The sequence below is a fragment of the Telopea speciosissima genome, chromosome 3 (assembly GCF_018873765.1).
Source record: "Telopea speciosissima isolate NSW1024214 ecotype Mountain lineage chromosome 3, Tspe_v1, whole genome shotgun sequence".
Classification (NCBI taxonomy): domain Eukaryota; kingdom Viridiplantae; phylum Streptophyta; class Magnoliopsida; order Proteales; family Proteaceae; genus Telopea; species Telopea speciosissima.
This window is the reverse complement of record NC_057918.1, coordinates 1870342-1994595: the sequence shown is the minus strand read 5'-3', so window position 1 is coordinate 1994595 and position 124254 is coordinate 1870342. Positions and strand designations below refer to the sequence as shown.

The following is a 124254-nucleotide window of genomic DNA, read 5'->3' as shown; positions in this document are numbered from 1 at the left end:
CAAGAGCCAAGTCCCTCTGCTATGAGGCATTGTTGGGCCGGAATCATAGTTTGAGTCCATATGAATAACACATGCACGCACGCATATGGGTTGGGGTAGAGCCCAAACTTTGGCATAATCAACACATTCCTAGTCTAACTAAGAGTTTAGTTTTTTTTTATTCAACTATATATTATTCAAAATAGACCATAATTTTGATTTACTACTAAACAAAATCATCTTGGAATATTTGTTCGTTGCCTTCAATATTGGCTCTGTTTTTTTTTTTGTACTTTTCACCTCCAAAACAACCATAGACTCACAATTGTTTGTAGATACGAGTGCTGAGGTGAAAACGGAGGATAAACCACCACAAAGGAAGAAGGACAGTTCAAGTTCAAGTTCAAGTGAGGTACGTACGTAGTTCTTTTATTCCCATTACAAGTCTTGATATTTAGGTTTGCAAAGAAACTTTTTTGGCTTAGGTTGAGTTTATTATTACTCTCACAATAAACATAGGGAGAGGGTTCTCTAGGCAAGTCGAGTGGCTTATGGCTCTCACATAATTCATTTTCTCTCTGTTTTTAAAAGAATTAACGAATAAAAACTATGTGAGGAGAAGTAGGCTACACTGCTGGCTCAGAGAGACTTCTTTCATAAGTATATTATTCAATTCCGACATGTGTAGCATACCTAATTGAATATAAATTTTTTATTTTTTATTTTTTTTTGGCTAGGAATCATTCGATACATTAGTGAAGAAAGAAGGCAAAGCAAAGAGATTCAGAAATGCTTATCTACCAAAGGGGAAGCAAGGTGGTGTAAAGAATTTTTTGAATGTCCGATCATGCTACCATCACCCCACCAACTCCTCCTCCTCCATCCATGGAAAAGTCGAAGCATAAATCTTGAGAGACAAGAAATTCATGACAAAGTCGAGCAACATTTTCACTCCTCTCTTTTTTTTGTGTCTATTTGAACTTTGAATCCTCACCCCCTTCCTTCCTTTGCGGTCTTGTTTGGCTAGCCGGCTTAAGACAAGAAATTCATTTGTTCTTTGTTCATAGTTAAAGAAGAAAATTAGTTTAACTTATGCTCATTTTTCTATTTTCAATGTAAAGCTTCATTTCCATTCAAGAGTTATTTTCTTATATGTTTCCATGCCCCCTTTGAGACCTCGAAAAATGGACAAATTCATTTTCTTATTCTTAGGAACACATAAGAATAAGAGACAAGTGAAGGAGAATGAGAGATGGAGTTCATAAGTGGGAGTCATGGAGTGTGGAAGAAGTGGGGGATTGAATTCAAAGACAACATTCATTGTTGAATGAAAGAAGAAAGGGAGAGGGAGGAGATGGTGGGGACAGGAGGGTTGGAAAGAAAAACTGCCACAGCTTGTATTTGAATAGCAGCAATCTCCATGGTTTAATTAATTGTGGGAATTATTGAAGCTAGGTAAGCTTCGGTTGATATTTATATGCTTTAATTTCTTAAAATGGAAAATTGTTATAGTTATCGATCTCTGCTTGTTTTGTAATTTTTTCCTTGTGTATCTGTGTGACTGTGACTACTAGCTAATATATTTAGTCCAATTCGATGGCTACTGTAATTTTTTCCTTGTGTATCTGAGTAATTTATATGAACTTCAAGCATTTAAATATGAGTTCAAGTCCTTTGTTCATGTATGCCTTGGGTACGTAGAGTTTAAAACTTTGAAGTCAGAATTACTCACTTCCTTATCTGAAATGATTCAAAATGAATTTGAGCCTTGAGTAGATCAAGCATTCCTATTTTCTTCCTTCTTCTTTCCTATTTTCTTTTTTTTTGTTTTTCGTTATTGTTCTGCCCTAAAGACACCAGCGGTACTCTTTTGCTGGACATTTATCTCTATTTCTTCTCTCTTTCTCTCTCAAACTTGGGTTGAAGGTAACCCTTCCATGGACGACCAAACCCCTTGAACCTCAACCCTTAAGCACTGTACCGTTGGGACTTGTGAGAACCAGGCTTTGCATCACTGTCTTGTTTTTTTTTCTCCAAGACAGAGTATAAATGGCAAGGTTCAAAATTACAGAACACATGTAGTAATAGATCAAGGGATAGATAGAAATACCTAAATGTCATACTAGAAATTGCCTTGTGAACAAAACCAGAGAAGAGGCAGAAGGAAATGAGATTATGTACCTTCCAAAGGTTCGGAGAGATGAGAGCTTCGGAGCTTCTCAAAGAGACAACCACCACCGCTTGCTCAAAGCTTTGCAACTTTTCAGAGAGACTGAACCAGCACCAGATCGAGACGTTACAAATACCTCGATCTCATACTAGAAATTGCCTTGTGAATAAAACCAGAAAAGAGGAAGAAGGATATGAGGGCACCTTCGTTCGGAGAGATGAGAGCTTTGAAGCTTCTCAAAGAGACAACCACCACCGCTTGCTCAGAGCTTCGAAGCCTTCTCAAAGAGACTGAACCAGCACCAGAGACGTTAGGGCTTTTGAGTTTCTCAAACGCTTTCAGAGATTCTCCAACGCTTTCAATCGACGAAACAACGCCCAACGCCTCCAAGGCTCGAAGTCGATTATTCTTGGGTTTTGAATTTACTTGTGTGTTTTGTCGGAAAATAAAACTTGCAATCTTACCTCAAAAGTGAAATTTATTATCCATGGGAAAAACAATTCCCTGGCAACCAAACACCTAAAATTATTATCTTTGGAAAAAAAATTTCACTTTACATAAAAAATTTACATTCCCCTTGCAACCAAACAAAGCCTAAATGTTCCCCTTATTATATATTTACTCGAAAAGGATGCACAACCTAAATGATCAGTTTAGGTTTTAGCTTTCTTTGCTTTTGTCTGTCTTTAGGCTTGTTTGCCCCTTTTTCATTCTTCAATAAAATTTATTATTATTTAAAATAAAATAAAAAACTGTTCATGATATTTCAAAGAAGGCATAAGTTTTTAAGGAACTTTGCATTAATCAAATGAAATCGGTATTGTACAAAGTATTTGAAATACGAGAAAAAAGTACCATTCGGGTAATATTTCCAAAGGGGTTGCAAATGGATCTGTTGGTTCACCAATCATTGATGAGTCTAAAACCGCTAATGTGAAATAGTGTCAAACCAAAATACCCAACAAACATTACCACTCCCTGAAAAGGAGAATGTTTGATGTATTGTTTGCAAAATATCATGTCATTGACCACTCCACTCAAAAGAAAAAACAAAAACTTACAAAATAAAATTTCTAATTGAAACCTACTCACAGTTAGCTGATCATGTGACCTACATGTCCATAAAGTTTGGAAACCCACCAAAACTCCCACCCTTTTAATTAATCCAATCAACCTTATCTATGCAACTAGATAGACAATAGGTCACCCCTAGAAAAACCAAATCCATAATAAATCTTAAAAAATAAGTAGACTAAGCGGCTCAGCTTAAATCAAGAGCCCACCTCGTGTGTGTATGAAGTTACATGATCATCTTTCTTGGGGATCTTTTGTTTTGTTTGAGAGTTAAGCCGCCACTGTATATGGAGAAAAAGTAACATATCTATTAATCACGGATCTGTATCGTCTAGGTTTTCAGCCCGATACATCCTCTCATAGGGAGTGGAAATGACCACTTTATTCCTGTTCGAACACACTGCCCAAGTCGGATCCATCTCCCTCTTATTAGACGCATTAGGGAATTGTACTGGACAGAGAACTTGAGAGAATAATTTTCCTAATAAGCACACAGTTTTAATTCATGAAACTCATGTGAATCCAATACCCCTAACAAAAAATAAAAAACACACTTTTTGACCAAGAAAAATTGTGATCATTTAAGTCAATATGTATCTTTATCAATCACCAGGGATTAGCTTTGGGCCTTTCTTATGCAGCTTAGGTGGAGGGTGAAAAGGGCTCCTTCTATTAGAGCCTGACCCAATCTATTAGTAAGATCCCACTTTAGAATAGCTAGAATTCTAACTTAGGACCTAGGGGCCAAGGGACAACCTTAGGTAGACAATTTCCATTGGAGGCATATTTTTCAAAAGATATTATAATTGATTTATTCTAAGTAATACTAATTGACATGGCCTCAATGGTAAATGCTACAAGATCTTATCGAGAAATCGAAGAAGTCATACAAGAGTATGAGCCAATCGATGCAAAAAGAAGCTAGGTGGTTAATCATCAATGATTTAGGTATCGATATCGTAGCAGTTGTACGATTAACCACCTTACTTCTTTTTGTGCATCTTCCAAATTTTGTATTTTTATCTTCCGTTGATCTGTAAAAAGAGTTCCATAGCATTCTTAATCAACATGCAGTGTTGTGTGTATCATAGATTGTAGTCTGAATATAGGCAAATAGTAACTTAGTGAGGTCCATATAGTCCCAGTTTCAGGAGTTTTACAATGGCTCAAAGAAGGCTTTATGAATGAAGAAAGGTGGCCTGGTCATGAATCGTTATCTCCTCCAATTCCTCCAATTCCTCACAAGAGGGCGGAAATAACCACCCTACCCTCTACCCAAAAACACTGCCCAAGGTGGGGTCCACTCCCCCCTATTAAAGGAACTGGAGGTGCCCGTGAAATGGAGGTGATAATTATTCAACTTGGTCATTCCCCTACTGATCAACATCACGTTTGGCATCCTCCCTAGATTAGTTGCTTTAAACTGAACTCGGATGCTTCTCTCAAAGAAGACAAAGGAGGATTAGGCTTCGTTATTCGTGATTCCAATGGTCTTCTTACTATTGCTATCTCCGCTCCTATGTTCTTCTCCTCGTCTCTCTAGGGCGAGGCCTTAGCCTTGTGTCTAGATTTGCTGCATGGCATTGTAGAGGGCATGGATGATTTGGAGGTTAAATCTGATTGTAAATGGTTGATCTTGCGGCTTAATGAGAACCCCCCCCCCCACTACTGAGGTGCTTAATACTCTTAAGGATATTCATATCCTCGCATCCTCGTTTAGGGCATGCTCTTTTCTTTTCATATCTAAGGAGACCAACAGTGTGGACTGACCCCATATCTAGAAAGGTCTTGTCTTATGCATGCGTGTGATATAATTTGACCGCTCTCCATTCCTTGGTTGTATCGTTGCATCTTACGCTTAGAGTCTTGCAACTAATGCACAATAACACTTTCTAGGATAACTCTTGCATCCAAAGTCGAAACCCACGACAGCTTGCCCTCTTTCATCTAGAACCGTACAGGGGTGTCAATACCTAAACCGAATCGATTAAACCAGACTGATCCAACCCGAATGAGACCGAACCACACCGGACCAATCTCTTATTGGATCGGCTTCGGTTTGTGGGTCTAGTGTTCATTCGATTTCGATTCGGTTCGAGCTAAACCGATGGTGCGCCGTTGAACCCGACTGATAGGCCCGAACCCAACCCGTCACAAACCCTAACAGGCAGCCGTTCTTCTTTCACTCAACTCTCGACTCTCGACTCTCAGCGGCACTCAGATCTCAGCCTCTCAGGCCACCGTTCTTCCTTCCGATCTTCTACTTCCCCAAGACTCCAAGAGGCAGCAACTCCGCTCAGACCTATGTTCTCTCTCTCTCTCACACCTGAAACCCCAAACCCTCTCTCTCGGTCTATCTCCTCTTTTTGTTTGAAGGTTCTCCAGTCTCAGAGCTATTCCAGGAAAACCAACAGCAAGTCTTCCTCTGTAACGATGTGGTCATGACTTAATTAACACAATAAGCATTGTTGAATTCGTTTTTCAATCTTCACTTCACTCTCTCTCTTTCTTTCGATCCAATCCAGGTCAGTCCAATCAAAATTTTATATGGATTTTCAACCTTTTCTCTGGGCACTCAAAATATGTCCCTTTTTCAGAATTTTTTTTGGTTAGAATTATTCTATCTGTTTGTTCCCCTTAATTTTTTCAGTTAGAATCGTTAATGGGTATCTTTAATTTCACATAAATCTCTCTCTGTAGCTGTTTTATTTTATGTATTTTTTTTTTAATTTTTTTTCTGAAGATTTAGTAGTATTCTAATTTAAATAATCGATCATGGATTTTTGCCAGAATGAGCTACAAGCTCCTTAAGTAATCTTTTATTGTGCAGTTTCATGCTTTTGAATTTTTTATTTTCAGTTTCTAGCTATTTTTTTTTTAATAAATGGAATTGAATGTGGGTTACTCTAAATCTGATGTAAAATCTTGTGCGTAGTTTTGGTTCATGGCTCTGAATTTGCAGGTTTGCTGTGTTTGAGATTGTTTCTGTTTTTCTCTGATCTTTCAATTTGAATTTGGTAACTTCTTTAGGTTTGTTCGTCTCGTTTGTGCTTTGGTTTATCTAATCATATGGGGAAATTTGCACCAAACCCTATTAGTTTTAAGCCCTTTTCAATAGAGTAGTTTCTACAATTGTAATTGGTGAAGAGGAAAGATCAGAGTTTTTACTTTTTAGTAAGTGCTGGTGGTTTCAAAAATTTCTGTAGCATTACTGGTCTTAGATAGTTAGATAGAATCCTTGTATGGGCCATGAACTTCAACTTTTAATTCTGTGTAAATAGTTGAATGGATTAAATTCTGACATGGTTGTTCTTTTTGCTTTGATTTGCACTGGCTTAAACAGGGTTAAGGTTAAAGGTCTTTAGAGTCATGAAGTTCAGGGAAGGGAATACAGTGGAGCTGTTGAGAACGAAACTGGACCCATGTGGCTCTTGGTTTACTGGCAAAATGGTTGAAGTAAGTAGTTAAAAAATGGGTACCGAACTGAATCCAAACAGTTATCATAAATCGAAACCGACATGAAACTAAATTACATTGAAACCAAAAAACCCAAACCAAAATTGGACTGAACCAACCCATTGACATCCCTAACCATACCTAATGAACACCTCCATTAGATTCAACAAGAGATCCATCCGTGTTTAAGAGGCAAAAAAACCAGGAGAGAAAGGGTGGGAGGAAGCCATCCGCATTCAAAGTATGGCTTGAAGATCGAATTGGAATTGGAATTGGATTTGGTGAATTGCCCCGATTCAACTTGAATCCGCTAAGCTCAATCCCAGTTCCTGTAATCATCAGTTGAATTGGTCAATATTCATATTTGATTTTCATTTTGTGGTCTTTGTTTCTTTCTTTTATTTAGTAAAGTTTAAAAAAAAATAAAAAATTAATGAAATTACCTTGTCCCACATAAAAAGACTAAAATCTCACTCTGATTTTTTTTTTTGGTAACCAAAAGTTCATTGAGAAATTCATGTACAAGCAAGGACATCCGAGACAGGCCTCTTGGAGCCAAGGGGTGGAGTTTTGCCACTCTGTCCTACACAAAAGAGAAGTGGCTTTCCTAGCTAGAGAGTCAGCCACGCTGTTAGTCTCTCTAGAAACAAAAGAGAAGGAGATACCTTGAAAGTATGATTTCAGGTGGTTGATATCGTTCACAATGGGAACGACTTCTGCTGGGGGACACATCTGGTTCATAATAAACGAAAATATCACTCTGATTGATGCTTGCACATATGTTATCAGTACTCCCTTATTGATGCAGGGACCATGTTGCAGAAACCTCTACTTTTTTGTTTTTCTGAGCAACACGTGTGAATGAAATGAACACAACCACACACGAGTGTATAAATTGTGGACCATATATAGTGGAAGAGTATTCAATATTAATGGGCTGGTGGCAATGTGGGATGGTTGAAGCATGCAAACCGTACACACCATTTGACTTTCTTTTTTTTTTTGGGGGGGGGGTAGAATATACTATTTGTGCACACACACATGGCCGTTATTGCACCGCACGTTGACACAACAGCAGATAAAATTTCCTATTTGACTTGAGTAGCTTATATATGGAACGGTTGGTGCTTCATTTTTTTTTGGAGGTAGGTGGGCATGCACTCTCTCCCAACTTACACCATTATATATTCATTTTTGGTATATATTACCAAAAAAAAATAAAAATTGGTATGAACTATCCTATGAAGAGAGGGTTTATTGGTTCATTTGAGTGCGGGTTTAGACTTTCAACACCAACTTTTTTTTTTTAATAATTTTTTAACTAAGATATCAAAATATATTCATCAGACTCACATAGTACCAAAGTGTTAACTGATTTGAATACTAAATTTTTTTTTTTAAAAGAAAACATCACTCAGATTAATTCATTAAAATGAAAAACAAGTATTTTTTCATTATCCAGAAGGGAAAAGCCATGCCTTTTTTTTTTTTTGGATGGGGAGGGGGGGGGGGGGAATAAGTACAAGCCATGTCTTTAATAGTTGTTGTCTCACGCCTTTACTTAGTTGGGTAGTGAATAGTGATATGAATGGGCTAATTTACCCTCTCAATCCCTTTTCAGAAAAAAAAAAAAAAAAATGAAGAGTGAAAGAATTGATTCAAGTTTTGTTTAGGCTGAAGCGTTCTTCATAGTTGTAGAAATAGTTTTATGAAAGAGGATTCTTTGAGCAAGCGGCATGGAGCATTACACCAATGAGTTATAGCAAAACAATATCGTACATTAGAGGGCAACATAGTCAATTTGTATGGAGAGAAGAGAGATAAATACAAAGGTGCTAGCTACCCTACCTTAACTGCTCAAAGAACATTAGATGTGTTGCCTGACAGATTAGATAGACTTTGATCTATCACATGGCATATTACATACCCTTCCACTCTTACTCACATGTAAAAGACGTGTTTGGTATACATTCTTATAATAAAATATAGTTTAGAATGTATTCTGAAATCCAATTCTTTTCTATTTTTTTAATTTTATAATGCTTTCTTAACCCAAAATCTATTCAAAAAATACATACAAAAGCAAAATAAGGTTCTTGTGGAGAAAAGCCTTACTAGTTTCTACACTCTGGATTGTATAAAGGCAAAATTCTTCTTTTTTTCCTTAAAAAACACTCTCATAAAAAAAAAATGTTCCATCAAAATCGTTTTCTCATGGACCCGTTACACAACAGTTGGATTTGAATATGTAATGTATACTTATTCCGGTCTAACGACTCTAACCATGAAAGTCTCTATCAAAAAAGGATTCTAAGGCAAAATTTCATAAAGATACAACCACATAATAAGTAAGGGATAAAATGTCTAGTCAAATAATCATTGCATTACCATTTTCTACATTTCTATATTTTTCTGTTTTAAAATAATTTATGACCATCAATCGTTCCTTTGTTTTTTTTGTTTTTTTTGTTTTTTTTTTTAAATGGTTCTCTGAGCAAGTGGCATAGATGAACACATCAATGAAGTGTGACAAAATGTCATCATAATTTTTTAGGGCAGCAAAGTTATTTCATTTGAGGATGAGAGGGATCAAATATAAGAGTGCAACAATGTTTCGGTTAATTGATTTGGTTCAAAGTGTGAAGGGTAGAAACCAAAGCTAGATAATTTGTTAAATGGTTTCAATATCTCAAATTGAAACCAGTAACAAACAGTTTTAGTTAAACAATTTTTATCAGTTTCAATTTTGTTGTCGGTTTGCTTTAATAATTTTGGGCACAATTGGGACCAAATTTATTTTTAAAACTCAATAAAGAAATCCGATGTTGTTAGGCCTGAACCACAACATCTAAGACCTATATTTTGACATAAGAAATAAAAACAATTTTAAGTGATTTACATGACATAAATCTACTACACAACACTAAGCGTGTATATAGAATGCCATGATTAACCTTTTTTTATTGATTTTAATTGGTTCAAAACAATCGTTTAAACGGTTTCAATTAAAACCAAAACCAAATAATTTAATAAATTATTTCGCTTAGTGAAATCAAAATCAAACCAACCAATAATTGATTCATCGATTATGATTTAACATGCTTATGAGAACATTTCCTTAAAAACTAAACAAATCACATAATTTTTTTTTGTTAAGTGATTCACATAATTTGAATGGACATAAAAAGAAAAAGAAAAAGAAGAGGGAGAAGAGATAAATTTTAGGGTGTCATAGTCCGACTGTCCGAGGGAAGGGATATATGGTCGGGGCAAGGTTACGTGGATTTTACCAACAAAAAAAAAAGGTTGCGTGCGTGGAAAGTTGTCCGGAACTCCGGATCCAGTGTTAGTTGTCGGACCGCTATTTTGATATTTCATCCCCACAGGGCACAACTGTCTCTCTCTCTCTCCGCGCACACACACCCCGCCTGGCGCTAGCGCAAACATTATTAACCCATCTATATTCTCAGGTTAATACACTTCGATCTGTAATTCCCAAAGCCGCCAAAGGTTCGAACACCCTTTCAAACCCCTTTTCGCTTTCCCATTCATCTATTCATTCATTAAATATATATATATATTTTTCTGTAGCTGATTTGAATTTCTTCTTCTTTTCAGTTTCTTTAATCTCCAATCTCCAATCTCCAATCTCCATTTCCCTCCGGATCCCGTTTTCTTTTGATCGTATTCATCTTCATCTTCTGCTTATCGTGTTTCAGATCTCTGTTTTGGGGCAGCTAGTGTTAGGTAGTCCGGTCGAATTACTCATTGTTTTAATTTCTTCTTTTTTTTCTTTTGTTCGTGTTTTGAGTCAGACTTTGGTTGTTGGAAAGAAAACTGCGCTCTAAGTTGCAGATTTCTAAATTGAATCTTATCGAACCATTGAAACTACAGATCGTGGATTTTTGGAATTAAACTTAATTTGCTACTGCTTATTTCTGTTCATTGTGTAAACCTGATACCATTGAATTGATTAGAGGAGCTTCTTATTCATTTGATGTTCACTGATCAGGTCTATCTTGAGCAAAAACCAAGAAAGATGTTGGGAATTATAAGGCGAAGAATCGGTTTCGGCGGCTCTTATGCTTCGGTACAACATAACGTTTCTGTGACATGAGTTTTCTTTTATGTTCTTTCTGGATCTTGATTCTTAATTGGTCCACTTATCGAATTTTGTGGACTCGACTTTATATTATGGAGTTGCTTGGCCCACTCTGACCCTAAGTAGTTGAATTAAGGCTTTTTTGAGCTGAGGTTTCCTTTGATCCAATTCAGTTGTTCAATTTGTTTCTCTCAGACTCTGGAGCGTTGTTTGCATAAGATGCAACCTGCCTTATCCGCGTCAAGATGTTATTCATCGGCAGCAAAAGAGGTATCATATTGTTTTTTCGTAGCAATGGGTTACGGAACTCATTTGTTTTGATCTCTGTGTAGAATCTGACCGAATGAGTAGTTTGGGGTTGTGTCATATTGTTTTTTCGTTCATTGGTTCACATCATATACCTTTGCCATATACTAAATTTGTTTGTGCAATGCCATACACTTTTGAAAATTTTCACCTGCCAATTGACCAATTGGGTAATTGGTTAAGAGACTGAAGGACTGTTACTGCTTACAAATAAAGGTTCTAAACAGAATTGGTGATGATTCCACAAGCGAAGGTTTTTCAAAAAATTGCTTTTATGTTCTCCAGCTTTTAGTTCTTTAGGGACATCAATAAGGAAGACCTCTTGTTGTGGACGCGCAAGTGAACCAATCATTAGGTGAAGATTTTGGCGCATGGCCATGGTATGAATCCCCAACAAACTCTTCACCCATAAAAATCCAGAACTCAACACGTGTTGGAGTTCTGTTGTTCAATTAGTTTATACATGATGTCAAAATTTAGAGATGGGGTTGCATTCCTATTCAGCTAAGGCTTTTATCTTTTTATGGTGTTGATTGCTTGGAAATGAACATACGGTGCAGGTGCACTAGCACTGAAACTTTGATAATCTGCTGGACACAGTATATATTTGAAGAATCTCTCCCCCCTAGCGGGTATCATTATTATTATTATTATTTTTTGGTGTTGTCACCTTTTTTCTCCTGCTTGATATCTTTTGGAGGAAGACCTTTGAGTTTAATTGTAAAATTCGTTTCATGGAGCTGAAAAGGGCAATTTTTAAATAGCGACAGGTAAACCAAGGCAGCTAATTCAGTGAAATTCTTTGGTTTAAAAAGTTGGAATATTTGATCTGTTTCTTCCATTTTCAGCTGTTTTAATCGAATTTACTTTTTTTTTTCATGCCCATTTTAAAACCTATTTATAGAGTTTTGTTTCCTCATCAAAGCAGGTTCTGAAAAAATATAAAAGGAAATCAATCAAATTAAAAGAACAAGTCGATATATATAAAAACATAGAAGGAAGAAGTAGAGTGTTCCAGGCTTCTTAAGAGGTGGAATCTGAAAACTCGAAACCCAAAAGGTTTACATGCAGACCAGACAGCAGACATGCATAATTTATATCAAGTATGATTGTACACGGATTAAAATTTTCACACTTATCTGTATTTGTTATAGTTAAAACGAAAATAAAAATTCATTGGCATTACTAAAGTACTGAAAATTATCATTTGGGAGCAAAGTGAAATGAAGGTTACAAGTAAACTTTTTAGGGATTCCAATTTGCACATTCTCCTTAATTTTGCTGTATGTTGATCCTGTTTCTTTTGTCTTTTTCTTTTTAACATTAAATAGATGACAGTTCGAGAAGCTCTAAACTCTGCACTTGACGAGGAAATGTCTGCTGATCCTAAAGTCTTTCTCATGGGTGAAGAGGTAATTAAGGAAACACAACTGGGAGTATTATTATTATTATTATGTAAAGTTTCTTGTAGCCAGTCCGCCCATGGAAGCCTCCATGGAATGACCACCTAATGTGCCACATGGAAGGATGATTTGGAAAATCCAACCGTTGAATAGGAAGGGTACGGTCTAGATTGATCACATGTTAGATACCATGGGACTTACTTGTGCTCAAAATTTGATCCCTCACTGGTTTGCAATGTGGCGGATGTTAAGTCTGACAACCTAAGATCTTATGCTTGAACAGACTGCTAAACTGGCTCTGTTATAGTTATTATTATTAGGGAAAAAGAACGGTAACTGATCACGTGGTTCCTACGCCTTGACACAGGAGCTCGTGAAATTACCGCTCCGACCTGCTTGAAGTCATAAATGCCATCCATGTTGATGCCTTTGCACGCTCTCTCATTGGCCCCTGCGTTGGTGCAGGGGCTACACGACCGGACAATGATCTCTTGCCCTTATTAATATTAAGGAAAGAATTCTCTAATTGGCCCACCAGGAAAGGAATATCGAAGTGGGTCTTAAGTATCTGCCATGTGGCAGTTCAGGTGGGGCCAAATTCTGTGGACAGGTTAGACCCCAAGGTCCCCTGCTCCCATGTAAAGTTTCAGTCTAATCAGAATTTTCCAAGTGGTAAAATAGAGCTTTCCAAAATTCAGGACTATGGAAAAGTGCACCGTAGTGGTCAGAGTAACCATAAGTGTGCATGGACATACATGGGATGCATGTGAAAGTAATTGATTGAATTAGATTCTATTATTTGACACGTCAGTGGGCGAGCCTTTGCGCAGTTTAATACACTATTGCAACCATTAGATTGCTGGTTCAAAACATGAAAACAGCCTCTCCGCCTCCGCGGAGTGGGGCTTAAGGCTGTGTACATTTGCCCCTCCCACACCCTGCAGTAGCCAGAGCCTTGTGCAGTGGGACACTCTTTTTTGTTTTTTTATTTGACACGTGCCCAATCCTCACCATTCTATTGATATTAAATAGTCAGAACTGCCATATCATTCTCGTGGCAAAAATGAACCTTCTGCTTGGAGATTCCTTTCCATGCAGGCCGCATAGGCGAATTTTCCCTTATTATTAGTATATTTTTTTTAATTCTAATTACATTCTCTCTCCAATTTCTTGCAGGTTGGTGAATATCAAGGTGCATACAAGGTTAGACGTGCCTCAGTAAATGAAACCATAAACTAGTTTCCTAAAAATCTACATATTTTTGTTCTTTATGCTCCTATAAAAGTTGGGCTTTTAACCTGTGGCTTCTCAGATTTCCAAAGGTCTCTTGGAGAAGTATGGTCCTGAGAGAGTTCTTGATACTCCAATTACAGAGGTTGGACTTGATACTTGAGTTACTGATATGGTTTACTGTTTCCTTGTAGAATAATCCTTAAATCATTTCCCTCATTCTTAAACATCATCTATTGATATGCCTTAAATGCTATATATATTCTTGTTGTTTTCTCTTTTGGTGCTGACTATCATCTCACAGTAGTTATATCACACTTTCTGTAGGCTGGTTTTGCAGGCATTGGAGTTGGTGCTGCTTACTATGGTCTTAAGCCAGTTGTAGAGTTTATGACATTTAACTTCTCTATGCAGGTAACAGTTCCTTTTTTTTTTTTTGGTGATGTCCTAATACCATTGCAGTCAACATGGTATCCTGTAATTACATTCAAAATCTTCTGATTGGTAACTTTTTGGCAGTCCTGTGTCAAAACCATGTATTAAAAGCATCATGGTATTGGATCTGTTAATTCAGCAATTACCATGAAAATGCCATTGTAATAAGGAATCCATTGCCCTTCATTATTTTGGGAACTGTTGGATATCAAAATTCTTGATCATTGCAAAAGAGCAAAACCTACTTAACTCAACAAAAGTTAACTACAAGTCACCCTTTCTGAAAATAAAAAAAGAGTTATCCCAACTACTCAGGGTTAGAAATTATTTTCTTCACTACTTCAACTGAAGTGCTTATTGGCCGAACTGATACAAAAGCACATACCTTTTGCTGCTGTCATTTCTCTTCTTTGCACTTAACAATTGCATTTAGTTCTGTTGGGAAAATATAAATGCCATTGCTATTGTTTCAAAATGTAAATGAATACCCCAACGTTTATAAAGTAACATTGTTCCCTTCACAATACAAAACTTATTATCAATTTCTTTCCTTGTATCTAAGGTTTTTTAGCTATGAATATATATTTTTTTGTGTGTGTGTGAACATGCCCAATTGTATAGTGATGTATTATGGTACTGGATATTTAACTCAGTTTCGGGATTTTTGTAGGCGATTGACCACATCATTAATTCTGCTGCAAAGTCAAACTATATGTCAGCTGGTCAGATCTCTGTACCAATTGTTTTCAGAGGACCAAATGGTGCTGCTGCTGGAGTTGGTGCCCAACACTCCCAGGTATGGATTATTTCTGTGACAGCCCACTAACCGTAACCCTAAATTAAAGAATTAGGGCAAAAAATTGGGGAAAACAGATAAGAGCTAGTGGAGGACAGGTTTAGGAGATTTCTGGTATCTAATCAACCAGAGGTCTGACAGTGCTGAATTTCGGGTCGAGTAGCATAGTTCCCAAAGTATGGCTGTTACTCTCCACCATTTCAGCGGTGCGATAGGGGTTTTTGTCAATCTAGGACAGAACTAGGCTACTGGTTGGGTTTGGAAGGGAATGGTATGCAGGGATGATGAGCAAATTTTGGTAGCAAACATGGCTGGTATGAGGAAGATATGAGAAGTTAAAAGGTGGCTGGAAAAGGGCACAGAAACAGGGTATCACAGATCTCTAGTAAAGGTGTCAAACTGGACTTGAGGTTTGAGAAACAGAACTAGGACAAAGAAGAATCTGTTACCAGAATTAGAAGCATAGCAAACAGCAAGCAGCAAACAAAAGCTTCATGGTGGTTGTGACCCTGGGAATTGCCACATACAAAACTCCAATCAAAATTGCTATCCTGCAACTCTCTTAATTCTTCATTCAATCAAAATTTCATCACGTTATATAGCTAATATGACCCCTTGTTTATAGACTGAACTCCTAACTATCTTTCTAAATTGACTCAACTCCAAATTTTGAAACATCCCAAATTCTAAGACTTGAAAAAGAAAACAGGAAATAGGAACTCCTAGAAACTACTCAGACTGAATAGAAACTAACCTAGGACTTCTAGAGATTTAACAAGTAAATACTAAAACTAAAATCTTGTATAAGACTGACTACCCCGTCATGTGGGTTTATAGAACTGGCCCATTACAGCAGAAAGCCCAAGAATAGGTAGCCCGTGACCCATATTACCAATTCAGGACTTAAAATATAAGTGTAATTAAGCCCAACAGATCAGATTTGTAGCCTTTGCCTGCATCAATTTCATGAGCTCCTTGACATCTCTGCATCTCTTTTAATTGTTCTAACGTGCAATAAGAACCTCTTTGGAATCAAGATGGAAAAAAATCCTCTGCAGTGCACTGCGGTGCAGCCTTGCGAGCTCGACACGTGGATGATGTGACATCCAACGGTGCGATCTCGATTGCACTTTATTTTTAATTTTTTTCCATCTCAAGCTTGGCACCGTTGGATGTCTCATCATCCACGTGTCAAGCTCGCAAGGCTGCACCGCAGTGCACCGCCAGATCGGTGCACTGTAGAGGATTTTAATCCAATCAAGATGCTTCACTTCCTGCCTCTTGGCTAGTTGACCTCTTAAGGGTGGTAAATATGTAGATTCTCCACTAGATGATGAAGTAAGAGCAAAAGACTTTTATGCAAATACATCAATTTCTTTATTTAATCCTGCTCCCCCCCCCCCCCCCCCACACACACACACCAATAAAATAAAATAAAAAAGTTTTTGTAATTATCAGTTTTACCTACTCATATTCAAGGTTGGAGGAAGACAAAGTTTGACATATTCATTGGTTTCCTTCTTGTGTCATTGTAATACATAAGGTAGAAGTACAAGCACATTGAAGTGTCAAACGATAAGTTTCTCTACAAGGAGTGAATATGTGCAAACATGAGAAAGATGAAAATTATTATATTGATAATAGTGAATTAATGGCATTCAGACCTGGTTGCATGCTATTACCCCTTCCTTACTTGCTGGCCAGGAGGATAAAAGAAGGGAAGTGATAAATATTATTATGCCCCTAGTTTTTCAAACCTATTTGGGCTAAGGTGCTTATATATCCTCTACTTACGATTCAGGTTGTGAACTACTTAATCTGTAGGTGCTTAGATATCCTCTTTCTTCCACAAAAAATAACTAGAACACTAAGACAGAAAATTGTTAGAGATCTCACTGGAAAAAATTGGATGTTAAGGAGGTCGAGATCTATTCTGAAACTTAATATACAGAAATAGTGGTTTTTTCTTCTACTCCATGTCATTAATTATGAATAAAATGAAATCCAAGATAGCTGCATAGCAGCATGTTGAGCATTATAGATTGAAAAAAATATTGGTTTATATGCAGTGTTATGCAGCTTGGTATGCTTCTTGCCCTGGGTTAAAAGTGTTGACTCCTTACTCATCAGAAGATGCACGTGGCCTACTAAAAGCTGCTATAAGGGACCCTGATCCTGTTGTTTTCCTTGAAAATGAATTGCTGTGAGTAGTTCAATCTTTTATGATCTTGTGAGGTAGGGGTGTCAATCAGTGTGGTTCTAGTTAACTGGTCCAGTTCCTTGCTGGTTCCACCATTTTAAGGCCAAGACTGGATCTGGACTAGCCAGTCCTATACCTTGGAACCAGAACCAATTTCTATTGTTCCAGTTGGTTCATGTTCTTAATATGTCTCGGTTCTTAATCGGTTCGAAATCCGAAACACCAGTCAATTAAGCCCAAAGGGAATTTTTTAGCCATATAAGGCCTATACAGAATCTATATTAAAATTAGACAAAAATCTATGAAATATAAAGCCCATGGACTCAAAGGCCCATTTTGACATGAATATATGCTTGGCCTAAGAGAGAGAACATAGAGTGTATAAATTAAGCAACCATATATAAACCCCCATAATCAGTTCCCAAGGTTCTAAGACTCGGGTCTCAGTGGCATCTCGGCCAAGCCAGAAACTGAGTCAAGCCGAGATCTCGGCGAGTTGGTGCGAAAATTTTTTTTTTGACTCGGACCGCCAACTCGGTGGGTTTTACACATTTTGGGTCTGAAACTTGGTATCCAGCCTATTTCAGGCCATTTAAACACAATGGCATGCCCAGATTTGCCAAAAAACATGTCCAAATATGAGTTTTACTTTGGACCATAGGTTGGTAGGCGACGAGTCGTACTCAAGGTACTAAAACTCGGGTCTCGGTGCCAACTTGACTCTTGGAAAAACCGAGACGAGTCGAGATCTCGCCGAGTTGGTGCATTTTTTTTTTTTTTTCAACTCGAAGCCTCAACTTTGGGTCAACCCGAGATCCGAGATCTCGCCGAGATATGTTGAGTTTTGTCCTATTAGGTAAGGTATTTAAGTGGTAGGTGGGTTAAAATAATGGGTCGAAACCGAGATCCGAGATCTCGGCGAGATCTCGCCGAGATATTGCACTTTTGAGACTCGCAGGCAATCTCGTCTCGAAATTTCGAAAATCCGAGAAACTCGGCGAGATCTCGCGAGTTCTCGAACCTTGGTCGTACTAAAAGGCTAAAACAACCTACTCTACATATAATTTGGTAAAACTTAGCAAATTAGCAGTCAAAACATTCTAATTAGTACATATCAATCAAAACATTCAAATAAAAAGTACATTACATCAATGTTCAGTGAATTTGTTACATAAAATATGATTGAGCAACTAATTCATCCCCATATTGATCCACAAAGAATTCCCATGTCATGGAATTGCTGAAGTGTTGCACATAGTGTGACACAGCTGCCATATAAGTCTTCTGATCAACATATACCAATCTCCCTATCTTAGGGTACATGGGAGGCTATTGGTATGAGGTGTAAGATCCACTACTACTGTCATATTGAGTTTGAGGCATGTATGGCTGGTTTGGGACTGGGAATATGTACCCATAGTCATAGCCATGATGATGCTGAGATGATTCCCATGATTGATGCTCAGTAGTAGTATCTATACTCTTGCTTCCGAAACTTGCAAGCATGGTGTTCATACTGCTGTCATCATCATGAGCATCTGACTGATGTGAGTGTTGGCGACCCTTCTTTCTTTTGTATGTTTTAGGGTGGTCACCATGGTCTTGATCTTGAGTGGCATGCGTAAACTGAGACTCACCGGTGAAACGCACAGGGTCCCCCCGTGTTCCCACCTTATACTGGTACTGCTCGCGCATCCCCTCATGACGATCATCATAATAACTACCACTCTGCATGCCACCACCACCACCACCACCACCATCACCATCACCATCACCATCACCATCACCATCACCATCACCATCACCACTGTCATCACCACCACCATCAGCATCCTACAGCAGGCTCAAAAAGTTTCGGTGACTCTGCATGTGCACGCCCCTCTTGCGACGACATATAATCATCAACATCAGTGCCGGTCACAGACGCAATGGTGGGGTCGGGCCTACCCCCAGGCTGATCCATATCAGGTGTACCATGATCCCTCACCCACTGGAATAGGGGATCCTCATCGTCATCAAAGTCCTCTTGGAAAATGTTGGACAGTTCAATGGGTTCTTTATCATTAGCCTCAATTCTTTCACGTATGTGCCTTATTCTTAATCTCATATTGTAGTGCACATACATAAGCTGCTCCAGTCGTTCGCTACCCAACCTGTTCCGCCTCTTTGAATGTATCAATGAGAATGTACTCCAGTTGCGCTCACGTCCAGAGGATGAACAAGTTTGTGAGAGCACTCTCACTGCTACCTTCCTCAGGTTGGGTGAACTTGTACCATAAAGCACCCACCAGTCGGCTGCATTACATATATAGAATAGTAAGAATATGTACATTATAAAGAGATAAAATTATAATTCATAAATGTAATAGCATGCCACCTACCAGGGTTTGACTTTTGTCTACCCTCCACTGCAGCTTGTCGACCGAAACTTGCTGAGGCTTCTCTAAAGTATTTGATCTATTTTAAATTTGAGGCATTAGTATTTTCTACTTAGTAATTACATTTATAAACTAACTACCAAAGTACCAAAGTCCCATACTCTCACCTCATCATTGCAAGCAGATTGTGTCTTTGGATTGAGCTCTAACTTCGCAGTAACAACTTGAACTGCCTCTAACAATTCTATGTCTAGGCCAAGATCATGAGAGTAGTGATACTTTGGATTCAAATAGTATGTTGGTAAAGTAGACACCACAAATATGATTTGTTAGTGACTTAATGCCTTTGGGTTTTGAATATGTAAATGTAAAAAAGTTATAACATTTAAAGTGTAAAGTATGTTGAACTCACCAGCTTTATGCAATGGATGACTCAAGTGTTTCTCCTGCTGTTCATCAATGATGTTAGTGTAGGACTTTGCACTTCGAGGTATAGCAACTCTAACCATTTCCTTCATTTTTTGGATGGCAGCATAAATGTGGGCCAAGGTAGGCTTTTTCTTTGTATCAACCATCCTCAGTACTGCCACCACAGGCTCTAATATGGCAACCACTTTCCCCAATTCCTTCCAAAATCCATCACTTGCAATGGTCTGTTGTGCTGCCTTTGCATCTTCTGACTTAGAACCTTGCCAACCAAACCATTTTTCACTTGCAAACATAGACCTCAGACCTATTACCTTAGTCTGAAAGCTCTTCAATGCAATGTAATTGGTGGTAAATCGAGTGACACCAGACCTCACTAAATCTCCATTGCATTTCTCCCTCAACAAGGCTAAAGCATAAGAATGGTTGTACACAAAAGTTGTCACTTGTCTTGCCTTATTTACCACACCCGCCACCAAAGTCTTTTTCCCCATGTCCTTCAGCATTAAATCAATAGAATGGGCTGCACATGGGGTCCGAAAGAGCCGGATCCTCTTACTCTTCTTATTCATCAACTTCTCTTCAGCCTTTTTAAAGTTGGAACCGTTATCCGTCACAATTTGGATAACGTTCCTTGGTCCTACCTCCACCACTTGCTTCAACTCCTTATACAAGTATGATGCATCCTTTACATTATTTGATGCATCGATGGACTTCAAGAATACAGTCTTTCCATTGCAACTCACCATGAAATTTATGATGGATAGTCTAGTAGGTCCAGTCCATCCATCAGCCATAAGAGTAACCCCATATGTCTCCCACATTGGCTTCAAACTATCAATGTAATCTTTCAGCTCCTGTACCTCCTGAGGCAAATATACATTGTATAATTCATGTGGTGAAGGTCCCTTCCATCCTGCACCAGTCCTCCCTGCAGCATCAAGGAATGCATTATAGTATGTTCCTTGTGCTACATTGGCTGGAATGCCATGGTAAAGCATGAACTTGCTGAAGGCTTTTCGTGCTTCTTCTTGTTTACCACCAAATATTTGCGGGATGGTTGGCTGGTAGGCATCTTGTTGGCTAAAAGTTGTGGGATCCTGCTCAAAAATGGGTTTTGGAGCTTATACTCGTGGTCGGGTTGGGGGTCGTGGTATATTTCTTGTCCCAGTGCTTTTCCTCCTCTCATCTTCTTGCACTGGTGCAGCTGAGCCAGATCCACCAGCTCCTCTTACTTGCTCATATGCTCTTATATTCTCAAAATGAAAACTTTGTCTACTCTCAACCAAAGTCTGCTGGTAAATTCTCCATTCAGCCTCTGATTGAAACTCACCAGGTGGAGGCCCAATGTCAGTGTCATTTCCGCCACGGACCTCTACACCAGTCCTCTCTAGTACTGCCTCATCAAACTCTTGTTGCATTCTTTCCCTCGTTGCTTTCTTTAATCTCCCTCCTTTCAAGTGTTGTGCCATTGCCACTTTCACTTGGATAGGAACATTTGGGCATGAGGCAATATCCTTGCCTGTACCAAACAAGTGTTGCTTTAACCTAGTGGCTCCTCTAGATAGCAACTTCCCACAATAATTGCATTTGGACTTCTTTTTGTCTGCCGACATGGGGACTTCATGTTGCCATGCTATATCAGACATTGTGTACAAAATGTCTTATATTTTACACTGTTACATAAAAAAGTGTGTATTAATAACCATGGATCATTTAAAGTAAGGTATTCAAGACTTCAAGTATGCTATTCATAACTCTTAAACGTAATGTCAAGCAACTAAAACTATGAAATAACTATCTCTTATTTATCCCATAACCCTAGTATTTATTTCTTAATTAAAAAATAATATTTTGAAATTTTTTTTTAAATATTTATACCTTAAAGTATAAGAAAAATATAATGTAATGATGTATTTGACACCATTTGAAGTTGAATATTATGTACATATATTGTACATAATTTTTCATAAGCAATAAGTATTTTTCCTTAATATTATATATATTTTTTAAATTTGTATAATATATTTATTAAATCTGAAAAATAAAATAAATTTTTTAATAAGTGAAAATAAAAAATTAATCCATGGGGCTGTAGAGCATCCCAAGTAGTTTAACATATATGAAAATCATGTTCAAACAATCACTATTCATCCTATTTTTTTCATTTTCTTTTTTCAAATAAATCATTTATTTTTTCAGAAATTATAATAAAAATTTTAATAACTGAAAAATAAATCCGACTCCATCAAGTGATAGATCGGGCAAAGATGTTTAACATATATCAAAACCACATGAATCTAACAAGGATTACACAATTTTTTTTGAAAAAAATAGATTGGGGGAGAAATTAGAAAATACCTTTGAAATCCTACAAATAGGTGATGATTCTTGGACTGTTGGAGTTGAATCTTCACTTTGGCACTTGAATCTCACTTCAAACCACGCATTCCAGCCAAAAATTGAAAGAAAGAGGAAGAAATTTGAGGGAGAGAGCTATTTTCCTCTTTGTTTAGAGACTTAGGAGAGCATGGACAGAACTATCGAGATTTCTGAGTTCTGTCCATGCTCTCTCTTTTAATAAAATGGGCATATGGGTGAAAATGGGTAAAATCCATGTATGACCCGATACCGAGATCTCGCCGAGATATTGCATTTTTTCAACTACAAAAACCTCAAAAAATCTGCATCGAGACATCACCGATATCTCGCCGAGATCTCGGCCGAGAAAATGCAGTTTTAGGAACCGTATGTCATCTCGTCTTGGGATCTCACGAAACCGAGAAACTCGGCGAGATCTCGCGAGTTCTCGAACCATGTCAGTTCCTAATCGGCTTTAGCCAGTTAATTCCGTTTGATCCAGTTTCCATTCTAAAACACAAATAACTATAATGCCTATGATCAGTACTGACCAATTAATAATCATTCCGGTTATTGTTGGTCGGTTCCAGTCCATGATTGACACCCCTATTGTGAGATTTGCAATTTGACCTGATTAATGTTGACTCTGCTGTTCTCACGTGGATGTTTTACTGCAGATATGGTGAGTCTTTCCCTGTTCCAGCAGAAGTTCTTGATTCAAGTTTCTGCCTGCCAATAGGGAAAGCAAAGGTATGTTTTCTTCTATGTCTACTGTTATTATTGTTGTTATGACTGTAAACATTACTGCTGCTGTTCTTGTTGTTATATGGTAATTTATGATATTTTTATTTAACTGCAGATTGAACGAGAGGGAAAGGATGTGACTATTACTGCTTTCTCAAGGATGGTTGGTTTTGCACTCCAGGTTTGTTGCGTTCTTTCATCTAGCTATATTAGATGTTACTGTTTGACTGACCTGGTTGCGTCATCTCATGTATTTTAGTTGCAAATATAAGTTGTCTTGTGACCTACATCCTTTTCTGTCGAGTGCAAAGTTAAATCTTATTAGATTGGGATTACTTTTAGACAATCCAGGGTAGGGGTTTATTTGTTAGAGTTATTAGTTCTCATGTACTAGGGGTATTTCTGGGACTAGATATTAACTAGTCTCCTTATTATGTAATTTCTTCTTTTTCTTTCTTTTTACCCTTTACCTCCCTAGGGAGGTTGAATGTAATATGTCAAGATATCATATTTGAGTAATATAGGTGTGGAGGGAGAAATCCCAATACACAACTTACAACCGAGACTCTTTCTCCTCCTTGTTCTTCTCCTCTTCTTCTTCTTCCTCTACTTCCTCCTTCAACTTCTTCCTCTCCTCCTTCTACTTACACACTCAATCTCAATCTTAACTTGGTATCAAATCGCAGGTTTTGAGAGTCGTATTTAATCTCCCTCTCCCTATTTTTACCTCTCTTTGGAATCCAAGAACATAAGGGATTCCAAGGAAGAGGCTCTGATGTAAACTGCTTGTTGAAGGAGTCTGAAATAGGTTATTTTCAACCTATTCAAGTTAGTGCTGCTGCCTCTTGAGCTACTTTGAAGCCAGATGAAGTTTTGGAACTCATCCAGCAGTTTCTAGGTTTTCGGTTTTCCGCCAGGTTCCTGCTGCAGATCTTGTATCTCCTTTTCTCGGGCTGTGTTTGGATCATGGAGTAGCTCTTTAGGATCGTTTTTTAGCCCTATCTATGCTCCTTATGCTTGCACTTGATGGATATGAAGCTATTTGGAGCATAACTCATTCTCGTGTGACCTCTGTTTCTGCCCAGGTAAAGCTGAGACTGATATTTGGTTCTTTTTCTTGTACTTGGAGTACAGTAGGCCTCTCTCTTAGTTGAGAAATATTTATGGACATCTTGTCTAAAGTCTTGCAACAGTATTAAGTGTTTTTGTTGCTTGAAAAGTGTGTGGGTAAAGACTGCTCCAACCTATGCTATTTTTCTTCCTGCTGGAATTTTTTTTCTGTTGCTGGAATCATTTCTTGGGTTGAGTGTGTACTCCCCACTTGTTGTTGGAACCCTTGTGTATGGTCAAATGTTCCTTTCCTTATACTATGGTTGATTCATCAACATCTGGTCTTGGTTCGGCTGCTTCACAGCCCACTCCAACAGCTCCTCGGTTGGTTTATGAGAACTAATAACTCTAACATTATTAGTCTTTGTAAAACTTTCCGTGGCTTTTCAACAGTGCATCTAAAGAGTTGGTTGCCTACGGTCTTAAACTTTGGATGGCTTTCTTGTCTTTTTCCATGATGGCTATGTTTCTATCTTTTGTACTTCCTTGGAAGTGTTCTGTTCGGTTATGGCGATTTCCGCACCCACCCCCCCCCCCCCTTCAATTTCTTATGGATGATTCAAAAGATGTTTGAAATTTCTGTGCCATATTTCTTATTTTTTTATTTTCCAAAATTTTTATGTGATAGTTTCTCTGGCACAGTCATAACTAACGCACGGACGTATGTTGTCAAATTTAATCTGGCCCAGAATCTCATTAGCATTTTAACAATTTAATCTAATGATTTTAAGTGTTGTGAGATATTCTGTGTTTTTCTCTTTTTCCCGTAAACAACATGGCTTTTATTAAGGATCTGTTCGATTTTACTTGATAATTTTCCTTTCACCTGGTTTTTTCATGGAACCAAGTGGAATGTAAAGAGAGTAGAGAACATGTAACAAGAAGGAGATGTGAGGAGAAGAAACAAGACCAAAGGGAACAGGAAGAGGGAAAACAACTAGGTTTCCCAGCTCATGAACTAGGATAGGCCCCAATGAGACTGAGAAACAATTTGTTTTGCCAGCTAGAGCCAGCATGCTGTTTTTGTAATTCCCTATTTCTTGTATAAGTTGCATGTATTTCAATCACCTCAGCAATAGAGAAACTGAATCATCCATACGGGCGAATGTTGACCATAGTTGTCAGGGCGACCCAAGACAGTGGTGGGGTGCCTAAGTGCTTAGGCGACCAAGGCGCCCAAGTGTTATTTTTTATTTCCCCTCTTTTCTAACATTATTTAGTATGTTACAATATATCCCTTATATCATCAAAAATCAACATTAAGCTGCATCAAGTCGTCAAAAATCAACATTAAGCCACATCAAGTCATCAAAAATCAATATTAAGCCACATCAAGTCATCAAAAATCAACATAGAACTAGAAGACAACAGAACTAAACAATCAAGCTATGGGAAGTTTGAAACAATCAAAACATACTGTTGACTTATACTGTTCTTGAAATTGGTCATTGTCATGGTATACCTAGTCTCACATCTGGTTTATACCGTTCTTAGAAAATATGATCTTATCTGTAAGTAATTAAACTTCTCTCGATTTAGAGAAATTTTCTTGTTCTCTAAGAAGTTTGAGTGGTCAAGTGATTTTATTTTTACATGAGATTTTTGTATTAGGTAGAGCACAAAACCAGCTTTCCAACAAATCAAAGATTGCTTAAATTTGTTTTATATTGAAGGAGTTACATTCCGGTCAAACCTTATTTGGTGTGTGCAGATGCTATCGAAATCGCTCTGAATGAAAATATTTTTTTTAGATATCAAAACAAATGAATAGTTTACCACTCTTTTGATTTTTAGCAATGTTTTACCATATTAAGATTATAGAATTTTTAGATTTGAGAAAAACCCCCAGCATTAGAAAGTTGAAATTTTCACTTACCAGTGAATTCGGTTTTTGTTCTTGAACTGGGGAGTTGACTTTTTATTATTTTTGAAATTTGATTGATTTTTTAACTATTTTTATTGGATTCGAGTATGGGGCATTTGCTTTTTTATGAATAATATCTTAAGTAAAAATTTTTACTTAAATGATATTTGGCATAAATAAAGGCCAAGGCGTTCAATACTACTAAGGTGACAATCGCCTAGACCCCCCAAAATCCACCTGGACGCCTTAGGCGACGCCTTGACAACTAAGATGTTGACTATACATGCAATATTGTGAACCATGCTTAAATTTCAGTCCTTCTAAAGTATGCTATTATTGTCTTGAGATGGTTTTAGTGAAGGGGTTCTTATGTACTTCAATCAATGGATAGTATTGTGTTGCTTCTTATCTCTTGTATTTAATTGTGACAATAGAACTGGTTTCACTTGTAACAGGCTGCTGAAATACTTGCCAAGGAAGGAATTAGTGCCGAGGTAAATTCCTACTCAAAAAGAAAAAATTCCATTTTTTGAAGACCGAAACTGGAAAATTTTTTGCTCCAAAATTGAGACCCTGAAGACAGCCATGATTGATCTGCTGATACAGGTTATAAATCTGCGCTCTATTCGACCTCTGGATAGACCCACAATCAATGCTTCTGTCAGGAAAACCAACAGACTGGTGACGGTTGAAGAAGGGTTCCCTCAGCATGGCATTGGTGCCGAGATCTGGTATTCTTTCTTCCAGTGATGTATATAGGCCTGCTGATTTATTTATTATATTAAGTCTTTTTGTATTTGCTCATGAGGTGTGCTTCGTCTGACAGTACATCTGTTGTTACGGAGAGCTTTGGCTATCTTGATGCACCAGTGGAAAGGATTGCTGGAGCTGATGTTCCCATGCCTTACGCTGCAAATCTTGAGAGAATGGCTGTTCCACAGGTTGATTTTTCTTTTGTTCATTTTCGGTTTGAATCTAGTTATGATCTTCAGTCTATTAGGGATGTGTGGTAAACTTGGGAATCCTTGATGATTACCATGGAGAATGAACTGTGGTTCATAAAAGGGGAAGTATAGAAGTTGCTTTTTAGCGAAGGCTTGTGATCCATTAAATGGGTTTGAGTCTGGGAGTTCTTGATCCATTAACAGACGAAATCTTCTGCATCATTCAAGTGGTTAGAATGACAAGATGTGGATGGTGGTTTATGATACGGATGGTATTGTCATCTGATTGGGTTGAAGTCCTGCTGGGAAGTCGAGATGCATTGAGTTATGGTCCTTGCAGCCCCATATGGACCTTTTATGTAGTAGCAGTTTGAAACACCCAAACCTTGCTCCCTATGAATCTTGTGTGAGGTGAATTACGTGGCTGTCTGGAGGCTTACTGTTTTTGTGGTATCAATGGGATTGGTAGCTCCCATTACCATAAAGATTGCATGCGACCTAGACTTTGCATGGATAAGTAAGCATGTCTGTAGCTTATGGCTTGTGTTACTGCTTTTGTTTGAAGGGAGATTTTTTTCTAGACTGGTACCGGATGTCTTTTTTATGTCGTTCTCCTCTCTCAGTTTTCCTTTATGAGATGGCCTAAGCCTAACTAGCTATTGTGTTTTCTTATTGGCTTTCCTTTGTTTTGGTGATGGCTTGTACAGGTTGAAGATATTGTTCGTGCAGCAAAAAGGGCGTGCTACAGATCAGATCGCATGGCTGCTGCTGCTTAGACTTGGCAGGCAGAGTCGATCTTTCTCGTACTTTAATATACTCTTTTTGGAGATTGTTAACACTTCCATGTTATTCTGAAGTCCTTTCATTAGTGGAGAGTTAAGACAACTTTGCTGGTTGGTTTAGTTCATCCAATGATGTTGGGACACATTTAATCCAGGCGTCCTTTGAAGAGAGAGTTTGTAAAAAAAAAATTCTGTCATGATTGAGGAAGAACCGGTCATTGAGATCTTATTTCAAACGGATGCCCAGCCCCACTGGTTTGAGTGGAGTTTATAAATTGGGCGGAATATTTTTCAGCAGATTGACTAGTGGAATTACACTTTTTTGTCTGTCATACCCAGCACTTGATAGTTCTGCCCAGCAGATCTCCTACCCTTCCAAATGAGGTGCTAAATGTCAATTCCTTTGGAAGGTTTAGGAAGAGTTGTCATCGGCCAGAGGGTTTGTGCAGGCATGAACACATATTGCTGAAGCAGGTCGATCTTTTCCCAAATTCCTGAACAAATAGTTTTTAAGGTATTGGATAGTCCAAATCATGAACTAATCGTGTTTAGTGCCAACAATCGAATGCTTTGGCTCTCAGTGCCCAGTAATTTTTCCTTTCATTTCAATAAATCAGGGTTTTATTCAATTGTTTGAGTTTCGGATTTTTAGTCGTAGGGACTGATAATTTGATAGTCTTGTATGGGTCATTAGTTGGTTTTGCTAAAAGATTTTCCAGGTGGTTCGTCCAGAATCTATTGCTGCACCTATACTTGTGCCTTTTAGAAAGGTTTACCGGAAATGCTTACTTATAAATCTGATCATATTAGAGCTTGTCAGGAAGAACTTGGGACTACAATCATTGGAGGAACAATACCTAATCCTGAGGATGCTTCAGAATCTGTTTGATTACTCGTTTGAGAACTACAATCTTTGGCTTTGGAACTGAATCATTTCCTTGTATGGAAGGTAGCCTAATCGGAATGAATCATAATTTGTATTCTATGATCGACCGGTATAGACATCAATAACTTTGATGCAACTACGGAATATTTAAGAAAGGTTCTATTTTAAGGAAGAAAGAATATAGGAAATAGATTGAGTTTGTCACATGTCAAATATCAAATTCAAATTTAATCATGTCCAGGGTTTTAGGTATTGGTATCAGATTGATTGATCAACGGACATTGACATCGAAACTTGGCCGATATTAGATCGATGATATGGTACCAATAAAAGATAAAATTGTCAAAATACAATATGCTATCCAAATTTGAGGCAAAATTGTTCAATATAACCAGTACAAACCAATACTGAAATCAATGGCGATACCAATATCGATCCGGATCCAGTACCTAAATCCTTAATTAGAGCCTCCTCGGCCCCTTCTATATATCGCCTTCTTTATTTATGATAGAGTCCAAATATCTTAAGCAATCACTTTGAGGAATCCACCTCTCGACAATATTGACCTCTTCCTTCACTGTCATTGTGTGGCTAAAGGTACATATCTTATACTCCATTTTTTTTCTATTTATCTTAAGATCAAGTTGGCGTTAATCCCTACTTTTGTCTCGTCCACCAGTACAATATTAATAGCAAAAAGCATACACTAGGTAACCTCATCTAGTATGCCTCTAGTTAACTCGTTTATGATAAGCGCAAACAAATAAGTGCTTAAGGCTATTTCTTGATGTATCCTAATAGTGATGGGGAAATAACTACCTTGAACCCCCCTCCCATAATTCTTACGTGAGGCACCACACCATCGTGCATATTTTTAATTATGTCAACATATTTACATGGCACCGTTATCTTCTCTAATATATGCAAGATATCTCTCGAGTGACTTTGTCGTAGCCTCGTAGGTTTTTTCTAGGTCAATAAAGACCATACAGACATCCTTCTTGCCCTCTTTATACCTTTCAATGAGTCCCCTAAGAAAGAATATAGCTTCCACTATGGATCTCTTGGCATAAAACCAAATTGGTTTTCCGAAATAGTAATTTCCTTTCTCAAGTGTGTTTCAATAACCCTCTCCCATAACTTAATCGTATGATTCATTAGTTTTATGCCTTTATAGTTATTGTGGCTCTGAATATCACATGTTTACCAAAAAAAAAGACTTTGAATATCACATTTATTTTGGTAAGCCGGGACCACAATGCTTCTCCTGGGACATTTTCTTTGTGTTCATAATTTTTTTAAACAACTTAGTTAGCTAGGCTAAATCATAAATTTCCAAGCTCTTCCACATATTTATCGGGACTCCGTCTAGACTTGGTGCCTTACCTACTTTCATTTTTCTTCAAGACTTTTTAATTTTTAATTTTTTTTAATCTTAGACACCCTAATTATGCATATATATCTATGACGTGTGGTGTCTAAACGAGTAACGTAGCCATTAGGACACTACTACTCGAAAAGTCTTTATTTAATAGGCTGTAAAATAATCATTCCATCTTTCCTTAATGTTCTTATCCCTTATTGGTATTCTACCATCTTCACTTTTAATAAATTTATCATGGTCAAAATCTGTACTCTTTCTTTTTTTTACTTTTACTTTAGCTATTTTATAGATAATTTTTTATCCCTTCCATTGTGTTCATATTGTTATAAAAATCATAATTTTTCCTCGCCCTTTGGCAATTTCGTACCCTTTTACTCCTTTTTGTCATGTCTTAAAACTAACTTTCTTAGTCACTGACTGCAAAATTTGACATCTAACAAGGGTAAAAAATAAAATTCGAAGATAGAAACGGTTTATAGACTTATAGTGTTAATTATGATCCAAATCAATCAGAAAGAGAGTAGAATCTGTGGGAATTGACTTGATCAATCATAGTTGATTCGGTTCCAAATCACCTAATTGACGGATCCAATTCTTTGTTTAAAAAATCGTGGTTTTGGTTTTGAAATTTTGATGTATCAATCCAATAGTTGACAGGGGGGGGGGGGGGGGGGGGGGGGGGGGGGGGGGGGGGGGGGGGGGGGGGGGGGGGGGGGGGGGGGGGGGGGGGGGGGGGGGGGGGGGGGGGGGGGGGGGGGGGGGGGGGGGGGGGGGGGGGGGGGGTTTTGGGTGGGGTTGGTGTGGGGGGGGGGGGGGGGGGGGGGGGGGGGGGGGGGGGGGGGGGGGGGGGGGGGGGGGGGGGGGGGGGGGGGGGGGGGGGGGGGGAGGGTGGGGGAGGGGGGGGGGGGGGGGGTGGGGGGGGGGGGGGGGGGGGTTGGGGGGGGGGGGGGGGGGGGGGGGGGGGGGGGGGGGGGGGGTGGTTGTGGGTGGGGGCGGTGTTTTGTGTGTTTTTTGGTTGTGTTTTTGGGGGGGCAAGGGGGGGGGGGGGGGGGGGGGGGGGGGGGGGGGGGGGGGGGGGGGGTTTTTCGGGGGGGGGGGGGGGGGGGGCGATGGGGGGGGGGGGGGGGGGGGGGGGGGGGGGGGGGGGGGGGGGGGGGGGGGGGGGGGGGGGGGGGGGGGGGGGGTTGTTTTTTTTTTTGTTTTTTTTTTTTTTGGGGGGTGATGCCCTGGGTATCCACATAGTAAAGACCATAGCTTTGCATACTCTGAGTTTTCCTCCTTGCCAATAATGGAAAACACTCCAAAATGAAGTTAGCTAATGGATTTTGATAAACATAAGTTCACCCTGACCAATCAAGGAGCGACACGTGGCAAAGCCCAACAATGGAGAACCAGGCTAGAGTCACCCAGACCGGAACCGGGCGCGGTTCCTTGACCACAGGCACGGACCACCCACTCTGGGCGTGGACCCATGGACCTCCCAGGACATGGCATGCCCCGAACACGTCATGCCCATACAGGTCATCCCCCAAGCGCAAACACCCGCGGATCGCCGTCAACGTCAAGGACTCTAGGCTACCGCCTATCAAGTCACATGGAATGAATGGACTCAAGCACCTTGAACCTCATCTACCACGTAGATGATCTATCCATCAAGGATACGAAGACTTCCAAAGACACCACATCTCTAAGGAAGGCAACTACCAGTCTATCAAGGACTCTACATCTCCCGGGAAGACAACTACCTAGTCTATCTAGGACTTTACATCTCTTGAGAAGACATCCAATTAGAAATAAGCCCTGCTACCTAGGGACTCTATCACCTACGACAAACACTCTACATCAACTGAGACTCTCCACACCGCCATGCACTACTATAAAAGACAAGGTACACAACCCCAAGAGGGGATGGGAACTCATCTTGAATGCTATTATTCATCTGTTTGCTCAGAGAGATCTAATTTAGGCATCGGAGAGTCCTAGACCAGAACCACACCGATTCTCCTTTATCACCCCAGGGTCTTTTGTAGGTTACGGCACTCGAAGGATCGTTGAGCGATTTCTTGACGCAACAGATTTGAAATAGAAGCGACCCTCCCCTAAAATAACGATAAGTCACTTTTATCATAATAGACTCAACTCAACTGGAGTAAAAAAGATTAATCTTTATGTCTTTAGAGATAAGGGTTAGGCAATTCTTCTTCTTCGGCCAAAAGGCATTAGAAAATTCCAACCTCCTTTTAACAAATTTTCACTCTCTTCTTAAACATATGATTAAAAAAAAAGTGAAATATTATTTCCAATCTTACAATTTATTAATTCCATTACGTGGGCAAATGATGTATCCATTTTGATAGTCTAATTTAAGTATATGCCAAATTTTAAAGTCTAATTCCTTGTCCGTGTAGTTGTACTTGTAATCTATATATTATATAGTGTACTCTCTCAACTCTTTGTAGGAATCACTATTTAAAAGATCGGGACCAAAATCAGTTGACTCAGAGCAGAACCGAATCGTCTCGTAATTGATTCTGATTTTGGATGTTTTCGAAATGCTGATCCTAGGGTTTTTGAGACCGCGGATTCCAATTTAGTTAAAAGAAGGAAAAAAAATGGACGGCTCAAAATGTTCAAACTTTTCTTGTGACTTCTAGAAAGTTGTGATACCAATAAACTTTTTTTTTTTTTTTTGGGGGTAAAAGATACCAATAAACTAAAAACGAACGAAAAAGCTTCACTTTCCACTTTCTCGAGTCCATTAACATTTTTTTTTTCTTTCAATTTTTTATTCTCCTGTTACCTGTGTGCGTAGAAATGTATATAGTACATACAATATTGTGACACGGGAGGAAAACGAAAATAGTTTCTCTTTCTTTTAATAGACTGGGAAAATTGGAAATCAAAGGAAGAACTACGAAGCAGAGATAGATAAACAATCTCTGTTTTAGTGCGCATTTTCCACGAAGTTTTCCCAGTTTCAGTCTGCTCCTCTTGTTTCAAATCGTTCTCTCTTTGTTTTGACCTAGCTGGAGGAAAAGCGGTGTTTTTTTTCCACAAATTATGTTATTGCGTAGATCGACTCGGTTTCATGTTGTCGTTCTTAGATTTTGGTTTATTTAAGAGTGACCGGCTCTGGTCTCTCTGCTTAACATCATTAGCTTTACTTGTTTGTGTATCTCGGATTTAATTTCTGGGATTGCTGGGAAGCAATGAAATCTTCTCTGAAGAAACTAAAAGGATTCGCACTTCACAAGAACGATCCGAAAGAGAAAAGAGATCTTCAACCTTCAGCGCAGTTGGATGAGCTCGCTCAGGCTGCACAGGTACTTACCTTATTAGTCTCTTTAAGATTTTCTCATTTGGACATGTATAATAATTCTATCTGGAGCTAGCTTGTTTTCGTTTTCCAAGCACGGATACATGAAGCGCCTGCCTAATTTAGGGTTTAACGGAGTAGTGTTAGATTTCGATGGTTACGAGTTATAAACTTACAATTCGGAAATAACTATTGGATGATCTCTATAACTAGAGACCATAGGAGTTCGAGGATCGTTCATTTTGGTTGCTCCGCATTTGATGGTCCAGTGCTCTAGTTGCAACTCTTGACCTTCCCCTTTTCACTGGGCTTGTGAAGGCTTTTCATCACGTAGGCCGTGATCTTGGAAACCCTATCCATTCTCATTTCTTGTTGATCGTTTTGGGAAAAAAAAATAAGAAGGCTTAAAGCCAGGTAAATATTTATAGTAGTGAGATCGTGCTGCTGTTTGTGGTTCCCCACTTTAAATGAAGTTCCAGGAAAGCATTTCTACGTAACCTGTTGAGTTCAATTAGTGGTGTTTGGGGGGGAGGAGTGATTGTGTTTCTAGGTTCCGAGTCACATTCTAATTTATCTTAACTAAGTTTAGTTTAAGGTTTCCAGCTGAGTTCAATTACTGTGTGTGAATGTTTCTCATATTGGACCTTTTTTCCATCTCAATTATGGGTGTTTTTTCTTTGTTTGAGAAATCTCACTCTGTTATGCCTGCAAAAAAAAATTTGTTACAGTATTAAATTCTTATCTCTGTAGTTGTGTAGTTTGAATAGGACCAAAGAGCGGTCTCCATCCCCAATTGTAAATGATCTCATAATGAATTAACCGAGTTCAAACTTCCCAACAGGGAAGAGTACTGGGGTGATCTTTGGTCTTGTGATTGTTAATTGATCCAGAAGCTGGTCTTCCATGAAACTATGTCCTTGTGGATCCTAGGCCTTACCAAGGGTCAATTTATCTCAGTTTATTTGTGGCTTTTGAAGTCATATATATGATCCATATGCATGAAATTGCCAGTGCATGAATCCAAGCAGTTGCTATGTACTTCTGGCCTTACCTTAGGCACTGGTTGATTATATATAAGATTTCTGAACTTCAATTGATCAAGTAAACATAGATCAATGTTAATACGAGACCGAGATTCTTGTATTTGTCTTATTTACAATGGAATTCTCTTCTCCATGTTGGTCAAGTACAATTGAACAATGCCTAGCTCTTGAGGTGGATAGGAGAAACTCTTAACTCATATGAAAGGAAATATACTCAACTAAAACACACAATTTCAATTCAATGTTTCAAGAATGGAAATTTAGTATTACATTTTTTTTTCTAGAATCCAAACTACGAACCAGGAGCACCTTGAAAGAACCAATATTGGATGGAAATATTAAGGGATGACTATATATATTATATTTATTTCATGATTTTTACAAGCTCTAGATGATTTATTTTAATTTAAGGATTATATGTGTAACAATTAGGTGTTCAATTATTTGTTTAGTCTAAAATGGTGATATTATTACATTTAGCATGGCATTGTTTATGAATAAATCAACCTTTTCTTCCTCAATAACAGGTATACTTCTCTCTATAAGAAGAAACAACAACAACAACAAACTCAGCCTTATCCCAACTTAATGGGGTCGGCTACATGGATCCAAACAAAACAAAGTAGGGAAAACTGAGGTCTATACAAAAGGGGGAGTGAAGAGGTGGGGAAAAGAGAGATGGGAAAAGAGATGAAAAATGAAAAAAGGAAAATGACAAATGAAAGATGGAGAGTAAAAAGAAAAATGAAAGATGAAAGATGAAAGATGAAACTAAGAGGAAAGAGGCACAATTCAGTAAGTCAGGAGAATCTCAGCTAAATGGGGTCTGTTACATGGATCTTTGCCCTCCAATAGGCCATATCCGAGGTCATACTTGGTACAAAACCTAGACTATCTTCCTCACAACTTCTCCTATGGTAATTTTAGGCCTGCCCTAGCTCTTTTAGCTCCTTCAATCGGGATCATATCACTCCTCCTTACTGTGGCGTCCCTAGGCCTCCGTTGAACATGACCATACCACCTCAAGCAACTCTCTCAGAGCTTGTCATCGATCAGGGCAAATCCCAAGTCAGCTCTAATAGGCTCATTCCTTACTTTATCCTTCTTAGTTTTTTCGCATATCCATCTTCACATCCTCATCTCTGTCACACATAGCTTCTCAATATGACACTTCTTAATTGCCCAACATTTTGTTTTATACATCATAGCCAGTCGTACAACAGTCCTATAGAACATGGAAGAAGATCTCAATCGAAACCTATAGAAACCACCGAGATATCTCGGTTCGGTCGAAACATGGTTGAACCACCTTGAACCAGGCCTATATAATACCTCATCTCGACCGAGAAAGGCATATCTCGACTTGGTTTCGATGGTTTCGATTGGCACAACCTCTTTTCCCCCATATTTTGGAACTCTTCACCAAAGTTGGACCAATCTTGCATCTAAAAGCTTAGATTTACATCCTGGAGTGTTGTTTGAACCTTCATTGAAGAAGGTAATAGTGTTCTCTTCCCAAAAAATCATACTTTTTGTACTACTCTCAGTCTCTCTCCCCTTGCTCTCTCTCCCTTTGTGGATTAGACACACCAAGAAACTCCGCATGGAATTGAGAAAGAAGGAGCTTAATGTTTTATTTGGATAATATGTATTATTCAAGGTTCTTGTACTTTAAATTTAATGTGAATTGAGTATTAATAATACCAGTTTAGTGTCTGAATCAACGTACATTAGTAAACTTGGGTCAATAACCACAAGTACCAATTTGAGTGGTTTTTTTGTGTGAAAATAGTTCATGCATTGTGTTTAAAATGTCAAAAAGAGTATGTATGCAAAAAATCAGACATAAAAAAACCATATTTGGGCACCGAAACCAAGGTTTCCCCACAAATGGGAAAAAGTACTAGGTTTCGACCAAAACTTGGTTTCAGCCAGGTCGAAAACCGAGTTCTTGATCCTTGCTATAGAACTTTGCTTTAAGCCTTAAAGGAATAGGTCGGTCACACTACACTCCGGAAGCACCTCTCCACTTCATCCATCCCACTTATTCCCTGTGAAATATCATCCTCTGTATCACCTTCTTTTTTATGATTGACAATAGATATCTAAAATAGTCTGCATCTCCTTTTCCCAAATTCGCATCATGTCAGTATCCATCATATTATGACTAAAATTACACATCATGATGTAAATATGTCACCTAAAGAGTTTATTTTATTGAAAATAAGCTTTGCATTGGGTTATATATCTATTGGGACTTTGATCCCATGGGTTAATTTTGTAATTGGCCAATTTAATAAGCCTAAAATATGGGGTAGAAAGTAGGAAAACGGGATTTGCTTCATTATTTTAGTTAGAGTCCTATTTTAAGTTTGTTTTCTTTATTATTTCACTTTCCTAGTCAATTTAGGTTACCTTATTAGTTGAGGATAGGGTTAGGCCTTTCCTTTTTAGTGTCGAAGTGTATTTTGAGTCTTCTATATAAGTTTAGAAGGGAGGTCAACATTGGACACGAATTTGAATGAAATCAATGAATTGAAAAGTTGCTTATGCAATGTTGAAAATCCTGAGATAGGATGGGTGAGATAGCCAACCACAACCTTCCCCAATCCCCTTCCATCGGTCCTTGATTCCAAACCCTAGTTCGGTCAAATCGAGTTCAAGAGTGCTACAAGCTGTTGGGATTTCTTTTCAATAGATTGTTACATTGATTTCTTGAAGATTATTACATCAAGATCATTGCTGCTTCAATAGGTTACAATTTTTTGGGTTTTTATTTGTAACTTCAACCAAGAAAATTGTTCCTTCATTTGAGTTCCCATTGTTCTCTTGGTTCCCTTATATGATTTCTTATTTATTGGAGGGTTTTCTATTTTATCCTGCATGGGATTAGGCCTATTCAGATTCTAGTCTTTACAGTAAATCATATACTTCCATCTTCGTTCTACTAATCTTGAGGCCTTTTGTTTCCAAGGTTGATCTCCATAGAGCTCTAACTTAGCGTTAATTCTTGCTTTTGTCCCATCCACCAAAACCATATCATCGGCGAAGAGCATACACTACGGGACCTCGTCTTGAATGCTCTTGGTTAGGTCATCCTGACGAGCGCAAATAAATAAGGGCTTAAGGTTGATCCCTGATGGAACCCAATCGTAATTGGGAATTCATTGCCCTAATCTCCCACAGATCTCCCACTAGTCAGTATGCCCTCATACATATTTTTAATTACATCCACGTATTTACTCGACACCCTTCTTTTCACTAGAACATGCCGGATTAAATCTCTAGGGACTCTGTTATAGGCTTTTTCCAGGTTAATAAAGATCATATGGAGATCCTTCTTGCTATATCTATATCTTTCCATGGGTCTCCTCAATAAGTAGATAGCTTCTGTCGTGGATCTACTTGACATAAAGCCAAAGTTTCATACTGAGATATGAGTCTCTCTTCTCAAACGGGCTTCAATAATTACCTTTATTTTTGTAGATTGGGATTATAATGCTTCTCCTCCATTCATCTGACATCTTCCTTGTGTTTATAATCCTGTTAAATAGATTGGTTAACCAATATACGCCACAACCTCCTAGGGGTTTTCACACTTTCATTGGAATCTCATCTGGGCCGGGTGTGTTGCCTGCTTTCATCTTTCTTAAGGGGTCTTTAACTTCCGCCACATTAACCTTTTGTACATATCTATGGGGTGGCCTGTCTTGTTGAATAATGCAATCATCCGGGTCATTTCTACTCGACCTATTTCCATTTAGTTGACCATAAATATACTCATCCCATTTCTTCACAATGTCCTCATCCCTTACCAACACTCTTCCATAAATTATTTTTGTCTCTATAAGAAGAACAAAATTGTTTTTTTTTTTGGGAGGGGGGGGGGAAGTGAACAAGGGGCTGCTCTATTATTGGGGAAGGGACTCTGCAAGGACAAAGCAACACCTCTTATACAAGAAGTACAAATAAAAATGAATAGAGGTGCTAAGAAACGAGGGGCCTGAAGGCATGCATGCACTATGTTCAGAGAATTGAAATTCTTTTTTTTGGGTACATAACTAGCTAACAAGTCATCTGACATTTGGATCTGTTGGAGGGAGGTGTTTATTCCTGACGCAATTCATGGACCTTTCTCATGAAATGCGTTATCTCCAAGGATTTCTATGGTGAAGGCATAGGGCCTTAAATTTTTTTTGAGCTGCCTTTGTCTACTGGCTAGAGAAAGCCTAGACAGTGGCATCCTGAATCCTCCAATAACTTAGGAACTGAATACTGGATGAAACTATTGTGGTCTTGATGAATTAATTGATGCTATTAGCAGTGTTGTGACTACATAGGTGGTTTCCAAGAGAAAATGCCACTGTATATGTATTCTACTGAGATCCATTCTATCTTAGTCAAAATGCATTGAGTATGGGAAGATGAACACCTTGTTGGGAGTATATTATGTCGAATGCACAATTAGAGGTTAATTGTATCAATGTGGGACTGATGTGGTGGTTGTGACCGGTTCCTCAAACTACTTTAGAGAAGAGATGAACTGATTTGTGTGATATCTTTTCTTACTTATTTTTCTTGCATTTATGGAGCATTTGGAAAATATTTTAGACAAAAATAACTCATGGGTTTTTACATCTCTTAGGATTAGAAACTGCATCAATAATGGGTTATCCCATTGAGGACTGTATGCAATATATCCATTTGGTTTTTGGTTTGCAGGCCAGCCTGTGTCCTTCAGAACATTGAGCAAGAATATTTTCAGTTGATGGGATCATAAACTATTAAAATCTTGCCCAAAGATAGAGTCAATACGAACAAGGCTACCTTGGAGGAGGCTCAACATGCAACCTTTGATGAGAAGGGAGGGGCTGGGCCATGAAGAAGAGTGACAAGAAGTGACTACCTGAAGTTTTTCTTTATTGTCTTGTGCTTATAGATTTGGGTAATCCTGGACTTGAAAAGAGATTCAGTGATTTTAAGGTATTGACCAGAACACCCCAAAAACATTGCTTAGGAAAGAGTGATGAAAACCTAATCAAATTATACATTTGCTTATGACTTGGTATCTAATCTGTTTTGACATGAATATTGATGGTGCATAATGAACAAATTACGCTTATTTAGAAGTAGCTCCGATATATGATAAGTTGAGAGAAAGTTGCTAGAGGTGGTATGGACATGCAATGGAGACCTTTGAATGCACCGCCGAGGAGTGATATGTTCAGATTAGAGGAGCTAAAAGAGGTAGGGGCAGGTCTAAAATGGCTCTAGGAGTAGTAGTGAGGAAAGGCATGTGTAGCTTAGGACTCATTACACTACATGAACTAGACTACGAGTATAATGAGGGGAAAAAAGGAGCAATCATCTGTCTTCTTCCCTTGAAATTCTTCGAGATAGTAAGCCCAATCCAGCAAATATATGCAAATAACTTCTAGAAAGTTCTTGTATTTTCTTTCATTCCTAACTTGCATTTTAATTAATAAGGTTGTAGCTTGGGGAAGAAGCTGGGTCCCTAGGCTCAGATCTGTGGGAAATCATGCAAAACACAGCCCTCATGTTTTATGCTATAGACCAACCCGAGCTGAGCAGTTGCAGCCAATCCTCCTGATCCAGCCGATCTGTGGCCAATACAGTCTCCTTGAAATATTTCTATGGCTCGGTACAAATATCAGATAAGTGGTGGGTGACCCCGATACAGAATTGGCTGATATGCCCGATCTGATCCTGATACTTGAAACCATGGAAGTGTGATAATATTGATGCTCCCACTTCAATTGGTATCTAACTTAATGAAGCTTTAGCCTTAGATTGTTGCAATTATGTCGAGGTCATGGAGAATAAAATTAGACAGTATGCCTACATTGCATTGATTGATGTGGTGGTTTTGGCACCTGCTTTGATACTTACAGTTGACCAAAATTTCCTAGTCCAGGCATTTCAGGTCATAATTTCATGTCAAACGTATCACTTTGTTGGCATTTGAATGCTCGTCATATGTCTTTTTCTGCTTTCAAGCATAATTATTCTATGTATAAAGTACTTGTCCTTTATTTCTCTTTGTGTTTGTGTGTGATTCAGTCTGTGTTTGCAGGGTATGCAAGATATGAGAAACTGCTATGATAGCTTGCTTTCTGCAGCTGCTGCTACAGCAAATAGTGCTTATGGTACACAACTTCTTTTATAGATTTCTCATTTTTAATGTGTTGTAATGTAATGGGTACAAGGGTAATTCTGTCCTAGGGGTATTATTGTCATTTGCATCCATTCTAGAATGTTCCTCATCTAGTTATAAATAAAGAGGGCTGTGGACACATTGTTCATACGCCGCATTCAAGGATTTCCACATGGCATCAGAGCAGGAATCAATCCGAAAACCCTGGAGATAATTTTTTCTCAAATTTTTTTCTCCTCTCTCTCTCTTACGATCGAACCCTAGCCCCACCACACACTTCCGCCACCCCCCCCACTGGCAGCCTCTCTTCCGTCTCCCCTCCACTTTCCGCCTCCTCCCACCGCTTCCGCCAGCCCTTTTCTCGCCTCCCCACATCTTCGGCCACCACCACCACTTCCGCCAACCACCCCCTTCTCCAATTTTTCCGCCGTCCTAGACCCTTCTGCCTTTCCCTTTATTATTTGCGGAAGGGTTTTCCCTTTTTTTCCTTGTTCCCCGACTCCCTTCTCCACCCTTGGTGGTGAGTTGACTCCCACCAAGGGGTTTTTTGGGCTCTTGATGACTTAAGACCATTCGGCAGAATTTCTTTTTATCTTCCCGGTGATATTTTCTCTATAACCAGCCACCATGCCAGGAGATTCAGACATTTCCACAGCCACCTTTGGCCTCGAAGGCACGAATCAATGTGATTTCCTTCTGTTTCAGACTAGCTCCATTAAACTGAATGGAAGCAATTATTTGTTGTGGTCTCGCTCCTGCCTCTTTGCAATCGGTTCCTGTGGTCTTTCTGGCCATATCATGGCCGCAGTTGCCAAACCATCTGATGCTGGTTTTGGGCTTGACAAGTGGGTGACTTCCAATTTTCTTGTCATGTCCTACTTTGTTAACTGTATGGAGCAGGAAATCGCCGGGCGTTATCTTCTTCTTGACACAGCTGCAAAAATTTAGAAGACAGCCAAGGATACTTACTCTAAAGTTGGCAATGCTGCTGCTCGGTATGAGCTTCGCCAAAAAATTCTTCAGACTAAGCAACTGGAGCTGTCCCTTTCTCAGTATTACTCCAAGTTGTGTACCATGTGGCAACAATAGGATTTTTTGGGGACTTAAACTGCTACCTGTGAGACAGATGCAACTGGGTTTCAGAAATGGGAAGAGGACTTACGTGTGTTTGATTTTCTTGCTAGACTCACTATTGAGTTTGACCAGATCCGGGCTGCTGTCCTCCATCGTGATCCTCTTCCCTCCCTTGAACAGGCGTATTCTCTTATTGCTGCTGAGGATGATCGCCGGACTACTATGATTCAGCCTGCTACACAGGAACGATCTGCTCTTCCCTCTGGTTCTTAGTCTAGTACCCGTGGAAATTTTGCCCGTAGTATTGGGGCTGATCATACATGCGCTGATCGACCTCTTGTCAAATGTGATTATTATGGTCGGGAACGACACACAAAGGACCATTGTTGGAACCTTTAGGGCCGTCCGGCAGATATCCGGGGATGTGGTTCGGGTCATCCTTCCGGGCTAATCAGGCTGTCTTTGATGATCACTTCTCTGACCCGACCGTCCCTCTTTCTAGTGATGAGATGTAGCACCTCTGTACTTTGATGTCCCGGCTGGACACTATTGCTTCCTCTGCCTCTTCTACGGCTGCCTCTACCATTTCCTTGCCTGAAAATTCTGTTTCAGGTATGTCTTTTTGTGGTAGTTGCTCCTCTGTTGATCCCACATCATGGGTAATTGACTCTGGCACAATTGATCACATGATAGGTTCTTCTTCTCATTTTTTGAATTATTCTCCTTTACCTGGTAATTCCAAAGTTCGTGTTGCTGATGGTTCTCTCTCCCCTATCTCTAGGAAGGGAATCGTACAGTGTTTGCCATCTATGCGTATTTCCTCTGTTTTGCATGTTCCCAAATTTTCTAATAATCTCTTGTCTATAAGTAGTCTTACTAAAGATTTGCACTGCAAAGTCATCTTTTTTCCTTCTCACTGCTTGTTTTAGGACTTGGACATGGGTCGTACCATTGGTAGTGGTCAGGTGGTTGGTGGTCTCTATGTGCTCGATGGTTGTTCGTTTGCAAATTCTGCTTTGGCATCTCCTAGTTCTCCTACTGGCACCTCAGATTCTGCCCTTACTGAGCTTCATACATGGCATATGCATCTTGGCCATCCTTCCCTTGGAGTTTTATCTACTTTATTTCCGTCTTTGATTAAGAGATGTAATCAGAATAATATTAGTTGTGATGCTTGCATTTTTGCTAAACAAACTAGAGTTGTTTATCCTGTTTCTGATAATAGAAGTTTAGTTCCTTCTACTTTGATTCATTCGGATGTGTGGGGCCTTGCCCAGTGTGTGTCTAGTTTTGGGTTTCGTTGGTTCGTTACTTTTATTGATTGCTTTAGCCAGACTACCTAGGTCTACTTGATGAATCAGAAGAGTGATGTCTTTAGTTGTTTCCAGTTATTCCATAAGATGGTTCAGACTCAATTCGATGCTTGTGAGTAGATTGTGCGCACTGACAATGGGAAGGAGTACATGGACAGCCGGTTTCGCACTTACTTTGACTCACACGGGATTATCCACTAGACCTCCTGTGTCGACACGCCAGCCCAGAATGGTGTTGCCGAACGAAAAAACAGACAACCTTTGGAGGCTGCTCGCTCTCTTATGTTCGCCATGCATGTCCCTGCACAATTTGGGGGGGATGCTGTGCTTGCTGCCTCATATCTCATTAATCGGCTGCCATCTCGGGTCTTGGATGCTCGCTGACCTCTAGAGGTTCTGTTGGGGAGTTCCTCCTTTGTTTCCCCTCCAAAGGTGTTTGGGTGTGTTGTGTTTGCCTGTAATCACCACCATATTGGGAAGCTTGATCCTCGGGGTCTTCGATGTGTGTTCTAGGGATACTCTGCCACTCAAAAGGGCTATAAATGTTACCATCCTCCCACACGGCGATTGTTGATCTCTATGGATGTTGTGTTTCGTGAGTCTGAGGCTTATTTTTCGCCTACTATACCTCTTCAGGGGGAGCATCGGAGTGAAGAGGGGCCTCCTCTTATTGAACCATTGGAAGTTGAGATTTCTACTGTGGAAGAACCATCGACGGAAATAGAGATTCAAGATGGGATCACCGGACAGGAATAGGACCAGCCCCTAATACAAGGAGTTGTTGAGCAGCCTATTGTCCAGGGGGAGACTAGAAGAAAATATCCCTATTATGATGAGACGTTTGTCAGAGGAACTTGGCACAGAAAGACTACCACCACTGAACCATCTCCACCTGTACTTCCGGCTGCAAGTTCTCCTCAACATCCTTCGAGTTCCCCTCCTGGTAAGCCTGCCTATGATCCTAGTCTTGATTTGGTTATTGCTATTAGGAAGCCTAAAAGGAGTTGCACTCAACATCCTATTTCTAATTTTGTGTCTTATGCCCTTCCTTCCAAGCCTTTGCTACCGCTCTATCCTTTGTTTCTATTCCTAACTCTTGGCAGGAGGCTATTGCCGAGTAGAAGTGGAAAGAAGCAATGAATGAGGAGATGAATGCTCTGGAGAAAAAAAAAAATTGGGAGTTGACAACTCTTCCTCCTGGAAAGAAACCAGTCGATTGTAAATGGGTCTTCGCCATCAAACAAAAAGCAGATGGGTCTGTTGAAAAATACAAAGCCAGATTAATGGCAAAGGGCTTTACCTAAACCCATGGCATTGATTACCAGGAAACATTCGCCCCTATTGCGAAAATGAACACAGTCAGAGTAATTATCTCTTATGCGGTTAATCAGGGTTGGGAACTTCAACAACTTGATGTAAAGAATGCCTTCCTCCATGGTGATCTTGAGGAGGAAGTTTACATGAAAATTCCTCCAGGATTTACTACTTTAAAGACTAGAGGAAAGGTATGTCATTTGAAAAAAGCTTTGTATAGGTTGAAGCAGTCTCCAAGAGCCTAGTTTGGGAGATTTCATAAAGCTATGGTGTCAAATGGCTACAAGTAGAGTAATGCTGATCACACATTATTTATCAAGAAATAAGGGCAGCATATCACAATGCTAATTGTCTATGTCGGCGACATTGTGATTACAGGAAGTGGCACTGAAGAAATAAAGAAGTTGAAGAAGTACTTGGGTATTGAATTTGAAGTGAAGGATCAACTCAGATATTTCTTGGGAATTGAGGTTGCCCATTCAGCTCGTGGCATCTCTCTATCCCAACGAAAATATACCCTTGATCTGCTCAGTGAAACTGGAATGTTAGGGTGCAAACTTGCAAACACACCTCTGGAGCCTAATACTCATTTGAAGAGTAAGGACGGAGATCCTGTTGATAAAGGCAGCTACCAGAGATTTGTTGGCCGCTTGATATACTTATCACATACCCGGCCTGATACAGCCTTTGCCGTGAGCTTGGTCAGTCAATATATGCATGACCCTCATTCGTCTCATTTGGAAGCTGCCTACAGAATTTTAAGATACTTGAAGTCTTCTCCTGGAAAGGGAATCTTATACTTTCTTCATGGCCATATTCGAGTTGAAGCATACACAGTTGCCGACTGGGCTGGTTGCCCTGATGATAGGAGATCTACTTCAGGATACTGCACCTTTGTTGGAGGTAACTTAGTCAATTGGTGGAGCAAGAAGCAGTCTGTTGTTGCCCGATCAAGTGCTGAAGCTGAATTCCGAGCCATGACACATGGAGTTTGTAAGTTACTGTGGTTAGAAGGCCTTCTTCAGGATTTACACCTTCCAATAACTCTACCCCTGCATCTCTACTGTGACAGTAAATTTGCCGTTAGTATAGCACACAATCCTGTCCAACATGACCGTACCAAGCATGTGGAGGTTGATAGGCACTTCATTAAAGAGAAGCTGGAGCAAGGAGTTGTGTGTGTCCCATTTGTTCAGTCCAGTGATGAACTGGCTAATGTTCTTCCTAAAAGTCTTTGTTTCAAGTCTTTTTTCTGTAGTTAGGAAGTTGGGCATGGTTGATATATATGTACCAACTTGAGGGGGAGTGTTGTAATGTAATGGGTACAAGGGTAATTCTGTCCTAGGGGTATTATTGTCATTTGTATCCATTCTGGAATGTTCCTCATCTAGCTATAAATAAAGAGGGCTGTGGACACATTGTTCATAAGCCACATTCAAGGATTTCCACATAATGATTTTTCTATATTCTGTAGGTAGTTTCTTTGTATCTACTGTTATGAATTATAGGACATGTCTTCTGATGAGAAAAAAAAGATCGAGTAAAGGAGAAAAGAGGGAGCTAGTTGCTGCTTCTTTTATAAGCAGAGAAGCTGATGCAGGCAGTGATCAAGTGATCTAAATTATGCCTGCAGGTAATGGGCCCAACGGAATCCAATGAAGAAATCCCTAAACAGAATATGTACAGGGTGAGAATTCCAGGAGAAACTAAAAAAGTTAGGTCAATTGAGATATTGAATGACCTAAGATCCTGATATTTAAATCATTTTCCCTACAAGACTTTCCAAACCATGAAGTTAATAGAAAAGAGATTTCTCTCTGATTTATAGTCCTTTGATTTGATTTTCAAATCTGGGAAGAATTCTGACATATGCAATAGTAAAGATTAAAGATGGATCTAAACAGAGAATTAAATGAAGAATTTTATATAAATCAGTAAAGAAATAAAAATGAATTGTAAAAAGAAACTGGAGTTATGAACTGAAATAAGATCTAAACACAAAATCAGTTCGAGCGACAGGACAAATGAAAAAGGCCTTCAAGCACAGGTTTAGCAGAACCGCCATGAAACAAGCTCAAGTTAAAGGAGAAGAGGAAGAAAACAGAAAGAAAGTTGCAGCATAAAATATCAGACATCCATGCTGTGACACTTGGATTTCCACCATAAAGCCTCCCGCAGCTTTACCCAAGTAACCGATGGTCAATCCATTATCCAAAACCACTAAAGTAATGTGTTTGCAGCCCTATATATTGACACAGGACTTCTAGTGCAGCCAATGGTTCCACTTCCACACCTTATATTTTTCTCAAGATAGATCTCCTCAACCAACTTAACTACTGACTCTTTAAGGACTCAGCAGCCAACTCGTAGTAACTCTCTAAAGTAGCATAAGTAAAGGGCGAATCTAAACAACAAGCTTTCTTATTAATACCATTCATTGGGGCCCACAATTAAATGAACTAAATGGTCTAATAACCCACTCATAGTTTGACTTAAATAAACAGTGCATTTTTTTATTTTTTTTTGATAACGGCAAAATCTTTATTAATGGAAAAAGGAGAAGGTACAGAGGCTGTGATGGCCAAGCCAGAACTGCCAAAACAGAAATTGTACCTGTTAAAATAGATTTAGTGATCCCTAACTAATCCTGCAGGGAGATGGAGCTCTCGAGGTTCACCTCAACCTATAAACACCCTATCTTGCCAATTTATCAATTCCTCCCCAAATATAAGAATCAAATTTATTCCCTATGAAACAAACTCAGGCTATGTTACATGCAAGGATCAAGAACTCGGTGCTAACACTGGTTTCGACCAGCCAGAAATCGAGGTTCTCAAGTTTCGACTACATCTTTGTCAAAACCTGGTACTTTATCCTAGCCAAAAGTTGTTTTTTTGCTCTGATTCTTGTTGTTCTGCCTATTTTTGACATTTTGAATCTAATCCATGCATTAGTTTCACATAGAGAATACTCAAAATAATACTTGTGGTTTTGACCAAAGTTTGATACTGTGTATTGTTCTTAGACATGGCTCTTAGACAAAATTGCTTTCCAACAAATCCGAGATTGCTTAAATCTGATTTATATTGAAGGAGTTATGTTCCGGTCAAACTTAATTTGGTGTGCACGAATGCTGTTTAAAATCGCTTCGAATGGAAATAAATTTTTAGACATAAAAGCAAATGAATATTTTACCGTACTTTTTTTTAGCAATGTTTTATCATATTAACATTTATGGAATTTTTAGATTTGAGAACCACCCCAGTATTTAAAAGTTGAAAATTGCACCTATGCCAAAAATCTAGTTTTGTTCTTGAATTTTTTTTTGGGGGGGGGGGGGGGGTTGACTTTTTATCGTTTAGAATTTAATTTTTTAACTATTTTTATTGGATTCAAATAGGGGGTATTAAATGATATTTGGCATAGATAAGTGCCTGTCCTGGTTTCGAGCCACATTTTCTCAAGTTTCCAAGGGTATAAGTGAATTTATATAGGTGTTCAGGTCGAAACTTGTGAAATTACCGAAATATGGCCAAAACAGGGTCGAAACCTGTCAAAACCATGTGAAACCAGGTCGAATTTAAAGTCAACCCACATCTCGTCTTGGTAGGCTGCGAATCCAAGACAACTTGGTCAAAGCCGCCTGCTTTTTCGACCGAGTTCTTCTTCCATGGTGACATGTCCTCTTGGATGCTCCTGCATCAGAGCCTTATACACCTTATTCAGTTGTTCCGATGCGTATTATCAAGTAAACACTACAGTTAATTTCCTCCAAAATACAAGAATCAAATTTATTCCCTGAAACAAACCCAGGTGATGAGATATCGCCTCTTGTATACTCTCGCATCAGAACCTATTAGACCTTGTTCCGATGCATATGTTAAGTTTCAATATGGTCTCATTGGAGGTTATTCTAAAGCTTCAGCATTGAACAAATGCTAGTTTTGAGTAGCATTTTTGATACATCTCAAAATTAAGGATTCTGACTTTGCTGATTGATGGGTCTCAGTCCACTAAACAGCAAGCAAGACTTCCAACCCAACAATAGGATTGAATGTACTGGATAACAGCAGGTGAAACCCTCTTTAATAGCAGCGATAGGGCAGTGTTAAGCCTAAGATTAAGGCCAACAGTGTAGGGAACCAATACAATAATTAAACCCCATATCAGTTTCAGTCCAGAGAATGATCTCACAGTATAACAGTACAGTTAATGTAATGGTCACCTGCTGTCTACATTAGTAACTTAAAAAAATCCTTGTTCCACAGGTCAGAATACTGCCATTATGATGTAAAACGGTAACTAACAAACACAGCAAGACATTCCCACACTCTCAATTGCAACAGTAAACCAGAAACTGAAATAACAGAATATTCCCAAAATAGTAACTTAAGGAGAACACTAATATAGCCCGAAGGCCAACTCTGATGGAGCCCCACTTCCAGTCGAAGGTAGGGTACAAGGAGGCCTTCAACTCTTAAAAAACTTAGCCCCATCTGACGGCTAGATCAATAGCTATGAATGTGATCCAAAATTAGAAGCATAAGATTCACTGATTCAGATTTAGTAACTTACAGCGCAGAAGTTTTCAGCCATGGATTGGCCTTAAAACTACTGTTGAAGATGGCCATGGATTGGGTGAACAACATACTAGAATACGGGTCTCAGTTAATGGAGGGATAAAGAGATATCACCACTTTAAATTTTCTGCCAGAATTTTCCAGAACCAGAGTTGCCACAAGATATTTTTTGAACTCCAATCTTCAGACTGTTGATGAAGCTTGATAGGACTGGTTATGGAACATCAACAACACTTCCGTTGGTCTTCAAAGATGGTCTCCCACAGAACACAGTTTCAGTGTATGAAATAGTATCTGTGAACGAGAGAAAGTAGAAAAGGAGAAGAAGAAGAAGATGATAATGATGACGACTTCTCACCTATGGGAAGAAGATGATGATGACGATGACGACTTCTCACCTATGGCTTTGGTCAGTCTCTCACTGACCTTGGTCTCACACCATCTGTATCTCACAGTGGGCTAGCTGCCCCTTCCGCTTTATGGCCACAGTACAAAATTAGCAACCCTTCTATTGTGCGGGGTTACTTGGCTGCCAAGATATTTAGGAACTTCTAGAAAGAACATCCCTTGCTATTAAAAAAATTAGAAATTTACAAGAATAGAGACTAAAACGAAATAGTAGCTACTAAAAGATCTTTGCAGCTGCAATTCTCTTCCACACAAAATAGCTTCATGGGGCCCACACCAAGTCCACATGAACAATACTTCTTCCTGGAACTGCATCACTGATACTATGACCCCTTCCAGAACTCCTTGAGATGGCATGTACAAGTGCAATGCTAAAGGTTTTAGTGGCGAGGCTTGTGGGTAATTTAATTCCTATAAAAAATAGTTGTCATGGCTCCACGGCTATCCACAACGGTGGCCGTTTGTCTTGATTGCTGGGTGATGTGTTGCGAGGCCAAGACACCCAATGCGAGCACTATCTGTTATTATATCCAGGTTATATTTTCCAGGTACTTAATCATCTTGTAATAAAGGTCCAAATGGGGTAAAAGGTGAATATTGAAACATAAAGGGTAGAAATGAGATATGATTGAAATCTATAACATGTGGAGGTCAAGATCATCATGTTTTGGGTCCGAGTGCCTTGGGATAGTGGGCTACTAGTTGCCTCGGGCCTTACCGCCTTAAGAGGTGCCTTGTTGCCAAGGTAACACCCTTGAAACTTTTGCACCAGAAAATGTACAGAAAGACAGCACATTGACAAACTTCACTTTTCATTTTTAAATAGATATTTTATTCTGATAAGATGCAGAATCACTCCTTTACCTGTTATATAGTCATAGTAGATGGACGTGTACTCTTGTGTCTGCCATTTGAAGTTCATTCTGTAATAAGTTCCAAATCTATTAAAAAAAATCTAATACAAATCCCAAAACTTAAGAGAAAGGAGGGGTTCCATTGCTTTCTTGCCCATGAACTTCCATTATGTTTAACTCTCTGCCCATCTCTCCACTTTTGCATGCAGAGAAACTAACACAACCACACCCCTGAAAAAAAAAAAAGATGGCTAATTACATTTTCATATGTATCTAGTTTTAATCTATATCCATTTCGCTCGCTATTGCTAGTACAACAACAACAACAACAACAACAACTTAGCCTTATCCCTGAATAAAGTCAGTCCTCCGAACTGGGGCGTCTGAAGGCCTACAATGGACACATGGCCATACCACCTCAAACGATTTTTTCGAAGCTTATCTTGAATCGGGGCTACTCCCAAACAAGCTCTAATATGGTCATTCCTTACTTTATCCTTCCTGGTTTAGCCACTCATTCATCTCAAGATCCTCATCTCTGCTACGCTTAACTTATTTATATGACACTTCTTAATTGCCTACCACTCTGTAATATACATCATAGTGGGTCTTATGACTGTCTTGTAAAACTTTCTTTTAAAGGGATCCGTCGATCACATAACACTCCGGTTGCACCTCTCCACTTCATCCACCCTACTTTAATCCTCTGTGCGACATCATCTTCTATATCACCTTTCATACTAATAATCGATCCTAGATACCTAAAATGGCTACTTTGTGGAATCTCCATCCCATCAATTTTCAGTCCCTCTTTCTTCGTCCCGGAGTTGCTAAAGTTACATACCATATATTCTGTCTTCGTTCTACTTATTTTAGACCTTTTGATTCCAAGGTTGATCTCCATAACTCCAGTTTGGCATTAATCCCAGCCTTTGTCTCATCTGCCAAAACAATGTCATCAGCAAAAAGCATGCACCAAAGTACCTCATCTTGGATGTCTTTGGTTAACTCATCCATGATAAGCGCAAACAGATAAGGGCTTAAAGCTGACCCTTGATGTAACCCAACTGTAATTGGGAATTCACTACTTTGACTCCCCACGGTTCTTACACTAGTCACCACTCCATCATACATGTCTTTAAATATGTCCGCATATTTACTTCAAACATTTCTCCTTCCTAGCACTTGCCAGATTTAATCTCTAGGAACTCCGTCATAAGCTTTTTCAAGGTCAATAAAGACCATATGGAGATCCTTCTTACTCTCTCTAAATCTTTCCATGAGTCTCCTTAGTAAATAGATAGCTTCTGTAGTCGATCTTCTTGGCATAAAAACAAATTGGTTCTCTGAAATAATGGTCTCTTTTCTTAGGCGTGTTTCAATAACCCTCTTCCATAATTTCATAGTATGATTCATTAGTTTTATGCCTCCTATAGTTGTTGTAACTTTGGATATCACCTTTATTTTTGTAAATTGGGACCACAAAGCTTCTCCTCCATTCATTTGGCATTCTCTCGGTGCACACAATCTTATTAAAAAGCTTAGTTAACCAAGATAAGCCACCGATCCCTATGCTCTTCCTTGCTATTGCTAGTCTGATTTTTCCCCCCTATTATAGGCATCTTTCTTTTTTTGGTCCTATCTTTGATGCGATCCCGGGGTCAAAACCCTAAGGTTGGGGTCGTTATGAGCCCACCCTAGTAATAGAGGACTCAAATCAAGAATATTAGTGACAAAACAGTAAATAAATTGAAGTTGCAAATGGGTAGTGGCAATCTGGTAAACAACCAGATTATTAGAGAGGGTACTTGGTATGTAAAAGATTTAAAGACACAATAGGTATTAGGATTTATTGTTTAGGGATAAACTTGGAAGGGTCTATAAAATATGGACAAAAGAAGATAAAGGAAGAAGGGAGGGGTATTATAGGAGATACAATAAAAGAAAAAGATAAATATTAGTATTGTGTGGGGTGGGGTGGGTAAAGGTTGTCTTCAACTTCCAGCCAAAGGTGGAAGAGCCAACAACAAGGGGAAGGACTTGCGAGTGAAGGGTCTCTCTTGAAGGAATTCCGACAGACTTGAAACTGAAGAGGAAAGTCGATATCGAGGAGATCTACTGATCCTACACCATCAACAATCCAGATTGAAGGGGAGGAGATCAAATTGAGGTCTGCGATAGTGCGATGGCTACCTGTTGGTAGTTGCAGGTTTGGTGCTCACAGAATAGGGAGTATTTGGCAGCTGGGAACCCAGGTTTCAGGTCGCCCTAGGGTGGTGATCTTAATCATCTTATGCATAAAATATGAGGAGGAAAGAAGAGAAGATGAGAAAGAACAGTCCTGATTCCACTATCGTGAGAGATTATGCACCGGAACAGGGGATGGGGAAAGGAAAACAGAGAAGGAGGAGAAGAAAGAAGGGATATGGAGGAGAAGGCCACACAGCCAGCACTCAAATAACTCAACACTCATTCATTGTCAATCTAGTTTATTCTCAATAACAGGTTACATGACCGGTTACTTATATATACTTAAGAATCGAAATCGATTCTGATTTCATACCTTGATTTGGCAGGTCAGCCAAAACTACTCGAGTGAATATTTGCCACACTGCCCTCTCCCTTTTTATTTTGGCTTGCTGCTACATTTATTTGTCAGTTTATGTATCTAGGATTTGTTTTTTTATCCTTTTGAAACAATTTTGAAGTCCCTTAGGCTGTGTAAACAATGACTGACTTTGATAACTTTTGTTCAAATTCCCAATGTTTCAAATGCGAAGTTTGAACTAGACTTTGGTGATTAATTGATCAATGGTCCTGCCCAAATTTTGATTTTACCATTATCATTTTATGGAGCATTGCTTCGAAGAAATTTCCTCACCTAATTGTGCCTGTTTCAGAGTTCTCAGAGTCACTGCGGGAAATGGGTTCCTGTCTGCTGGAGAAAACTGCACTGAATGATGATGAAGACAGCGGTAAATGATTAGTTGACTTTACCTTGCAACTTATACTGTTGATTGTTTTCTCTGCTATTTCTAATTTTTGACTTGGGACCTATAAAATAACTGAGTTGGGAGAAAAGAGCTCTTTCATCTGCAGCATCATTCCATATCATAATCTAGCAACAGCGCAATATTTACCTCACAAATATCCTCATGGAGTTGGTGCACTTTTACTTTCAGTATCTTATAGAAAAAGAATTTTCCCAGTGTTTCCTGAATTTTCTTTTATTTTTATTTTCCAGAAGAAATTTTGTTTGACTTGCGAAAGGGATATTTGGCTGAACCAGTCATTCTCTCCTTAAGAATTAAGAAATGAAAGAAAGAAAGCCAGTGATTTGGTTGGTCTACTCACCAACATTATTTATGATATTAGAAACAAAGTAATTATCTCAAATAATTATTTGGAAAGGGGGATATTAATATTGTACGCTGGGCTTTCCATTTTTTTCTTAACAACTAGCATTTCACAGGGATGCTCTGGTTATGAGGAGAAAAGCTACAATTGTGTTTGTTTTAATTTTATGCAGGTAGGGTTTTGTTAATGCTGGGGAAAGTGCAGTTTGAGCTTCAAAAACTTGTTGATAACTATGTGAGTCTTGATTTTATGCTACAAACCCTGCTACATTCCTTCGTAATTATCTATTTTTGGCAAAAGCACTCATTTTATAATTCTAATGACTTATGCTTTTCTTTTTCTTTGAAAATTATTTCAGCGCTCTCATATTTTCCAGACAATTACAACGCCATCAGAATCTCTTCTTAATGAACTTCGAACAGTGGAGGTTTGTTTTAATGCATTCTTTTATCTCTTAAAATATGTGATAAGTGTGATTGGTTTCTGATCTCATGCTAGAGTGCCTCTATTTCCTGGATGTTTTATTTTCTTTCCTTAACAATCTTTTTCAAACACCGACTTAATTCTTTTTTATAAATGGTACTTTTAACTTTTAGTTTGAATAGTGCTACTTTGTTTGTTAAGACAATGTGAAGACTCTTTTGGCTGTTGGAAGATAAACAGATCTTGAGTCGATATATCCATGTCCAAAATTTATAGTGTAGACATTTGAATCAAGATTTCAAGTCTTGGTTTTGGCATCAATGAGTCATAGTAATAATTAAGACACAATTTTAGATGTTTGAATTTTATTATGAGCTTGGAGGGGCCCAACCAAGCACATAACCAATTTCTTCAAGATGCTGCTGAATTGCTGGAAATTTAGTGCAAAAAATAAGAGAAGATTAGTTAAAATTTCCTGATGCTTTTCCTCAGCCTGTTATCTCACTTGGTATTGGTGTCACATGCCTTTTGTGAGTGGGGAAACTTTTTCTTGAAGGGCTTGTGTTGTCCTAGTTTTGGTCCATTATCTGAGAAATTATGCTCTTTTGTTTTCTCAGAGTTGTATACTTGCAGCTTTTTATTAGCAGGAAAAATCCTTAAGTAGCATCATGTGCAGCATTTGTTTAAAGGCATCTTGGTGGATATATTACACTATGGGAGTCCATTATTTTGTTCTTACAGGTGGCAAGAGCTAGGGTGAACTAATGTGACAGCCACCTCTGAATGGGATTGCTAAAATTTAATTTTCTTTTCTTTTGGAGTGATTGGGTTATGGGATGGGGCTACTAATGAAACCAGACAATTTAGTGGAACAGGTGGTGGTTAGACCTCAAATTGGTTTTGGGACAGCTTACCTGTATTGCATTTGCTCATCTCAATTATCTTGGGGGTCGGAGGACCACTTTATTCTGTTGTAGGACAACTTTACTCTTTATTCTTTTACACATGATTCTTACCTGTCAAAATAATTTTAAAGGGTTTAACTTGTTATCACCACGTTGATGACATTCGACTTTGTAATCATGTATCATTTCCGCTACGTGGCAAATCAGATGGAGCTGAAATTTTGTGGACAAGAAGACCCCATGATACCCATTTCACATCTCAAGTTCAGGCCAATCGGAGTTGCCCACATTGAAGAACAAACCAGTAAAAAACAAGGACAAAAGGGATAAACATGGAAAGGAATGCCATTACCTGGAAGGGGAAATGATTGAATTTGAGGCTGCAATTTATCATGTGGCTAATCCAGAGCATTTCTTAGATGTCCAATGGTCGGATTTGCCACATCACAATTCCACATGACAGATTGAGAACCATAGTTACAATCCATTTGTCACCATTTGTTGTGACAACAAGATTTTCCCAATTTAAAACCTTGATTTGGATGCAAAAGGTATGCCATTTGGATTTGAGGCATTTTAATCTGACCAACCCTAAATAAGAAAATCCACCGATGCATTTCTGGCATTTGACATGTCTTTTCGAAAATTGACATCTGAAAATTATCTGAAGACAGAAGACCTCACCTGGACAGATGTCCAATGTGGAGTGCAAGCTGGTCACTCCTTTTTGGAAGGCAAGGGTTAAATTGAACAAGGCTTGCAGTAGAGTTTATTTCTTGGGCCTAAGGTTCCAAATTTATGTTTCGATCAGGATTTCGACCCTGGTCATAACTGAAATATACCATTGAAATCTGCGAAATAGGCTCAAAATTTGGTCCATTTCACAGGTCAACTCGAAATGGCTATTTAGGTGGCCAAATGATGGAATTTCGCTTTGGAACTTCTTGTAGTGCCTATGTAAGTATGTTTTCATATGTTTGAATCATTAGATTGGGGAAGAAAAACCCAAAGTGGTAGTTTGGCTTTGGACCCTAAGTTGCTAGTGTACGCTGTAGCATACTGTATCCTTTCCCCTATGTAGCTTATACACATAATTTCGTCCTATAACATACAAAAGTCAGTGAAAATGATTAAACTATGCAATAGGAATGAAACAACAATAAAATTGGAAAGCAGTACACAATTTTGACCATTTCGAGCAAAATTTCGACTTTCGGTCATTTTTTGCCAAAATGTCAAGCAAAACCTCGTAAACCTGTCAAGTCACATGTGTTTACATTTTGACCAGGGTCGGAACCGATATAAATCGTTGAAATTTCAGTATTTTGACTGAGATTTTGAACTATGCTTCTGCCTTATTTTGGCTGATGTAACAGGTCAAAGCATGGAATTGATTGTCTTAAGGATGTTGGAGTATCCAGCTGTGATATTAGATATTCCATAAGTTTCTTTTTCTTATCGGAGTTGTTGGTATTGTTGATGGATTATTTGTCTTTAGAGCTAGACGTGTGGCACTTACTTGGGTACCACATGGTACAACATGGTTCTGTAATTTCTTTAGTATCATAGAGTAAACATGTCAATGTTGGGGTTTAATTTACCACTTTTAATTACTTTGATGCTTTAGCTTTTTTCTTTTAGGTTATCATATATCATTTTGGTGAATGCTATTTTACTGTTTATATATTATTTGTTATTTCAAGAAGTTTTCTGTTTCCATCCTTACAGGTCCTGTTAGGAGGCATTGTTTATTTAGAAGTTGAGTTATTGAGTTGTAGCTAAACTCAGATGGGTGATTAGTTATTTTGAGAGTCTATATATATGATTGTTATAAACAACCAGCAAGCTATGACTTGAAAACAGAAAGCTTACAAATATTGTAAGATTAGACCTACTAGTTATTTTAGAAACTCTTAGATCTGCTTCTCACTTGGGCGACACTTGAATTTTATGAGATTGCTATAAGTCCACTAATACTGTATGGAGCTGATGTTGGGCAATGAAGAGTCAATCTATGCATACGAAGAGTTTAATTGGGATGGGGATGTTGAGATGGATGAGCAGCGAGACTTGGAAGGTAGAATCAGAAACAAATGCATATGACAGAATTTAAGATATTAGTAGATGAGTGACAAATGGGGTAAGGTTGATTTAGCTGTGTGCAACAAGTATATCAACAAATGTATTACAGCACTGGTGAGACGTGGGACATGGTGCAAGTCACAGTTGTTAAAATGACAAGAGGAATGCTGATAATCACTTGGGTTGAAGTGGTAAGGAGATACCATTCTGATAAGTTATCCCCCAGGTCGAGTGGAATGGTTGTACAGGATTTGTGTGGCTGTTCTGATTTATTGGGATAATGCTTAGTAGTTCTGTGTTTGTCTTGCTTTCAATTGTTTCACAGTTAAATTAGAATGACAAAATGGGTTTAAAATCTTGGGAGGAATAGCATCTGCACTTATAGGTGGGTAGGATGCTGATAGTGTATTGTTTTCAAAATCTGCACTAAACCCTAATTTTTGGATCCTTAAGTGCTAAATCAAATAGGCTCTGGTATTATAATTCTGTTTGTTAAGATTATATCCAATTTTCCCCATGTCAGAGCATCAAAATGGTCCCAATGTTCATTTTATTTATTGACAAACTTGCTATTTCAGGTATCTCTTATTCCTTAATAATATCATGCAATTCTCGCTAGAGCATTTTTAAATGCTGAAGCTTCAGTGGGTTACACAATCAAACTGTTTTTTGGCCTCTTTTTGTCTTTCAGTCATCCTTCTAGAATTTGATTAAATTGATTTTTATGTTGAGGCTAAAAATATATGAATTTACAATGAAATGGTTGAATTCCTTTTAGAAGTTCTAGGTAGAGCCTCTCTCCCCTCCCCCTCTCTTAATTAAAGGAAATAAAATACAAGAGAAAAGAAATGTAGTACGTATTGAGACTTATACTTATTATTCACTGGTGCAGGAGATGAAGAGACAATGTGATGAAAAAAGGTTAGCATACTTTGTCATCTTCTTCTTTTTCTTTTCCTTAGAACGATATTCTTCTTACTATGGGTAAACATTCTTTAGAAAAGTATATGAGTACCTGATGGAGGCACAAAGAGAAAAGGGCAGGTCAAAAAATGCTAAAGGTGAAAGCTTTTCTCCCCAACAGTTACGAGCAGCTCATGATGAATATGATGAGGAGGCAACTTTATTTGTTTTTCGTTTGAAATCATTGAAGCAAGGGCAGTCTCGAAGTCTTTTAACACAGGCTGCGCGACACCATGCAGCTCAGGTTCATCTTTTTTATAATGTTCAGATATCGAGAATCTCACATTCTTTGTAGTTGATCATTGATGTATGATCTTTCCTTTGTTTCTTGCTTTGAAGCAGTTGAGATTCTTTAGGAAGGGACTTCAGTCTCTTGAGGCAATTGAGCCACATGTAAAAGTGCTAACAGAACAGCAACACATTGATTACCAATTCAGTGGCCTTGAAGATGATTACGGGGATGATGGTGAAGATGATGACATTTATGATGCCAACGATGATGGTGAATTGAGTTTCGATTATGGCCAAACTGACCATGGGCAAGATATTTCAACATCGAGGAGTTCAATGGAGGTCTGAATTTTCTCTTAGTGTTGAAAATTGTTTGTAGAGTGTGGCTACTTTCAATAGCATATTGTATGTGCATTTTTTTTTGGATGATTCTCTCTTATAAGGTATAATGATTAAGAGCTTTGCTTTAAGCTGACACAATATCTGTGCAGTTTTCCTTATTATTTTTTAAATTGATTGACCTTATTGGCAACTGGTAAGTGGCATTATGCTTTGCTTTGACAGTTGCATCAAATGGTCTAGATATGCAAATTTTAGTTCCCGATGAAGAAAGCAGAATGGATTTGATTTATTTCAGAAATTATTGGGAAATGATTCCTTATGTTCTGCCCTTGATTCCATATCCGTCAAGGTTCTGTTTCAAAATGCAGAACTTGGTATTGCTTCATTCATAAATTGATTGACCTTATTGGCAACTGGTTAGTGGCACTATGCTTTGCTTTGACAGTTGCATGAAATGGTCTAGATATGCAAAATTAGTTCCCGTTGAAGAAAGCAGAATGGATTTGATTTATTTCAGAAATTATTGGGAAATGATTCCTTATGGTCTGCCCTTGATTCCATATCCATCAAGGTTCTGTTTCCAAAATGCAGAACTTGGTATTGCTACATTCAGAAGTTTCTAAAACCCTTTATTTGTTATGGATATGACTTCCTTGTTGCGGGTCAAGGGACAAATTTACTGGAGCTCTTTTTTCACTTGTGGTTTCAGCTGTTCGACATAATGTATCATCTTATAGATGTTTTAAAGTTCTGCTTGTGTGAAGAGTTTTCACTTTATTATGTTATTTCAGCTGTTCAACATACTCTTCTTTTTGTCTTTCTACAAACCCAATGATCTGATATGTCATCTCACCATGCAGCTGGATCAAGCAGATTTATCATTTTCCCAAGTGTCCACAATGGAAGTTGCACAGGTAAACATCCTGCCAGGTCTCTTGGAAAATCGATCTGGCATAAAATCCTTGTCAAAACCAAACAATGCCTTGACACTGACTACATTTTTTAAGTTTTCAGTCTCTCTAGCAAAAGTTTGCTTGTAAATACATTCAAACAGCTAAAAAAGCTTAGGCACCGTGAGCATTTTTTGGTCTGACCTCTTGGATCCGATTAGGGAACACTTTTAGCTCTCGCGGTTAATCCCTCTCTTTTGTTTTATTTGCAGGAGAATCTAGAAAAAGGCCAAGGAGATCTCGATTCCTTCAGTAGAGAACCGAGGGTGGGCAGCCAATCTGCCCCGATCTTTGCAGAGAAGAAATTTGATGTGGCTGAAAGAATAAGGCAAATGAGACCATCATCAACACGGAAGTTTCACACCTACGTACTTCCCACACCAGTTGATGCAAAGACTTCAGTAATTGCAAGATCAAGTAATGCAACTCCCCACACAAGGCAAACAAGTTTGGGTGGACATACTCACAATTTGTGGCATTCATCCCCGTTGGAACCAAAGAAGCATGAGAAAGATTCTAGAGACGATACATTTTCAGGCACCTCTGTTGTAAAAGCACACTCAGTACTTAAGGAGAGCAACAATAATAGTGCCTCCATCAAATTACCCCCTCCTCTAGCAGAAGGGTTCTTACTACCACAGTGTGATCGACGCATTGATTCCGATACTAAGAAAGTCAAAAGACAAGCTTTCTCTGGTCCATTAACAAGTAGAACTTGGTCAACCAAGCCTGGTTTATCTGCTAGTGGTTCCATCAGCCAAACTGAACACCCCCAATCAGTCACTGGAATGGTTTCACGTGTTCCAACATCTCAGCCATCTTTATCTCCAAAAGTATCACCAAGTGCGTCTCCCCCCCTTATATCTCCTCCCAGAATAAGTGAACTTCATGAGCTTCCTAGGCCACCAATCAGTTCTGCCATGAAGTCCACAAGACCTGCAAGTTTAGTTGGTCACTCTGCCCCCCTGGTCGCCAGAAGTCAGGAGCATTCAACCACAAATAGAACACCTACCTTGACCTCAAATTCTGCATCTCCACTGCCAATGCCTCCTCTGACTGTTTCTAGGAGTTTCTCCATACCTTCAAGCAGCCAGAGAGCAATGCCATTGGCGAGGCTGTTGGAGGCTCAAAGTCCAGAGAAGGCTGAAGAAGTTGCATCACCTCCTTTGACACCTATTTTGTTAACAAATGCCCAACCGTCTTCAACTGCTTCTGAAGTGGTCAATCAAGCAGGGCAAATGAAAGGTAACTGATAAAACCCTTGCATTACTTTTTCCTTGACAAAGTTTTCAACATCTGGTATGATTTACCCTTGTGATTTTCTGGTGTTTCACTGTTGTATCACAAGTCTAAATGGTAGGTCTCTAGTTGTTAATATTTTATATTATAAGAACTATTACCATGTAATACCTATTTCGTTTCTAATATTTTCATAAATATGCTTTGGCCCATGGAAGGATGAAACTTCCATCCTCCCATGTATTGGCAATGATATGGAACTGGGTTACGTGTTTGACAAGTTTGGTTAAACAAGGATTAGACCAAAAGTTTAATGCACCTGTAAATTTCCTTTGGGTGGTCATTTTGGTTTAGATACCAAAATGGAAATTTTGGATATTTAAATTTAATTAAGATATTTTGGCTATACATTTTAATGAATGTAAGTATGCATTTGTGTATGTTTGTCTTAAATATTGGGAGCGTTTCCTGACCGGGAGTGTAGCCTACGTTGGCATGAAACACCTAATGACTGCCCCCCAGGAAGGAATCATTTCAGGGGGCAGAGAGGTTATTTCATGGAGGGAGGAGAGCGATAGACACAGGGGAGCGCTAGCATAGGCTACGCTCCTGGACAGATCTTTTTCCCTTAAATATTAATAGTTATTTACAAGAACTATAGTTGGCCTGTGGTTAAGGTTGTTTGAGGAGGTCTTGTGTTCAAGTCCTCCGTAGAAAAGTTTAAATTAGTTTTTATCATGAGCTTTGGGGCTTATCAGTCAAATTGGATTTGATATTGGGTCTTTTTTAATGAGAGAGTAAAATATGAAACTGAACCTAACCATGATAAAAGCCCCTAGAAATAGGCTGAAACTGAAAATTTCCTTTTGTTCTTTAAAATTTTAGAATTGGCCAAAATATGCAGAATATTTTATCAAATATGAAGGGAAAGGGACCATAAAACAGAAACATTTCAGTCCTGTGACTGAAACTGCAATTTTGCGGCACTCGCCATCTATTATCATTGATCAACTCTTTGACAGGATAACATGAAAAAACCAAAGCTCTACCCTCCCTCTCTATCTATCCAAGGATGGAAGGCAGAGGCCTTTAGTGTCCCCTCCAGTCAAGAATTGGGGTTTCACAATCACTAGCCAATATGCTTTTCTCTCATGCCTTTGTTCATGGTTTGGTCTTCTGCTGTCCTAGGCGTAGAGGAACCACACCAATCCATTCTGAACTTGGTGGTTAAACTCTGCTGCAGTGGCGATACTGTAGGGGAAGTCCTGCGGAAAAATAGCTCGACGCCATGATGATAAAATGCTTAACACCTCTCATTCTTGTAACTTATTTAATATGAAAAAGAAAAATGAAAAGGTCATCTTATTCAAAACCCCTTGGAGAAATCTGGATCTCTCCCACTTCACACTTCAGAATACAATCAATTAGGGCTGCCACAAAACAGCAGAAGACTGCAGACAAGAGGAATAGTATAAGATAATAGCAAAGGACAAGTAGCATAATAGAAATAAAAGCAGTAAAACTGCAGGTGACTGCAGTCTGCAGACAAGAGGAAGAATATTCACAGGTTTCTCTTACAATCCCAGTATTCCACTCTGTCCATCCATCCAAAGCTGGCTCTTAAATAAATTACAAAGTCTTGATTAGAAAAAAAAATTTAACGAAAATGGACTCTCTAATGTTGGACCTTCCACATCCTTTCTTTTTTTTTTTTTTTTCTTGGGCTTGGAGATGAATCTTAAGACTTATAGGAGTACCTCCTGCTGTCTATTTATTCTAACCCTTGCCCAGATAACTACTTGAGTCATGGGGTTAACAAATAGCTTATCTATAAATAGAAAGCCCGTAACAAAAGCATAACCTAGCTCATTACAAATAAAACCCAAACTCAAATAAAAGGTCAATATAGAGCTGCCATGGTCCTTGAATGCCATACCCAGCCAATACAGAACTACCCTTGTCCCTTTTCTCCTCAGAGTCTAGGATCTTAAAAAATCAAAATCATCTTGTGGATTCTTCTGGTGGTGATTCTACCATCAACTGAAATGTGTCATATTTTTGGAAACATCCAATTGTCTAGCCCAAGTAGTTGGTACTGCTTCATTGAGTGAGTTGAATTTCATTGTAAATCTCAAGATCCACTACTAAAATCTAATTCTAGGGAGAAGAACTTCCTGATCTCTCCCTATGGATAATAGGATCATCAACAATTACCTAGAGACAAGAGTCATCACCGATTACCTAGTGAGCTGTGTCTCAACTTATGTCCTTTAATATTATACTACTTTCACTAGTATTACCTACCATCTCATCTATCTGCATGTTCATGACAAAAGTAAAAAAGAAGGGTAAAATGCTAGCCATGTTATGCTTTAACCCTGAAACTCTAAGAAAGGGGTAGGGGGATTGACTTTGACTCTTCAAAATTAAGTACTCTAAAGAAATAGTGTTACCCTATGAATTTGTACAGTAATTAGAGTATACTAGATGACTAACATATACAAAAGAAAACGCAGCTTAAGTCTTTATCCCTATAAACAATAGGTTAAGAAACATAATCTTAAAATGAATAAAGTTTTTGGACTTCTTAAGCTTCCATTAAGCAAATGAGAACACACTCAATGAATAGAAACAAAAACTAGTGACACGAACATTCTCAACGGCTACCCATGAACTCCAATTGAATAAAGTTTCTCCGGTACTTGCCATTCCAATTGATTATCATTCAATAACCTAAAATATGAGGGAAGATGTATAAGAGAAGAGATTAAATAATGTCAATTACAAGAGAAGAGATTAAACTATGTCAATTAGCTGTATGTGCCTGAGGCCCTAGACCATTCCAGGCAATTAAGCCACTTTCAACATTAAGAAGAGATGGGAAGGTTATTTCTACGGCCTACTAAATAATGACACTTTGAGTAATAGTTTTCCGGAAGACTGTATTACCCATGAAGACACCACATGTTGTAGATATATATGAAAAATTAGGGTGTCTAAAGTAAAAGAAGCTTTAAGGAGGATGAAAGTAGGCAAGACACAAGACCCAGATGGGGTCCCAATAGAAGTGTGGAAGAGTTTAGGAATCTATGGTTTATCTTAGGTAACCACGTTGTTTAATAAGATTATGAGCACAAAGAAAATGCTAGATGAATAGAGGAGAAGCGTGGTGGTTCCGATTTACAAAAATAAAGGTGATATTCAGAGCTGTAATAACTATAGAGACATAAAACTAACGAGTCATACTATGAAATTATGGGAGAAGGTTATAGAAACTCACCTGAGACAAGAAACTACTATTATGGAAACCCAATTTGGTTTTATGCCAGGAAGATCTACAATAGAAGTGGTTTTATGCCATGAAGATCCAAGGCTGGTGAAAAGGAAGATTTTCCCTTTCTTAAATATGAGAGGTAGAGAAGAAAAGAGATGAGTTCAAGAGTCAAGACGATGCTTTCTTGGAAGATGTCTATATTTGACGACAGGCTGGATCAGAGGGTTAAATTCATTATTACCCCTCTCATTTTTGGGGGTAAACAATATCCCCTTTAAATCATACCAAATTTACATGTCATGATTTGTTTCTCTAAGATGGTTCTTTTTGTTGTAAATCTGCATTTCATATGGTTATTATTATGAACTGAATACACCTTAAACCTAAGCTGTGAGATATTTCAATCTACATATTGACTCCAGTCAACCATGTGATACATAATTGCCTGTGTTTTGTCACTCCAGGAAAACTCCCATTGAACACCCTCTGTTGATTATGGTCATAAGAATGGTGGATGATGTAAAATAATACTTAAAAAATTGCTCGGAAGTGGTGCTTTTATTAGGTTACAAGAAGAGAGTAAGTTCTCCATTTGCTCCCATACTGAGGTATTCTTAAAGCTGGACAGGAGAGGTGTTTCTTCCTTGCATGAAAGAAATTCCAAGCGGCTAGTGAGATGTGATGCAAAATATACATGCCAAAATTGCAGATGTGAGAGCTATAATACTTTCCCCACAGGAATGGCTTTACATAAGCCCTTCCATAAACCATAGCGTAAGTGAATCATTCTCTAAGATGAATGAAAGATAAATAAAATGGAGACCACCTTGATGAATACCCCTCAAGCTTTCTGAGGATACTGTTCACAAGAACTTAGATGGATAGCATGCCTTCTTCCACTTCCATCTTATTTCAAGCCCCTTTCTATGTATTTTGAATATTCCCTGTTGACATAGTAGCAGTGCTTCCAGTTTCATATCTTTGCCTGGAGAAGCACTCGTCTGGAATCTATGCATTCTGGCTTCTATTTCTGAAGGCTTTTCAAATCATTCCTCTCCAATCAGACATTTCCATTTCTCAGTATAACATTTTTGAGAATAGTTTGAAAAAATCAAATTAAGTTTATAGAACTAGGGCATTGAAGAAACAAGGTGAAAAGCCTCACACACGGCGGGCCTTATAGTGAATTCCTTTCGTCTTCTACCAAGGTTTAGAATGAGTTGCAGATAATTTCGTGTTAGAAATGCCCATCCCTATGAGAAATTTTTTTTATCATTTATTATTTTATTCTTTCCATAACTATGAATTTAAGACAAGTCTGTATGGGTGCAGATGGGGATTGATTTAGTTCACGGATGCTGCTTTGGGTGATTGGTTGCTTGCTCACACCCTTTGATCAATTCCGGTGGAAGACCTTATTCGGATGCTCTTTCGCAAGGGGTGAGGTTGTGTAAATATTCAATGTTTTTGTTTTTTTTTTTAAGTTTCTCCCTATTCCTTATCTCTTGCTGGCTATTGATAACGATTGAAACTAAGCAAAAGTGCCCCGAATAATGCCTGTACACTGCCCATAAAATATGGAATTTTGTTTTTATAAACAATGTAATCTCAGTTCATTCTCCCTACAATTTCTCATATTTTTTTTTTTGGGGGGTTAAAATAACATATATATGTCACAGCATTTACAGCAGCTAAAGCCATGGGTTCATAATAAGCGTTATCTTGTACTGCATTCGATGATCTTATATATGTAGAACAAAAAACTTTGATTATGCGACAAGAAACAGGGAAGGCCTTCCAAGAAGTAAAAGTTAAAAAATAGTGGATTGTATTTACACAGGTGAGGGTGGACTTGGTGCAATGTTAAATGTTGCGCTGACCTAATGGTCATGGGTTTGAATCTAGAAACAGCTTTTTTGAGATAATAGGGATAAGGCTTAGTACATTATGACCCTCCCCAAATCCAGCAGGGATATGTCTTTTTTTTTAATATATATTTACACAGGCACCGTTGTTTCCGCCATATGGATTGTATAAACCAAATCCAAGATAACTCTAAGACAGAATTGGGGTCCTATCGGTTCTTCAAACTTTCTCCCATTCCAGCGTAATATTATATCATGAATGGCTGATCTGGCCATTTTGTGTACGTGGATTGGTCAATAGACAAAAATCTTCAGAGTATTATATATATATATATATGTTTTGGTAAAAAGAGTATTAGATCTTTTTCAGTCCTTAAAATGTTAGATTATCATATATGTTGTGCTGCTTTCCAAATGCCATATACTTTCCAAACCTTGCAGCCAAATTCTGGCGTGTTTCTATCACCAACCCTTTTATTTTCATCGAAACTAAGCAGCCTTTATTCATGTGGCAAATTTCAGGTAAAAAGTTGTGTTAAAAACTTATTTGACGGATAAAACAAGCATCAACACAATACAATCTACGGGGATTAAAAAATTTCTAACACTCCCGTGCGCCATGGGGGACAAGATTTAGGCAGGACTTTTGACTAATGACCATTCCACATACGCATCTATCTCTCCAACCTTCGACAAGGCCAGAATAGCCATTCATGGTATAATGGCTGAAAGAAAGAGGAAAAGTTTCAAGGCCTGGTCTGCCACAATTCTGTTATGAGGTTAATCCAGCGGGAAACCCTGTATATATCCCTCCATGCAGTAACCATGTAGAACGCCTTTTGCCCAGAAAAGCTTATCAAAACAATTCTCTTCTCATTTGCCTTTTCCCTCTATTTTCCAGTACCAAAAACTTCTGAAACTCGTTCTTTACCCTTATTCCTAAGATCCATAGAGAGCCCTATTGATGGCTTGAATGCTCGGACAAACATCCTAGATGTTGCCACCTGGGGCACTTTGGTTTTCCTGCCAAAAGGTACTCCAGCAACGTCAGGTTTTCTCTGGGGACCTGAAAATGGTACACCTGCGGCCTTTGGGTAAAAAACTGACGAGGCAAACGAAGTATCATGAGCAACAAATGATACTGTTGCATCATGTGATGTATCCAATGGGTACCCAACAGCTCCATCTTGATGAGGAGGTGGAAATTTCTCGCTCTTGCTCTTAGCATTTGCTTGCACTATTAACCTCCGTCTCTGGAAATCAAACAAGAGGACCAGGATCAGGGGGTAAAAATGAAATCAGTATACTAGTAGTAGCAGAAAAAAGAGCAAGTATCAAAGGTGTAACAAGCTTTGTATGGTGCACATAATGAGGTCACGAGTATAGATAATATACCTTCTTTTAATAGAGTAAAGAGAATATAACTGACAGTATTGTTTTACTGACCACAAAATGTTTAAACTAAGTAACATGTTGCACATGCAACCCCACATTTGATGGTCTAACCAAGAGGATATCAAAGGAAAATTTTGAAAATATCAGAACGGTATAACCATCAGTTAATGACAACCACTAAACAAATGTCCATGAATGTGTGTGTGTGTGTGTGTGCGAGTGTGGATCAACTTCTGTTTGGATTGCTTGTTCACCCATATCAGGCATTTGCTCACAGGATTGCCCAAACAATATTGGTTGGGACCAAGACAACAACAACTCCGTCTTATCCCAACTAAATGTGGTCCGCTACATGGATCCTTTCACGAGGTCATACTTGATACAAGACCTAAGCTATACATGTCTTTCCTTACCACTTCTCCTATGGTCATTTTAGGTCTGCCCCCGACTCTTTAGTTCCAACCCAAACTCAATATTTTTTCCATTTTTCAGGGGAAAATGGGACACTGAAGGATTACCTTATTACGAACCAAAGCGGATCCCATTGTGCATTGCAGGCTCAGAAGGACCAGGTGTATGGATGAATGAACTCAATCTGGGCCTAGTAGTTGTTATTCTAGGAAGGCTCAACTAAATTATCATGTTAGAGGCGTAGATGAGATTAATGCAGGAGAGAAATACAGAACGAAGAGGTGCCTCCAAATTCCAAGGAGCATAACAAGTAGGAGTATCTATCCATGGGGTGAATCTTTAAGGACTCACGCAATAGCTCACCATATTACCCCATCACAATCCAAGGGATTCTTGCCTTGAGCAGAAGGCAATAATAGGAGTTTCCTTATCAAGAAAGGAAGCTTTGTGGAAAGGTGAGAGGGAAATACCAATTACTTTTCCTGGAGATTGAATCATTGAAATAGGAGTGGAGGAAACCAGTTACTCAGGCTTGTAGGCAATGGTCAATAGTTCCAGAATCCAATGAGTTGGACATCTTACGCAAGGTGGAGGTTCCTCATATTTTTAGGCAACTAGATGTAGGAAGGGATTAGATAATGATGCTTCCAATGTTTCCTATAGAAAATGAATTTATTAAAGGAAGAGATTTTTCTCACATACATCCAAGTTCACTTGAAGCTCAGCATTTGCTTCTGGTGCTGGTACAGCTCGGCCACCTTGATCACGAACTCGAGCTCTCTTTGCTCCACCAGCAGCATTTGCTTTACCATTCAGTCCCCTTTGCCTGCAGAGGAATAAATAATAATAAAAAAAAGGCCGTACCCATATAAACACTTTGTTAATATATGGCCAAAACCACAAACTAATGTCATAACTTGGAAAAGGAAAAAGGTAGACCTTCTGGTTGCTTCATCCCTTAATTTCATATCCATTTCTTTAGTTGGAGGATACTTTGGTAAGATTGATGGTTCACAAGCATAAGGTTCCGTGGTGAAGAACTGCACTCAAAATAAACGGTTTTTTTTATTGATATGGTCTTTACATTTTCACACTTGAAAGCCTCATACACGACCATGCACCCAATTTAGATTGTACAAGAAACAACTGTAAATAATTAGGTTAATAACCAGATAGTTGACACTGACCATCCGTTAGTGATACTAAGCATGCAAAGCAATTTTTGAGAAAACTGCACTAGCAGTTAACTGGGTAATAATACAGGTACCAAAAACAAAAGGAAATTCCTAAGGATACAAATAATGACACTTGTTTATGAGAAAACTGAACTAGCAGTTAACTGGGTAATAGTTTTCGGTAAATATAATGTATAATAATAATGTAGCATTTATTTAACACGAGTTACTAAAATACTTGGACACTTTCTAAATTGTAATTATGATATGAAACAATAACGTAACAGCCATATTCAGCCTGGATTCTGTACCAATGGTGTGTCCTGCAACACAGGAACAGCAGCAGTTGCATGTATCTTACAGTGGTTCCCCCCCCCCCTCCCCTCTTTTTATTGGTTGGGGGGGGGGGGGGGGGTAGGCATAAATATATATAGGATATGAGATTCTTCGATGAAATTGTAAATGGGTGAGGGATGGGGTTTTGCCCGTGTAAAGAAAGGGTTTGTTTTTGGTGTAGAGAATCTAGTTTGGACTAGATGTGTGTACCGCATCATGTGCATACTGGCTGATTCTCTTTGCTATCAATACAATCATTACCTTTTCTATAAAAAAAAAAAAGAAAAGAGGAATGGAAGCAGATTTGAAGGATCTGAATCACTGGTATTACACAACTCACAGTATGATATGGGAAATTAGTTCAATAAAACTAGAAAAATATGCTCAGATCAGGAAGAGAAAAAAACACATGACCATAGTTATAGTAGGAAAGAAACAATCTAAACCCCTCAAACTCTTCCTTTGTAAATTAAGATCCAAAAGGTAGAAACCAGGAAATCATGAATTTTGAATCTGTTCACCAAGGAAATTGGACCACTCACATCACTATTCAGAGCAACAGTGGCAGTGCCTCGTTCATCTGGATCAATCGAGAGAAGAGTTTCAATCAGAGATAATGCAGAAGGTGGAAAATCATTATAAGTTTCAGCTAAACACCGTCGATATGGTTGTTGTGGCTTAAAAATAGTTGCATGTGGCAGCTTGGATTTCTTCCAATATTCCTCTGATGGAGAGCCACATAACTTAAAAATCTTATGCAGCTGTTCCACCTGAGCATGAAAAGAATCAATACATGAGAACAAAAAATGCAATAACAAAAACACCAAATATGTATTGCAAGGAAATGGGACATCACTAACTCCCATAAATCGTATATAAAGCACTCATTGAAAGAAAAGAAAGCCTTAAAAAAATGCATATAAAGAGTGTTCAAATATGAAACATAACTGACATGTACAAGTAGAGATTTCTGGAATGAACCTCGATAATCAAGACATAGTTTGAATGAAAGGAATCAAAATATGACTAGGGGGCATCAATATGGAAGGCCAATTATAGCCGGCACATCTCAAACCCTCAAGAGGTTGGATTGGTTTCCTCTGGACAGATAAGGAAAGTGACAAAGTGATGCAGCACAGCCTAGAGTAACGAAATTTCTAGGGTAGAACTACAAGGAAAAGAGGTGAAAATAGCGTAGGATTGACAAGGTTTGAAGAAAAAAAATTTGAAAAGAAAAGCAAGAGAATAAGAAATAGCACATCCCAATGGGACCGTGAATGAAGAAGAAGTAGAAAAGAGACGGGAGAGTAAGAGAGATAGCAATAGACAATAGAAAGAAGAAGCTTAAATCCATCACACAGACCTGATATGTAGTCAGCAGCCTCACAATCATATAACAACTTCATTTCATTCAAACAGACACTTATAAGAAACTTAATAAGATATATAAATGGACTTGTATTTGACTAAATACCTGACTCAAGTACTGAACAATAAGAGTGGGAGTCTTTCTCAACTATTCCTATCCAACTTCATTGACTTAAAACACAAATAAAAAAGACATTAAGTCCCAAAAATGTGAATGATAACTAATTCCACCCATTAAGGTTTGTATAGTCTTTTGCAGAATAAAACCCATGATTAATAAAGCCTAATAATTCCTCCTAGGGATGACAAAGTCCATGACAAATTTTATAAAACAGACAAAACTAACCTGTCAATAAGGTGGACAGCGTTTATTGATCAGCATGCAGAGAGTTATGTATGTAGGGTAACAACCTTAGTTTAAATTTAGTTTCACTTTCGACCAAAACATCTGAAATATTTCGTTTCAACTGTTAATATGAAACAACTAATTTTATTGAAACTCTTCATATCAAAGAATAGGTGCTTTCAGCCATTTCGGTCATCTCACCCCATTTCGTCTGTTTTGACTGCTCGTTAAATCACAGCCTTCCTCTTGTTCTCCACCTCCAACAACTCCCTGTAAAGTTCAATCCCAAACGTACATGGCTACATTCTCCACCGTGTCGCTGTGATGCTCACTATCCAGTGCTTGTCAATCTAAACAGATGGTGCATAGTTTTCAATTTCACCGGCACTAGGTCGCCAAAATCTCAAATTCCAACTATTGGGCTTGAGATGCACTGTCTTTGATTCATCTTCCTCGACAAAGTTTTTCGGAAATGAGCATCTTTTTCCAGCATGATATATAATTGATAAAAGAATGAACTTCAATTCTGTCACAAACACAAAATCAAATCTAAGGGCATGAGCCTCTATACTGCTTGAATCTTGTATATTATGTAGTTCCAAATTGTGCGCAGAACAGACCTGGTGTACCTTGGATTCATGCTTGTCGATATCCAACCCAAGTTCTGAAATCCAAATGGGCAGTAACGGGATTTTTTTTCTCTTCAGTATGATCAATGACATGTAATCCACTGATTGATATGGCTATTCTTTATATAGCTTAAATATACCATTACTTGTTCTATCTATATTCATCGAAAAATCTTACCAAAATATTTCAAAAAAGTACCGAAATATCTCATTTTGGGAGTAAAACCAGGCCATCAAAACGAAATTTACAACTAAGATAACAACTTACCCCACCATCAGTGTTGCACAGTCATCTAAAACAACATTTCCTCCTTGGTTTCATGATCACTTGGATACTTCCTTAAATACTGAAAATTTTAAATCTACTTTCCAGCAGAGTCTGTCCGTCAACAAAAATGGAACACTTGCATACAAGTATACAACGACAGTACCACATGATGGAGATGAACACTTGAACAGGAAATAAGATTCAGTTCCATGGGTGATAAAGGAATGAAAAGCTGATTAGTCATCTGATACAATGACCCGACTCTGCTGATTTTGATCCAGATATTCTAAGCAATAGGACATCCAACCACATGCTAAAGAAGTATCTATAGTTTAGTTTGTCTATGGTTGGGCTTTCTAAAGACGTAGCCCAACTGTCGTATGTCCACATTGCTAAGCTTGTGCATAAAATAGTCGAAGAGAAATATGAATCATTGTACTGTAACGACTGTGATTATGACGACAAATACGTAAGAAGAAAATTTTAATCAGAATGTAAATCAGGTTGCTCCATTGTGACCAAGTGGCCACGGGTTCGAGTCTAGAAACAACCTCTCTGCGAAAGCAGGGGTAAGGCTGCGTACATTATGACCCTCCCCAGACCCTGCAATAGGAGAAGCCTCGTGCACTAGGTACGCCCTTTCAATGTAGATCAGAAACAAACACCGGTCATTCTTTAAAAGTTCAAGAGCTATATACAAATATACTACAAGAAAGAAAATGCATTTATGCAGTACCTCTGTCCGTCCTGGCATTATTGGCTTCCCAGCAAGTAATTCAGCAAAAATGCAGCCAGCACTCCAAAGATCAACACCAACACCATAATAAGTTGCCCCTAGAAGAAGCTCAGGGGGCCGGTACCAAAGGGTAACAACTCTACTAGTCATTGGTTGCCGATGGTCCAGACCATAAAAAGCAGCCAGTCCAAAATCAGCTAATTTAAGAACTCCTTCATTGTCAAGAAGTAGGTTTGAACCCTTGATATCACGATGCAAGACACCTTGATTGTGACAATGCTCAAGACCAGATAATAATTGCTTCATGTAGCATTTGACCTGCCCAGAGGAACAAAAGGAAAAATAAATGTGCTTCATCAACTGTTAAAACAGAAATTAGCCATATACTGTGCCGGAGTCAACAACTCAAAATGGATGGAAGACCAAAGATGGGCATGCTGGAAATAAGAAAGGTTCCTTTCAGCAATAAAAGTCAGTTTGACTATATATCTTTCACAGGAAGAAAGCAAGTTTAAAGTTAAAGAAACAAGAGCATCCTATGAGACGGTACAAAGCTTACAGTTGGTCAAAACTTTCCAATATTTTATAGCAGCAATGCTTATACTCAAGATATGACGAAGTAATTATTATGCAGAATTACATTATTAATTCTCACAACAATCAAAAGACTATTATTTCATTGATTCAAGTAACTGTAACTGAACGATTTACCTTGTCTAAATGAATCCATCTGATCTTTCCCCTGATTCCTCCCTTAGAAATATCATCAATTTTTTTCCTGCTTCTTTTCTCATACACCCAAGTTTGAAAGTATCGGTATTGGGTATAGTATCGGAGGGGTGATTTTAAGAGACGTATCGTATCAGAGAAATGCAAGATTCTGTATATATATATATATATATCAAAATAGCCAAGAAATATATGGAAGAAATGCTTAGGTTATATGCAAAATACAATTTTGAAGAATAAAATACATAAATAAGTAACATGTAAAATATATAATGTATAAAAAGGAGAACAAATACGACGAGCCAAGTGCATTCAATTCATTATATATAAAGGATGAGGCTTCTTACAACCTTGAATATACCACAAATAGAAGCCTCTGAGGCACTTTTGCCAATCTCAATAACCAAATAGCACTCACTTGTCAAAATGAGTCCATATGATCTCTTAACCGTCTTCAATTTGTATTCTTTTTCCTTAATTCATCATTTAAGAGGCTTCACTCCTAGCAGAATAATCTGTGATTGGAAATCACTCAATCAACCTGTTTTGTCACTCATTTAGATCCACATACATATCTTAATTTGATCCTCAATTCATTCTGTGGCGTGAACATCTAGGGGTAAAGTACTGTTTCGGTGTGCGTGATGTAAAACTTGATCTTGCAAGGGGTGCAAACTCGTAGCTAACATTGTTGATTATCTAAATCTCCCCACCCCCCCCCCCCCAAAAAAAATGCATGAGAAATATCTTCAGCATATACCATTATCCCCACCCCCAAGAGAAAAAAACAAAAACAGAGAGAAAGAGAGAGAGTCTGGACAAGAAATGATGGTTAGTAGCTTAATCTAAAACTCTCACTGTTTCTAATATATTTGGCAGCACATTGAGAAGCTTGATTGGAAAGGTCAGAACATATATTAGACTTAGGGTGACGGCCAAGCACCATTAATTCCGATTTATGATTACAAAAGACAAAAACAAATGAGAATTTGGTGAGGTCGTCAATGGAATGCCCCCCATGCTCAGTAAGGTATAATGCTTCAGTCAGACAAGCGTATCTTCCAGGAATCGCTTGAGTGTGCTTCTCTCCAAACCCACGTAAGGTAGTTCGGGATAAACATGAGGTTACTAAATTAGAAAATAAAGAAAAAAAACCATTCCAATACATTATTAACTACCATCTTACATTCTACAAATCTGTTACTGGCTGGACATGGAAAACCCAAGTTCATGCCGCCAACAGTTCCTCTCACACGCACCTGTCTGAACCTCATATTAGGCCTAAACTGCAGGGAGAGTGCAATTAGTGATAAACCTGGAAGCAAGAATGCCTTAAGCATATTGCAATAGCAAGGAACTTCAGACCAGAAGAAGATGATGATGATGCTGGGTCATGTCAACAGCTAAACTGAACCAGTAGTCTTTGGATCCATTGCTAAGGGTGCAATATGGTGTTGGTAATGCTTCTAAGAGAATAGAGATCAAGAGCTGCCAACAAATACACTCCGGGATGTGGACGAACAAACAATTACATCATTTCAATGCGACCAAGGATTTCTAAAAATGTTTGACTTAGAACATACTACTGCACTTCAGTATCGAAGCAAAAAGAACCTGAATCAGCAATCAAGATGCACATATACGTTTGCTACTTTAAGTGGAACTTCCTTAGCTAAACTAAAGCTATACAAACATAAAAAGGAACCAAAAACCAGTATATCAAGCAGCAACAGACTTGTTTTTTTCCAAGCAACTTAAGTAATCAAACAGCTCAAGGAGGACAAAGAAAAATATAAGGGTAATTATAAAAAAAAATTGAAGAAGTTCTAACGCGAACACAGAAAGAGGGAGAGAAAGAGACGTTTAGAAAGTCAGGTATAGTTCAGGTTTCCCAAAATTGAGTAAATATAATTAGAGTAAATATAGTTTTTAAATCAAGAAGTTCAAAGGAGACAGAGAGAACCTGTGGCTCCGTGAATTTGATCCCAGGGCAAGCTGCTAGCCCCGCAAGATCATGTTCCATATACTCGAAAACCAAATAGAGACTGCAAGACATCCTGGAAGTAACCAGACCTTCCAGCTTAACGACATTGGGATGCTCAAGCCTTCTCAGAACGAGAATCTCTCTGGCCATGAATTTGACGCTCTCTGGTTCCAGATTATCAAACCGAACTTTCTTCAAAGCGACGATCTTCCCGGAAATGAGATCTCTAGCTTTATATACATTGCTATAAGTTCCTTGGCCAATCTAACGATCAAGTATGAAAGCAAAACAGAAATTAAAACCGAGAAGAACAAAGTTGGACCATGCTAGTTCCTAACAAGGATTAAGAACTTGGAATTCATTCACCCAAAAAAAAAAGAACTTGGAATTCAAGGGGTAAGTCCTGATTACCTTATCGAGCTTCTCGAACGTATCGGCGCGTCGAGGGGTCCAACCCTTGATGGCCTCACCGGCGACGGCGGAGAGCCAAGAGGGCCATCCTTGCTCATTTCTCAGAGCCGGATTCGTATTCGGCTTTGGTTTCGGTTTATGATTAGACTTAGGCTTACGCAGCTCCGGCTGCTGCTGCAGCGGCGGCGGAGCAAAATCTCCGGTCCGGTGGCGGTGGATCCTTTCTCTCCCTCTTCGCACACCTTCCTTCCTAATCCTAGAGTCGTTAACAGTGGCAGTGTTAGAGGCATCGGCAGGTTGTTCTTCAGCCTTGACTTGACCATCTTCTGATACACCGGAACGTTCCCGGCCATCTTCTGATACACCGGAACGTTCCCGGCCATCTCCCGCTACTCTCTTACAAACAATGCAACCCATCCCTCAACACCACCAATACCACATACTATTCATCCATTCACACTGCCACGACCACCACATCTCCTTGAGAAAAAAAAAAAAGAACTAAAGCGAATGAAAACCACGATTTGATTGACTGAAGAAAATGAAAAGAAGCTCTATACTCTCGTGTAAGTCCTATCGGTTGCGAGCAGTATAGTACAGTATTTACGGAAGGCGAAGAATCAGTTCATTAGCTCGTTGAGTGTCGAAGGTTGAGTTCTGAAAATTTCCAGAATCCGACGTCTTTCACGACGACGGCAGCTGTTGATGCTTGCCGTGTAACCTTTCTTCTGGTTCTGTTTTCTCCTTTTTTGGGGGATTGAAAACGATTGTACGAAACGAGAAGTGCAGTGTCGCAGATGCTGGACAGTTGGACTTCGGCGAGAGAGAGAGAGAGAAAGAGAGCTTGGAAAGGAAACCCGGGAACGAGAAAGAGAGTAGTAGAGTGAAAGCAAGGTAGCTTATTTTTTCAGTGTCTTTGTTTCTTTCAGACTTTCAGTCCACTTCCCACCAAACAACTAAAACTGCCACTACTTTTTTATATTTTCTGCTACAGTATAGCGCTCTCACATGATGGCGATTGCAATTACACACCCGATTGCGGTTGGATTGAAATAAGTGTTGGGGCCCATCATTAAATTGCCTGTCAGAGTTAATGAATCGGCCCTTTGGGAGTCCATTTAAGGGCCGTCCTTGCTAATCCACAAACTAAGGTGTGACTTCACTAGTTATCCTTAAACCTTACACAAAAGCTAGTAAAACTTCAGGGACACTCCCCCCATTCCCCATGGCCCATGGGCCTTCTTGGCCCCAGCGGCCCAACCCCACCCAGACAGAAAACAGGTGCGGCTGCCTAGTGAGCGAGTCCCAAGTCTCAAACCCCACGTCTCACAACCGTCACACCCATTTTCCACACGGTTTCACCAGCACTGAAGAGAGGGTAGACTGACCTAGTAAGGGTTAGTTGACTTTACTGCAGTAGTGCAGTAGTTTGTAAGTCTCTCGTGTACTTATGAGTCTTGGACTATCTATCGTGTGGGTGGGAGTGAAGTATTTTGACCAAAAAAATGCCCTCCTGAAAATGGTTAAATTTATAGTTGCCCTCTTAAATTTTTACTAATTTCATGTGCACCCCTGCTTTTCAAACTAAGTACCATTATAGTCCTTGCCGTTAGACAGAGACATTATGACATAACGGATCCTAATTTTTGAACATCGATGAACCATTCTACCCCTTGATAAGATAAAATGACCAAAATGACCTTACCTTAAAAAAAAAAAAAAACAAACCTACAACTCATCTTCCCCAAATCGTTTAGGGTTTGGGGAAGATGAGTTCTTGAATCATAAATCAAGAATGGAAGTCTCTGGAGAGTTGTTGGCAAACCAACCCCTCTACAAGCAAAATGCCCACAATCCCAGCAAACCCAAATGGATTTTGAATTTGACTTTGCATTCATTTGACCTATTCCTTTCTTCCCAGCTTTACTCCTTCCCTTACCTGACCTCTTTGATCAACCGCATCTTCCCTACAATCTTCACACCTAATAGATTCCAATAAACCAATTTTTGAAGAAATTTTACCCAAATCAACACCCATACTAAGATGGGTACATGCCTTTCTCTCATTAACTACTACTCTAGCACCTTCAACCCCATCCGTTGGATTCAAGTTCGGGGGAATGGTTTTAGCAGAAACAGAGGAAACCGGCTTCTCCTTCTGAGTGCCTCGTGTCTTCTTTTTAGCCTTTTTCCCCATTAGTACTAGATGAATCCAACTAAACCGAGCACACTACGATCTTCAAGTCAACTAACAAAAATAGAAAATGAAAAAAAAAAAATGAAAATTTATGAAACACCCCCTGAAAATGGGTCGAAACTCAGATCATCTCCTGAAATTTGAAAATACTCAGATTACAACCTTTACACTAACAGAGTTAGTCTGCTGTTAGTTATTAATGTAAAAAGACTATTTTACCCTTGTACTAAATCATTAGAATTAAATTTACAATACTACCCTTTCCTTCATCTTCAACCTAATTTCATCCTCTTCGTCACACCTGTAAGTTCATCAGAGAGTCGCGGGAGAGAAGGAAAAAAAAAACAAAAAAAACCAAGAGAGCGGTCTCCATTGGAAAATTTTGGGGTTTTCGGTTCCTTTCTTCGTTTTAGATTGAGATCTGATTTCGTAAACATTTGGTGAAACAGGTTAGTGCATTTCTCTTTCACGAGCTTTCAGTATCACCGTCCCCTTCCCTCTCGTCGCTTTCAGACTTCTCAACTTCGTTATCGTCTCCGGGCTTCCACTGGATTCTTCAACTTCTCACAGGAAAGTGATAATTTGGTCGCCGATACGCGCCATTGGAGCCCTACTGCCGTCGTCGCCAACTATTATGTGGATGACCATGATTCCGACGATGATGACAACGAAGAAGACCGTAGCTTGGATTTACTTGTTCGGTTTGGTCGATTTTTCTGCGCCAATGTCTCCTTGATTTTTCTGCGTTTTAACCCACAACCAGTCTCTCTCCGGCAATTTCGTTCTATACGATTCAAGCGGCTTCTTTGAGAGTGGGAGAGAGACGGAAACAGCATCTCCCTCCCCCTGATTTTTCCCTTTTGAAATCATTCCCCCTGATTTTTCTCACTCTCTCCTCGTGATTTTTCTCTTTTAAAATCGTTCCACCTGATTTTTCTCACTCTCTCTCCCTGATTTTTATCTTTCGAAATCTCTCATTTTGTTTAGGGTTCTCGGTTAGTGGAATCGAACTCCTAAAGCGAACTTCCTGATTTGCCTTGGGGTTTTGTGGTGGGAGAAACAGTGATTTCAGTTTGTGCATTTTGTAGTCTTTTAGGTGTTCACGCCGTATGAGATGATTGGGTCCAGCTTCGTTGGAGTTCAAGAATCTTCATGAGGTTCAAGGATCGTCGGAGATTCACGATGTCTGAAGCCATACGATTGATCGCCGGCCTATCACCACCCTTCATCGGGATTATTGGGCCGCCGTCACGGTGTTTTGGCCGCCATTCACCGTATTTCCTTGAGGCAGAACCCTAAGGTTTCATTTGTCTTTATGTTATTTTATGTTGATTTGGGGAAGAAGAGGGAATATTCTTCTCTGATTCCCCTCATCCTTATAAACTTTAAAAAAATTGGGGTTTTTAGATCCAAGGTAAAAAGTAACTTCACATTAATCAAAGGGTAGTTTAGGATTTTCAAAAAATTTAATTACCTGACTTCATCACTTAACTAACGGTAGGGTCTAATCTGAGTATTGGGCTCTAATATAGGGGGGTGATCTGAGTATTTTCAAATTTTAGGAGGTGATCTGAGTTTCGACCCATTTTCAGGGGATGTTTCATAAATTTCATTAAAAAAAAAACCATTATATGGGAGAACTAAAGGCAAAAACACAAACTAGGGCATCAAAATTACCACAACAACCAAAGTTTAATTGGAAACAAGCAATCTAACACCGATTATATGCTAAAAAGCCTCATAGATAAACAGATTATGGGAAACCCATCAATCGATTTGTGTTCTCGGAAGAACAAATATGTTACTTTTGCATTAACAACACAAATTAGAAATTCAATCAAACGGGGTAAACAAAAAAAAGAAGATAACTAGATAATAAATATAGGGAAAAGTCTGCTCACCTAGAAATCTAAATGCAGAAGCAACTGAGATTACTTGATGCGTCTTCAATCGATATGCATTAGTGTTTGAAGAGAGAGAGAGAGAGAAAACGAGAGGGATTTCGTTTTTGTAAGATTAGAATCTGAGGTAAGGATGATAATAAAGTGTCGTGTGCATTATATGGGTCGTTCACACCTTCTGTGCTCAATGTTGGGAAAGGGAGAGTGAGTTGGAAATGGATAATTTTTTATTTCTGGTTTAAGAACTCATCTTCCCCAAACCCTAAACGATTTGGGGAAGATGAGTTGCAGGTGTTTTTTTTTTTTTTTTTTTTTTCCAAGTAAGGTCATTTTGGTCATTTTACCCTATCAAGGGGTAGAATGGTCCATCGATGTTCAAAAACTGGGATCCGTTATGTTATAACATCTCTGTCTAACGGTAGGGACTATAATTGTACTTAATTTGGAAATAAGGGTGTATGTAAAATTAGTGACAGTTCAGGGAGAAAACTGTAAGTTTGACCATTTTCAAAGGGGCATTTAGAAATAACCCAAAAAAAAAAAGACTGTGAGTGAACTATCCGTCCAATGAGGACACCGTCCGGCGCACAAGTGCGCTGGAGAGGATCTCGATCCTTCAGATTCCATGTGGCCTTAAATAATTTGGTGCAGGGCTAGGGATCTGAGATTGGTAGGTCCCAGTCACATAAATGGCTGCTTGTACTACTGCCCCCGGCCGCTCTCTACTCCTGCCTCCTGAACTCATCAGTTCTTAGTCAGCGGTAAGTGGTTCCACGTTCTGCTCCGTAGAGACTGAATTCTTGGCCGGAGGCTAAAAGCTACTACTCCACAGTTTTCTTTTCTTGCCGGAGGCAGGTAGGTAGGTAAGGAACCTAATGGTTTTTTTTTTTTTTTTTTTTTCAGACTTTAAACTAAAACAAAAAACAGATGTGGAAATATCACCAAATTGATGGGACGCGGTTGAATGGTGGTTTTTTTTTGTTTGTTTTTGGTGAAACGGTTGAATGCTGGTGGATCATGAACAAAGAAATTATCAAATTAAATGAAGGTAGGTATCGTTCAAAGGATAGGACACATGGCAAGCAATGAAGATATGTGGAGAGGGAGGAAACTGATGAAAACCTGCAATTTGCCTTCAAGCAATGGTTGCAACCGATTCACCGGTGCAGAATCGGGAAATCAGATTGGGAATAGTCCAATTCAGATCAGAATTAGTAATCATCGATTACCATTTTTACGGATCTATACGGTCAATTCTGAGATAAAAACATTAGGCTGTTCCTCGAACTTGCCTATTCGAGAGCCGAGATTATTCACTTCCATTACCAATCTCTGCATATCTTATGTTAACAGTTTTTATAGGTTCGTTCTTGCGTTTTAATTGGCAACAATTGTTTTCATTTTAAGTACCAAAAAACATTTGTGGGAAAAAGAAGGTTGCTTAGCATGATTCGTGATCTCAGTATCGACTGATCGGATTGGTTCTGAATCATCCAAATTTAGGCAAATATGACACTTTTGTTCCTGTTTTCTTATTAAAAAAAAAAAACTTTTTTTTTATAAATATTTTTATTCTTGTCCATACAACTGGATTGGATCGATATTGGGATTGATATCGATCCGATCCAACCAAAATCAACCAATCCGATCCGATACCTCAAACCATGCTGCTTAGTAACATTTACTGCGTCCATACAAAGAGACATAAAATGACTACCTCATCCCTCTTATTGAATGCCCGTATGTGATTCCTTGTGCATGGCCAAATCCTTTCCCATTTATTAAGTATCTTATAATCAAGTTTTAAGTTCAAGATATCGGAACAAGTGTTGACTAGTTTTGAAACTATTACAATATCAATACATATGATTGATATCAGTATAGTATTGATCAAATCTATCAAGAAGATGTTCATTTTTGAATTTTCAGCTAATACCAACAATACATATCAATATTGTACTTGTATCAATCACAGCTGATACCAGATACTAATACCAATGTTGATATTGATACCAATACCAAAATCGATACCTAAACCCAAGTTTCTATCTTTATAAGATTTGAATCCTAATTAGTAAAAATGGGTTTAAATACATTTTAAATGTGTTCCTGTTTTTATAGTTTTAAACACGTTTTATCGTATGGTTGGGAAATATACGGAAAAAAAGGGCAGAGGGTAAGTATTCTTGTTTTGAATGTATTTTAAAACATATTCCCTTTTTTTTTTGGGTTGGGGGGGGGGCTTTTTTAAGACATTGAACTTGTTAAACGATAACTTACTTAATTGACCATATCTCTCTCACTCCCAAAGTCAAATCGACCTAATTCTCTCACCGACGTAAAGATGACTCGAAGGGTTATATTTCTCATGGTAGCATCTTCAACTAAAGATCAATGTATGGACCTTGAAATTGAATTACATACTAATGCATCTACTAAAAAGGATTTCTAAAATGATAACTCCCAACTCTTACTAAACATGCATCACTCCATGAATGTGTTGGCTGTGTTGACAACAGTGAACAACACTATAGCCAAACCATATTACTGAACTTTCGATATTATGGTGTATGAATTGGGAATTGATATTGGATGATATTAAGTGACATGTCTTGAAACTTACAATAGGTTGTAGAATATTTGGATGTCACAATTGTTTTGAACATTAGAGAGCATATATTTCAAATAAAAATTTCTCAATTTATCTAAGAATAATGCCATTTTTGTTTACTCCGTTTTTTGGAATAAAAACGTTGAAGACCGGTACCGATCATTTTTCGATTTTATCAATCTCTAATCTCTACATTTTTACAATTTAAAACCCGAATCGCGCCCATTTCCTTTTTTCATTTTTTTGGTAATTGGGAGCTTTACATACATAAGGGAAGGGGGAGGGGATAAGATACCAGCAAAGAGACTCGGACTCAAGGGCTCTTGGTGAGCATGGGCATGAAGCCCACCACGGGTCACCAACTGAGCTAAGCAGTTGTTGGTACTTTTTTCTTTTTTTAACCGTTCTCCATTTTTTGCCAACTATGATCTGGATTCAAGTGTTTAACAACTACAGCGACCGTGAAGTCTGTGCGACTGTTCCCACAGGCTGTAAATTCCGTTGGATGTAAAGATAAGAGTCTGTGTCCGTGCTGGAAGTAAACGAACCCACCCAAGAAAAGCAAGAAAAGAAGAGGAGAAGACATGGTGATAAACGTGATCCACTTCACTCGCAGCTGTACTCTCCAATTTAATCTTCGTCCCCGAATCCTCCATTATTGTCGAGAAGGATCTCCAAAATCTGCAGCAACTACACTGTCCTTAAAAAATGACAACCATTTCCGCCGATTTCGGAAAACGTCGCCTTCGATGGAAGCGCTTGTCGGTAGTTCCCTGCTCGGAAGGTTTCCAAGCACGAATTTCGCCGTCGGCGATAATCAAATTCCTGGTCAGTTCACCCTCAAACCTCAAAAGTCCCTACCTCTCTCTCTCTCTCTGTAATTATTTCGTTCTTCCTTCGGATTTCGACGCTTTCACTAATCACTATCAGACCTAAAGAACCATTAAAACAGGAAAGCAAGCATACTAGAGTCCTTTTTAAACTAAAACTATTGACCTTTACTTTGTATTGTCCCCGTACTATATTTAGCGCATCTTTAAAAAGAGCCATTAATGTCTAATAGGAACTCCTGATCAAGTGCAGGTTCTATTTCGGATTCTTCGTAGTAGGAACTCAAACTAGTTGTATATAGTCCATTTGTTTCCATTGGACGTTGGCACCATCCCTCTTGTAACGTCACCCCGTTGTGTAATTATTTCATACTCGGTGCATGGTTACTTTGCGTACCAAGTGTTTGATGAAAGTTACTACCTTCTGCTTGGGGCTGCTGTGTCCCGTTATCCTCTTAGTCCAGCAAATTGAAACGATAGCTAGAGCAATCCGAGACTCCGGAGAGTGAGTGAAAATGGAGAGAAAGAAAGAAAGCCACGTGGCCGTGTCTGATCGTTGCATTCCTAGTGTTAACACTTCCGGACAAAGAACTTTCTCCCAATATTTATGTATATGGGATCAAATTGAACAGATAAGCAAGATCAAATAGAAACCTTTAATACAATATTCAGATCTGTAATTGATGAATAAAGCATAAACTGCAATGGATATTCACCAGTGGAAGCAATGGAAAAGAAAACGGCAGCAAAATTAAGCCCAAATCATCTAACTAAATCCACTCTGAAATATTTGGAAAAGAATGCTATCTGGTCGTGTGGCCATGTTGCTCTTGCACCTAAACACTAAAATGCATGAAAGTACCGCACTGTCCCCTGAAAAGGCGGAAATCTACCCATTGTCCAGCGTGTGCAGGCTCTAGAGACAGATCGTGATCCTCTACTGCCAAGCTGCTCGGCAGGACTGTGCAGCCCAGACACAGTGAGACACGCAATGACTGCCTTACCTCAACTCAGGCAAGGCATTTGGACAGGGACAAGGTGGTCACTGCACGCCTCACTGTGTCTGGGCTGCACGGTCGTGCCAGGCAGCTTGGCAAGAGAGGATCTGGATTGCTCTAGAGACCCAGGCTGCAATCTCTTCCCCCTGAAATATGTACTTGAATTGAATTCTTAATTCAAGTCGCATAGTGTCAGTCCACGCATCAGACTGACAGATGTCCAATTTTTAAAGGAGGACTTGTAAGTCAACTAACTAAACCTTTGAACTTGAACTTAAGTATCCTAATTTGTTTCAATTAAATAAAACCAAAAAAATAAAGAGGAAAATACTCAAAACATGGACCATGTTTAACTACCCATGTGACCTTTAATTAATATTCCGCTTCCTAATAGAATCCTAAAGCAACTATGGTCCAACCCAATAGTTACATACCCTTCGAACCTATAAATTCTAAACTATTTCCTCTGAAGTCATTTTCTATACGAACCATGTAACTCATATATTCCTCTTTATTTTCTACGCCCTTATTCTCAGTTTTTTGAGAAAGTTTTTTTATTTTTTTGGTAAAAGTTTTCTGAGAAAGTTATGAGTAGTAGTGACAGTTTATTTTTCCCAAAAATTGGATTTAATTGCTGTGCTCATGTGCTGGTTGACTAAGTCCAATGTTGCAAGTCTTATATATTCCTTGATGATGCTAGTGCAATAAAAGTATTTAAGTTTGTATAATGATCTGCTGCAGTGAGGCCTGTAACTTCGAAGGCAGTGTTATTAACAGTAAAACGCCCTAGGAATTAGCAAGATGAGATCTTCTTATTCATCACTTTCTTACTACTTTGATGCTTTGGTGCAGCCCCACAAGTTTTTGAGGATGACCAATCTCTCAAGCTGAAGGTGAGATATCATATTTCCCATAGTCAAAAGATGGATAGGAATGCATCTCAAGCTTTGTATTATGGTTTCTGACCACGACCCAAAAGGAAAATTTTCTACTTAGTTCATCTTCTGCTTTCCATGCTCTGTTCTTAATGCAGAAAAAAGTTACAGAGATATCTCCTGAACTGAAAGGGACCTCCATATTTCTTGTTGGTAAGAGATACTTATCATGACATTAAGTGCTTGGAGTAATTAACTACAAATGGAGATAAACTTGGAGTAATTACATAAAAATGTATATACAGTTGTTTATATTGTAATTAATCCTTCAATAAACAGGTATGAACAGCACCATGAAAAACAATGTGGGGAAACTTCTAGCGGATGCATTAAGATATTACTATTTTGACAGGTATAGATTCCATTTGTATCATATCAGGTGATCTTGTAACCATGGATAAGATTGCTCTACCTGTTTGTTTGTTTCTCTGCCTGCAGTGATAGTTTGGTTGAGCAAGTTGCATGTGGTGAAAATGCTGCTAATTCTTTGAAGGAAAGAGATGCAGAGGGATTTCGTGAGTTTGAGGTGATTGTTCACTTGTGTCTTCTAACATTAGGATTTAGTGTACCTGCTAGGATTTGATACATTTGTATCTTTGGGTGAAACCGTATTAACAACTCCTCCTCCAAACTACTAGGGATTGCTGACTTGATTCTAATATACAATTTAGGTCCAGACTTTCTATTAACCCCATAACTCCATAAGTCTTCAAACCACGACAATCTGACCACCTCACTGTCCTAATAGCACTACCAAACTAGCACCATTTGGTGCATCCATTAGTTCATATGGCCAAACAATCTAAACTGACTTTCCCTCCCTCTCTCTCTCACCCTAGACCCGATTCAATTCTTTTATGATCCCAAATCTTCTGAATGTTACAAGATCCTGCATTAATTATGCTGTGTTGGCCGGTTAGACCAAGGTACATATAATAACCTACATAACAGTATCAAAAATGTTTTTACTAGTAAAAAATAGTCATTAGGGAGGTGGATTTTATACTCAAAATAAAAGAAGAGGGCATGGTACTGGGTAAAATTGCCTAAGACATCAACCAAATGAAACAGGGCTTGACAAAAAACAGGTTTGAGTCATTTCCATTAATTATGACTAATGAGTGTGATCGTTTCTCAAGATGATGAATTCCATGACAGACTGAAGTAATGAAGCAGTTATCATCCATGGGTCGCCTGGTTGTTTGTGTTGGAGATGATGCAGTTCAAAGTTCAGTTAACCTGTATGGATATTTATTCTTGACCATCTTGCATTGGTTAATCATTAATGTACATTTTTTACTTTGATAGCAGCTGATATATTATTCTTCTCCTTGTTGAACAATTCTAGGGCTCTTCTAAGGCATGGAATATCAATATGGATTGATGTTCCTCTTGATATAATCGCCAAAGAAGACATGGCTGCAATAACATGCACAACTTCAGGCTCCTCTGAGGTCACCACTACCACACACCATTGTTCTAGTTTGAAATTGCTTGATATTTACAACCTAAAAATTTGTCACTATTAACAACCACTTACCACACTTCTTTCCATTATCTCCCATGTTCTTCACATTTAGTTCAGGCTTTCCTTGTTTATGCAACATTTTTTACTATGGCCATTGTTCACTAATGGTAAAATGCATGTTATGGCAGGCGTTGGCTATGCTAACTAAGCTTTATGAGGACTTGAGAAGTGGATATGCCATGGCAGATGCAACAGTCTCACTTCAAAGTAAATTCAATTACTATTTTATTCCCCTGCATATATTCTTTAATTTTTACCAGTAAGTCAGGTTCTTTTTTTCCCACAGATGTAGCTTTCCGATTAGGTTATGACAATATGGATGCAGTGACTACAGAACACATGGCTATTGAGGTGATGAAATATGCTTTCTATTGATATGACATCAAAACAATAGTAATCAAGAGCTTCTATGACACTAACTTTTCATATGATTTCTTGTCTTCGTAACAATTTTCAGACACTAAAAGAGATAGAGAAGCTGACAAGAGTGAAGAAGATGATGGAAGCCGCAGCAAGACCATTCTAGCCAGAGCAAAGCTTTTCCAGAGCCATGTTCTCATCACCACCTACAACTTCCAAAGTTGCCCTTACCAAGCCCTCAGGGAAGCCCATCTCCACCAATTTTTGTACCTGTTACCAAGAATAGCCTTTTCAAGTTATTGAACTCGTGTCTTCTTATAAAAATATAAAAACAAAGTGGCCTGCTTAATAAGAAAAAGCCTCAGCAATAATTACTTTTTCTTCAGTTCCAATAGATGATCTCATTGCAAAAGTTTCAGTCCAATAGTGAGCTGTGCCAACAAAGGTCTGATAGTCTCGAAGATACTGTAAGTAAGGTTCCACCATAAGTACTCATACAAGCAGGAAAACATGTATCTGCAATCAAGACTAGAAGCTCAAGTAGAAAGTAGAGTAGCAGAAAATGAAACCTGTTGAGCTACCACTGCATCTTGAGGATCATCAGGTTCAGGAGCAGATAGCAATGCTTGTAAGGAAAGAAGTGCTGTTTTAAGTGTGAGGGCTGGGCTCCATTGGTCCTTCAAGATATCCAAGCATATTGCCCCATTCTGACTGCTAATGTTTGGGTGCCTACAGTTGGGAATGCAACCGTTACTGAGCTAAAGCTTTCTTATCACTAACATATCAAAGGAAGAATATCAGACCTAGAAGATCATAAGATTGAATAGATCACTTCATCAATTTGTCAAAAACACAAACAATGTCAGCATAGACCATAATAAGATGAAAACAAAAAGAAACCTTGAGGGTTGTAATTTAACCCCATCTTCGAAATGCAAACAACTACTACCTATACATGCTACCCAGGGATCAAGCAGTGAGCCACTAACATATCAGAGTGTAACCTAAAAATCAGATCAAGCAGCCCTTTGTTTGCCTTTCACAGTCTCCTATCCCATTTGTAGCATCTACAGTTGCACAACTTGAAAAGCAAAGAGGGGAAAGGGTAGCCTAAAAATCATACATGCGACCCAGGGACCAATCAGTGAGCCAGCCACTAACATAAAAGAGTGTAACCTAAAAATGAGATCAAGAGCAGCCCTTTGCCTTCCACAGTCTCCTATCCCATTTGTAGCTTCTACAGGTGTACAACTAGAAAAGCAATGAGGGGAGAAAGGGGGAGGGGAGACAAACTTTCACCATAATAACCAGATAATATACCCATCAAGTTAGGCCATGAAGAAAGGACATGAGAGATGACAGAAACATCAGAGGCTTAAAGATTATATGCAATCATCAGCTGTTTAAGGTGAACTCAGTGCATAATTCTCCATTTTAGAAGAACAATGAAAGATGAGAATTACTGCTATAACCAAGAGGGAGTTGCAACAATACAGTTCCTACAACAAGTTACATAGCATAGATATGTATAATGAAGTCCCCACGACATATTGAAAAATATCACATGTGAGATCCAAATTGTGCAAGAACATCATATTCTTGCAGTCTTACAGCTATCACCACTGTAGAAACAACTCTTGAGTCAGTGACTAGAAAACGTAAACACAAATACAGTGAGGATGTCCGTGGTCCGTACCAAACTTTAGTTACAAATTGCATCTTTGGAGGCTCAAAAGGGTACCCATCTGTCAAAAAAACCAACATTAAAACTGTCAAATTATACGTTAAGAATTCGACAATCTTCCACCTTTGGCAAGCAATACAAAGAGTTACCAAGGTTACGACAAGTTTGATCTAATTTCAGTCAACTGAAAATTCGATTTGTGTCCAAAGACAGATCTCAAATAAAAACACAGAAAAACAAATGAAATAACAGAACCACCTCAATCAAACGCAGAAGAGAAGGAAGAGGGAGGGGGGGGGTGTGGGAAGACGGAGAGAGAGCGCAGAGTCCTCTAATCAATCTCTCGCCATGTTCATTAAGGAAAAAGGATTTTTGAATTCCATCGACTTTATGGTTCATTCACATTTTGCGATTCTAGTGTTCAGAAGCAAAATTAGTTGACCAGGTCTCCATTGATGCCAAATACATGCTTTTTCGCGTTCAAACGACCCCAGATTCTAAGCTAAAATCACCAAAGACATCTAGGACAAAACCCTAACTTACGTGTTTAATCAATAGTTCAATCAAGCTCTGCGAAACGACCAAAACAAAACAGAATCTTTTGAGTTTCAACCCTAATTTATAGGAGAATCATCAGTTTCTCTCTTGGTCTTGTCTACTGCTCAATCCCCCATGGCCAGGGAGGGGAGAAAAATTGAAGCAATGAGAAACAAAAAAAAAGAAAATGTAAGAAAATACCAGGCAATCTGATGTCGATTTGAAAGGTTCCGCCTTCATAAGGCGTGGCGACAGGGCCGGATATGGTTCCCGAGAGATGGGAAAGATCGTTACCATTACCGTGGAGCATTATGCTTACACCAGAAATCTCCATGTCTCTGTTACACTCCGCAAGTTCTTTCTGTACGCGTGCGAAGTCCACCATTGTCGTCGACCGATCTTCTTCAATTGCGATACTGGCGAACAGATCAGTTTCTTCTTCGCCACTGATTTTGTACGATTACCAAGAAGACTCTTCACCTGTCAATTAAAGATCAACAGACAACAGAAAACTTGCGAGAGTCAAAAAGAGCCCACATTTTAACGACTCTCTGAGTTTACTCCCCCACTCCCGCTGCTTTTGCTACGGAGTTTTGGGGAGTTCGGTTTAGTGCCGGTAGAGATGTAAAGGGATCGAATTTCGGATCAATATCAGGTCCGGATATCCAGTGCCAGATACGATTGCGAATTGGATTTAGATTTTTCGACTATCTTTTCACAAACCTCATTCTCTGAACTTATCGAACCTTCAAGAATCATCCAGATCACTACTTCAGAGTTGAATACATATTCGAATCATATAGATTATGTTTAGGATTAACTGAATTTGTTCTCGTATACTCTCTGGACAGATGGGATCGAATTTGGATTTTCGGGCATTCATTTACATTCCCTATTCCATAGTTCAGAGGCTTGTAGACATTAGAGATGTTTTTCCAGGGGTGTCAAAAAAACCCGGCCAACCCGAGCCTGCCCTAACTCGGCCTGAGCTCGGACAGGACCGGGCCGGGCCTGGGTTAACATAGGGTTGAGTAAGGTTTGTCATTTCTCTGGCCCTGGTAGGGCCGGGCCTGGGTTGAGGCCTTGGGCTGAGCTCAGCATTGTAGATATTCAAGGCCAGCCCATCTACTATATATTACAACCTAGTCCATTTCTTTTTTATGTTTATCTACACGTACGAGTTGGTGAACTTCCACTTTACTACTCCGCCTACTACTTGGTGTTGGTCTTTCCTGCCCGGTACAGTTCCTGTGAGACTCTAACAAGGTGGGCATAATGACCATTCCACCCTTGACCAAACATTCTGCTCGAGTAGGATCCACCTCCCTCTTATTAGAGGCACTAGGGGAACTATACTGATCAGGGAATTGCAAAAAGATATTTTTCCCTCGATTCCGTAATCTCACATTCCCATGAAAGCCGGTTCACACTTTTGTGGCTCAATATATTGCCCTTATTGCAAAAGAAATAAAAGGAAGAGAGGTGAAATAAAATAAATAAAAAACTACAATATAAATTTTTGTAATCATTCTAATATGATTATATAATTAATTCTAAATCATTATTAATTTGATTATTAAATTTTATGTATTATGATTAATTATTAATTCTATTAATCATAATACGGAAATGTTAGTGTTGGGCCCATATAGTCAATATGTGAGATGACGTTGGGATGCATGCCCACGAAAGTTTGATTATTATATTTAAAAAGAGTTTAAGGTTGTTACACAATCACGATTATAAAAGTTTTCAATTTTTAAGGAATTATATTGTGTTAAGTAATTATGTTTTGATAAAAAAAAAAAAAAAAAAGATAAACTAGCATTAATAATTATACAATACATAGTTTGGTAATTTCAATTTGTACATACTTTATTAATGGAAGAATTAAAAAAAAAAGTATTGTAGAGAAGAATTTAAGTAAATATAGGTTAAGTTTAGGAGATTGATAGAAAATTCTCCCACTTCAATGGAAAGAATCAGTTAAAAAAAAGGGGAAATTATGTCAAGACTATCAAATGTCAGCCGCATAACAATGGACAAACTTTTCTGTTGTCTGTATAAATGGAAGAATTTATTCTCCATAAGCAAATGGTCATGTAATTGAACTCTTGTAACATGATATACACGCCTACTTCTATTGATAAGGTCAAAAATACCCTCTTCTTTGGCCATTCAACGTCATTGATCCCCATAGTGAAGGATTTTTTTTTTTTTTTCACCAAAAAAAAAAGAAATGTGGTCTGTTGACTCGAACGAATCACTTTGAGAAGATATGAAATCAGGTCAGGTCTGTTGATTCAACCAAGTTAGGAATGGCTAGACTACGTTTGAATCAGTATGAATTTTTATTAATTCAATGTTTTTGTCTGAGTCATGTAAAATTCATTGAGTTTGAATTTTTTTTTTATTGAACCATATACTATTTTAAACTATAAGTTTTATCCACAACTGAAGAAAAAGAAAAAAAAAAAAAAAACCCTTAAAACTAATTAAATAAAATGAGATAAAACCATATTTAGAAAAACAGGTTTAATTAACTTTCACAATGATTATTAGAATACATAGAAGCCGGCTTGGACCCTGATCTTCTATGGCTCCACGGGTAGAGCGACGCACATACAGGTTGCCCTGCAATGACCGCCTTGCCCCTGTCCAAGCACCTTGCTCAAGCGGGGGTAAGGCGATCATTGCAGGGCACCCTATTTGTATACCGCTCAGGCCGCTTTGGGCAGGGCGCCGTAGATGATCTGAATACAACCGGCTTTTGGAATTTTCAAATGTGTACCTTCATGCTTGGCAACCGCGTGTTCCGCACCCCTAACCTGTCGAACGTCACGTTTCTCTCTCTCTTTTTCTCTCTTTCTCTCTTTCTCTCTTTCTTGAGTCAATAGGAGAATATCCTTATTTAAAAGGAAGGTTTCTAACGTCCTAAGATTAAATTGTGATCAAACTTTGAAGACTTTATAGTTTTATTATTGCTACATACGACAAGTAACCTTTATGAGAGCCCGGTGTCATGTTTTTCTTTTTTACTTAGAATGGAAAATAATATTATATAATATATATTTTTTAATTCCTTATAGGGATTACTACCCAAAAACAAAACAAAAATTCCTTACAGGAATCACTATGTCACTATGAATAGCAAAATGTGACATTTCATTATTAGTGCATTGGTTAATCTTTGTGATCGATGATGGTTGATATTCAAAGTTTTAGTATAATTTAAAAAAGGAGTGAAGTTTTATCAATTATTTTTTTATGTTTCTTGTCTTGTTTCCAAAATTATTTAATGTAGTAGAATTTTAAAAAAAAATTAACCATTTAATGCATTTTTCATATGAAATGACTAGATTTATGGTTGGAAAAAAATGTACTATTAAAAAAGATTTAAAAAAAAATAAAAATATTACAATTTTGTTTTTAAAGAGAGCGCCACCAGGTCCAGCAGTGCACACCACCCCTACCCCCAGACACAAGGATGTGTGAAATGACCACCACACCTCTGCTCATTTCCATCTTTCCAAGGGGTGTAATGGTCATTATGTGTACCTTTGTTTTTGGGCGCAAGGGCGGCATGCATTGTACGATCAATGACGTTCTTTATCCCTTTGTAATTTTAACCTCTTCCTATACTAATTTTAAGTTGAAATTAGACTAATGAAATATTTACTTAGACCTCACTTAAAAGGATCTACTAATGTGCTGTCATAAGAAATAGTAAAAGATTATATTACCTGTGATCTTTGGAGATACACTTGCTGTCACATTCCATCCTTATCACACCACTCTTCACCTCACAAAATGTTCTCATTTGCATGTGACTAGGGTTTTTCACACAGAGATAATATATAGGAAAATCCAAAACTATAATCCCTACATAATTATAATTCTACCCATATACATGTAATTGACCCAAATCTGTCCCCATTATAATTATGTAGACCCGCAAAATACAAGTTATACACATACTCAACAATCGACACGCGTCATGAGTTCGAATCCGTTTTCATTCACCCATAGTAAAATATGCACTTACAAGTTTATGGTTATAGAGGTTTGAAATGCACTTGACTGTTTTCGGATATTCATCGAAGTCCTCTTTTACCATGGCGAAGAAAAGCTTGATTCAATAACAAACTCTAAGCAATTAAACAATGAGGATGAGATTGAAGATAATGTTGTGCCTTGTTGTGTGTGTGTGTGTGAGAGAGAGAGAGCGAGAGAGAGAGAGGGAGAAAGAGATATGCCTTGGAGCAAGTTGCCGGGTAAGGGTTTGTTGTTGACTTCTTGTGCTCCTTTCCAAATTCCAAAGGGCAAATTGCATACTTTTTTTTTGGATTTCTATCTTTATCATCACTTTGGTTAGCGTTGGTGGGCAAATGCATGCATTGAAGAACTAAAAAAGAACTATACTTAGTTGAGAATTTTGAGATTCTTCTCCCATACTTCCCTTGATTTTCAATGGAAGAATGATAAAACCGATGAGAAGGCCTCGTAGGGTCCAAGACTGCGGTGACACTTCCTTCCGTGTGCCTTCTTTCTTCTCTCCATATTCACACAACCTCATAATTAACATTCAAAACAGTGTTCTAAGAATTTGAAATAAAAATAGAAACCTTACATCATAATTTGTAATTTTTTTTTTGAGTAAATTACTCTTCCCTCCCCTTGATTATGCTCGAATGACAAACCCCTCTCCTGGATATTGAGTAATGATTCTCTCCTTCCCTCCATTAATAAGATTCTATCAACCATACTCATTTCGTAAAAAATGGCTGTTAAGTGAGGACATCACCTTAAATATTTTCATTTAAACTCCAAAATGCCCTTATGTTTGTGATATTCCAATAATACCCCTAATCATATCAAAACCCTAAAAGCTTAGCCACCGCCGCCCCACCACCACTTCCGTAGCCACGGTCACCACCGCCGCCGCCCTCACGAGTTCCAAAACGAGACCAACGCCATTGATGGTGATGATGAGAAAGCTATGGGGATGCAGAAAGGGAAGACCATAGAAGATCCACATTACACAGTTCAATATAGATGCAAGAAACGGATTAGGTTTGAAACCCTCCACCGCCTTCTTCCATATCTTGTATATGGTTAAAACAGGGAGAGAGAGAGAGAGAGAGAGGGAGAGATGCGAAGAAGAGGGAAAATTCCAATTGGATGTGTTTTGAATCACTTTGAATTAAATTCCTTGTATGTGTTTCATGGTTTAGGTTAAAATTTCAGATGAATCAGTATGGCTATTGAGAACAAGCAACCTCCATCTAGGTTGTTCATGAAACCCACTCTCTCTCTCTCTCTCTCTAGCTTTCCCTTGATGAAGTCCTCTCTCTTTGTTTTTTAATGTTTACATTTCTTCCCCACTGAAATTTATTCTGTGCTGTGCAGTTCAGGAGAATCAGGATTTACACATCTACAGTGGTGCAGAGATTGAGAAGCAATGAAGAATGTCTCCTCTTTAGCTGCCGAGACATGTGAGACACCAAGACCTCTTTTGAGCAACTTTTTGGGTTCTCCTTTGTACTGGTGAACCCCAACGATATGGTTGCTCCCATTAGTTTTGTGTGTTTAAAGTTTCTTTAAGATGTGCGTTTTTTACTGCTTCTGAAAAAACTCTGTTTTTATTGTGTTGTTTTGTGTGCATTTCAAGCAATTAATTGTCTATGCTATACAGTCGTGGCATCCTCTTTCTGTTTTCCTTGCACTATTGAAGTCTTTGTTCTAGGTGCTCAGGCGAATGATAGCTGAAACAGAGAACAAGCAAACAATGGCAAAATTCTTGACCCAGTAAACTCAAAGCATCATTGGATGAGAAGCGGCCTGGAATCTCTTCTGGTGAGCGATTAAAATCACAATAGCTAGATGCGTTGCAGCTTGTACTAGCGGTATTCAATTCATTTCGATTCGATTTGGAGTTGCAGAAGGATGAGGAGCAAGAAGAAGAAGAAGAAGAAGAGGCTTAGAGGGCAATATAGTCTTTTTCTAACACTTAACAGTCATTTTTGACGGAATGAGGACGGTTGATAGAATCTTGTTAATGCAGGGGAGGGGAGAGTCATTACTCAATATCCAAGGGAGGGGTTTGTCATTCAAGCATAATTGAGGGGAGGGGTAGTAATTTACTCTTATTTTTTTCTTTCAGTTTCTGCCACTTTTGTTTCTTACCAAATGGATTCATAAGTATAATCCAATTTGTGATATATTTCTCACTAGTAAATTGAGATAATTCATCTATTTTGTATAAGTTTAATACAATACTACTCTTATATTAGAAAAAAGGGTACAGTTTTCTTCAACCAATCTCTTGACCAAGGTCTTCGGATGGTATGAAAAGATATTATCGACCTGTACTATAGGGGTAAATATTTATGATCATTGATGGTTGTGCTTTTTCTTTAGAAAAAACATAATATTATGTATCATACTATCTCATTTCTATTCGGTATTGGTTTTTCTATCCAAAACATTGTAACATCACTCCCATTAAAATGTCATATATATCCCCAATTTTTTGAGTTTTCAATAATACCCCTCCAACATCCGTAGTTGTATAGGTATTGGAGGGAATTTAGGGAAACCTTCCCGTATCTTTATTCTTAACAAATATAATGGAAAAATAAATAAAATTATAATATATATATTTTTCAAATAATAGTTATAACCCGGGGTGAGTGAGAGCCAAAAAAGGACATGGATTCATAATGTGTGGCATGCCAATTGGACAAATCCAAACAATTGAATGAGAAAAGACCATCATATGTATATATTAATTATTTAAAATGCATCACTAATTTTTTCATATGACCCACTTTGGAATGCACATTTTCTCTTATTATTATATGTTTAATAATTATTGAAGATTTGTATTCTTTATTATTTCACCTTATTTTATTATGACACTTGTCATAGTTAGATTATACTCAAACTTGACACATAAGTATGTGATAACAAAACAATCATCTCATTAAGTTTGATAAAAGAAAATGTTTTATATTTGCAATGTGGTATTCCACTTGGTAGTAAAATCTATTGTAAGGTAACATTTCATTAATTACAAAATTTCAATCCAATTATATATAAAAAAATAAATCAAAGGTAAAGGTAAAAAATAATACACAAGAACAATACACGATAATACGATTTTCACACCTCAATTACATGACGAGAACATAATAATTTGCCTGCTTATCACTAAAATCCCTAAGCGGTATCCCAGAAACTGGCTTTTTATCTAGTCTGTCCATTATCACATCTGTGTAGTAGCCTGTCTAGGAATAGACTTCCATGGAGGGAAGGTGCCCTATTTCATTCGGTTAATATCGATCTAAATCAACCCTGTTTTATATAGATTCAACATGCCAACTATTAAACAACTTATTAGAAACGCAAGACTAGGGATGTAAACGGATCAAATTCGGCTCGGATAGTGCTATATTCTCATTCGTATCCGATTAGTTTTCGGACAGATTTGGATAGTGCTAAATGGATATGAACACGGATACGGATCAGATATTTTATCCGTTTGCATGTAAATATAACTTTTCGGATAGCTATAACCTATAGGTATAGTCTATCCGTATCCGCATCCATTTAGCTTTCGGATGGATTCGAAAATAGATTTTAGCTATTCATTTACACCCCCATGCAACACTGCAAATCAGAAGGAGAAAGTAGGTGCTTCAAAAGGCTAACGCGTAATCATCATACCAAGATGGATCCTAACAATCCATATGGTTAGAAATTGCCATGTCAAATGGATCGACTGGTATCAATCTATAGACTTTGTATTGGATGCAAATTTAAATTACAAAGCACTTATCAATATTATTGTATCGATATGAAGATACATACCAATGCTATCGATACGTATTGGGTGGACGATACCGAAAACCCATGCCATGGAGAAGAAGAGAAAAAAAGGGTGGTGAAAAATAATAATGAAAAAGGAGGAATTAAAAATGAAAAATGGTGATTGGTTTTGGTTTTTTAAAACAACACCAGAAAATTCTGGTGGTGACGCAACACAAATAATTTGGGGATATAAACAGAGGTGAGGGTAAAGGGGAAGAGACGCAGAGGGATGGGACTGCGTGGTACCGTAGGAAGAAGAGAGGAGACCAGAACCAGCAGGAGAAGAAAGAGAAGAAAAAACTTTTTAGACCCAACCATTTCTTCTTTTGTTCCTTCCTTTCGACCTCTGAATTTTCATCAAATTAATGTTAAACCCCATGGATAATTCTTAGTCATTATTTATCCATCGATCGCTAGCTTCACTGGTGGGTTGAACATCTCGCACAACTCATTTTTCCTTCTTGAGCTAATTATTTATTTTGATTGTTTGCTCGATCGGGATTTGGGAGTTCAATTTATATTCCACTTTGTTTTCCAGGTTCACTTTTGTTATTTTGATGCATTTTTTTTGTGGGTTTGTTGTTTTTGCATCTCCTTTGCGGCGTGTGTCTGCGCCTGGCGGATGTATTGTGTTTCATCGTGATTCTTAGGTAGATTATAATGGAAAACGTAACTCTTTTCTTTTGGATGAAAGTTTGCCGTACAAGTAACCTCTTTTTAGTGTCCCGTTTATCTTTGTGATTGTCAATTGTTTCAAGCTTCCGATTTGGGTTTTAATTTTTATTCTGTTGAGCTGGTGCCGAAGTGTTGGATTATTCAGACCGATGGTTGTATGAATTGTGTCATGTGTTTTATTGAGGTAATTTGTCTTTGCGTTTTTTTCTCCTGGGAATGATTTAGAAAAGGAAAACGTAGAATCGGCTTCGTTTCATTTTCACCAAGATCAGAGAAGAAGGAATCGATTATATTTATTTTTGGCATTATTCATCAAGGTTTTAGTCTATAAAAATAACTATTTGTTGGTTTTCGGATGAACTCCTTTCTACTGAAAATATGAGTTGGTATTTATCAATGCATTTTCCTTGATTTTATCTTGATGGTGGATGTAATATGTTATATGCTTTCAATCAATGAAATCAGAAGAGGTCTACATGGTTAAATTTTCTAGAAGGCAAAAATAAATAGAAATATGTAACTTCGTCCTTCAACTCTACACTGAGATGCGTTTGTTTCTTTCAATATTGTTTCAGGCTTGTGCTTCGTGTTCTTGCGCAATCATGAATCAACAGTGTCATACTCGTATGCCGGTTTGGGGGCCAGAAACTATGTTCTTCCCAGTCTGTTTGGATTCGTACATAGTCTTTGGGTTTCTCCACAGGATGGAGCAAGGAAATGATAGTTGACATCATGATGGGTTTGGTAGATAGATATTATAAATATTTGAACTAGAGTTGGGATTCTGTAGAAATTGATTTCTTTCTTTCAGATTTCATAATTCGTAGAAGACATTAGTGAAGGGATTAACTTTGATTCTTGTTATTGTTATGTGGTATTGATGGGACTTGGAAACTCAATATGCAAAACATTCATTAAGAGCTTGAGGGAAGATTCTGAATTTTTTGTTGAACTGCATTGGGATTTGGGACTGAAGATATGAGGCTATATGCAAGAGTAGGGAGGGTGAATTGACGAAGGGTCTCACTTGGATCTTTGGAGGGTAAAGTATCGACGGCTTGCTGCAAAATCTTACTGATGGGTTTGCCTCAAGTGTCCTCCAGCAAAATTGCCGAGGAAGTTGCAGCTTCACTGGACTCAATTGTGCAAAATCCTCCCCGGTTCACCAGTGTGGGCACTTGTGATCTGGATGGAATTCACGTGGGAGTGGCAATTAATCATATAACAGGGGATTTCCCATACTCTTCTCTTGAGGATTTCCAGAGGAAAACAACCTTGGACCTTGTCAAAAGCCCGGATAGTCTATTTAAATGTAAAAGTCCCATTAATGGTGCAGACAGTTCTCATGGGTGGAAGACTGGTCCCAAGGAGAAAAATGGGTTGTTTCGTTGTAAAGTTGGTCGCAATATTCAAAATCCTGTTTCACGGATTGTGGGTTTTGAATCTAGTGGGTCTGATTCCTCTGTGAATGGGTTAGATGGAATTTCACCTGATCATATTCCTGTATCGGCTGCAGTTACTATCACAACTGGTAATGAAACTGAGCCGCAGGGGTCAATGGTCAGGAAACGCTTGTTGTCCCCCTTGAATGGTATGCTTTGCTTAGATCAATTCAATGGTGATCAGCTAGACATTTGTGGAGGTGATGGTCAGTTTGATCCCCGTATACCAGGAGATGAATTTAATGGCTTTCTGGTACAAGACCATAAGAAAGCTAATATTGGGCACGCAGATTCTCCAAGCACCCCAGTTTGTTCCGTATGTAGTTGCCAAAGTTGGAATAAAATGTTAGATAATAACACTAGAAGTAACTCTGTTTTATTCACTGATGGCCCTTTGCTTGAGAACAATGAGTCTCTACCTCACAAATACTGCTTATCTTCAATGGGGTTTGATCCCTGTGGAGAACCAAGCAAGGTAAGAACCCGAACTGGGGCGATAGCCATAGCTTCAAAAAAGGTGATCTCACCTCCTCTCTCTTTGTCTCCTCTTGGTCCAAAATTCTCTGAAAGACTGAAATCTGCAGGAGTATACAGGAATTTCAGGAAAGGGATCACAGGTGACCATTTATCATCAATGAACATGGATAAGTCACCCGATGGAACTGTCTCAGGATTTTCATTCTCCCATGAGGAAGAGGTGTTTAGTGTGACGAGCAAATCATTTCTAGGTTCTGATATTCTGCAGACTGACTGTGATATATTTCCACCTGGAAGTACCAGTGGCATATGCCAGCATTCAGGTCCCGAATCAGCCCCTACAACCCAATGCCTCAAGTTTGTTAGAAGTTTGAGTGGACTTTCTGTCAGGAGGTCTTTGGTTGGTTCTTTTGAAGAGTCCCTGTTGTCTGGTCGGTTTTCATCCGGCAAAGTCAGTCAGGTTAACATCCCTACTTTTTGTCTCAGAAATTTGTCTTATCTCTGATTATAGAGAAGGTCGTTGGCTTTCTATTTCCATTGTGCCTTTCCATGTTCTTTAACCATTGCTGATGTTTCTTTTTCTGCAGAGAATTGATGGTTTTCTGGCTGTTCTGAATGTTACTGGGGGGAGTTTCTCACCCCCCTCGCTGAAACTTCCATTTGCAGTGACTAGTGTGGATGGAGATAACTGTCTACTGTACTATGCATCGATAGACCTTGTGGGAAATTTGTCATCAAACAAGTGTAGAGGCTCCAAATTGAAGAGAAGCCTTAGCAATGATGATTCTCGAGCTGCCAAGAGCCGACTGCGTATCCCTGTGAAAGGGCGCATACAACTGGTACTAAGTTTCTTGGCCCTCAAAATTGATTGATAATCAAGTGAGTTAGGTCGATTAACTTGTGGTCTTAAATGCATTTGACTAATTAACTGATCATGGTTTTCTTTGCACTGCCTTGTGGTAATTCCTGTGCCCATCCAACGAGGCTATTTTGTGAAATGTTATTTCTTTTAGTTTAATGCACTTACCCATAGAAAATTTCTATTTCATATTATAGAACTTCATTCTTTAGTTAGATTGCCATGCTAGTGTTATTTACTCCCAAATAGTCCTCCAAAAGTTGAGGGCCTTTGATTCTCCTTCATTGTGGAATTCTTTTCTGAAATTTGAGGGAATCAAGGCCTGTGGATAGCCACTGAAGTTGGAATACTCTGATGTTCCCATGCAAGTTTTAATGATACGATCTTTAAGTATGCGGTTGACAGATTGTGGTTAGGTCCGTGGGGGTGCCAGGGAAGGAATTGGAATATAAATTTACCAAAATTAAACCAAGATTCCTTTTAGGCTTGCAGATGTGAGTTGTGGATGCCAGGATGCTTTTGCATTAGTTATATTCACCTCACTGTAGCTTTCATTACTTGTATGGCAAATATAATGTTGCATGAGTATGTTTTCCTACCAATATATGCTGCAACTTCTGGTGTATACCTTTAACCATTATGTTATCCTTTAAAGTCCTATTATCTTCCACAATGATTTAAATGTAAAGTTTTCCATTCCTTTCTTGAAACCCTCCAGAATATGTTGTGGTCCTGAATACCAATTTCATGTTAGATAGGGTTATGTGAAATATACTCATTTATGGTTATGTGTGGAAACTCAATGATATCTTCGAGTTGAATGGTTATCTATGGAAACTCAATGGTATCCTCAAGTTGAACCCATTACAGGGGTCATTATACATTCGGATTGACTTTTGAGGAGTTGCATGTTGTTTGGGTAATTTCCTCTTGGGTTGGTATGTAATGGAAATAGTGCTTGTACCAAGAAATTTATCGAACATTTGCTTATGACCTCTGTAATGGCTTTCGTGTACTGATGATCTGAATTGCTTTTTGCAGGTTCTCAGCAACCCAGAAAAAACACCTCTTCACACCTTCTTTTGCAATTATGATTTGAGTGATATGCCAGCTGGAACCAAGGTGTGCTAGAGTGTATTCTACTTCGTCTTCTAAATTTTTGCAAAGGAAATTAGACTTAACTTTTGCCCAAAATTTTGGAATATTTCAAAACTAGCATTATAAGAAGATTAATCATAGTAGCGACATTGATTAGTGGGGTAGAAACATCTCAACATTAAATACCTTTTGAGAAGCCTTTTTTTTTTCTCACTTCTTTTTCTTTGAAGTTAGAACACTACCTGCATATTATGTGCATACATAGAAAGTAGAAACATACAGAAAGATTTGCACAAGCACCGGACATGTACTTTTGTGTGCTTACTCCTATGTATTTGTGTTCATGATTGAATCTCTCTTTGGTATCAATTATACCAATCTGTTATGGGTGCACCTGCGTATTAGCAGGGGTAGCTTATGAGGTTGACTTAAAAACGTATCAGACTACACACGATTCGTGGGAACTTTCGTTGATTCATTTATAGAAAGCCAAATGTTCCTTTCTACCCAAATAAGAATTGCTGTTCTTTGGATGATAATGATCAATTTCATCATTACTGAAGCAACTTTGGGCATGTGGTCGTATGGTTGTCAATCCAAACCACAAAGGTTTCAGGCTGCCGCTGAGTTTTGATGGTCCGGTTTCTGAAACTATGCTTGGGAATTGGGCAAGAGAAACTGAGAAAACAAGATAGTTTTTGTATGTGATGATGAAATCATGATCCTGCAGGCTGCAGTAGTTTTTGTTATTCTTTTACGTACCCTTTTCTAATCCCTTGTTTCATTGATTACTATTTGTACCCCTATTGGTGACTGACTAGTTTATAATATCATTTTTCACTTGGATCAGACATTTTTGCGACAGAAGGTCACACTAGCCTCTCTTGGAGCAACTTCTATCCCTGTGAAAGGTGGGGACAGAAATTTTAACAAGAAAAATGAGCCCAAGGTGACAGTACACATTAAAGGGGGAGCTGCCAAGCCAGTTGTAGTTAAAGATGTACATACCATGAGATCTCACATTCAAAGTGCTAAAGTTATAGAAAATGAAGGTTCCAAAGTTGAAAGTTGTGTATATAGTGGTGATACTCAGCAACATGACCTGCCCTGTATATCCCAGAATAAGGGAGGGACAAGTCCCTTGTTATTTCCAGCTAGGGACTGTCTTGGGCAGTCAAATGGCATTGGTCTTGCAGTAAGCACTGAGAATGGGTTCAACAACAGTGACTGCAAGAAGACTGATGGGGAGGATGATATCATGATGGATAGTTGCCATGAAACTGACAAAAAATCTGTACATAGTTCTTCGAAGGTCAATGAGAACAGTTCTGGTGTTGGTGTTCTGCGTTATGCTCTTCATCTCCGTTTCCTCTGCCCTTCTTTAAAAAAATGTTCAAGGTCGATCCAGAAATGCAAATCTGACCCTTTATGTACTCCAGAATCAAATCATTTGGATGATAAAGGGGAGCGGCGCTTCTACTTATACAATGATTTGAGGGTTGTGTTCCCTCAGCGCCATTCAGATGCTGATGAGGGCAAGGTATGTTGGGTAACATATTATTATTATTATTATCATTATTAGATGTTTGAAACATGCATTTTGCTGGTGTTTGCTAGAATTAGCGTTTGGAATGGTATATGCTTGGATGTGGATTAGTTGCATTCTGGTCAAAAGATGTACTCTGATGTTTCTTGTTCCTTTTTTATGCCTGTGCATGATGGGAATCTGAGCCAATAGAATTTGGCCTTTTTTTCCCTGAAAAATGGGTGTAGAATTTGTGTGCATGCGTGGAGATTGGTTATAGATGTTTATTTGAATATGCCAGCTTGCCCCGCTGGTAAAGTTGGGTTCTATTGAGAACCCTAACCTCGGATCAAATGCTGCTATCGACAAGGGGGGGGGGGGGGGGGAAAGAAAAAAGAAATAGAATAAAAACTAAACCGAATAACTTGGTTTTATGTGTGTGAATGGCTGCCAAAGTTTGCTTTTGAGACCATTTTCTCTGGTTTCTATAAATTTAGTTTATTGTTTAGATCCGTAAGGTTCGTGCTTTAGATTTAACTGTAAGAAAGACTTGGTTTCTTTTGGAGGGTTCTTTGTCCTCTCCCTCCCCCTTATGTCTAAAATTTGTTACATTATAAGGCTTTAAGGAAGAGTTTGGTGTGGCCAGCCCTTGCTTCCCCACTTCACCCCACCAAAAAAGAAGAATGTTTATGTAGCATGATGGAGTGTGTCGGTGAGAGTGTTTGCGAGATAGCTGATGTAGCCATAAATATAGTGAAATGGTGGAACAGGATTCATGCATTCAAGGCTTTATGAATTGTATGGAAGCTGCAAGAATTGGGTTGGGGATGAGCAATTAAGAAAAAGGAAAAATGGAAAAGGGCTATACTGGATTACTGGTTTTATTGCTAGGTCATGATATAAGCAACTGTAAAGGGTCCAGAGGTAGGACAGCTGTATGTTACTTTCTCCTTTGTGCCTTGTACCTTGCTATTTTCCTTTTTCATCCTTTGCAGGCCTGGCATGGTAACTTCGCTTGTAAGGGTGGTAATGTTTTACTACGCCATTCACCCAAAAAAAAAAAAAAAATGTTTTACTACACCCTGTTCTGAATGATGAGTTATAATTCTTCCTTCCTGTGTAATGCTTAGCTCTGCATCCAGTTGTCTTTTACCTTGGTTGGTTTGTCTAATGGAGCATTGTTGCTTTGTGTTGGCAGTTGAACGTGGAGTACCATTTTCCAGCAGATCCAAAATACTTCGACATCAGTAATTGACTTATCAAGGCCAGTCATCTCCGTGTTGTCTGGTTCGTTCATTCCCGTGTATATATTGTGTCTTCTTAGTCCTCAATACCCTGATATGGGGCAGCAACCCCATCTTCAACTGTAAAGGATTCAATTTTCAATTAATTTTTTTTCTGGTTTTATTTTTTCGCGAGACTTCGGTGGCGGCATAAGCCTTGTAAATGATGGATCCGATGCACAACCACCTCAAGCACCACCCTACCCACTCCACCAAACAAAGAATGGGGACTACTATGGCCATTCAAGTGGGTGATCTTCTGATTCCAAGATGATGTTGCCAATTATTATCATTGGATAGATAGATCAAGGTCTGGGCTGTTCACCTTTCGAGTGTTAGCTTCAAATTCAATCAACCATACCATGTAATGGCAGACCCCTTACCATGCCTAAGTATCCTCTTTGTAGTATTGGCTTTTAATGGGTTTTTCAGAGAGTCAACTTGAACTGAGTGAAACTTGACTTGTGGGTAGAGGACTCTGCGGTTAGTCTTATCTATGATTGTGGCTGAAATATTGATGTCGGGTCAATTTAGGGAGGCTCATCACTAAGACCTTCACCAACAATGTTTGGTAGGTTCTTACCAAAAAAACAATGTTTGGTAGGTCTTGGTCAGGTGTCTTCTCCTTGTTGGATACGGCATGGGCTTATTAATTTGGAGATCCAATACTAAATTGGGTATTGGGGGTCTTTTGAATGGGTTTCAAGTTTGGTATGGGATATTCGAAGGTAGATCAGAGTGAAAATCGTAGGCAAGTAAAGTGAGTGAATTCACTTTTAAAAGGAAAAAAGAAGAATTGTGTAATCATGATTTGCTGGGCAGACAAACCATGGGGATTTGGGAACATGGTAGGCAGAGAAAACAAAAGTTGGGAGGGTAGTTCGGACATTTCGTCCAACATCTTCTAATATAAAATCTATTTTAATTTCTTCAAAAAAAGAAAAAGAAAAAGAATTTGATTGCAAAATAATGTGAAATTTAATAATCAAAATTGATAATGTTTTGGAGCTAGTAATTGTACAGACATACCCAGAGCTGTAAAATGAGATCTAAATATATGTTGAGATCGCATGGTTCGTGGTGAGCAGCCAAAGCAATATCCCAGTTGTAAGTAGTAACTATTGAACTGAACCAAGGATCCGCAGAAGCTGAAGAAATTTCAACTTATACAAAGATCCATAATTAAGCAATCAAGCACAATCTCTCTAATTCACATATGTAGATGAAAACTAATCAGGGTTACACAAATTTTTCTGTATGCTTTTTGGACTTTCTCTGCTAAAACAGATCAGATTCATCCTGGCCATGGCACTGCTCCAACACACAATGACCTCTATACAATTTTCAATTCGATATCCCAGAATCCCATTTCACTGTCTACCCAATTAACCCAAATAATCTGAAATAAAATCCATAATTCATTAAGGGCTAATGTTCTCTGTGCCACAGAGAACAAATAGTTACCAATCCATGGGATCACGAAACAAATAGTTACCAATCCAATCTAATCCAATAATAAAATGTTACCTTTTGCGGAGAATTTCCTTGTCCATCAATGGCCTTTGCCGGATAACGACCGATGAAGTGGATCGAATTCCCAAAAAGAAAGAATTGAAGAAGAGTAAAGACTTCGATTTTTTCGCCTCTACCCACAAAATTAATTTCGGATTTACTTTGCGCAGCCTTTCTCAGTTCCGTTATGAATATGAAATTCATCATTGATGATATGATAGGATCAAATCATCAAGAAAGCTGTAAGCTCTGTTCGAGGAATCCAAAAAAAAAAAAAAAAAAAAAAAAAGTACTGATTTGCTACATTTAGATTATAGTACTATCATATCATATAGTGGAAGCAGGGTCTTTTACCTATTCACATGCACGATATGCTGATCCCACGTGCTTAGTTGCAGGTTTCTCTCGACCAAGTCTAGTGATCTGAACCCGACAAGGTGAACCTTTCTGCGTTATCATGGGACCCTTTGATATAAACCATTCATTATGAGTACTTTTTGATAAAGCCTTTCTTTTTTGAAGCCAGGCAAACCTTTTGAAAGTTATACCTCTTTAATGGGACGATCATAGATAAAGGAAATCAATCAAGTATTCGAATCCGACGATTTTTATTTACTGTCTGTCGTTTCGTCTATAATGAGGAAGATTATCCAAACCAGGGTTAAGAAAAGAAATTGGATCGGATCGGAATTGCCACAGGTTGATCCGTTCCCCCTATCCAGCTCTGCCCCATCATTTTGTATGCAAATACAAAACCCTAGATGCTTGGAATTAGGGGTGTCAATTGGTTGGTTTGGTTTAGTCAAATTAATAATAAGTCAACTAAAAACCAAACCATTAAACTGAAGGTCAGTCTCGATTTTTCATCGGGTTGCCTTAATGGGCTCTTTTTAGGTTTTTTTTTTTTTTTTATTGGTTTCGGCTTCTACCATTTCATAAAACCCAGACCAAAACTGGTCTGTAAGGGTTTGATTTGATTGGATCCGAGCTGAATCATCCGGTCCGACCAGTTCGGCATGAAATATGATACCCTTACGGCCTTATCTGAAATATACCAATTCCGGGATTTTAAATCTGATCCAAATTGTCTAAATAGGTAATAGCAAGTTGGGGAAAAAAAAAAGGGCCCCAAAATTGAACAAAAAAGGTTACAAATCATGGTTGGAAAGGATGATACTACCATAGTTAGAAATCAAATCAGATAAAATCCTAAAATTTAGGCCCAGAATGGGTCGGCCAGCAAACGGTCTATATTTCTTTAGGATTCCAGCACGGAAGACCAAATCCTTTTCTAATTCTTATGTGACATAGCTTCTAAAAAGAGAGATTGGATTTTGGATTGAATTGATACTCGGAAAAAAAAAAAAAATCTCATCTAAAAGACTAAAACTTTCTAAATCCCAAGCATAAAAAGAGACGGATTCCTCTCAACTCTCTGACTCTTCTTTAGTCTGATCCTATATATAGAAAGTCCAGTCCATATTAATAACAAGGTTCCTATATCCAACATCTGTGGACCGCGCTCTTGTGCCCTGCTTTTTCCTCTGTTTTTCTTTCTGGCAAAAATAAAGAAAGAAATAAAGCCTTTTTTCAGTTTTTCATTCTTTGCAGAGTTCTTCTTCAATGGAGGGCGTTCAATCCAAAGAATCACAAGACCCAACTCTTACAAACACCAGAGGAGGAAAATATCTTATGGTGGCCCAAGCTTTGCTGAGAACATTGGTGGCTGTATGCACGTTGACTGCAGCATGCTTGATGTTCACCAGCAAACAAACTACTTCAGTGTTTGGAGTTTCTTTTAGCGCAAAATACAATTATGTGCCGGCTTTTCGGTACGATTCAGATTGAAATCCATAATTTTTTTTTTTCTTCTCCTCTTTCTTTTGTGATTGAGATTTCTCGGCCGAAATCGTCGGATTTGACCCATATGTTCTTATGTTTTTTTTTGGGGGGGGGTTTATTTGCAGGTTCTTTGCAGATGCAAACGTTGCTGCATGTGTCCTCTCTCTGCTTTCCTTGGGCACTGTTTGCTTTATTTATCATCGATTGACCTATTTTTTCCTGTTTTTGCATGATTTGGTAGGGTAGCTTAAGAGGGTATCAAATTATTTTTCTTCTTAATGGCACACAAATTTGGTTTTTTAAAATTTGATTTCTCTCTCTCTCTATCTCTATCTCTCTTCACTCTCAGGTGATGATGACATTGCTGATGGCCGCTTGTGCTGCATCAACTGCAATTGGTGAGGTTGGTGCTCATGGAAATAGCTACACAGGTTGGATGCCAATATGCGACCACTTCGGGAAGTTCTGTAACAGAGTCACGGCTTCTCTCATTTTCTCTTACTTGGCTGTGATGATGTTCCTTGTTCTTACTGTCTTATCTGCACTCCGCATGCAACCACCGAGGTTAATATCAAGCTCTTCATCAGTAGTCGTAGTAGTATGAATTGCAGAAAGCGATTATGGGGAGTTTTTTTTTTTTTTAAATATATAAGTTAGGCTCCAAGGAGATTATGGGGAGTTTTTTTGCTTCTCATGACATGAAACTTTGTTTTTAACCAATCTCTTTAAGATTTTTTTTTTCTTTTAATTAATTGCTGTCATCTGTGTGTTCCATGGTTTCAAAACGATTGCAGCAGCTATGTATTTAGTGAGAGAAATTTAGATCGACCATCTTTAATGCCTATGTGCGAGTCCGGAGCTGCTCCCCACTTGGGGACGGTGGGGACAAATCTGAACCCTCCATGGGGTGTGGGTCCCACAGCCCCTGGAGGGTTGGAATCTGTCCCCACTGCTCCTACCATGTGGGTGGCTGATCCCAACTCCCAATGTGTAGAGTTTTAAAATGCAGAAACAGAGATGGGATTGGACAGTGACGATTCTGATCCAGATCAGTCAGAATGAGGTTTTAGATGTGCAGGCAGGAGGTTATCGGGAGGTTATTTTGGGGATATACTAAAACCCTATGATGGTGTGGTAAAGGAAAAATTTGTCCTTATACAAAGAGAGAGATGATGAATCTAAAGATATCTAATTAACACTTTGGATTAGCAAAAGAATGGTATTTTCGCCCCTCTACAATAAGACCCGTGGAACAAAGATTGATAGAAAACTTAGTAGACCATTCCCACTCGTAATTAGGACCAAGTTTCTTTTTCGCTTATGGTGAAGAGACTCTTGTCTTTATTGCCATTGAGCGAACGGTACTCCTCTCTAAGCTAAGGGCAATGTTGGACTTTGAACAATAAGGGCAAAGGGATTTATAACCCTTGATTCCATTTACCGAGGGTGAAAGAGTAACTTTCTCTCTGTAATCAACTGGTTCTAGTCCTAAATGAAACTAGGAAAATAATCCTCTCCAATTCCCTAAATGGTGCTGAGCTCAAAAAAAAAAATTAAAAAATCCACTTCTAATTTCTCAACGCAGAAGTCAAAACAAGTGGAAGTGTATTTTAGATCCAGAATAAGCTTCTGATCAAAGCAAGTTGCTTCTTGGCATGTCAAATAATCCTGGATGAATGGATTTGGCCTATTTCAAGACTGGAACAAGTGACTTTTGATCATAAATATATAGGTCTTGCAACCTATCATCTTTCAAAACCCACTAACTCACCAAAATAAGCTATGATCTGGATGGTAGCCTTCCCAGAGCCTTAAAACTGAATATTTCCGAAGACACGCACAAGGAGGTAAGTAGGTATTGTTACTACCTTCCACACATACTATAATTCAAGTGGGTGGTTGGGGAACTAAGTGGCTTCCAAAAGTGGAAAAGAAAATGACAGACTTGCATCCAGTTGATTAGGTTAATAAATTCCTAGATAAGCTTTTAGAATCACTCATTAACATGAAGGCATCATGATGATATATCATCAAGATTTAATATTTATAGCCAAAATGCTGATTCTGACTAGAACGCTCTATTTCCAGTGAAGAATTCAAGCTTAGCTTCTTTATTCACCAAGATTAAAGATCTGAATTCTGGTTTGAAACTCAGCCAATAATGGATCCTTCACAAGATGATGCTGAAATAGGTCAATCACAGTAGTCTCTGTTGGTCAACTCCTATTCCATCTGGTTAAAATTTTAACTCCCTCCAACCCAAAGCTCGGTTATGTCCCAGCATTTTCAGAGGATCAAATTTCATCAAGCCAACTCAAGTTTAGTGGGTCTTGAGCCTATCTAGTAGCCCCCATTCATCTAGAAATTTTGCAATGAGTATTCTAGCGATTCAATTAAATGTTTAAAGTCCTTACCAGATAAATAAAACAAGCAAAAAAGTGCAATCATTACTTGAGGAAAACAATGTCTAACTATGTCTTTTATGTCAAGTATATACAGTCTTCACCCACAAATCATACAAGGTGAAATCTGAATACAGAAACACATATGGGGTTAAGGCAAACAGTTTATTCAGGTTCCATCTCATACTCACCATCTTTGAGATGCTCCTTAAGGGTGTGAGTCTGGAGTTCCCATCTTTCAACATCCCATGCTGGATCCACTTCTGGCAAACTGTAGTCATCAGGTCTTAATGACACCGGGAAATCAGGAAGATCAGGCAATGTTTGGAGAGCCCTGCATGATCAACAAAGGTATGGTCAATCCTCATGTCATTGAAGTTGCAATTTCATCTTTGTAAGAAGAAGCCTAAGGAAAGATGAAATGGAAGCCCCTTACTTATCTTGGTCCAGGAGGTATCCATACATTTGAGACTTCCTGGATGCAACTTCAGGAACTTTTAGATGTAAATGCTTCATAACACCCCATACAGGAGGAGCCCTGAAGAAAGAAAAAGGAAATGAAATACCACACTGAAAAATAATGCATATTCTAACGAGGTTTCGTGCCAAGATATAAGCAGTAACTTAACCCAACCTGGTCACAGGTGCCGCAAGGCAGAAGCTTAAGCAGGCTTTCTTGCTTTCAATAAGAAGTTCTTCTGCAGCAAGAAAACAGCAGACGGCACTAATGTGACTGGATGGCTCGTTACCCTTGTCCAGGATCAAACCATGGTAGTAGTAAGCTGCTGCCTGATACAAAATCATGAAAGAATGAGATCCGTGAAAAGAAATTTACCAAATGCAGGGACAAATAAGGATTTGAATCAGAGGAAAGGTGGATTAAATAACACCTTTCCTTCTAGGTATTTCCATTTTATGAACAACAGATGCTTCTTTCCATATCCATGAGTAACATCACATCCCGACAGGAGGCTGTGAGCCTGATCAACAAGAGACAGAAAAAGGAAATCATGAGAAGCAAATACAGAGTAACAAATACAAGTGATTACCACATACACAAACCACACAAGTTAATTTTTCTTCTATTAATATACTTTCAAAAGAATTGTGCTCAACAAATGAGGATCCTGCACATGTTGTTCACATCCATCATCTGAAGACTACTGGCAGAATGTTGATCCCACATTTCATCAAGCTTTACTTTGACCAATGTCCCCAGGTGGAAACTATAAAGTATGCTATGACAAGCTTCGTAGCTGTTTCACTACTCATGTTAATGCATCACACATAATAGTTATTCTCCAATCAAGACAAGTTCCATACGGCTCTCCTCAGAGGATCCAATCATCCCCCATATAGCACATGGAGCTTGGGGTTAATATTGAGCACAAAAAGTTACCAAAGCTAAAACAGAGCAATTAACATTTTAATGTCTTGTCTTTTCACCCAAGCCTCTACACCTCTTAGACAGATTATTTACTTGGAATTTGATAAATCTTCATAAAAAGTTTCCTGCATTTTCTTTACAACCAAAACCCTGTACAATAAGCATCCTGTTCCACTGGATTGACTTGATTAGCTCAGTTCACAATGTCACAAGGAAATTCCAATAGGTCAGTTTTATTTTCACTTAGCGTAAGGTATTTTGCATGTTCTTCTTGTTCTCTCATTGTATAGGAATCTCTACGTGTGGGGTAGTGAAGTCATACATCTGTATTATAGAATTAAGACAAAACAACACCTCCATTATAGCCTATGACAGGCTCTAGCTACATGTGACCCTGAAAGTAGTTCCCAGAATTTTTTTAAAGTAAAAAACTAGTCCCAATAACAAAACTTTTGGCATTGATTTATCTGAATCCGAACTTCCTGCAATGAGTGGAGGCCATTAAAATAAATTCCACAAGGTACAGGTTGAAGGTTATCGCTTACATGAAAAATGATATAAAAAGCGATGAAATGCTTCCCTCATCATTGGGGAAAGATGCAACTAGGAGAAACACATACCTGTGCTAAATAACTCATCTGCTCACATGCTAACCTCCTCTTTACAGACAAAGTGGCATTTTGACTTTCAACAGCTAAGCCAAGCTGCATTTCAGTTGCCTGTGTTTGACATCAAGATTGCTATTAGCATCAATCTGAAGTAAGATGGTGCAAGAAAATTTTTGAGCATATACAAGGTAATAATAGATAGGATGTACGTAGTGGACACCCTTTTTTTTTTCCTTCATCTAAGCCAAATGTTATTGCTCAAATGAGAACTGTGATAGCCAGACTCTAGATATTAACTTAAGTAACCATATCACAGATGATTTGACATGGTATGGATCTAAGTATCAGGTGTGTTGTGCCCTTCAATGGATACATTTTCCCCATCTCTGAAACTTTTTGATGGGGTACACACCCATTATTTGGATACAAAACTAGCATAAACTATAGAATGGTATTGTCACAAGCCATTGGCCAATGTCCTTTTAATTTCAGATATCACAGATAGTTAGTACCCTATTACATTTAGAGTTCCTGATGTCATGTTGCAAGGTAATAATTTATTAGTTTGGCAAAATGTTTTCTATTTTTTTTCTTTGAATGCCCCATATCCTTCTACTTGACAAAGAAATGGATCTGATAAACAGAGACAAACCTACACCCGCTGAGCAGGACAACTATTGCAGTCAGATCCATCATAAGTTCACATACAGATTTAGAAAGTTGGATGGATCAAGTGAATCAAAGGTTCCTCCATCCCCCTGAATCAAACTGACAGGGGCAGAGACAAACCTACACCCGCTGAGCAGGACAACTATTGCAGTCAGATCCATCATAAGTTCACATACAGATTTAGAAAGTTCGATGGATCAAGTGAATCAAAGGTTCCTCCATCCCCCTGAATCAAACTGACAGGGGTGTCAGCTAGTGAAGTCAAATTCAAAATGTATGTTAATTCTTTGAGATCTTCAATGCATGAGTGCAAACGGAGGTCTAATCCACTGGATGGCAACATTTTGCATCTTATGAGTTACGAGGCACTTGAAGGCATGGGACATATGTACCCAACGTATCAAACCAGATAAAGGAAAGAGATCTCCTGGTCCAGAAGATTCAATGGTAGATATTACTTAAAACCTTAAAATAAAAATAATATGAAACCAAAGTTGAACCTAAATGTTCTTGTAATCCCAGTTACAAATAATATGGTAAAGTCAAGTTCCATCGATAAGGAAAGCTTATAAAAAAAAACCCAACTTCCCCAAACCCACCCACACCCCCCCCCCCCCCGCCAAGCAAAAAAAAAAAAAAAGGAAAAGGGGTTTTTATAGGCATTCTTATTTGAATGAACAATGATAACATTATTGCTACTAGCTTAGGGACAGGAGCTCAATTTCTCAAAGTTTAACAATACAAAAGGTGCAGTCTAAATTTTCAGACTCCCAACTGTTTATCATAATGTGGTCTCGCTTTTCTTTTCCTTCCTATGGTATGTTCTTAATTTTTCCATTCCTAAAATCTTAAACCACGTTAAGTGAAAATAGCAATGTCTTGAACTTTATTTTGGCCAAACAAACTACTACTGAGATCAAAGACTTGAAATTGGTAAAGTACCTGACCCAATGCTTGGACGGAAATAGCGTCCAAGATATTGCCCTGCAAGTCTCTTGACAGTCTCTGCCTGCAAAATATGTTTCCTTGAGTAGGTGCATCAAAAGATGAAAGTGAAGTGATTACAATATCAAAAATTTCAGATTTTAACGTACTTAACATCCGGGTGAAGGTGAGGCAGTATATCTCGAATGCAGAATTCCAGGTATCCTGATGCATTCAACAATAAATCTATGGCTTCCTTCTTGCAGTCTGGCAATAGAGTACATAATTGATGGGTTAAGGCAAAGAAATCCAGTCATGGCTTTAGTAAGACAAAGATTCAACTGACACAAAGCTAGGACCCTGAGGTAACAAAGACAGACCTTCTGATACATTCCTAGCCAAATCATCCATTTGCCGGTTTGGAATAAGCAATGAGTTGGCCTCTGAAAGTGAGAGAACAGCCATCATGTGGAGGACAGATAGCAGTTCAAACCGAGAGCTTGACAAACAGGTTTCCTATTTATACAACCAATTTCAGACCCCGTTAGCAAACAATCATAGAGAAAAACCAGCCAGGCAAACAGAAATGCAGAACTGGATATACATAGTCTGAATGATATTCTTACTTCCCGTGCATCTTCTAGACTTCTCCACCTGAATTCGGCGAAACCTTCGCGTTCTGTTGAATATGTTGATTATTGTTTGAAATAGAGAGACAGATAAACACACATACACAAACGCACAGAGAGAGAGAGAGAGAGAGAGAGACCTTTCCTAGTCAAGCCAAGAAGAACGGGCAAATACTCCTCGAGAACTTGCTTTAATTGGGGAACAGCTGATCCAGCTGCACCATAAATAGAGTTTCTTTTTAAATTCTTCCTACGAGGAGGGGAAGAAAAAGAAGGATGAATTAAGGCATGAAGGAGAGGGAAGAGAAGATAGAAATAGCATTATTCACCCAAAAACAAAGGGGGGTGGGGGGAATGTTCTTAAAAAACCTATCAAGAGAAATAGAACGGAGTTGTAAAGGTTGAAAAATAAACCAGTGTCCTCAGCGATGAAGACTATCTGACGGCGGAGTGCGGAAAGCCTATCAATGAGATGTCCGGGAAGTAGACCTTTAAGAGGCCTGTGGAGATCCACCTCTGCAGGGACCTGCAGTGCAGGAACGAACACAACGACTTCCTGTATGTTGAGCTTCTTCTTCTTCTTCTTCTTCTTCCCGAATGTGTAAATCTCAGGGATGGATGAAGTGCATCCCATTCTTGTCGATGGGAATGTGGTTCAGAAAGAACATCCTGCAGGGTACAAGCAAGGGTTTGAGGGAGGAAACAACGGAAATAAGGTTTGAGAAGTCATTATCTCACTATCGGATCTAGAGAGAACCGAATTAACACAGAATTGAAAAAATGAATCAGGATCGAGGATAGAAGAACAAAGAAAGAAAAATATAAATTCAACTTACTGGCATTCGATAGGCAATTGGAGGAAAGGAGACAGCAAGCGTGGAGGATTTAGTGGACGATGTATGTAGACTTGACTTCGAGATCGAGAGAGAGAGCGAAGAATCTGGGGGTTGGGGGGCAGTGGAAGCTGAAGCTCAGGGCCCGAGAATCTGTCACATGGAGACATGACGACATGGGGAAGGGGGAGAGATGGAGTGTGGGAAGGGGAAACATGAATGCAAGCTGCAGAAGCTCGGGCCTCGGGCACGGGAGGGCGGAGGGCAGCGTCTTTGAACTTTGAAGACTTGAAAGCCAGCTCGTAGATTTAGATGCTGAGTAGATCTCTTTCTATCTCCTCTGTAAATCTAAAGGGTTTCGGCATCTAGCAGCATAAAATATGTTTTGGAATTCGTTTTCTATGGAGGGTTAGAGAGGGTCTTCAGACGTTGGCTTATTAAAAGTAACAAACAAACTACGTTTTTCGAAAGCAAAAGTCAAAATCACTCTTCTTCTGATAAAGTAATCCACTTCCGAGCCAGAATCAATCTCTGATTTCGAGTCTCGTTACCCCCATAGACAGATAATGAGATAATCTCATCCGTCATTCGCATTAATCTCGCATAAACAATTGGATTCCTCCAACGACGTGGCTTCTGCAAATGTTAATAAAATAAAATATAAAAAAACGTTGAATCTGGCGTTTCCACTTGTCATGTGATGTGGGAATTCGGAAGGAAGTATCCTCCGTCCCAGACTCCCAGGTGTGTTTACGTTTTACAGGGAAGATGGAAGGAAGGCTCAAGGGCTATTTTGGTAAACACATCTATACAAGTGTCATTCAAACTCTCCCACTAATCTCTTTTCTCTCTCGCTCGACCTTTTCCTCTCTCACATCACTTGCACGTATATGTACGCTTCATGTATATACAATTTCTCATGACACATACCCTTCTTGTTTCTACGTTATGCCTTTCTTTGCTTTCTAAATGGAAGAGGCAGGTGATCTGGGTGGATTCTATTATCAGAGGATTATCGCGTTTTATTTTGATTTTTAGTGCTTTTTATATAGGCGGATAGTTATTCGTGTAACCAAAAAAATATGACATTTTTGAAAATCATAAAATAAAACCGAACCGTTCATTTTTATGATTTTTTTTTTTTTAAAGATAAAAACTATATATTCCCGCTGAAAGTTGGGATATTCTATTTTTCCCAAACGGAGATCTTCTTATTGCCCTCCCATGATATCTGTAATCTCTGAGAGAGGGAGAGAATATTACTGTAGAAGTAATGGAATAGAATACAAGACTAATATACATTTCATGGTAGGGACTAGGGACTAAAGAAAGTACTGCAAAGAATTAAGAGTAGCTAACTCATCTTCAAAAAAAAAAAAAAAAAAAAAAAAAACACATTCAATTGTTGATTTCAAAATCTGGAGCTTCACCAGCTTTGACAAACCGACCCTTCACTCGCTTCCGAGTATCAGCCCTTGCCTTCCTTGACTCATACCGGATGTGCTTATCATATCTGAACACAGTTTCCAATATCACCATTAGAGAAAGTAAAGAATTTAGAGTTTTTGCAAAACTAAAAGCAAAGAAACTCTGAGCATGCAGGAAAGTCAAATATATGAAAGCTCTGAACATGCCTTCGCGTTTTCTTTTTCTCCTGGTAACGTAACATGGCATTGCCTCTGTTCTTTGCCAGCAACTCCATGTCAACCTTGGTTGTTGCTGCTCCCATGGTCTCACCTCCAGTCAGGACAGGGTATTCCATGAAATTGCCATCTTTAGAACTGCCACTGCCTGCCCCTAGAATACATACATTGTTGCTTTCAGATGTTGCTGGCCCTTGGCTTGCAGCTGGATTGTTTGAGTTGTTCTGCAACAGGCAAATAACAGAGTTACATCACAGGTACTTCAGACATAAAGCAGATTAATAAGCACACATATATGATGCTAATATTAATTACAAGCTTCCCATCCACCAGAGATGAGACAGATCTATCATTTAGATACCATCTTGCAGCCATTGCAGCCAGATGTTTGAATGCAACTATTCCAAGGAAAGAATTTATACCAATGATCATCAGAATGGCTTACATTTTGTGCTGAGAAATGCTCATCTGCTGTAGTGAAATTCCACTGGTAAATGTCTTTAAGAACTTTAATTGTTTCCGAGGGAGTTTCTTTAAGAAGGTCACTATAACTCTTGATCACAAAGCCTGCACTGCTTGTACCATATCCTACATCTAAAGGGCCTGATGCTTCATGATCCCTTGATCTTCCTAAATTAAAATCCCAAATCTGCACGAAGGGTAAATTTGATTACAAAAAACTTTATTTAAGAATGAGTGGACATGAGAAGAGACAAATGAATGTGAAAAAAGGAAGAAAGAAACACAGACAGTATCATGAATTGCTAAGCTTTCCTACCCATTTGCTACACAAATAATGTTTCACCACATCAAAATAAATAAAAGGAAGAAGAAACCTCATATGCCCAAGGTTTACAAACATAGAATCGGACAAATGACCAGCCTCCATTGATTCTGATTCAATTCAAATCGGAATCTACCAAAACCCTAGAAATTGGAATTAAGAAAAAAGAGTTACAGATCTTGCTATTTAACTTATTACTAAAACAAGGAGGGGAGGGGGAGGGGGAAGAGCCAAAAAATGGTGATCAAAGAGCATTCATGGCTGCTTCCAATATAGGTTGTAGGAATCGGCATAATCAGAGTCGGAATCTCCCAATCCGATTCTTGAAAGCATATGAAGTCATCCCAAAATGACAGCCTGGCAGATTGAAACCAAGAGTTATGGATTCTGGATACTTGCCTTTAGTAATCTATTATGATATTCTGAATTATACATTATTGATGAAGTCATCCCAAAATCACAGACTGGCAGATTGAAACTAAGAGTTATGGATTGTGGATAATTGCCGTTAAAAATCTAACATGATATTCTGAACTATACATTATTGAGGAAGTCCTCCCAAAATGACAGACTAGCAGATTTTTTTTTTCCTCCAAACATTAAAGTCTCAACCTTTCACAAAACAGAAGAAAAGATGATAGTTTTTTTAACCATCTACTTCAATATTTAAATGGACCGTAAGGAACTTATTAATTCCTAAAATTAACTGAAAGAGGGCTATTTCCTGATTAAAATTTAAGTATGCAAGAACAGAACAAGCCCTTCAAAAGCTATCATTCATCTCCAGAAGGCTGCAACGCTGATCAAAACTGACCGACAAATCTAGATCCTACTTTCCACTGTTCATATTGGAATTCTCCAAGCCCTCAGGTGTATAAATGCACAGAGGCTTAGAGGAGAAGAAATTATCATATCAAATTAATCATAGTTCACAAAACATGAAGACCTACAGATAGAAACATACTTTGCCATTTTCCAATATTAACAACAGAAGGAACTTTCAAAAAAGACTGTCAATCATGTAACAATCCTTTTTATTTCACACAATGGACTTGATCATCTTGCAGAAGAGAATGAGATCTACAGAGAAAAAGACTGTTTGAACTTCTGGACAGATTTTTTTAAAGTTCGGAAGACAAACACGCAGAAGGAAGTCCTTCTACATTTTCAAGACTGGTCATTCCATCAGCATGCCCAAAAAGTCACAAGATGTAGTAGAATCATGGTTATCATGACTTAATTCCATAGAATTTCAATTACTAACACTAAAACAGAGTGCTATATTCATGGAACCCAAGGAAAAGACCAACCAAATGACATCAAGCGAAGTTTCGAGCTTTGCAACTGGCGTGGTGATCGATCCTGCACCGACGGTGACACTTAAAACACAATGTAATAGACTAATAAACTGATGAAAAACTGCAAAAACAGTATAGTTCTAGCAAAGCATGTATTTTTTTTCTTTTTTAGGAGAGGGGGGGGGGGGGGTGGGGAGGTAGTATTGTATTGAGAGCATAAATTGATAAATCCAGAAAGTACATAGAATAATTCTTGCGAACACAAAATATGGAATTCAGAGGAACCCATGGAAGAGAGAGGGTCTCAAACGGGAAGAAACAAACCTGGCTGGACTGTTCGGGAGGATTATCCCAAAGAATGTTATCTTCTACCAGACCATCGTTCTCTTTTAGATCCAAACTCTCCGGAAGCATGAACATAGAAGCGTAAGGTGCTTGGTGATGCAAGGACTGGTTATCATCCATAGCCCGGTCAGCTTCTGTATGCAAATCGAGATCTTCCATGCTCCCCTGTTGCGCAGTAGTCCTACCAGGTGTCCTTGGACGCAAGTCGTCAGGAAGCCCTCGCCTAAGCAATTCTACCAACTGCTTAAAAATCACTTGCTTGTGCTTCCCGTGGCTAAAATTCTGTTCCCGTTTGGACACGGCTGGGGGCACGTCGGCACAGGGAACATGAGAGTAGATATGAGATTTGTAATTGGGCACCACCAGTTCTTGAAGTGTAGTGGTTGCGGCGGATTCTGATTTGTAAACCGATGGATCAGCTAACATAATCAAATCCAGAGACGACCAATCGGGCAGCACCATATGGTTATCCGGTGGTAGTTGAGTTTTCTTATCGCCACCGATATCGAACCCCCAGATGGATGCGAGCTCTATAGGCGATGGGCAGCCAGAGAATGCTTCCAGCGGACTACGCTCATGGGAAGCCGAGACAGAGCAGGTGCCGTGGGCGTCCCAGTCGCACTCCTGGCAGAGCACGAGATTGTCGGTAGAGCAACGCACGGATGCTGGCTCGGAACTACAATTATCGCAGATCTGAGAACGGAGGTGCTTACGAGATAAGGCGTTAGCGGAGTGGACATGCTTATCACAGAACAAACAGAGCTTGGCAGTATCAGCTCTACAATACAAGACCGCGATCTCTTCGCTGCAGAAATCGCAGGGGACCCTTTCCGGACTACTACCTGATTTGAGGTTCCTCTCCATTACCGTTAAATCCTAAACAGAAAATCAGAACTGAGGAAGACGTGGAAACCCTTGAATGATCGATGCGATGTGATGCGAGGAAGCAGCTCTGTCTTTCTCTTTTATCTCCCTCTTCCTCACAGAAAAAAGAGGTCAGTAAAGCTATAATTATTCAAAGATGGATTCTAGAAGACAGAAAGAGCTAACGAAAAGGGGAAATAACGTAAATCACTAGTGTCTGGATCTCTGGACTACAGAGTCGAGAATCTCCAGACCTCCTTTTCTGTTACTATTTTTCATTTTTTCTCCGTCGTCATCTTCTCCGAGGTCGCCCACATGGGAAGCATGGGCGAAGCTGGCGAGCTGCAGATTATTACTCTCTTTCTTCACTGCTGAGTTGATTGTGAACTGTGAACGGGTAACTATAGAGGACCCCACCTAAGAAAATATCTGACACTTTTTGCTGAGCTGGCAAGAAACCAGTAGGCATCTTTCTGCCTCCTAATTCTTGGTAATATTTTTCCAATCTGAACCGTTGGATAAATTTGACCGCTTGTTCGGAAGACTTATTCCGAATGAAAGGAGTTGGTTGGAATTGAAGCTTTCAACAGTAACATGGCTTGGGCCACACAAAATGATCATAATTAGACGGCTCTGATTGGTGGGATTTTCTAGAGAAAAGAGGGATTGCTTTCCTCGGTACATATAAAGATATATAATTGTCAATTTGGAATCTAAACGGGAAACCGAATTGAAACCAGCCATATAAAATCAAATTGAAAAAATTCGGTTGATTTTAATTTTGAATAGTATCGACCTGAATTGAATATAAATCGAACCAAATTAAATTTAAACCATATCACACCCTACAACTTGTGTCTCTCTCCACATCCTATAGGAATGACCACCTTACCCTTCTCATCCCATCCTCTCCCCCACCCAATTGGTCCAACTGCTAGCTTATCTTATAATTATTATTGGGGAAAAGACAACGCCATCCGGTCCCATAATGCACTCCGCCCTATATCCAAACACAATGACGTTCATAATGATTGCCACACCCCTAATTATTTTCATCTTTTTAAGGGTATGACGATCATTTAATGTACCCCTATATGTTATAGGGTGCAAGAACATCATGCATTGCGCAACCATGTGGCATTCCTTCTCCCGTATGATTTGGATATTAATAAAAAATAAATGGACAACACAAAAAGGACAAGGACTTATTTTTTTATGCAAGAAAAAAGACAGACACTTTTTGCATTTAATGAGAGAAAATAAGTTAGCTTAGCTAAGATCAAACCTAAGATTTTAAGTCAGCCTCCATTCTTAAGCTCAATGTGTGACATAACTACGACAATCAAGGAGGAGTGGATATGGGCCATTCAGTCCTATACGCACATGACAATACCCGTCGAACCAAGAGGTCAGTTACGCTGTTTATCTGAAAAAGATTCTGTTAATGCGGATAGCGTGCAGCCATGTGCAACACCTGAGATGAGGCAACGTGCATTGATCACCTTACCCCTGCTTGAGCAAGGCATTTGGGCAGGGATAAGGCGATAAATGCTCACCGCCTCATCTCAGGTGCTGCACCCGGATTGATCGGATCCGAGTCCTTGTTTATCTCCTTGGTATGTAAGAAAAAGAGCAGGACTCAAAAAAAGTAGAAAGATATCTAATATCCTGAACAATGGTAATGATCTCAGTAGCTGTTGGTTGTTGTTCCAGTGTCAGAGTTGAACCAAGGATATTATCTACTTCCACCTTAGGACTAGTAATCCCTTTTAAAAGTCAGCCTCCAATCAAGAGATAGATTCATAGCTCTATGATTTTGTCTCTTCTCTAACGGTTCAGTATAGGGTTTTACTTCACGCATGGTTTGAAGTATTGTTAACGTGTCCATTGGCGATACGCACCAGTTTTACAAGTAATCGTTTTTAATATTGTTTCGATATTATATTGGTGATACGGTACAGACAAGGGGTATAATGATAAAACATCATATTCTTGGTTCCTCAAAAACCAATGAGATGACAAGCATCACTAATGATGCCTCCTTACTGTCTGGTACACTCTCAACACCATCTAAACAGCTCGATCGAGGGAGAACTGTGATTGAAGGAAAATTATCCCTAAAAATATAAGGAAGAAAAACAGAACAAAAATCAATTCTTTGAAACAACCTAGTCCATTTCTGGTCTTCAGTTAGGTAACTCTCCAAATTTTTATTTTAAAAAAAAACTTTGGACCGAGTTTCCCATTTACCGTAGGACAGGAAAAGGCGTAAAAAAGTATGAGAAAAATATTATAAAACATACAAAAATCTTAGGAGAGGTTTGTAAAATAGAATAGTGGGTGAACCGTTTTGAACTTAGTCCATGAACTTTTGCCCAAAGAAAAAAAAGGCAACTTCTGTTTCTCTGGTCCCATCTTTAACCAAGCCTAGGGTTTATTTGCCAAGCAGTACAGGAGAGGAATGGTGTACTACCACACACAAATTACTGAATATGGGAGAGGGTTATATGAGCAAGCAGTACAGGAGAGGAGAGCTTGGATGAGTACCAATGAGCTGCGGTAAAATGGTATTGTAAACATGGAATGAGGTTTCAATATCGGATACGTTAGATCGGTTGGATCATATTGGTATTAGTCAAGGTTGATATCAATACCTGATCGATTCTGGATCGGTTATCGATATCAATATGGGAGATCAAGGGTAATTATAAAAAAATCAGACTTTCAATAAAAAAATAAGGGTAAAATTGACCGATTAGGGCTGATACTAACTGATATGGATCTGGATTGATATCAATGGAGCCTGTTACCGTTCTCAACACTGATATACAAAGAAGAACATCTAATTAATTTCATGTGAGGAGGATAGAAAAAAAAAATACATGTGTGTTAGTGTAGTTTGGCAAAAATGTAAAACAGCTCAAAGAACCTTTATCCATTAAACATATAAAACTAATAAAAAGAAGGCTGTTAGATTATGTGACATTCACATCTAGACACAAGAAGTGTGAAATGATTGACCCATTCTTCATGAAATGAAAAATCTCAGTCAAGTTGGATGCTCCTACGTGAATTCTCATTGGCTTCATACTGGTACAGGGGCCAACAAGATAGCGAGCGATCCCCATCCCAAAAAAAATAATAAGAAAAATCTTGGTTTGACTATAACTTGATTACACCAAGTTGTCACAAAGAAAAAGACGAGAGACGTCACTATGTCGCTAATGAACCAAAACCCGTAGGTCAAGGTTGATAGTTGCACAAAAAAATATCCTTTATTGTACGTAGGACATGGTGGACGGTTAGCCAAAATTGTGATGCTGATTTCTTGTTGAGGGTTCATTGTACCTGGCTTGGTTACACCAATCAAAACCCGAAATAACTCCAAAGGATCAGCTCAATTGGCAAAAGACCAACCTCTCCAACTCCTCAAATAGAAGGTCATGAGTTCAAACCACCTTGAGGCCTATCCCCATCCCCTATCCCCCTATTAAAGCTCTTCAATTCCAAAAAAAACATAAAATTCAAAACCCAAAGTAATAATAATGATACCACTCTCTAATGTTGAGGATCGATGTCGTATCAAAGAATACATATTAGTACCGTTGAGAGCCATATCGACACGGATTAGTCGTATCAACTAAAAAATGATCCATTTTTAATTTACACAATTACACCTGATATCAGTCCGATATGGCTCGATCCGTATTGATATTGATTGAGACCAATATCCTATAATCATGGGAGGAAAAGAGAAAATACGAAATAAAACATTTGCTTGAGTCCCCCAAAAACTAAAAAGTTCCCTCTTTTTTAATTTATTTTTGTTCTACTTATCAGCCTCTCATGGATAAAAGAAAATGGAATCTAGTTTCAAGTTTTTATTTTCAACCAGCTAATACTTTGCTGCTCCTGTTGGGTTCAGTTGGCCATTTTGACTGACAGAACGAATTCAACGATTTCTGGATGTTGAGCTGGGCAGAAACATTTACAAGTCCACAATTGGATTTTGCCCAAGTTCAACTTGAGCCCAGATCTCTCCGATTGGGCTTAATTAGGCCTGAACCATCTGGTTTGAAGCTAAGGCTTGGCGCAGGAATGGCGAAACTGAACTACCTTGGAGATTTCACTCTTTCTTCCATGAAAGGGAAAAGTCATCTCCATTGTAGAGCCTTA

The 124254-nt window shown here is 38.6% G+C and overlaps 9 protein-coding genes and 1 long non-coding RNA gene across 19 annotated transcripts; 6 read left to right on the top strand and 4 right to left on the bottom strand.

Annotated features, from left to right (window-relative positions):
• Positions 1-5618: 5618 nt before the first annotated feature.
• On the top strand, positions 5619-6633 carry LOC122657105. Its single transcript, XR_006332213.1, has 2 exons — positions 5619-5748; positions 6567-6633. It is a non-coding gene; the product is annotated as an uncharacterized LOC122657105 (long non-coding RNA).
• Positions 6634-10334: 3701 nt separating this feature from the next.
• Positions 10335-28294, top strand: LOC122656105 (pyruvate dehydrogenase E1 component subunit beta-1, mitochondrial). Of its 2 annotated transcripts, XM_043850548.1 has the most exons (15): positions 10335-10428; positions 10692-10769; positions 10977-11051; positions 12419-12499; positions 13667-13693; positions 13803-13865; positions 14048-14134; positions 14826-14951; positions 17021-17154; positions 22994-23066; positions 23176-23241; positions 26490-26528; positions 26641-26765; positions 26861-26975; positions 27686-28294. In XM_043850548.1, exons 2-15 carry the CDS (start codon positions 10719-10721, stop codon positions 27752-27754), a joined length of 1131 nt encoding a protein of 376 aa, XP_043706483.1. In that variant the 5' UTR covers positions 10335-10428; positions 10692-10718; the 3' UTR covers positions 27755-28294. The 2 variants fall into 2 exon arrangements, with proteins under 2 accessions (XP_043706483.1, XP_043706482.1); XM_043850547.1 differs by lacking the exon at positions 10335-10428 and having other exon boundaries at positions 10607-10769.
• Positions 28295-33189: 4895 nt separating this feature from the next.
• Positions 33190-65297, top strand: LOC122656189 (uncharacterized protein At2g33490-like). Of its 2 annotated transcripts, XM_043850657.1 has the most exons (11): positions 33190-33353; positions 40484-40556; positions 53008-53082; positions 53637-53698; positions 53823-53891; positions 57767-57795; positions 57874-58081; positions 58180-58410; positions 59271-59324; positions 59573-60605; positions 65206-65297. In XM_043850657.1, exons 1-11 carry the CDS (start codon positions 33240-33242, stop codon positions 65214-65216), a joined length of 1959 nt encoding a protein of 652 aa, XP_043706592.1. In that variant the 5' UTR covers positions 33190-33239; the 3' UTR covers positions 65217-65297. The 2 variants fall into 2 exon arrangements, with proteins under 2 accessions (XP_043706592.1, XP_043706593.1); XM_043850658.1 differs by lacking the exons at positions 33190-33353; positions 40484-40556 and having other exon boundaries at positions 53025-53120.
• Positions 65298-66625: 1328 nt separating this feature from the next.
• Positions 66626-76108, bottom strand: LOC122656432 (probable serine/threonine-protein kinase At1g54610). 4 transcript variants are annotated; one of them, XM_043850950.1, is made up of 8 exons: positions 76087-76108; positions 75527-76003; positions 75095-75379; positions 72403-72720; positions 69577-69825; positions 68484-68584; positions 68247-68370; positions 66626-66991 (listed from the first exon to the last, which is right to left on the bottom strand). In XM_043850950.1, the coding sequence occupies exons 2-8, from the start codon at positions 75941-75943 to the stop codon at positions 66629-66631; spliced, it is 1857 nt and encodes a 618-aa protein (XP_043706885.1). In that variant the 5' UTR covers positions 75944-76003; positions 76087-76108; the 3' UTR covers positions 66626-66628. The 4 variants fall into 4 exon arrangements, with proteins under 4 accessions (XP_043706885.1, XP_043706884.1, XP_043706886.1 ...); XM_043850949.1 differs by lacking the exon at positions 76087-76108 and having other exon boundaries at positions 75527-76061; XM_043850951.1 differs by lacking the exon at positions 76087-76108 and having other exon boundaries at positions 69598-69825; positions 75527-76060.
• Positions 76109-82796: 6688 nt separating this feature from the next.
• LOC122656771 (probable inactive shikimate kinase like 1, chloroplastic) lies at positions 82797-87184 on the top strand. Its single transcript, XM_043851417.1, has 10 exons — positions 82797-83063; positions 84916-84956; positions 85097-85151; positions 85278-85350; positions 85437-85524; positions 86157-86239; positions 86347-86452; positions 86655-86733; positions 86813-86877; positions 86984-87184. Exons 1-10 carry the CDS (start codon positions 82820-82822, stop codon positions 87050-87052), a joined length of 903 nt encoding a protein of 300 aa, XP_043707352.1. The 5' UTR covers positions 82797-82819; the 3' UTR covers positions 87053-87184.
• LOC122656770 (ubiquitin-conjugating enzyme E2 27-like) lies at positions 86873-89604 on the bottom strand. 3 transcript variants are annotated; one of them, XM_043851415.1, is made up of 5 exons: positions 89309-89602; positions 88583-88631; positions 87456-87615; positions 87262-87333; positions 86873-87156 (listed from the first exon to the last, which is right to left on the bottom strand). In XM_043851415.1, exons 1-5 carry the CDS (start codon positions 89490-89492, stop codon positions 87049-87051), a joined length of 573 nt encoding a protein of 190 aa, XP_043707350.1. In that variant the 5' UTR covers positions 89493-89602; the 3' UTR covers positions 86873-87048. The 3 variants fall into 3 exon arrangements, with proteins under 3 accessions (XP_043707350.1, XP_043707349.1, XP_043707351.1); XM_043851414.1 differs by having other exon boundaries at positions 87262-87351; positions 89309-89600; XM_043851416.1 differs by lacking the exon at positions 87262-87333 and having other exon boundaries at positions 89309-89604.
• A 7773-nt stretch (positions 89605-97377) lies between these two features.
• On the top strand, positions 97378-104467 carry LOC122655541. Its single transcript, XM_043849732.1, has 6 exons — positions 97378-97404; positions 98230-100033; positions 100161-100412; positions 101474-101554; positions 102381-103070; positions 104254-104467. Exons 2-6 carry the CDS (start codon positions 98732-98734, stop codon positions 104308-104310), a joined length of 2382 nt encoding a protein of 793 aa, XP_043705667.1. The 5' UTR covers positions 97378-97404; positions 98230-98731; the 3' UTR covers positions 104311-104467.
• A 1815-nt stretch (positions 104468-106282) lies between these two features.
• Positions 106283-115387, bottom strand: LOC122653767. Of its 2 annotated transcripts, XM_043847705.1 has the most exons (13): positions 115148-115387; positions 114726-114980; positions 114452-114526; positions 114309-114361; positions 114063-114198; positions 113853-113949; positions 113701-113767; positions 112102-112200; positions 110985-111074; positions 110729-110883; positions 110531-110632; positions 110257-110428; positions 106283-106293 (listed from the first exon to the last, which is right to left on the bottom strand). In XM_043847705.1, exons 2-12 carry the CDS (start codon positions 114943-114945, stop codon positions 110260-110262), a joined length of 1263 nt encoding a protein of 420 aa, XP_043703640.1. In that variant the 5' UTR covers positions 114946-114980; positions 115148-115387; the 3' UTR covers positions 106283-106293; positions 110257-110259. The 2 variants fall into 2 exon arrangements, with proteins under 2 accessions (XP_043703640.1, XP_043703639.1); XM_043847704.1 differs by lacking the exon at positions 115148-115387 and having other exon boundaries at positions 114726-115077.
• LOC122653868 (CASP-like protein 1F1) lies at positions 107445-108296 on the top strand. Its single transcript, XM_043847823.1, has 3 exons — positions 107445-107682; positions 107746-107929; positions 108042-108296. The coding sequence occupies exons 1-3, from the start codon at positions 107474-107476 to the stop codon at positions 108294-108296; spliced, it is 648 nt and encodes a 215-aa protein (XP_043703758.1). The 5' UTR covers positions 107445-107473.
• A 1144-nt stretch (positions 115388-116531) lies between the features above and the next one.
• LOC122655916 (zinc finger protein CONSTANS-LIKE 14-like) lies at positions 116532-120123 on the bottom strand. 2 transcript variants are annotated; one of them, XM_043850300.1, is made up of 4 exons: positions 119194-120123; positions 117233-117436; positions 116779-117011; positions 116532-116657 (listed from the first exon to the last, which is right to left on the bottom strand). In XM_043850300.1, the coding sequence occupies exons 1-4, from the start codon at positions 120076-120078 to the stop codon at positions 116543-116545; spliced, it is 1437 nt and encodes a 478-aa protein (XP_043706235.1). In that variant the 5' UTR covers positions 120079-120123; the 3' UTR covers positions 116532-116542. The 2 variants fall into 2 exon arrangements, with proteins under 2 accessions (XP_043706235.1, XP_043706236.1); XM_043850301.1 differs by having other exon boundaries at positions 116779-116975; positions 117248-117436.
• Between the last annotated feature and the right edge of the window lie 4131 nt (positions 120124-124254).

Bases quoted from the DNA above. Each gene is read 5' to 3' on its own strand.
- LOC122656432 (XM_043850950.1), bottom strand. From the start codon at position 75,943: ATGGGTTGCATTGTTTGTAAGAGAGTAGCGGGAGATGGCCGGGAACGT. The intron at 75,380-75,526 runs GTAATCAGGACT...CTTGATCGTTAG, and splicing joins CGTTCGAGAAGCTCGATAAG to ATTGGCCAAGGAACTTATAG. The intron at 72,721-75,094 runs GTTCTCTCTGTC...TCCTCTGGGCAG, and splicing joins TCAAATTCACGGAGCCACAG to GTCAAATGCTACATGAAGCA.
- LOC122656105 (XM_043850547.1), top strand. From the start codon at position 10,677: ATGTTCACTGATCAGGTCTATCTTGAGCAAAAACCAAGAAAGATGTTG. The intron at 14,135-14,825 runs GTAACAGTTCCT...GGATTTTTGTAG, and splicing joins CATTTAACTTCTCTATGCAG to GCGATTGACCACATCATTAA. The intron at 26,529-26,640 runs GTAAATTCCTAC...CTGCTGATACAG, and splicing joins AGGAAGGAATTAGTGCCGAG to GTTATAAATCTGCGCTCTAT.
- LOC122653868 (XM_043847823.1), top strand. From the start codon at position 107,474: ATGGAGGGCGTTCAATCCAAAGAATCACAAGACCCAACTCTTACAAAC. The intron at 107,683-107,745 runs GTACGATTCAGA...TTGTGATTGAGA, and splicing joins AATTATGTGCCGGCTTTTCG to TTTCTCGGCCGAAATCGTCG. The intron at 107,930-108,041 runs GTAGGGTAGCTT...CTTCACTCTCAG, and splicing joins TCCTGTTTTTGCATGATTTG to GTGATGATGACATTGCTGAT.
- LOC122656770 (XM_043851414.1), bottom strand. From the start codon at position 89,492: ATGGTGGACTTCGCACGCGTACAGAAAGAACTTGCGGAGTGTAACAGA. The intron at 87,616-88,582 runs GTACGGACCACG...TCCCAACTGTAG, and splicing joins CAATTTGTAACTAAAGTTTG to GCACCCAAACATTAGCAGTC. The intron at 87,157-87,261 runs GTAATTATTGCT...TCTTGGTAACAG, and splicing joins CTATTGGAACTGAAGAAAAA to GTACAAAAATTGGTGGAGAT.
- LOC122656189 (XM_043850657.1), top strand. From the start codon at position 33,240: ATGAAATCTTCTCTGAAGAAACTAAAAGGATTCGCACTTCACAAGAAC. The intron at 53,083-53,636 runs GTAAATGATTAG...AATTTTATGCAG, and splicing joins GAATGATGATGAAGACAGCG to GTAGGGTTTTGTTAATGCTG. The intron at 53,892-57,766 runs GTTTGTTTTAAT...TCACTGGTGCAG, and splicing joins ATGAACTTCGAACAGTGGAG to GAGATGAAGAGACAATGTGA.
- LOC122656771 (XM_043851417.1), top strand. From the start codon at position 82,820: ATGGTGATAAACGTGATCCACTTCACTCGCAGCTGTACTCTCCAATTT. The intron at 85,351-85,436 runs GTATAGATTCCA...CTCTGCCTGCAG, and splicing joins AGATATTACTATTTTGACAG to TGATAGTTTGGTTGAGCAAG. The intron at 85,525-86,156 runs GTGATTGTTCAC...ATTCCATGACAG, and splicing joins AGGGATTTCGTGAGTTTGAG to ACTGAAGTAATGAAGCAGTT.
- LOC122655916 (XM_043850300.1), bottom strand. From the start codon at position 120,078: ATGGAGAGGAACCTCAAATCAGGTAGTAGTCCGGAAAGGGTCCCCTGC. The intron at 117,437-119,193 runs GTTTGTTTCTTC...CCCTTCGTGCAG, and splicing joins CTCCCGAACAGTCCAGCCAG to ATTTGGGATTTTAATTTAGG. The intron at 116,658-116,778 runs GCATGTTCAGAG...AACTGTGTTCAG, and splicing joins GAGAAAAAGAAAACGCGAAG to ATATGATAAGCACATCCGGT.
- LOC122655541 (XM_043849732.1), top strand. From the start codon at position 98,732: ATGGGTTTGCCTCAAGTGTCCTCCAGCAAAATTGCCGAGGAAGTTGCA. The intron at 100,034-100,160 runs GTTAACATCCCT...CTTTTTCTGCAG, and splicing joins CATCCGGCAAAGTCAGTCAG to AGAATTGATGGTTTTCTGGC. The intron at 101,555-102,380 runs GTGTGCTAGAGT...CACTTGGATCAG, and splicing joins ATATGCCAGCTGGAACCAAG to ACATTTTTGCGACAGAAGGT.
- LOC122653767 (XM_043847705.1), bottom strand. From the start codon at position 114,945: ATGGGATGCACTTCATCCATCCCTGAGATTTACACATTCGGGAAGAAG. The intron at 110,633-110,728 runs GTTGGGTTAAGT...TTCTTTCTTCAG, and splicing joins CTTGCGGCACCTGTGACCAG to GGCTCCTCCTGTATGGGGTG. The intron at 110,429-110,530 runs GTAAGGGGCTTC...TTGATCATGCAG, and splicing joins TACCTCCTGGACCAAGATAA to GGCTCTCCAAACATTGCCTG.